We start from the raw sequence: 107,680 nt of genomic DNA on the forward strand, positions 1-107,680 counted from the left end.
ATGAAAGTGTTTTAGCGGACAGAAGTATTGTAGCGACCGGCTGTCAATCACAATCAGGGAGTGCCCGCGCTATGCATGACCCCGGGGATGCTCATGGTTGGCAGCCTGGCGAGAGGGGGGCTGGACCCCCGGAGAATATAGGCTACTGTTCGAGAAAGTTCTGCCTCTTTCGGTTCTGGGCCTGACACGGCCCGCTGTGTTATATGCTGCATTGTGTGCTTTGTGACAATAAACCAGTTCATGATAGTGAAACGCTACAGTATGTTGCAGTCTCCCAAATAAAAAGGCATGACTCATAGAAACGTGTTTCATGATATACAGTAGCCTATATAAAAAAACGATTGGAAGTGGGAGCGAGCAGAGTAACTAGGCTAAATAAATAAATAAATGTTGAAATTAAGTGTTTGCAATTTATTCATAATCAAAAACAGATACAGGTGGGTTAAAGATATCTAGTGATACTAGAGTGATAAGAAGTCCTAGTGAATGCTTGATAAGTAGACTATAATACAGTAAATAAACAAACAAATAAATAATAAATAATTAGGCTAAGTGACATTTTCGGCGCGCGCTTTGCGCGTGCATTATAACTCTATATCATAGTACCACCAAGAAATAAAAACTACTTTCACCCCTGATGTTGATAGACAGAAAGTTGAATGGATGTTGATAGGCAGATTGTTTAATGGATGTTGATGTATAATTTAATGGGTGGATGAGTGAATGGTTTGAAGAGGATGAATGGATAGAAAGTTGGATGGAATGTGCCTTATATCCTTGTAGAATGGAGAGACACAGAGAGAGTTGGCCTAGTTAAGCAGAAAGCAGTTGATACAGGTGCAATCAGTTTAACTGGCCCTTTGATGGGTCCTAGTAGTGAGCAGCTGGAAGTTGATACAGGTGCAAATCAAGTTAATTAGTCCATTGTGATGTCATAGTGCTAATACAAAGGCTATGGGGGAAAATAACCTTGTTGCATTGCATGTAAATGCAATGGACTATTATCACTGTTCTTTTTAGTATAGTGCATGAAAATGCACTATACTGTTCTTCCAAAGCTTCTTCTTATTACAGTGCATGAAAATGCACTGTACTGTTATTCCAAGGCTTTTTCTTCTTCTTCTGATTGTTCTTCTTCTTCTAACGCATTTAATGCAGCTTCAACCGTTTAACGTAGAAACTTCATTCAAACTATGGACATGGGGGCTTTGTATTTTTCATCTTTGTAACTTTTATGCTTTTTAAACTATTAATTAAAAACTACTCAAAATTTCCCCATTGACTTAACATTGGGCCTTTATGACATCACAGCAATTAGAATCCTATGGCAGGTGTTCAGGCCACCTGGATCAACTGCCAGTCTCCAAGGGGGCAGGCGAATTCCCGGAAGTAGAAGAATCGACGTAGGCTGGAGGGACCACCTCTCTGCTAACTCCCATAGAAGTCCATTCATTCTAGGATTTTTTTGAAATACCATAACTTCATATAACATATATCCTGTGCTGATATTGTAGCTTTTGTGTAATCAACATAAACACTACAAAGGCAAAACAGACTCCACTACCTCGTCCGTAACGTTGGTTACCCGTAAGAAGAATGGTTAGCTTGTTCGGTTGGAGGGAAGCTAGCTTTGACGTAATCTCTCTTTCGCGCCGTAGGGAGATCACCGTATTATTTGGATAAGAAGCTCAGTCCACCTTACTGTCTATGACGGTAACTCGTAAGCAAAACCTAGCATACATGACCGTATGTTAAGGTAAAGCATTACACAGAGGCAACCTAATAATAATTAAAAAGTAAACCTAATTTAAAAAAAAAAAAAAAAACGGCAGTAATCATTTCAGAGGTTTTCGATGGATTGACCGTAGGTCGGAAAAGTGGAAAGAAAATAGCTTCAAGGCTATAACTTTTTTGTTTTGTTTTAGCATGACTGTTTTTGAAGATGATCATGTATGGTAGCTTCAACATTAACACGACTTGGTGAGGATGATATTAATAATAATACATAAATAAATGTTTAACTTTGATAGCTTTGAAGGCGAAGGAAATGTGAGAAGAATTTCTGTGTATCTATCATATGAGTTACAAGATTCAGTTCTATGGCTAACGTCACAAAGTTAAGTGTGAGGCTGCGCAGTACTGGGGGGACCAACTGAAAAATCGTTCTATTTGACTCAGTGCCCTCCCATTGAAAACGACGGAGTCTGTTCGTCCATTTCTTTTACTGTCTATGCCAGTCTCAGGCTTTAAGCATACAAACTGGCCCTATTAAGATTACACATCCTGTTCAACTGCTTCCTCTGCCAAAAACTGTTTCAAAATAAAAGTCCTCACTACAATATTTCACTGTTAAACAATTTAACCATTTAAACTACTGAACTTTTTAACTGTTCAGCCATTGTAACTGTTACTTGTCATCAACTATGACTCCTACCCACTGTAGCTAGTTAGCATGTTAGCATTGCTAGCATTTTAAGCAAAGTTGCTAAAAATGATTAGCTAAGTTAGCTAAGTAACATGGTTAGCATAGTTAACATGCTAGCATGTTAGCATGTTAGTTAGCATAGTTCGCATAACTGCTAAAAATGATTAGCTAAGTCACACGGTTAGCATAGTTAGCATGCTAGCATGTAGTTATGCTAACTATGCTAGCATGCTAGTTAACATTTTTAGCAAAACTGCTAAAAATGATTAGCTAAGTTAACTAAGTAACATGGTTAACATAGTTAGCATGCTAGCATGTTAGCATGATAGTTAGCATAGTTAGCATAACTGCTAAAAATGATTAGCTAAGTTAGCTAAGTCACATGGTTAGCATAGTTAGCATGCTAGTTAGCATAGTTAGCATAACTACTAAAAATGATTAGCTAAGTCACATGGTTAGCATAGTTAGCATGCTATTTTTGCATTTTCATGCACTGTATTTCCTTCAGGAAATGCTTTTCTAGTTCTTATTCTTCTTCTAACGCGTTTAATGCAGCTTCAACCGATTAACGTAGAAACTTCATTCAAACATTGTCACGTAGGTCTTACTTAGGACAAGAGTGCTATGGATTTTTTTTCAGCTTTGTAACTTTTATACTTTTTAAACTATTAATTAAAAACTATCAAAATTTCCCCATTGACTTAACATTGCCCTTTATGACATCACAGCAATTAGAATCCTATGGCAGGTGGTCAGGCCACCTGGCCCAACTGCCAGTCTCAGGCTTTAAGCATACAAACTGGCCCTATTAAGACTACACATCCTGTTCAACTGCTTCCTCTGCCAAAAACTGTTTCAAAATAAAAGTCCTCACTACAATATTTCACTGTTAAACAATTTAACCCTTTAAACTACTGAACTTTTTAACTGTTCAGCCATTGTAACTGTTACTTGTCATCAACTATGACTCCTACCCACTGTAGCTAGTTAGCATGGTTTAACATAGTTAGCGATGTTAACATTGCTAACATTGTTAACATTTTTAAAGCAAAACTGCTAAAAAGGATTAGCTAAGTTAGCTAAGTAACATGGCTAGCATAGTTAGCATGCTAACATGCTAGTTAGCATTTTTAGCAAAACTGCTAAAAATGATTAGCTAAGTTAGCTAAGTCACATGGTTAGCATAGTTAGCATGCTAGCATGTTAGCATGCTAGTTAGCATAGTTGACATAACTGCTATAAATGATTAGCTAGGTTAGCTAAGTAACATGGTTAACATAGTTAGCATGTAAGCATTGCTAACATGCTAGTTAGCATAACTACTAAAAATGAAAACATTAGCTAAGTTAAGTAACTTGGTTAACATTATTATCTTTGATAACATAGTTAGCATAACTGCTAGCAAACATTAGAGCCATTCCAACTGTCAGTTATCGTCAATTATCTACCTAAATAATTTAATCATTTAAATTATACACCTATTTAACCGTTCAATCATTCCAACTATATTAAACCTTATCTACCAAGTAAATCATTTAACTATATAAACTATCCACCTATTTAACTGTTCAGTCATTCCAACTATATTAAACCTCATCTACCTAGCAACCAATTTAGTTTGTTTTTACTCTGTATGATATTTTACATCATATTTTTTTTATTTTCATGCACTGTATTTCCTTCAGGAAATGCTTTTCTAGTTATCGTCTTTTATTATTCTTCTTCCGACCAAGTTTGACGTTTAATGACACTAAAACCACTGAACCGTTTGACGTCATTCAAACACTCCTACAAAGGTCTTGTAATGGACAATTGTACAATGTATTTTTTACATTTGTGAACTTTATACTTTTTGAGATATTTACGATAAAAGAGCAACAAATTCCCATTGAGTTAACATTGACCGCTTTGGCAGCAACTTTTAGCATTATGACGTGACCTGCAGCTGAACGCAATCAACCTCTACCACTGGAGCTGTGAGTCTTCTGAACGTTCGTCTTATCGCCTGCCGTGATCCCACTTTAGGCTACTTGCTGACTGTCCTTCTCTAATTACAGACACGGTAAGTAGTCCGATTTTTGGCATTTGACTCATTTATGTTGTCAAACATTATGTTGTATGAAATGATAGGTGACAAATAGCCAAACTAACGTTATAACGTTAGGGAAATAGTTAACGTTAGCACCCACCTTATCAGCGTTAATAGGCCTAGCAGCTACTGTATGTCGTCAACTTTAAAGTGACCGGTTAGCTGTAGGTTTCGATAACGTTAGCTAACGACAATCAAACCTAACATTGCTCCCAGCTAATCACCGACGTTAACGTTACATTTGCTCACTAACCAACGTTAACGTTAACCAGATACAGTAGTCTAGCCTAATCATATTGTACAGATACTATCTGGCTCTTGATTAAATACACCTGTGGAAAGGGACCTGATAAAAGCCATACTGTTTGGAAACGGACCATATGACCAAAGTATTGTTAAAACACACGTACAGAAGTTGAGGTATAACATTTGTGTCGTCAACATAGGCTACAGAGTATGTTTACTTGGCCTAGGCTAACGTTACTAATTTCTGCATTATTCTGGCCTAAAAAAAGTGTAGCCTGGCACACGAATCAAGCTTCCAAGTTGTAGTACATCCTAGAGTAGGTCGGTTACACTTTACTTGACGGGTGAGTTCATAACACATTCATAGCAGCTGTCATAAACTGCACATAAAGCATTCATGACTTTAATGAGACATGACTCAACATTCATACCAAACCTTTCATGAATGTGGAAGACAGAATGACAACAACTTGTCAAAATAAAAGTTCAACAATCGCAAAGGTGCATTGTCATTGCCGACAACTATATGAAGCATGCATTCATTTGAATCATGTGCTGTGACATCTGTGAAACTTAGCTATGTTGTTAGACCTCTGTTTTTAGACCTGAGCTGTGCTGTGTGAAAATTAAGATTCTAACCTACAGTGCTGGCCAAAAGTATTGGCTCCCATGCTAAAGTTGACTGAAAAGAGGAATATAAAATCATCTTTTGGAAATTGATCTTAATGCCTTAAGTGAAAAATGAGGAAATATCTAACCTTTAAGGACACCAATTTTCTTAGTGAATGAATAATGTATCAATTACAAAAAAGAGACAGGCAAATTTTTATTTTTAAAGGCCAGTTATTTCATGGATCCAGAATACTGTGTATCCTGATAAAGTTACCTTGGCCTTTGGAATTAAAATAGCCCCACATCATCAAATACCCTTCACCATACCTAGAGATTGGCATGGGTGTTATTTCAGTTAGCCTATTAGCTGGTTTGATGCTCATTGAGCTCAATGCAAATCAAACCAGCTAATAGGCTAACTGAAATAACACCCATGCCAAGACCTACGTTACGTTACGTGTCCTTTTCAAGACCTACGTTAAGTTTGAACGTAGTTTCTACGTTAAACGGTTAAAGCTGAATTAGACGCAGAAATTTGGTGGGGAAGAAGAAGAAGACTTCGGATAACAGAACAGTGCATTTTCATGCACTGTAATAATAATAATAATAAGAAGACTTCGGATAACAGAACAGTGCATTTTCATGCACTGTAACAAGTTACAGTAATAACGTCTTTTCCCATAGACTATTGGCTATGCAGTAGTAGTAGACCAGCCACACGCAAGCACGCATATTTTTATTGTTTGTTTGAGGGTTACTGATAAAGGCAACACCAAACAACGATGAAAATGCGTAATTGCATTGCATTTGACTATTGCGTCATAAAGGAATATGTGAGCACACAGATGATCAGATCAGCAATCCTGATGAACGCGCCTCCACGCACAGAGAGAGAGAGAGAGAGAGATTAGTTGAAATTCAGTCTTTTCATAGAGCGGATTAGTGTAATTCGTTTGCAGAGGACCATATTAGTCTGGTTTGTGACGAACTTTGGAGTCAATCTGACCCTCTTGCTGCGGAATAACAGGTTTTGGTTTATCTCATTGATCAACGGCCAACATAGGTGCACCTGCAAAAGGATACGTAGCCTACATTTCCGTACATTTCAGTCCAGGAGCTCCCCCGATTGATTCACATATTGACTGAAGGGCGCATTTCGACACATCTGAAGATGAGTGAGGTGAGTTTCTATTTCATTTCCACAAAGGTTTTTTTTATTTTATTTTAAACTTTCCAAATGTTTAAGGAGGAGCAATCCCGATATCCACCCCTGGTCATTCGTCTTAAAAGGAGGCGAGTGAATTTTAACATCCCGCAGGCATGATTGCTGGTACGATAAATATCTTCGGGGACTAGGCTATAGCTACGATACTTCCGCTATGCAATCACTGAGAGCATCATAAAAAGTTGTTAAGCTACAATAGGCTAGTAGCCTATACGTGCTATAATGTTCTGTAACTGCTTAAGATGTCAAACTTGTCAAACTTTTTTTTGCAACCACAGACATTCGCAACCATTGAAATGCGTTCTGCACAGCCTCACCGCCAGCGGACAGCTTTGGAGTCGCTGGGGTTTATCGTAGTTACGTGAACTCAGTGAACTCAGGGCAATGTGAATCGATGTGAAAGACTGACTTACACTCAGGTCTCTGAATCAGTTTCTCAGTGGATTCTTCTTGTCTAAACATAAATATGGAAGCAGTCGTTTTTGTAAGAATCTAGCCTAATCCATAGTAGCAGGAGAAGTCTTAAAAGAATGAACACAATGTATGTGACATGTTTTGAGAGGTGGAGGAAATGGGTAGGCTTTTGAGAGGAAAGGGACTGCAACAATCTTGCATGCAAAATAACTCATTGCTGCAAAATTGAGTGTTATAGTGTCCATCAAGGAGAGGCTGAGGCAGCAACAGAAAATGATCTATAGGCCTATTGTGCTAACCCATATCCTCCATCGTCCCTGTACAAACTGAATGAAGTAGCCTATAGCCTACTTAAACACACACAGATGAAGGAACAAGGCTAATATTGTGCTAACCCATCCTCCATCTCTCCCGTAGGCTACAAACTGAATGAAGTAGCCTATAGGCTACTTAAACACACACACATGAAGGAACAAGTGCTGATCCATTTTATTGTTTGGCCATTGCGAACGCAATCAGGATAAGGCATAGGTCTGTTGTACTCTGACTTGAGACATGGCTATGTTCCTTCACACTTGAATTCAGAAAATGAACTAAAAATACCTCACAACCGCAAAATGAAGTGGAGAAGCAAAAGGGGAAAGATATTCACACTTATGTATGTGGGCAGGCTTTCCACACAGACCAATCTAGGCCACTGTCTTAAGGCTAATATTTCACGTTTTTCATTTCATAATTAGATTAGCAGGGTGCCAGTTATTCTATTTTTACATATGAAACTGATGGAAGGAATGGAATAAGGACAGAGAAAAGGTATGCTCTCACAGGAAGGTTCAGTTTGAACTCTTTCCATTTCCCATCTCTCCACTCATTTTATCAAAGAAAAGTGTGCAGCAGTGACAGCTATATTATTTATCTGGCACCAGATGTGCTTCCACTTTCACATTTTATTTTCATTTATCCTTTATTTTACCAGGAGAGTCCCATTGAGATCTGAATGCAACTGCAGCGATTACAGGATATCAGAGGATGCATTGAGACACAGATGCATAGACACAATAAAGGCAGTCTTTCTGTCTCTCTCTTTCCCTCAGATTTCCTCTTACAACCATAATCTAAGAGGTGAAATTCAGAGTGACATAGAGGGGATTCTCTGTAGGGAATCATGCCATCAGGCCAGATTGAAAAAAAAAAAAGAACGTCAGATCAGGATTAAACAGGAGATTATGGATCATATAGTATCACAACACAGGTTTGATGCTGATGTTATTCTCCTCAAAATTACATGTGTGTGTCTGATGGGGCCATTGTGAGGTCTTTCTGTGAAAGATACAGACGTATGAATTGTCTACTCCACCACCTTTTCTTTTACTCAGCCTGCTCTGTTGACTTTGTTGTAGGCAACAACAGTTGGAGAGCCCTCTGATGGACAGGCTCCTTCGACTGACAACAAAGGTATGTTTTGTGCTTGCTTTACTACTTTCAGATGTTTGTCCTACATCCAATTTCTGCCTTTGTCTCTCTGTCCGTCTATCTGTCATATTTTTAGCCCTTGCTTGTCTCATTACCCTCTCTCTCCTTCTTCCGTCCTCCTCCAGAGCTTTCTTTAGTCTTTCTTCCATGTCTGAGTCATCCCGTGTGTCATTTGCCTTCCTCTAGGCCCTCTCCATCCCATCTCTTTGAGTAAACAAACATTACACTGTTGGATAGTTCAGTGTCACAAAAAGAACTGCTGATCCTTTTCCTACATTTTTCGGGGATTGGATTTAGAATGATGTTGAAAGAAGAATAACCTGACTCCTACAGTAACGCTACTCAGACTCTTATTTATTCTGCTGTTGCGGCACAGTGCAGTGTGAGTCATGTAGAGACACATTTAGGCTGCGTCGCTATGTCATGACTCATATAATTCCAAATGGACTTCCAAAATTAAAGCAGACTTGAATTTACCTGAGGATAGAATTTTCCAGATGGCACTGAAAAACAGCATTCATGGTTCATGGTCCTGAAATTTAAGGATGCATGTCTTGACAGGGACCTGTCATTTTTAGGTAGCCCAGCTACTTGATACTTTCAATTACAGTATCTGTTCCTTTCCGTCATGTATATATTAGGGGCAGCCGTGGTAGCGCTTCGGACTTGTAACCGGAGGGTTGCCCGTTTGAACCCTGACCAGTAGGAACGACTGAAGTGCCCTTGAGCAAGGCACCTAACCCCTCACTGCTCCCCGAGCGCCGCTGTTGTAGCAGGCAGCTCACTGCGCTGGAATTAGTGCATGCTTCACCTCACTGTGTGTTCACTGTGTGCTGAGTGTGTTTCACTAATTCACGGATTGGGATAAATGCAGAGACCGAACTTCCCTCACAGGATCAAAAGAGTATATGAAGGGTTCAGATGCAAAAGCCTCTAAATGCCACCTATGTCAAAAATGAGATAAAGATGGTGAGGGGATGCTCTTCACACATAGTATACGCTAATCAAATAATTTAACTTCTAAACCCACTAAATACCACTATCTTCCTGGTCTGAAATATCGATTTATAGGCAAAAACCTATAGGAGCCTGAATTTAAATGCTCATTTAAAAGAAAAGTGGTCAGACGGATTTAGAGGGTTTTGCATCTGAACTCTTCATATATACTTATACTTACTTATATTGTATTGTCTATTTGCTTACCTTGACTGTAAAACACTTTTAGTCAACTCCTGTAGTTTTTAAATGTGCTATAAAAAATTAAGTGACTGACTTGATTTGACTCTGTCAGGTAGATAACTATAGCTAACTATATTTTGTCAAAAGCACTCTGTGTTGTCCAGATATCCACTGAAGTTTATCTTTCATGCAAACCAGCTAGCGTTGGCACAACTCTCTTGCAATGCCACATTGTGTACCATGTGTCAGTGTATTAAATACTATGCATGAATTCGGGTCCCTAAACCTCTCCTCTTAATTTCCCTTTCGGCGTGTGTTTCCTAAATATTTCAACCGGAGCCATTGGGTTAGACAGCACTCAGTTCTGTTGTGTGTGTGTCTCCTATTGTCCACAGTGCCCAGTGAGACTGCATCCAACTCAGCAGGGAAGCCTGCGGAACAGGAGGAAGAGATCGACATCGACCTGGAGGCTCCGGAAACAGAGAAGGCTGCTTTGGCCATACAGAATCAGTTCAGACGCTTTCAGAAGAAAAAAAAGTGAAGTGAAAGAGGCAAATAAAGAAAGCCGGACAGAGAAAGAAGGCAAAGACCAATTCTGAAGCTAATCTATGGGTGGGTAGCTAAAGGGATTATAGGAAGTGACAGTCTGTAAATTAATCTTTATTCCTGGGAGTGAAAAAGGGCATTTCTTACATTGGATATACTACTATACAATTAATCACACTGTTTCTCTACTCAGTTAAACTTTATATCTTCTCAAAATTCATATCTTCTCAATTTATCATGCAACCATTGTAAAAATCATGTTTGAAATAAAAAAAGCACAAGGATGTTATATAAGCACATCAGCTGTAACCCTGATTAAACTTTGAGAACTTAATTTCATGCATGCTCAATTTTTACAATCACATGTAATCTCAATCTGACTGAGGTTGAAATAGGCTGTTTTCTGTTCTAGAAATGACAGCACTGTGGTAGAGTGATGACAGAAAGTTATTTAGATAGGGGTGTAACGGTAAATCACGGTTCGGGGTGTACCTTGAAAAGCTGTAAAATGTGAAATGTTGAAACATGGTCCACAGGCAAAAAAGCCTACTGTGGATTACTGTTATAGACTGCATTCGGTACATTTGGTACACATCTGACCTAACGTCCCCAATCTAAACGGTTCAGTACGAATCTAAACGGTTCAGTACGAATACGTGTACCTTTACACCCCTATTAGATGTGAAAATATAAGCCACCTGGAATTCCAGAAGAATGGACAATTTTGAATGGCAGTTTGGTAGAGAAAAAAAGTCCGGTTTTATCTGTGTATTTCAACACTGCCATGTCTCAATGAGCACATTAACTTTGCAGATAAACTACTATATCTTGTTTGAAATATTTGCTTACAAACTTTGCTTGTTCTGGTCCACTGTAAGGTGTAAACTATGACTTTTTTGTTGTTTATGATTTTGGCAGACACTCAGTAGGGCAAAGTGTCAAAGTGGTCTGTCCACAAAGTCTAATAATTAAAAACTGGGGGTGAATGGACAAATGGACTGTATGGGCTCTTGGTTTTTATCCATTATTTTATTAAAGACTAGCCTATATGTAGACAGGCTACCAATGATATTATTGGTTACGGTTTGTTAAGTTTGAATTACTTCTTTATTCTGGTTATGTTAAGGGTCAAGAGAATTCATGAATACGTCTCCTGGGTTTAGCGACTGTCTGTCAATTGGACACTCTAACCCACAAATGAAGGATTCATCAAAGTCATTGCAATACATTTAACCTAGATACCCTTCATCACCAGAAATATAACAGTCTATTTGAAGTCTCTAAAAATACCCCTATACCAGAGGGAGCTAATTGTGGCAGAAATCATGCCAAGAAAAAGCATCATAAAAATAATCGCTTCCATGCAAGCATAAATGACTAATTCTACATTGCATGAAGCAGTACTGTTGTGTCGGTTAATATTGCTTGTGTTTCTTTGTGGGATTTGTGTTTGTGTGTAGATGGCCCACATCCATGTTTCCTGCCACTTGAGTGAAAAATAGAGATTTATGTGTTTGAGTATGTGACTCACTAGTTTTTAAGGCGTACCTATACTAAAATATAGCCAGAGGCATGTAAAGGAGTTATGTAAAGGAGTAAGGATTACCTAATAGCTCCTCTGTTTGACACTGGAATGCAAGCTTAAGTTATGTGTGAACAACACTAAATTGCACATTATTTCTGTGAACTTTACAAATGCTCAGAGTAGCCTGCAGCTTAGAATGTGTGCGATTGAGTATTTGCATCCTTGCGTGTTGTTGACATGCATCTATGAATGTGTGTGTGTGTGTGTGTGTGTGTGCGTGTGTATGCGAGTGAGAGCACACAAACAAGTGAGAATGGTAGGCTGTAGTGCATCAAGTGCTTTGTTCACAGGTGAAGAGAGGGGGTGTGATGAGACAAGGGGCCATCTCTCTCTCGCTCTCTCTGCCAGTTATTTATATCCCCTGAAAAGAGAGGTGGAATGGAGTGTGGAGGAAAGGAGACAGTGGAAAGGGGGAGAAATACGAAACAGGGTGAGGGAAAAAAGTGAAGTGGGTTGGAGAGTAGGAGTAGAAGAGAAAAAACAAGAAGAGAGAGAGAGGGAGAGTCAGAGAAAGAGAGATTATGATGACGATGACCATACCAGTTTGTGGGGAGAAAATCACTGTGGGTGGGAAAGGCATCTGAGAACCGACTGGATGATTATGACCAAAGTAAACTTTCATGTGAGAGAACAGAGCTGTTAGTCCGCCCACATCCTGTGCAGTGAGCAGCTACATGATGGTGAGGCCATTTGCAGGCTGTGTAACTCCCTTCCCTTGACTGTATTAACCAGGATGGAAGTGCTGGCAAATTTGCTGGTGCACATCGCATCTTGGCACCATGCTGTGGGTAGCACAGCTGCAACTGAAGACAGACCTCTGGGTGTTGACTCAAGTGACAAGGTCAAAGCAGCTGAATAATTAAGCATTTGGTACTTTGTGTTTGATCATAACTGTAACTCTCCTGGTTCTCATGGCTAAACGGGTAGACATTACAACACAAACATGGGGTTAACACTCAAGAAGTTCATGTTATAAATTGGTCCTGTAAGATATGTCTTTAAGAGTTATAAGCCTGTCACTAGTTGTTATGTTGTGGTATCATCATAACTGTAAAAGCAAAGTAGGCCAGTATTGAAGCAAAAAGGGTCTTTTTAAACATAGTTTCTCTGAACAAAAAACATTGGTGTCATCTTAAAATTAATTTTGATGGAATATATCCCACTGGCCATTCAGGTTATGCTCTGGTTTGGGTCAGAACACCCTGTGGAAATGTACTGTAAAAAAAACCTTTGCAGCATAACATCACCAACAACATACAATTAGCATTTCGGCAAGCTGTTATCAGTGCCAGTTGGGCAGTTGGTGTTTGCAAGGCTTTTTAAGACGAGATGTTTCCTAGCTTTAGACCAAAACTCTATAATGTTTGAGAGACCATAAGTGTGACAGTGCACTGTTGGGATCCCTTGTGGCAGAGGTTTATGATTTTCTGTGCAGATTTGCGCAAGGAAGCATGGGCAGAGTAATGCCACCATACTGACAGCTTGGCTTTGCTGTTGATGTGAGGGTCAGTCAGGGACTGTAAGCTACCAATGGCCCTCCATGACCTTCCCTCCCCCCTCCAGGCAGTGACAGCTGTGCGATGGAGCTCAGTAATTTTGCCAGATTTCAGCAGAATCTGTTTGGCATGACTTTGAACTCCTCCCTTCACAGACTCATGGCCTGCACTTCCTGTATTCAGAAGGAAGAGAAAGTGCCCCAAATGAAGTTTCATTTGCAGAATACAGAACATTTCAACACTCTTTGGCCAATCAAGAGCTACTTACACAGCAGGCACCAATTCAGTGTAACCTACTTGTAGCAGGGGTGATTTAAAAAATATTAATATATAGTTTTGACTTGTTGATGCCCTCTGGTGTTCATGTGGATGATAATATGTTTGTGTTTGAATCACACAAACTCATGATCGTGGAAAGTGGAAAAGGCTCCAAATATTATGGCCACTCAATTGAGGAGGTCTTAAAATATTACTGGAATTAAGTGTGAAGATTCAAAATAATTCTAAATAATAATGCGGTCAAATCATTTATTTTAATAACAATGATGATGTAACTGGTGCGATTGCCGTGGATGATGAGAGGGAAACGCGGGCTGGTGTACTGTACATTGTACTGTATGTCAGGAACTGTGGGAGGCCTCAGTCTCGAACTCTAAAAATGGCTCCACATGAATGTCAGATAGGTACAGTCATGCTTTATGTAACCCTCCGCAGTCAAATTGACCCCTTTATACCACTTTAAAGTCCATTTGTCATTCTTGCTCTCTCTCTCTCTCTCTCTTTCTCTCTTAGATGTCAGTAAGTGCATTGTCACAGAAACATTGTTCAATCAATACCGTCAACACACAATCACAAAGTATTTTGTGAAATCATGCATGGTTGGATATTTATATCAGCAATCACCGCACAAATGCATTTTGCCTATTTGTTATGTTTAGGCAGACCAATATCAGGGGTGTAGCCTAAAGGCTGGATTACGCACGGTTCACTTTCAAGGAGACTTTGTGCACATCCCAGGTGCTGAACAAAAAAGTCATGTTTTTTAAGAAAAAAGTTTGCACACTCCTTGGTACTCTTCTTTTTTTTTTTTTTTTTGCGGATGGCAAGTGAATCTGAGGAAGACCGCATGGTCGAAACGTCATCTGCCAAATAATGAGAAAATAAACTAAAAAAAAAAGAGTACCAAGGAGTGTGCGGACTTTTTTTCCTAAAAAACGTGGATTACGCACGGTGCCATGCAAACGAGGCACGATGTGGGTGTCCACTATTCCACCGCAGGCATACATGAACGTAAAACGCCTGCTCTTCCCCGTTTGCCATAGCTAATAGTTAGGGTGAAGTGCAGGGATCAATATAATTTTTGATCCTCGTTGTAATGTTCTATTCGTGACAATTGACTGATTTAATTTCATTAACACAATGGATGAGGTGATGGAAGAATTTCCACAAGACTATTTCACGAAATATTGCAAGATTATTTGCGTTTTATCACTTTTAAAATCGACTTTACATTTGCATTTTGGTGGTAATTATGAAGGTCTGAGACCGTTGTGTTCTGTAGTGTTCTAATGAATAATTGCATGCGAAATGGACAGTGCGAGATCTCTTTTAAACTACTGGTAATTATAACATAAAACAAACTTTTATGCTGTTTGTTGCATTTCTCCAAATGTAAAAAAACCCATCCAGTATATGCCAACTAGTTGTTTACAGACTGTGATGTGGAGTAGAACCACTTATTTTTTACATTCGGTTTGGTAGGAGATTAAATATTTAATAATTTCAGTGAACATTATGATCCGGTTGTTGTTGCCTCTGTTCAGATTTCTACTATTTGGGTAGCAAGATGACTGGATGGCTATATCCAATTTTTAATGCAGTATGTGTCATTTACCTTTTAGTGTTTCAATTTTAAAAACTGTTAGAACACAATTCAAGGTTTTACAAGATTGAAAGACCTTTTTTTATTCCAGAATAAACATTAGTAGATAAACAAAAGCATTACGGTCATAATTCGAAGGGAATGCATTCATGGTAATCCACAGTGTGTCAGGCACAACCGAATTGCCTCACATAGCACAGTTTGGCATCCTCCTGAAAATAGGAGTTGTTCATCAGCAAGAAATGCCCCCTCAAGAGCTGACTATCTTCCTATGTCACAAACTGGAGGGTTGAAACAGCAGGGTTTTTAGACGCTTTTTAGATGCTTTTATGAAGCATCACAGGTCCAATATTGACTCTGGTCATCACAGTTGTCTTATAGCTTTATGTAATAAGAGACAATAAGAAGGTAAATTGACAAAGTTTTTAACTGGGCTTTTTAGCCTTTATTGACTGGATAGTGAAGATCTTAGAGGAGATGAGGAGTGGGCTCTGGAAATGACCACAGTGAGTACTAGACCCGAATGTGCTATGGCATGCTAATGCTACTATGGCTTCCCCCGGACAAATGGGAAATCTGATCCGAGTAGAGTGGCAATGTCAGTGAAACTGATGTTTCTTGAATCCTTCATCAGGTTCCCCTTCAAAACAAGCGAAGAGCTAGGACACTCACAAGGATGGCCATTGCTAAGCAAGGGAGCAATAAAAAGACAAATTAATCCACAACAACAGACACAAATGTAGAAAGCTTAAATTTACATTGAGACAAGACAAATGACAAGTAGACACATTGTGATAAATAAGCAACACACATCCCCCACCTCCGATGTGATAATGACAGAGGGCATACCACATGACTGCATCTTGTACAGTCTTGACAACAAACTCTTTTATACTTTCCTCAAATTCTTCCAGAAGGGAAGAAAATGCAAGGCTACATATATCTACTGTACCTTGAGTCAGTGGATGCATGAGGGAAGAACAGCCTGCTGTAGTAGCAGGGATGGTAGTAGTAAGAGTAGCAGTAGTAGTAGTAGCATTTATGGTTGCGTTGCGAGGATTAGCCAGGTCCACGATGTCAGGGGTTCTGAAGAGTGTATCACCGGGGGCATCAAACCCATTAGCTGCAAATATAGATGAGACAAAACCACTGAAAGCAAGACAGCTCTGGTACACCTTAATCAGAGATCACAATCTAAAGATGATACATTTCCTGAGGCCATGGGTTCTCAAAGACGTGATTTTTTAAAGTTCACCGTACCGCTGACATCACCCCTGATAAGGGAAACTTGGACATTGATTTCAGAGGCGCGATTATTGATGGCCTGGCTCAGTCCCCGGGCAGTGAATGTACACTGGTGGAAACTTCCGTTGATGCTTCTGTTGAAGTTGTATGTGATGTCCTCCACTATTGGCTAGAGAACACCCACATGCAGATAAATCACCAGACACATATGGGTTTGTTAGTGGTAGCACACTTCCAGACTGGCTTGGGCACAGTCATACAAGGATACGTGACAAGAATGCCAACAAACAAGACAAATCAGACGGAACACTCACCGAGTTGGTTAGGGTGATGTTACCATTTTTGCCAATCTGTGTAGCTGTGCGGAATAAGAAGTTCCTGGTTGTATTGAATGGATCCCTGGAACAAACAAACACCAAACCGCCCCCCTGTAGAGCAAGACAGATAATCTCACAATTCAGTCCATTATGTTATGTAGTAAGTCACACAATGAATAGGGAAATCAGCCCAGAAACATGTAATGTTACACAGTATACAGTGTGCCATCATGTCAGTGTGTTGTGTTGGTTGGTGTTGGACAACATATATACAAGATGTACTAATGATACGGCACTTTACTATTTTATAATGTAGAGATACTAGGTGTTGTGTGTTGTTTTTGTGTGGGGTTATGGAAAGGTTTAGTGATCATGTTGTCGTCTGTTGTCTGTCTATCTGATGAGCTGTATGATGCAAGATCAATTTCTGAAAGGATTAATAAATATATATCTATCTATACAAGACAAGATGGACATGTACAAGTATAATTACCTGGTCTACATTAGTGGTGAGCACCAGAGCAATGTATCCAGTGGAGTTCCCAAAGAGCTCAAATTTCACGTCTGAAGTACTAGGATTTACGACCTCAGAAGAGATAAAGGAGCACAGAACATTGCCGGCAGGGTCACAGCCAACTTCTCCCAAACACAGTTTGGTGGAACCGCAACCGTCACGAGTGATGCTCACCTGGAAATGACCACAGACAACATGAATTAGCCACCTGGATAACATGATACGACAACACATCCAAGGCTCTCAAATACGATCTGTAGACTTAATAAAGTTATGCTTGGAGGATATGGCTGCCATTAACGGTTCTATTCAATAAAGCTGAATTAAGTTGAAATTAACTGAACCATGTCACTTAGGTGGCTTTTTCACAATAGGAAACTCACGTCTCTGCTCTAACCTCAATAAACATACTGAAAGTGTAGAAAAAATATGAAAACATCAGATGATGCATCATGAGAGCTCCATTGAAAGCCATGTTATAGTGTAATGGCCAACGCATCGCAATGCTACAATGGAAAGCTGTCTTACCATAGTGGCTGTAGGAGTTTCCAAATTAGCAGCTGGGTCAAAAGCAGGAGAATTTCCTGTATTGAAATTCGTCAAGTCCACCAAACCATTGGTTATGAAGAGCAGGTCTGTAGCACTAGGGGCAACAAATGACGGACCAGCTGCAAATATAGACGAGACAAACACACGGAAGGTAAGAGAGGTCTGGTACATATCCAATGGTTATGGGCAGCAACCTCTGATTGGTACACTGTCTATACTCAGACGCCATAATCTGAAGATGATAATTCCTAAAACCATGGGTTTTCTTAAAGGTGTGATTTTTTAAAGTTCACCGTACCGCTGACATCACCCCTGATAAGGGAAACTTGGACATTGATTTCAGAGGTGCGATTATTGATGGCCTGGCTCAGTCCCCGGGCAGTGAATGTACACTGGTGGAAACTTCCGTTGATGCTTCTGTTGAAGTTGTATGTGATGTCCTCCACTATTGGCTAGAGAACACCCACATGCAGATAAATCACCAGACACATATGGGTTTGTTAGTGGTAGCACACTTCCAGACTGGCTTGGGCACAGTCATACAAGGATACGTGACAAGAATGCCAACAAACAAGACAAATCAGACGGAACACTCACCGAGTTGGTTAGGGTGATGTTACCATTTTTGCCAATCTGTGTAGCTGTGCGGAATAAGAAGTTCCTGGTTGTATTGAATGGATCCCTGGAACAAACAAACACCAAACCGCCCCCCTGTAGAGCAAGACAGATAATCTCACAATTCAGTCCATTATGTTATGTAGTAAGTCACACAATGAATAGGGAAATCAGCCCAGAAACATGTAATGTTACACAGTATACAGTGTGCCATCATGTCAGTGTGTTGTGTTGGTTGGTGTTGGACAACATATATACAAGATGTACTAATGATACGGCACTTTACTATTTTATAATGTAGAGATACTAGGTGTTGTGTGTTGTTTTTGTGTGGGGTTATGGAAAGGTTTAGTGATCATGTTGTCGTCTGTTGTCTGTCTATCTGATGAGCTGTATGATGCAAGATCAATTTCTGAAAGGATTAATAAATATATATCTATCTATACAAGACAAGATGGACATGTACAAGTATAATTACCTGGTCTACATTAGTGGTGAGCACCAGAGCAATGTATCCAGTGGAGTTCCCAAAGAGCTCAAATTTCACGTCTGAAGTACTAGGATTTACGACCTCAGAAGAGATAAAGGAGCACAGAACATTGCCGGCAGGGTCACAGCCAACTTCTCCCAAACACAGTTTGGTGGAACCGCAACCGTCACGAGTGATGCTCACCTGGAAATGACAGACAGCTCATGAATATCCTCTTGAATGACATGAGGGTTGTAGCTGACAAGGTTAAAACTCCTTAACAGGACATTTGCCCAGTATTAACTTAACTTACCTTAAATTAAATTTCCTTCGTGAATTATTATTATGTTGTCTTCAACAGCAGAATGAACTTTTGTAACTTTCATCACAAGGGCATTTTGAAACTCGTTACAGTGGTTGGTCTTGTAATGTTACAGTCAGTGCTTCATTTGTAAAGTGGGAGGTGCCGGAGCGCAAAGGGGGGGTGGATCCGGCGACTCAAAACGGGGATTTGAGGTTACGGACCAACAACAAAAAAACCTGCGTACAGTACATAGCTCTGACTAAAAAAAACTAAACAACGCGGTGTGTACACCAGGGCAATGTTTATTAACTTCAGAACTTGCAACACACTGCACTGCATGGGTGTAAAATGTAAAAAAATAAATAAAAAAAAAGCAATTATCCATTATCAAATTATCGGGAAAAAACTAGACAAACACTCTACGCATAGGCCGAAAAAAAAACCATATAGGCTATAGTATGCTATATATTGCAATGATGACCACCCAGTAATCAATAATCAACTAGATACAGCGTGGAATGATATCAGTCATTTCTGATTGACACATCTGAATACCTATCTGAACCCCTATCCCCCCGGACACCTCCCCCCAATCAAAACACATCGGAACTGACACATAATATGACACAGAGAGGGAACGGGAGACACAAACACTCACGCGCGCACACACACACACACAAGTGCGCACCGGGAAAACAGGAGATAGGGGAACCAACAAAACAGTTCAACAAGGGGCTAATAGCCTCGGCGCAATGATGCAATGATGGCCACCCACACCCAGTAATCAATGATCAACTAGCGTGGAAGCGCGATTTCTTCCTACCGTAGCCAAGGCCTACTTGTCCAAAATGGCCCATACAGTATCCAGACCCCCGGCCTCCATTACCCTGCTTCTTTTTCTACACCTAGGCTATGTCCATGACCTCACGTAAGGAAAGGGGTTGAACCGGGCAAGCGGCGGGCCGACAAGGCAAATGGGGAGGAGATGGTAAGCCCTGATGACATTCCGCGGGCTATCGATGCAAAACTGCTGGCAGAGCGTCTCAACTTCTCTCCCCGAACAGCGCGTCACCCTCCTGTGACCAATATTGTGGATAAATAACTTTCAAATCCTCGATTAGCTTGTTGTATCCTGTTTGGTCTTTCCCCTATTTCTAAAGACGAATAGGCTAAGAAATATATCAACATTGAACACTACACAAACAGTAATTTATTTATTTTTCGTTTAGGCGATTTATTTTTTATATTGACTTAGGCTAATTGACGGATCCAATAAAAAAGGTTCCGGATCCAACGTCGGAGGTGCCGGAACATGTCCGGCTCAAATTAAGCCCTGGTTACAGTGTAGGCTAATGTACAATGTAGTCTACATCCATGTTTAAATGTAAAGCTTTACAGTAGTGGCTGTTGGAGTGGTCAGATTGTCAAATGTGGCATTTGTAGTAGGAAGCAATGTTAAACTTCAATGAAACTTACGTTGGTGGCTGTTATTTGGAAAGGCCCATCTCCTCTGATTCCAGTTGTCAGATAACCAATCAGGAAAGTCACCAGAAAGATTAGTTTGCCGCCCATTCCTACAGCCAAAACCGTAAGTGGCAGAACAATGACTTGAAGATGAGTCTTAAGTAAATTAAATGATACCGTGTTCATAAAAAAAACTGTTAAAAATGATAACAACTGACTTACACAATTAACCTAGATATGTGACTGATATTTTGTCAGCAAATTACTGCAAATTCTATTGGTGGGAATATAACAGTAATATTGCACAAGATTTATTATAAGATAATAAAATGCTACATTACAGTAGATTTACATAGCATAGCATTGAAAGATTTCCCCCTTTGTTATTATTATTATTACTATTATTATTATTATTATACTCTTGAATCTGTCAGTAAATCAATAAGCACCTTAAACGAGAGTCTCACCTGCAGAGCCTTGTTTCATCCGTCTCCGGTACTTTGAAAGGTGTGAGGATGCGTCTGAGAGAGGCTATTTGAACGTCCTCACACACCAAAGAGGGCAGGGTCACGGCCTGCACATCATCACTGTTCCACAGCAGAGGTATGAGGACATTTCTTCTCGGTGATGGACATGAATTTTTGTAAGACACTTCCTTGAAGACAATGTTTTTCCAGGCAAAGGAAGACTTCACTTGATGATGTCAGTAGCCGAGAATTAAGCAGCCTGACATGTCCCTGAAATTTGTTTTTGTTTTTGCACCAAAGCTTTTCAAAGATAAAGTCTATCCTCAGCACTCCATCTTCCTTGTATTATGTATGAACATTTGGGCAAGGTCAAATTGATAAAGGCCTACATCTAGATTTCGAGTTTCATTTCAGTATCTCCAAATCATATTCAAAATGCATTCAGTCAGTAATGGAAGGAGGACTGCGGCTATGTCAGCTCTATAAAGAAGGATTTGTTGACTCATTAATGATGTGTAGTGTACTGTCGGTCAGACTCTTTTGTTTTGTAGATGTGATCATTTTGTACTCCAAGGTGGATGAACGGTAATGCCAAAATATGAAATCGTTAAATTAAGTTGCATTATCTTCAAGACACTGTAGATTTTGTTCATTGGTACAATAAAATGTAGAGTTCACCTTTCTTTTTAAAAACAAAAACAAAAACGGCCATTATTATCATACCATATATCAGGACACTATACTGGTGCATGTGTCACTGTGACAGACTAACAATTTTCTATAATATTGTATCATACATGTTGTTTGTACTGTAGGTTGTATACCTTTGTCAAGTATTCAATAATCCAAAAACATACAGTATGATAGGAGACAATAGACCCTTTCAGCAATAAAAACAAAAACAATGCTTGAACGTTCTATTTGGGCCCCAACCTACTTCCTCTGCATTAAGATAACATATGGAATGTTAAAAAGGAAGTCTTGTGGGGCCAACTATGATGCTGATAATGGAACTCTCTTGAAAGGGTTGGTGCATTTTATTGACATGGAACTGGTATTTCCAGTGACAGAGGCATTTCCTGTAATGATCATTACTAACTAGATGTACTGCAGAGCGGTACAAAATATGACCGCCGCCCAGTCCAGCACATGTTTTCCACAAAAATAAGTCACGCTGAAAGGCTTCTAATGATTCTAACTGTCTCACTGAATTGCATTATGCACACTCAATTCTCACTGGTATCTGCTAGACAACAAGTACCAAAACATGATTAGTTCATAGATTTCACATGTAATATACATTTTATACAACCCCACCCCCATCTTGCCTCTTCATAATTCTGAGAAATTCTTGAATTGTGTGCATGTACATGTTTATGTTTATGTGTGTGTGTGCGTGCATGTGTATGTGCTTGTGTGTTTGCCTGTTTATGTGCCTGTGTGTGTGCATGTGCATGCATGCGTATATATGTCTACTGTGTGAGTATGTGTCATACTTAGGATTACTGTGAATGTTTGTGTGTGCGTGTGCATCTGTTTATGCACATGTGTGCATATGGAATGGGTTTACATGACCCCTGGAGGCAAACATACGCAAAAAATTGGTCATCCTAGGCCCTACGGTTCTCAAGATATTCACAGAAAACTGTCTGCCCTACCCTCCTTTCGGGGGGTCCAGTCCAGCAGGGGGGCTACAGATCAAAACGAAAAGTGATGGTTCCATGCTATCCATGTGGGGTTACATGCCCACCAAGTTTCGTGTACCCCGGTCTTACAGTGTCCCGGAAATCCTTGACGGAAAATACGAAAAAATGCGAAGAAAAAAAAAAGATAAAAAAATCTGACTAAACCTATATGACCGCCGCTTCGCTGCGCGGCGGTCATAATAATATCACCAGTATTCAATTACATATTTCATTAGTGACACACTCACTCACATGCTGGATGCAAACAGTTGATGTCACTGAATTCCACTCAAGCTATTGTTTATTGTTTGACATTACATGGAGATCACTGGAGGTGCCAGACATGCAGACAGGCAGTCTGTTTCAGTCTAGGTGTTGATCTTTATGAGGTGCTGGGTTCCCAGTCCCTACTTGACCTAGTGTAGCAATGTAATAACAGATGGAACATAAAGGCATGATATAAAAGACATGGTGTATAAAATGACAGAGCATGAACTTGTTGGAGTACAGCAAAACATGTTCTGATCAGTGCTGCGCGCTCATTTGTTTTTCATTCTCACATGGACAGTTGAACACATGTTGCAAAACTTCAAATACATTACAATCTAAACAAACTTTTTTGCCTTTGGTCTTGGGAGATGACAATTGCAGACCTAAATGTTCTTTCTTTTGCCTATAATGATACTTAATGAAATTCCAATATGTATGTATATGTGTGTGTCTGTGTGACTGACAGCTGGAAGCAATCACAGTCACTATACCACCAACCACTTTCACCACCATCAGCCTCCAGTCACTTGCAACAGCATCATTGATGTCATCAGAAGCATCGGCAATCTTTACACTACAGATAAAGAGTTAGGATCCCCTGTCTCTACCTTTTGGAAAAGTCTGTTAATCCTACTTGATATCACATATATATTATATTATATTATATATTAGAAGTTGGTGTCTGGTGGCTCATCACTGAGTTCAACGTTGACAGCAGTCATCTCTCAGACTGGAAAGCCCAGAAAATGGAGGGATCACTTCGTCATATTTGATATTATTAGCTAGTTGGAATATTCCACCTCAGATCATAAACATGTTGGTAAACCTGCGGCTATTACTATGATAAGAGCACAGCTTGATTCTGATCTGAAGAACGATAATCTTTAGATTATTTACACATTTAGATTATTAGATTAGAACTTCTTCAAAAAACACAGGCTTACATCCTAGTGTTAGTCTCAAATGGTCTCTTGTTATTGGGTCCTTGTTCATGTTGTATAGAGTACACACTCTATGAGGAGGGATGACTCATAGTACAAACAAATATCGATATAGTTTTGAAATGTTGGAGGTTGTATATACACAATTTATGAAACAAAAAATGACATTGCTGTTAAACATACTGAATGATGAATTGTTTTAAACCATTCTTTAATTGTGATTTTTGCCTGGTTTCCTGACCAAAGAGGACAGCAAAGCTTCCCTATTTCCTCATATGCATCATAACTCTGATGTCACATGCGGGAAGACAAACTAGATGGGCAAGCAAAGTTGTCTGCCAAGCAGAGACAGTTTTACACTGCGGTCTGTGAGAGAGATGAGAGAGCAAATATCGGCATCTGATGACACCAGCAACATCCAATTTATGGGAAGTCAAGATCACATCTACTGTATGCAAGCCCATACTGGTTATACTGGTTATACAGAGAGAGAATTGAATGCAACAATTGTATTCTCAACAGCTTCAACACACAAAACAGCTACACACATAAACCAACACACTCATGAGCCAATAAAAGTGACGCAAGCACAAACCGCACACCACTCAGGTTACACTACGACACACCCCTTGTTCAGCTCACCCACAGTGCTTCCTGTCCAGCCTTAGGTAGCAGCAGAATCCGGACAGACAGACAAACAGATAACAGAGAAGAAATGTCCACTGGTCGGCTTCCCCTGCAGACCAGAAAAAAAGAAAGAAAAAACAAATACTAACTAGAAAATGTAATTTCAAGGAAATTACCAGTGCATGAAAATAAACATACTGTATATTAACATAAAATGCCAAACAAACGTTTATTTGGAAACAGTTGGCAGGAGTCATAGTTGATAACAACTGACAGTTTAAATGGCTAAACAGGTAAATAGTTGAGTAGTTTAAATAGTTAAATTATTTAATAGTGAATTATTGTAGTGAGGACATTTATTTTGAAACAGTTGTGGGCAGAGGAAATAGCAGTCTTAAGAGAGCCAGATTGTATGCTTAAAGCCTGAGACAGAGTATATAGTTTAAAAGTTGAATGTAGATAGTGTAATGGATGTTGATAGACAGAAAGTTGAATGGATGTTGATAGGCAGATTGTTTAATGGATGTTGATGTATAGGTTAATGGGTGGATGAGTGAATGGTTTGAAGAGGATGAATGGATAGAAAGTTGGATGGAATGTGCCTTATATCCTTGTAGAATGGAGACACAGAGAGTTGGCCTAGTTAAGCAGAAAGCAGTTGATACAGGTGCAATCAGTTTAACTGGCCCTTTGATGGGTCCTAGTAGTGAGCAGCTGGAAGTTGATACAGGTGCAAATCAAGTTAATTAGTCCATTGTGATGTCATAGTGCTAATGGAAAGTCTATGGGGAAAAATAAGCTTGTTAGTGGGTTTGATCCAGCAAGCCCACTATTGTTCTTCTTAAGTTTTCTTATTAGTGGGTTTGATCCAGCAAGCCCACAATTGTTCTTCTTAAGTTTACTTATTAGTGGGTTTGATCCAGCAAGCCCACTATTGTTCTTCTTAAGTTTACTTATTATTATTATGACCGCCGCACAGCGAAGCGGCGGTCATATAGGTTTAGTCAGATTTTTTTCTTTTCTTTTTTTTTTTTTTTTTTTTTTTCGCGATGCCCAAATTTCCGTCCAATGATTCCCGGGACACTGAAAGACCGGGGTACACGAAACTTGGTGGACATGTAACCCCACATGGATAGCATGGAACCATCGTTTTCGTTTTGATCTGTAGCCCCTCCGGCTGAATTGGACCCCGAAAGGAGGGTAGGGCAGACACAGTTTTCTGTGAATATCTCGAAAACCGTAGGGTTTAGGAGGACCATTTTTTTTGTATGTTGATCTCAAGGGGCCATGTCAACCCATTCCATAACCACTCATTTCATGTATAGCGCCACCTAGTTAAACACAAAAAAGTAAAAATGAGGTGGTGTAATTGAAGGTATCTGTGACCTAACATAGTCAAAACTGCACAAAATTGGAAGTGTAGGATCATTATGACACCCTATGTATGCACGCCAAGTTTTGTGGAATTCCGTTCATGGGGGCCACACAATAAATTAATTTATGTTACTATACACCAACTGGCCTGTAGGTGGCCGGAGACAGTTTTCTGTGAATATCTCGAGAACCGTAGGGCCTAGGAGGTCCACCTTTTTTTTGTATGTTGGTCTTAAGGGGGCATGTCAACCCATCCCATTACCACTTATTTCATGTATAGCGCCACCTAGTTAAAAATTAAAAGAAAAAAAATTAGGTGTTTTCATCTCAATATCTCTGGCTGACAAGGTCAAAACTGCACGAAATTAAAAGAGTAGGATCATTATGACACCCTCTGAATGCATGCCAAGTTTTGTGTACTTTTCGTTCATGGGGGGCCTTACAATAAAATAATTTATGTGTACATTTAGTGGCGATACACCAACAAAGGATTCGGGACACTGAAAGACCGGGGTACACAAAACTTGGTGAGCATGTACCCCCACATGGATAGCATGGAACCATCGTTTTTCGTTTTGATCTGTAGCCCCTCCGCTGAATTGGACCCCCCGAAAGGAGGGTAGGGCAGACACAGTTCTCTGTGAATCTTTTATGGTATGCGTTGGTCTCAAGGGCCCACATCAACCTGGCTCATAATCACTCATTTGTGATTTGCCCCCGTAAAAAATGAAAATCAGTAGGATTAAAAGAAAGCCAAAATAAATATTCATCATCATCATCATGGCTGCATTTTCAGTATTGGCTTAGAAGTAGTCGTTTGTCCACTAGATGGCGCATCGTTGCAGTGAGGCGTAATTTTGTTGGAAGTTAAAAGTGGGTTGGAAAAACAATGGGCGCTTCATACAAGGACTGTAATTTACCGCAGCGAACATCTAATAAGGATAGGGCGATGTTCACATGAAGTGTAATTCCCATTTCTTCTTGAAGCCCGAAATAAATCTAAGGATGTTTTCGGACATGCTTGGTTTTACTGCAGAATACGTTAATCTTGTAATATCAATAAGGACCTAGGTAATGTTACCGTTAAGCGTTGGTTGAGTGATGGAGGCATTTGATTGATTGCATTTGTAGAAAACTATAAATGCGGTTATACCAAACAAATTGATAGCAGCACTGTTTGTATCTTTCGACTGTCATTTATTGCACGTGCTACAAAATCATTCTGTGCAATGGAAGATTTACCAACGTTACACCGGTCTGATACAGTTTTGCCTATACATGCGTGAGACTGAGGCGCCTGTTTTATTTTGTTTTAAGTGCGTGCAGGGTGTGAGAGGGGAATCGATGTGCTTTGATTACAGCTTGGTAGTTGTAGTCTGTGAAATTAAAAGCTGCGTGTGTGTGAAGTATCAAACAATGACACCTTCATTTCATTATGGCTGCTTTAGCAAAACACCTTAAGCTACTGTGTAGTGGGTCCCATTTAGAAGTGGCTACTTCATTAGCGCTTTCCTTGACTCATGGAGCTGCGTGAATGTTATTACAACTTTTCGCCCGCGATATGACAGTTTAAGTCCCGCTTGATACTGTAAAGGCGTAAGCCATTGGTTTCAAAGGAGATTTTATTTGTGTAAGCCAGCATAGCCTATTGACAATTTATGTTGTCAATAGGCCTACCTTATAATCCTACCTGTAGCTTAGGGAAGCTAACAACTTTCTATTAGGATCTAGTTTGTTAGTTACCGTTTTGTCATAACTCCCTGATGCATTTTTGCATTTAGAATAGCCAGAGCGTGTATATCTCAATCGGAAAAATTAAACAATATCGGTGCCTATGGACTAGGCTGGGTGAACCCAGCCTGATCTGCCCGCTATTTATTTTTTGATTTCTTAAAAGATTGAGCTTGGTCTGATGAAAGCCAGACTAGCCATGGACCTCAGTTAAACAATGCAAGGGAACATGAATCAGCCTATATTTGCACTAACAATAACGGACAAAAGCTTTTCAACTTTGGCCCGTTAAAATGTGTATGAACAGTCTAGCGGCGCATTTCATCAAGGCCCATTTGGACATGTCAGTTATTTGCACCACTGGTTAGATGTAAAACAGCATTTCGTTTCAGACTAGGCTACTGTTACTTAATTTGTGCATTAACAATAACGTTTCAGACTACTGTTACTTAATTTGTGCATTGACAATAAAGTATTACATGAACTAAAGATGACTAAAATCTTATGTAGAAGAAGAAACATTCACAAAAAATCCATCCATCCAAAATGACCTTTGTTTTTGATAGCTGTTGAAAACGGCATGGAACTGACAGAGATGTTTTTGTTTATAAATACATAAAAATAAATAAATAAATAACATTATGCTGATACCTTTTGCTTTTCCCAAATACAATGTAGCCTACAGGTGTAAGTGACCTTTCATCAATCCAGTTGCAATGGATGAACTGTGATGAACTGCCCTACTTGTGATTGTTTAGAGATTTTAAAGGTTTTATAACAATTCTACATCTTCTTTGGCTATTCTACAATCTATTCACCTTTTCAGCACCAGTAGGGTACTTTCTGTGCAGCCCCACACACACTCAGGCATGCCAAACAAGCATACACAAAAGTTTCAAGAGTGGGGATGGAGTAAAATATGGAGACAAATTGAAGTGTGATTTATTTTCGCGGAACGGATGTACAGGACTGAGCGGCGGTCATATTTTGTACCGCTATGCGGTACATCTAGTTATTAGTGGGTTTGATCCAGCAAGCCCACAGCATGGGCTTTATTGTTCTTCTTAAGTTTACTTATTATTATTATTATTATTAGTGGGTTTGATCCAGCAAGTCCACTATTGTTCTTCTTAAGTTTACTTATTATTATGACCGCCGCGCAGCATTCTTTTTTTTTTTTTTTTTTTTTCGCATGCCCAAATTTCCGTCAATGATTCCCGGGACACTGAAAGACTGGGGTACACGAAACTTGGTGGGCATGTAACCCCACATGGATAGCATGGAACCATCGTTTTCGTTTTGATCTGTAGCCCCCGCTGGACTGGACCCCCGAAAGGAGGGTAGGGCAGACACAGTTTTCTGTGAATATCTCGAAAACCGTAGGGTTTAGGGGAGGACTTTTTTTTTGTATGTTGATCTCAAGGGGCCATGTCAACCCATTCCATAACCACTCATTTCATGTATAGCGCCACCTAGTTAAACACAAAAAAGTAAAAATGAGGTGTTGTAATTGAAGGTATCTGTGACCTAACATAGTCAAAACTGTACGAAATTGGAATTGTAGGATCATTATGACACCATCTGTATGCACGCCAAGTTTTGTGGAATTCCGTTCATGGGGGGCCACACAATAAATTAATTTATGTTACTATACACCAACTGGCCTGTAGGTGGCCAGAGACAGTTTTCTGTGAATATCTCGATAACCGTAGGGCCTAGGAGGTCCACCTTTTTTTATGTATGTTGGTCTTAAGGGGGCATGTCAACCCATCCCATTACCACTTATTTCATGTATAGCGCCACCTAGTTAAAAATTAAAAAGCAAAAATTTGGTGTTTTCATCACAATATCTCTGGCTGACAAGGTCAAAACTGCACGAAATTAAAAGTGTAGGATCATTATGACACCCTCCAAATGCATGCCAAGTTTTGTGTACTTTCGTTCATGGGGGCCTTACAATAAAATAATTTATGTGTACATTTAGTGGCGATACACCAACAAGGATTTCGGGACACTGAAAGACCGGGTACACATAACTTGGTGGGCATGTACCCCCACATGGATAGCATGGAACCGTCATTCTTTGTTTTGATCTGTAGCCCCCGCTGGACTGGACCCCGAAGGAGGTGGGGGCGACACAGTTCTCTGTGAATATCTTGAGAACTGTAGGGCCTAGGATGACCAATTTTTCCATTATGTTTGCCTCCAGGGGTCATGTTAACCCATTCCATGTGCACACATGTGCATAAACAGATACACACGCACACACATACATTTACAGTAATCATACGTTATGACTCATACTCACACAGTAGACATATATGCGCATGCATGCACATGCACAAACACACATACAGGCAAACACACAGAACAAACACACACACACACCCACACACATAAACATAAATTTGTACACGCACACATGCACATAATTCAAGAATTTTTCCGTCATCTACTCCCTGAATTTTTGGTCATTGATACCGGGACACCGAACCACCGGGTACATGAAATTTGGTGGGTATGTAGCCCCACTAGACTTTTACGGAAAAATTTCATTTAGGCCCCGGGGACCACAACCAGCCCAATACCCCGGGCTGGGCCCCGAACAAAAAAAAAAACAGTTTTTCCTAAATAACTACCTGAACCGTGGCACTGAGGATGAAGAATCTTTTATGGTATGTTGGTCTCAAGGGCCCACATCAACCTGGCTCATAATCACTCATTTGTGATTTGCACCCCACCCCGGTAAAAAATTAAAATGCAATATTATTCTGCTTTAATCGCCCTATCTTCAGTTAAGATGTTCAGAACTGCACCAAATTTTATGTGTATGATTGACCTGGCATTCTCGAGGGGGGGTATGCCAAGTTTCGTAGAATTTCATCCATGGGGTCTAAAAAATTAGGTTATGTGTACATTTAGTGACTGTACACTCATTGGCCTGTAAATGGCGGTGCACACATATACACATGCACACACACAGGCACCCACATACTATCGGTATTAGAGCGGCCGATACATAATTACAAATTCAGTAGGATTAAAGAAAGCCAAAATAAATATTCATCATCATGGCTGCATTTTCAGTATTGGCGAGAAGTAGTCGTTTGTCCACTAGATGGCGATCGTTGCAGTGAGGCGTAATTTTGTTGGAAGTTAAAAGTGGGTTGGAAATAACAATGGGCGCTTCATACAAGGACTGTAATTTACGCAGCGAACATCTAATAAGGATAGGACGATGTTCACATGAAGTGTAATTCCCATTTCTTCTTGAAGCCGAAATAAATCTGAGGATGTTTATCGGACATGCTTGGTTTTACTGCAGATACGTTAATCTAGTAATATCAATAAGGACCTAGGTAATGTTACCGTTAGCGTTGGTTGAGTGATGGAGGCATTTGATTTATTGCATTTGTAGAAAACTATAAATGCGGTTATACCAAGCAAATGTATAGCAGCACTGTTTGTATCTTCGACTGTCATTTATTGCACGTGCTACAAAATCATTCTGTGCAATGGAAGATTTACCAACGTTACACCGGTCTGATACAGTTTTGCCTATACATCATTGAGACTGAGTAAGCCTGTTTATTTTGTTTTAAGTGCGTGCAGGGTGTGAGAGGGGACTCGATGTGCTTTGATTACAGCTTGGTAGTTGTAGTCTGTGAAATTAAAAAGCACGTGTGTGTGAAGTATCCAAACAATGACACCTTCATTTCATTATGGCTGCTTTAGCAAAACACCTTAAGCTACTGTGTAGTGGGTCCCATTTAGAAGTGGCTACTTCATTCGCTTTCCTTGACTCATGGAGCTGCGTGAATGTTATTACAACTTTTCGCCGCGATATGACAGTTTAAGTCCGCTTGATACTGTAAAGGCGTAAGCCATTGGTTTCCAAAGGAGATTTTATTTGTGTCGCCAGCATAGCCTATTGACAATTTATGTTGTAAATAGGCCTACCTTATAATCCTACCTGTAGCTTAGGGAAGCTAACAGCTTTCTATTAGGATCTAGTTCGTTAGTTACCGTTTTGTCATAACTCCCTGATGCATGCATTTAGAATAGCCAGAGCGTGTATATCTCAATCGGAAAATTAAACAATATCGGGTGCTATGGACTAGGCTGGGTGAACCCAGCCTGATCTGCCCGCTATTTATTTTTTGATTTCTTAAAAGATTGAGCTTGGTCTGATGAAAGCCAGACTAGCCATGGACCTCAGTTAAACAATGCAAGGGAACATGAATCAGCCTATATTTGCACTAACAATAACGGACAAAAGCTCTTCAACTTTGGCCCGATAAAATGTGTATGAACAGTCTAGCGACGCATTTCATCAAGGCCCATTTGGACACGTCAGTTATTTGCACCACTGGTTAGATGTAAAACAGCATTTCGTTTCAGACTAGGCTACTGTTACTTAATTTGTGCATTAACAATAACGTTTCAGACTACTGTTACTTAATTTGTGCATTGACAATAAAGTATTACATGAACTAAAGATGACTAAAATCTTATGTAGAAGAAGAAACATTCACAAAAATCCATCCATCCAAAATGACCTTTGTTTTTTGATAGCTGTTGAAAACGGCATGGAACTGACAGAGATGTTTTTGTTTAAAAATACATAAAAATAAATAAATAAATAAATAAATAACATTATGCTGATACCTTTTGCTTTTCCCAAATACAATGTAGCCTACAGGTGTAAGTGACCTTTCATCAATCCAGTTGCAATGGATGAACTGTGATGAACTGCCCTACTTGTGATTGTTTAGAGATTTTAAAGGTTTTATAACAATGCTACATCTTCTTTGGCTATTCTACAATCTATTCACCTTTTCAGCACCAGTAGGCTACTTTCTGTGCAGCCGCACACACACACTCAGGCATGCCAAACAAGCATACACAAAAGTTTCAAGAGTGGGGGATGGAGTAAAATATGGAGACAAATTGAAGTGTGATTTATTTTCGCGGAACAGATGTACAGGACTGAGCGGCGGTCATATTTTGTACCGCTATGCGGTACATCTAGTTATTATTATTACAGTGCATGAAAATGCACTGTATTGTTCTTCCTAGGCAACAACTTCTTATTATTATTATTCCGCTTACCACTTTTTCCGTACGCTATTTCTCTTGAACAGCTATTTCTCTTGAACAACGGACGAAGCTGCTATGTCTTTTCAACTTTGAAACTTTTATACTTTTTAAACTATTAAAGAAAAACTTTTTAAAAATCCCCATAGACTTAACATTGCCGATTGTGACATCATAATACGGCCGTTAAGCAATTAGAATCCTATGGCAGGTGTTCAGGCCACCTGGATCAACTGCCAGTCTAAGGCTTTAAGCATACAAACTGGCCCTATTAAGACTACACCAAAGATCCTTGATTACTAGCAAGATAGAGCAACGTAATTCGTTACTATGGGAGCAAAACGGGACAGTTCCGGTCTGCATAATTGGGAGTGTCACCTTACGTCACTAAATAAACTTTCTCTCTTAATAAGCAATAAGAACAGATAAACATAATTGTGTTCACAGTATTATTGTCTATAATTATGTATGATACCAATGAATCATTCTTTAGGACATGATATGGATAATTTAATTAGTCAGGTGAACTGAGCTAGCTAGCTAGCTAACGCTAGCTTAAAATGCTATACAAGTGGATGGGAGTAGCTATGGCAATACAGCTATCCGCTAACAAGTGACTAGTAGTTGAAGGACTTCGCTTAAACTTAATATACTGTTGCAAATTCACTTGAGTATAAACTATCCACTTTAACTAATGTCAGTAATGTTATTCAGCTAGTTGTCATTTCAAAGAAATTACACTTCTCCGTTTAAAATGTTACCTTAGCTAAGAGGCTAGCTAGCATGCTAACAACCGGACAGTAAACTGGCAGCAGCATGGTCTGATATTAAGTTATTTTATTACAAATCCGAACGCTAAAAAATTACACTTTTAGGCTTTAAATAATCCCAAACATTTACAGATTATGACAAAATTTCCCAAAAAACCCTCAACTAATCCAGAAAGACATAATGACCAATTTATTGGTAAAATTCCATAAGTCTCCATTGACATTAGTGCAGCGAGGGTTTACTCTGGTCTGCATAAAGGGGGATTTCCCCCCCTCCCCCTTGCAATAATCGAACGCGGAAATTGTCGAACGTTTGCGCCTCTCGCTCCGCTTTAACCCTCTCTGACTACACATCCTGTTCAACTGCTTTCTCTGCCAAAAACTGTTTCAAAATAAAAGTCCTCATACAACATTTCACTGTTAAACAATTTAACCCTTTAAACTACTGAACTTTTTAACTGTTCAGCCATTGTAACTGTTACTTGTCATCAACTATGACTCCTACCCACTGTAGCTAGTTAGCATTGTTAGCATGATAGTTAGCATTTTTAGCAAAACTGCTAAAAATGATTAGCTAAGTTAGCTAAGTAACATTGCCCACATATATGACATGTAAACATAGCATTGTTAGCATGCTAGTTAGCATAGTTATCATAACTACTAAAAATGATTAGCTAGGTTAGCTAAATCACATGGTTAACATAGTTAGCATGTTAACATTGTTAGCATGCTAGTTAGCATAACTACTAAAATGATTAGCTAGGTTAGCTAAGTCACATGGTTAATATAGTTAGCATGTTAATATTGTTAGCATGCTAGTTAGCATAACTACTAAAAATGATTAGCTAGGTTAACTAAATCACATGGTTACCATAGTTAGCATTGTTAACATACTAGTTAGCATAGTTAGCATAACTACTAAAATGATTAGCTAGGTTAGCTAAGTCACATGGTTAGTATAGTTAGCATGTTAGCATGCTAGTTAGCATAGTTAGCATAACTGCTAAAAATGATTAGCTAAGTTAGCTAAGTAACATTGCCCACATATATGACATGTAAACATAGCATTGTTAGCATGCTAGTTAGCATAGTTATCATAACTACTAAAAATGATTAGCTAGGTTAGCTAAATCACATGGTTAACATACAAGCATGTTAACATTGTTAGCATGCTAGTTAGCATAACTACTAAAATGATTAGCTAGGTTAGCTAAGTCACATGGTTAATATAGTTAGCATGTTAATATTGTTAGCATGCTAGTTAGCATAACTACTAAAAATGATTAGCTAGGTTAGCTAAATCACATGGTTACCATAGTTAGCATTGTTAACATACTAGTTAGCATAGTTAGCATAACTACTAAAATGATTAGCTAGGTTAGCTAAGTCACATGGTTAGTATAGTTAGCATGTTAAGATGCTGGATTAAAGATAGTTAAGATAACTACTAAAAATGATAAGCTAGGTTAGCTAAGTCACATGGTTAACATAGTTAGCATGTTAGCATTGCTAACATAGTTAGCATGTTTAAGAAAAACTGCTAGAAAATTTTAGCTCAGTTAGCTAAGTAAAGATGGTTAAGATAGTTAAGCATTGCTAGCACTGCTATAAAACATTAGCTAAGCAAAGATGGTTAGCATAGTTAAAAATCTTAGCATAACTGCTAGCAAACATTAGAGCCATTCCAACTTTCAGTTATCGTCAAATATCTACTTATACACAGCCATTCAACTATTTGAATATCAACATTCATTAAACTGCTAGAAAACATTAGCTAAGTTAGCTAAGTAAAGATGATTAGCATGTTAGCATTGCAAGACTGCTATAAAACATTAGCTAAGTAAAGCATGGTTAGCATAGTTAAAAATCTTAGCATAACTGCTAGCAAACTATAGAGCCATTCCAACTTTCACAAATTATCGTCAAATATCTACCTATACACATTCATTAAACTTCCAGTCTGTCAACAACTTTTAAACTATTTACCTTCAACTTTTTAAACGGTCTACTTTTAAACTATCTATTAAACTAGCTGTCTATCAACAACTTTTAAACTATCTACTGGCTATCAACAACTTTTAAACTATCTACATTCAGCTTTTAAACAGTCTACTTTTAAACTATCAACTTTTATTAAGCTATGCAGCCACCATGTCTATCCTAGCATCACCGTAGTAACCATCTCTGTATTATCTATTTTAACTATGATACATGATATTTTACATCACAACTTTAGCATTTTCATGCACTGGTAATTCCTTGGAATTGCATTTCTAGTTAGTGGGTTTGATCCAGCAAGCCCACTATTGTTCTTCTTAAGTTTTCTTATTTATTATTCCTTTTCACCCACTTTTTGGACGAACTACTGCTCCTAGACCGTTTGAGCTATCGAGGCAGTTCGAACTCCAAAAATTCAGGCCCGAACCGGTGTAATCCTGTACCTAGACAAGGAGAAGTACAGACTGCTTATGGACGTCAAATGGGGCATATATTAAACTCTCAAACTCAAAGTGGTAACAACCAAAATGACATGGTGGGTATTATGCAAAAACAAAACGCACTGTTGGTTCAGCAAAATATGTCCTCTGTTCTTCCACCAAGAAATCTGCCTATTTTTGATGGAGACCCTCTTCAATACAAATCTTTCATTAGAGCCTTTGAAAATGTAGTGGAGAAGAAAACAAATAATCCCAGCGACTGTTTGCACTTCCTTGAACAGTACACTAGGGGACAGCCAAAGAATCTTGTGCATAGTTGTCTACCTCCAGATCAAGGCTATCACAGAGCCAAGAGTCTTCTTGCTCAGCACTTTGGAGATGAACATAAAATTGCATCTGCTTACATGGAAAAAATATTTAACTGGACACCCATTAAAGGTGAAGATGTAAAAGGATTACAATCATTTTCTCTGTTTCTCCGAGGATGTTCAAACCTAACAGAACAACTAATGTATATGAGGGAACTGGACTTGCCATCTAACATGCGGAGCATTATTTTAAAACTTCCTTACAAATTAAGAGAAAAATGGAGGAATATTGCATGTGATCTGCAAGAAAGAAGAGGACAGAGAGCCACATTCATTGATCTTGTAAATTTTATTGAGAGACAAGTGAAAATTGCTTTAGATCCAGTTTTTGGAAATATTCAAGATCCTCAACTTCCTAACGTCAAGGCACCATGTAGCAGCCAGCTACGACAAAGAAGGAAGGGAAGCAGTTATGCTACAAATGTCACTCCTGTGAGGGAAGAAGCTATGGCACGGCCTGCAGGACATAGTACCTCCTCCACTTATTGTTGACTGTTCTGCCTGCAGAGAAACCACACATTAGGTCAGTGCTCACAGTTTAAAGCTAAGGCCCACCGGGACAAGATTAATTTCATTAAAGACAAGGGTATTTGTTTTGGTTGCCTGAAGGTAGGCCACATGAGTAAGGACTGTAGGAGTCGATTGGATTGCCATGTATGTCACCAAAAACACCCTGGAGTCCTTCATATAGAAAGACAGGATAAAAGCACATCTGCAGAACAAGTCCTGTGAACCTTCCAAGTGATTCAACCGTAACCTCTCAGACGTGTGGCCATATTGGGGCCGGTGTGGAAGATGATTCTACCTTCTCTATTGTTACAGTAAAGGTCAGAAGCAAACTGACTAATACACTACAAAATTTACAGTGTTGTAAATTCTGTAAGAGTCAATTTTAACACTAGATCAGTGTTTATTTTGTCCCAATCTGGTCAGAGTTAATGTAACACTCTATCGAGTGTAAATAATCCAACTCGGATACAGTGTTGGAACACCTCTGTATAGAGTTAAAATTAACACTTAAGAGGTGTTAACTTGCTGTTACACTAGAGTTTAGAGTTGAATTTCAAATCTGTTTTAGTGTTTATTTTACACTAATTTGTGTTGGAACCCCTCTATATATAGTTAACAATTAACCCCAGGAGGTGTTAACTTCCTATTACACTAGAGTTAAATTTCAAATCGGCTTAGGAGTTAATTTTACACTAATTAGTGTCATTGTTTGCTACTGAATAGTTTTGTACAATACTGATTAATACAACACAATTCAATGAAAATAATTGTTTAGTTATAAAAGTTATTTAGCTAAAAACACCATGCACTGAACTCTTGCAGAGATTTTATTGCAGAATCTAATACCAGTACAAAATATTACAGCACAGGTGGCAATGGGGGACCAAGTAAATGTTTTCATCAGAATTGTAAAATTGTAAAACAATTGCTTGTCAAAAATGCACCAAAATGGTCATAAAACCTCAAAGTCACAACTTCACAAAGAACAAGATAAGCACAGTTATCTTTACTTTTTATCTTTAGTTATATGTGCATTTTTGCAAACAAAACAAGTAAACATAACTTATGTACTATTACTTCTTCAAATTTAGAAACCTGGCCCTAAGTTCCCTCACTCTTGGCTTTTCTCTGACCATACCAACATCGATGTTGTACACAGCTGTTTGTATGAAAGTGTAAAAACCATCAAGTGCCTCACTATATGACGTTCCAAAAACAAAGTGTGTTTTGAACAGCTCGTCAAATGCTGCTACTGACGTCTGTGCTCTGCATGGAATTGCCTTGCTATCTACGATGATGTAGAACTTCTGGATCTTGTTCTTCTGTTCGGCAATGCAGAGCAGAAAGGGCTGAGACGGTTCGAGACTGGTCAAGAAGATTTGAATGCTTGCACCAACCTGTAAAACCAACAAAAAAAAGGAACACACTATGCATTTAGATATTCTAACTCCATATTTGCACTCAATTATCTGTAGTTTTGCTCAATCGTGTTTTTTTTTTCTCAATCCGTTTTCTCCACACTATTTTTACATATTACAGACAAATGTCTCCCTATGCTAGGGTTTGTGTTCAAATTGGCAAATAGATAGGTTAGGCCCATGTGTATTACAGGATATTACACATAATGAGTTAATGTGGAAAAGACATGTAGCCAACCAGTACATTGCAATACAAGTCAAATACAAGTTTTGTTATTGACAGATTGTGACATAATGCCAATAAATTACCTAGTTTTACAAGTTCTGCAAGCCTTAGTTGTTCAGGCAGCCTATTTGCTTAGGAAGAACTGTTAACATTAAGAACTTACCTGCAGATACCTCACCAAGTAGTCCTCTGCTTGGAGGGCACTGATTTTCACAGACTTCCTGTGACCCTTAGATGTTGGAGGAATGAGATGCAGCAGCAAGCACAGTGAAGCAATGTCACAGTCCCATCCTAAGCAGTTTAGTGTTGACAAAGTAAGTAGTGTTACAAGTATGAAACAGGAAGTAAAGACTGATAACATTTTCAAATGAGCTCAACCTACCACCATCATTTCCTTGTGCAGACCTAAGGAGCTCCTCAACATGTAGAGTTGGTTCTAGCCCCTTAGCATCTTCAGTGATGTGTGGTCTGAAAAACGTTGGCCATCTGGCTAAGAACTTCCCTGATGCCTCTTCTCCAAAAAGCATCAGAAAGTCCTGCTCGATCTAATATTAAAACAATATAATGTTAATACATGGTGCTCGGCCCTTACCCATAGAGTTAAAAACCCACACTTTTACGGAACTAAGCATTAATGTGATGTACTTGATAACATTCTCCCATTTCTTAAGTAATGTACAATATTACCATGAAAGCACAAACATTTATAACCTTAGAGTGCAATTTGGGCATGGCTGAGCACATCTTAACATGAACCTTAATTTTTAAATTAGCATGATCATATTTCACAATTAAATGTAAACTCACAAGGCCAGGTATGTCAAGAAATCTTGGGAAGGTGTCCAGAACATCTACTGACTTGTCAGGATCACGGACAAGTTTCTGTCTGTGTTCAAAAGTGGCCTTCATTTTTTCCATAACCAGTGCTTCATCGGAAGAATGATTCATCACAGATATTGCCTCTTCGCACTCTTGGTCAGTCAACTGTTGTACGGTAGAAGCTGAGTCTCTTGCAGCCTTTGGATCACCATTGCATTGTTCCACTGCTACCCGAGACCTTGAGCCATCAGATAGGCTTCGTTGTACAGTCTTAAGACGCCATGCAATGTACCCAGAGCCTGATGCTGCATCATAAAAGTGTTCCTTTTGGGAATAAAAATATATAAATGATTCACTTTCAGATTGCAAAATTGACAGTAAACAACTGCAATTTAGTTCACAATACCAAACTTACATATCCATGCTTCGACAATGGGTCCTCAAGATATGGGAACAAGGCCACAATGCCTTGGGCATACATCACTCGAACAGCTTGGGAAGGGATCCATCTGAAATAAGAGTATAAAGTGTTAAAAGTAGGTATTGGGACATCATAAAGGCATTTTGACCATCAAAAACTCTTGAAACATACCCATGCACCTCCACCATGTCAGCAACCAAGATATTCACAAGCTGTCTCCTGGTTCCATCTGACAGTGACTTAGTTTTAGTGTACTCTTGAAAAATCTTCCCCCCCTGGCTTTCTGCACATATAACACATAACCACATACCACAATTTTACAACCAATTACACTCAAACATCAACAATGAACACTTAAGGAAAACAGTCATTTTTACATTTATCAAAACTGCTTACATTTTTGACTGCTTCTCTGTGACTCTGGTCATCCCTTCTAATTTTCTTGTTTGGAGTCTCACACAGTGGAGGCATCTGAGGGGTATGATGCTTCAGAAGACACTGAAATATCCTCTAAATCTAAATCTTGTATCTTAAATCTTGAGTTTTCTTTAACTTGAATCACCACAATAAGCAAAAAATGTGAAGAACAATGCATATTTAAAACTTCCAAACTTCCACAATAGAAAAATATGACATTCCTGCATTACATTACAATTACTTACTATCATTCACAAACACCTTGAACAAATCCTCCCCCTTCTTCAACAGTTCAGAAAAGATGTCGGGTCCACTTCTGTCCCAGAAGAATCTTTGTAAATGATCTCAGCGTCAGGAGGCAGTCCAGAATGGCATATTATTAGTGCTTGTCAGAGGGTTGCAAAATCAACATTTATTGGTCAGTTAAGTGTGTTTAACCTGCTTGGTGGAACTGCTGGTAGTCACAGGTCCCATCACTGTTAGTAACCTTGACATATTTCTGCTTTTCTCTGTACTTTACTTTCACAAGCATTCTCTAGAAAAGAAGGTGATTTTAAAAACAAAGGTATAGTCAAGTTTAGGCTAGTACGATTTGAATTATTATTAATAATAATAATAATAATAATAAAAATATTTTTAAAAACTTTGTCAATCTTACCCAAGCTAGGAATGACACAAGAAAATCCACAACACTGACAGAGTTGTTATTAGGGTAATTATGACAATGATAACTGTCAAGATAATTATCCAGTACTGCAAACAGAAAAAGTATAGCAGAAATTGACCAGAGCATTCCAAGGAACAATTTAGATCTCAAATCTAGATCACTGCACATTTTATTTAAAAAACAGAGCTGATGCTGTCTTGCAAAATAGAACATAACTTATGGTTTGCATGATGCATTGTCAATAGCTGTATAACATTATAAATTCTATCTATATGGCATCTTACTTAACATTGCAAACTTGACGATGACGATAAAATCAGAAGGCTCGCTTTGCACCCTTTCACTCGCGCGGCGCACATACATAATCTCTCTCCCTTTCGCTCCCCTTTCCACTGCCACTGCAGTTGACTTGCTAAGTTGGCTATTCTTCTATCGTAACTGAATGCCAATCTGTTGGCATTTTAGTGCAGGCATGAACTACAAAAAAAACTAATTCGAAAATGTTGTCTTCTATTGGATCATTCATTTGTCTAGGAATGACTGCCCATGTCTACAAGAATTTCGTTAGTCAATCAAATTTAATGTTAGCAACTTCAGACTCCTGAATCTGCCACAGACACTAGCTGCTACAGAATAAAAAACAAACATAAGAAAGGCACATATGACTACAAATACACGAGAGGGCTAGATTATTAGTGATCCAATACCTTTTTTATCCGACAAAGACCATTGACTACTCACAAATTCGCTAAAATGCTGGCTTATATTACTACGTTTAACCAGAACCAGCCTGTTGTTAGCTAGCTAGCGACAGCTAACATTTTATCAGTTAGTTCAGTTAGCTGCATCATCGCTAACATACACCTAGTCAACTAACAATATTGAGTCTTCAGTCGTAGGTTAAAAGAAAGAGAAAACAATTATTTGGACATATTTGTACAACTATAAAGCAGAGCATGACTTACCATATATTCACATTCCATGGAAAAGAAAGATGACGTCTCTGCACCTTGCTGAAATCCATGAGGTCACGTTAGGAGAAGCGTGGTTTCATAACACTGTAGGAGTTGAGTCCCAAACACTGGCCAATGACACCAACTCCCTTTCAAAATTGACTCCTTAACATTTAATTTAACTGTTTTCAGTGTAGTTTCAACTCTGTATTTTAACACTTTTGCTTTACACTGGGAAAATAACTCTGAGAATTTTACTGTGTAAGACCATGCAGACATATGCCTTCCTGGATCCTGGCAGTTCCGGCACATTCTGTACAGAAACCATGGCGAAAAGGCTGAATTTGAGAGGTAAAAAGACAAGCATTCTGTTGAGAACAATGGGCCAACGAAAGGTTGTGAATGCTCATGTTTTGTCAGGTCTTGAAGTGTCTGGTGTGGGTGTTGAAGATTTCATAGAGCTTCCTGATGTTTTGACTCAAAGAACTACCTGTGTCTACACTTAATATTCCACGACAAGCAGATATTGATCCATGGCCATATTTGAAAGATGTAATACTTCATGACATTCATGCAGATGTTGATCTGCTTATTGGAACTGACGCCCCTAAGGTTTTGGAGCCGTGGGAAGTGATAAATAGCATAAATGAAGGCCCATACGCTGTCAGAACCAGGGTTGGCTGGGTCGTTAATGGTCCTCTTCATGGTGGAAGCTGTAGAGGTAAGAGTGGCTACGCTGCTGTAACAGCAAACCACATCACACCTGCAAGAAATGCTTGTAAAACAGTATCAGCATGACTTTAATGAGAAATCATCAGAAGAGCAGATTGAAATGTCCAGAGAAGATATTAAGTTCATGGATATTGTCAGTAGCACAGCAAAACTAATTGGAGGTCATTACTGCATTGACCTGCCATTCAGAAAGGAAAATGTAACCCTGCCAGATAATCGTTATATAGCAGAGCAGCGCTTATGTAGCCTGAAAAGAAAGTTTGACAAGAACAGTGTTTTTAAGGAGGAATACACCACGTTCCTAAATGAAATAATAACACAGAGACATGCTGAGCCAGTTCCTCTTGACCAGCTGACACAGAGCAATGGGAAAGTGTGGTATATCCCTCACCACGGGGTGTATCATCCTCAGAAGGGCAAGTTAAGAGTGGTTTTTGACTGTGCAGCCTCATACAAAGGAACATCACTCAATAGTCAGCTTTTGCAAGGGCCTGATCTCACCAACAGCCTCATTGGAGTTTTTGTCCGATTTAGGCAGGAACCTATTGCAATAATGGCTGATATCCAATCTATGTTTCACCAGGTTCATGTCTCAAATAAGCACGTCAACTTTCTCCGTTTCCTCTGGTGGCCAGGTGGTGACACTGCACAGGCTCCGCAGGAATACCGCATGAAGGTACATCTATTTGGAGCTGCATCATCACCAAGCTGTGCCAATTATGCCTTGAGGAGAACTGCAGATGACAACGCAGAACACTTCCCTCCAGAGGTTGTGAGTACAGTGAAAAACAACTTTTATGTTGATGATTGCCTCCGTTCAATGGCCTCAGAAGGGGAAGCTAGGAAAATGATCCAGGATTTAACGGCACTTTGTCAGAAAGGAGGATTCACTCTGTCCAAGTGGGTCAGCAATAGTCGTGCAGTGTTGCGCTCTGTCAGCGAAGGCCACAGAGCAAAAGACATGATGGAGCTGGATTTGGATACAGATCAACTTCCTGTTGAACGCACATTAGGACTACAGTGGAACGTTGAGACTGACCAATTTGGATTTAAGGCCTCCGCACGAGAGCAACCACAGACGAGAAGAGGAATTCTTTCAGTGGTTAGCTCCCTCTACGACCCATTGGGCTTCCTTGCTCTATTCAGCATGAGGGCTAAGTTGTTACTGCAGGAACTCTGTAAAAGAAACCTTCACTGTAAAAAGTTTAACGTAAAATTTACAGCAACTTGCTGGCAGCAAATAACCAGCAAGTTGCTGTATTTTACTCTACAGTACACCTACTGTATATGAAATCACAGTACCTATGCCTGATACTGTAAATGCAAACTACAGTAGTACTACCAGTGCTGTAATGTATACAGTATTGAATTGTCTACCGTATTTTTAATCACAGTACTTATGGATCATACTGTAACTTAGTACAGTAGTAATACCAGTGCTGTAATATTATATACAGTAATTTTGGGAAATTCATATCCTGCTTTATCTACAGCCAGGATAAATTTGACTAGGTCTAGGTATGGTTTAGGCTACACAAACTTGCATAAATAACCATTGACAACTTGTTATCAGTTTGAAAAGCAAGTACATTTATTCACTTTTTTCCGTTTAGAAATTCTAGTGTGCTGCATCCTAACGTTAGACCAACGGTTGCAGTCAGCCTGATCCACCACCAGTAGCAGAGTGAAGCAGCACCTAGCAGAAATAGAAGAAAAAAAGATAAACAGTGTTAGATAACAATTTTCAACTGAAACTGAAGGCTACTTACAAGTGAAACTTTAGAATAATCATTTATATATATACTGTATGTTTTTTGAGTTTACTGTCAAAATGCCAGGCTGAAGATGGTGTTAGCATAACTCAGTTTTAGCAAGGTATATTTAGCTGCTAACGTTAGCCAGCTGGGTGAGCTCATTGATGATGTTTGCTTGCAGCAACACATAGATATATGTACTGATTACGATGAGTTAACGTTACATAAGTTAGCTGGTAGCAGCTAAACCTCCACGTTAACGTTAACCAGCAGCACATCATCTTCAGCCTAACATTGTGACAGTAACATACTAGGCCTAGCACTACTAGCGAATGTTTTATATAAATTATATGAATATAATAAACTGTAACTTACTGAGAACTAAGGTAGCAGCTAGGCCTAATATAAATGAGACTGCCAAAACGTTAACGTAACATAAAACATTAACGTTAATGCCACCTTCACAGCAACAGCAACTATGATAGCTAGCCTAACCTTACTTAGTTGATGACTTAGCATGGATGAGTTTGTAAGTTAGACAGTACAACGTACATAGACTGTACACATGCCCGAATTTAATGTAGTACAATTTCACAATGAAACATTAACGTTACATAAATAAATGCTTGCTTACCATTAAGGTGGAGCTGCGAACTTGACAGAGTGCTGAACACCTTTGGTCTGACTGACTGAACTGTTGCTCAAAATGATCTCCCCGCCCGGACAGTTCAAACGTCGTCGCTACGGGCGGTGCACGTTTCAATCACCACGTCAAAATTTCCCAGTAAACCATAAATCCATGACTTTTCAATATCTTTTCAAAATGATGATTTGGATGGAAAATCCACATAATATCAATGTCACCTTGCTATCTGGGAGCTTAACTTTGTATTTATGTGCAAAAAAGAAAACAGAAAACCCCAACTGATTTTTCCGCCATGTTTTTTCAAAATTTTCAAAAAGCTGACAAGTGAGGGAGGAGTCAGATTTATTACTGTGTTATGATTCGCAGCAAATTTTTATTACTGTAGTTTGACCATTTTTGACCATAATTCATAGCGAAACTACAGCAACATACTGTATTCACAAATACAGTACACATTTTCCTCAAAAACAGCAGTGATGCTGTGAAAATCACAGAATCTTGTTACAGTGTTGGATGGGACGAAGATATTCCCCATGTTCTCGCTAAGCAATGGGCTGGCTGGTTGGAAGATCTCCACAAGGTGGCAGAGTTCAAGATTGATCGTTGCATTAAGCCTAAGGACTTTGGCAACCCTGTCACTATGCAGCTTCACCCCTTCTCTGATGCCAGTGAGGTCGGGTATGGAGCTGTCTCTTACTTAAGACTGGAAAGGGACAATAAAGTGCATGTTGCATTTATGATGGGGAAGGCCAGAGTTGCTCCGCTGAAGCAGACAACTATTCCTCGCCTGGAGCTAACAGCTTCAGTTCTCGCTGTTAGAGTAGACCGCATGCTACAGAAGGAGTTGCAACTTAGGCTGGAGAAGTCAGTTTTCTGGACCGACAGCACAACAGTCCTTAAATATATATCAAATGAAAGCCGGCGATTCCATACCTTTGTGGCCAACAGAATTGCAGTCATCAGAGAGGCAACTGATGTTGATCAGTGGAGATATGTGGGGACAAAGGAAAACCCAGCAGATGAAGCGTCAAGAGGAATGAGGGCAGAAGACCTCCTGAACAGAAGGAGATGGATGATGGGACCTGATTTCCTCTACAAGTCCAAGGATGGGTGGCCTAAATTAGACGTGGACCTTCAGGTGATTCCTGGCGCTGACCCTGAGATCAAAAGAGACTTGACCGTGAATGCTGTTGTTAAAGACACAGACAATGCTACGAGCCACCTGATCCATTACTTTTCATCTTGGAGGAGATTGCAGGTAGCTGTAGCTTGGATTCTTAAGATCAAGGATACTCTTGTGTTATTGGGACATAGGAGAAAGGAGCTTTATGCCTCTGCTGACCTCAGTATGGACACTCCAGACTGTCATCAACAAGTGGAAAGCCAAATGCAGAGCTTAAAGGCTACGCTCAAAGGACAGAGTCTGACACCTCAAGATGTGACCAGGGCAGAGTTGTCAATCATCCGTTATGTGCAACATCAGCAGTTTAACGATGAAATTACCTCGCTGCAGAGTGGTGTGAAACCCATTTCCAAGGACAGTCCACTGTACAGATTGGACCCAGTGATGGACGGTGAGATCCTCAGAGTGGGTGGTCGGTTAAGCAAAGCCTCACTGCCAGTGGAATCCAAGCGTCCTGCTATTCTGTCAAAAGACCTGCATGTATCAACACTAATTCTGCGCCACATTCATCAGCAGATAGGTAATGCTGGAAGAAATTATATGTTGTCCAGTTTAATGCGGAAATATTGGATTATAAATGCAAACTCTGCTGCCAGAAAGGTCATATCAGACTGTGTTGTTTGCAGACGCAACAGAGGAAGACTCCTTGAACAAAAGATGGCGGACTTACCTGCCGAAAGAGAGCCCCTTTCACTCATGTAGGCGTTGATTATTTTGGGCCCGTTGAAGTTAACCCTTAGAACCCTAAGCTGTTTTTAGGGCATTTTCACTACCTTTATTCATAAGGATTTATTCTGGTCATTGTAAGTGCCACACACACATATTATATATTGTTTTTTTCAGCAGAGTCTAGGCTATCCAGATCTGCAATCATTTCAAAATATAAAAAGTGTATTAGGGACCGTTCGTTATTTATAAATGGGGCCACCGGAGGAAAATAGGGGAGGGTCATGTCTTTTTATTCTTTGTTGAGGGGAGGGTCACCTAACTTTTTTTTGTCTAGGAGGGGGGGTCACCCATCTTTTGTATTAATGCAGCAAAAAATCAAAGTGGCTTGTTTGATTGTTGATTTCTGTCGCCATATAACGTTCTCTTTCGTCCCATAGCTCTGTCAACATTGAACAATGAAAATAAAGGAGATTTCCCGGGTTTCTCACGCAAAATACGGAAAATGTCAACATCCGTCCCCACGTCCCCACAAAAATGTGTTACGTTCCAAGTAGTGCGTAATTCTGCTTCATACAGTTGAACAAATACATTGGTCATATAAATAGCCAGTTTATGGTCTACAGTGTAGAGTTGGTAAGTTATGGTAGGGCAACTTGGAGTGAATATACAGGGGGATTTCTTTGGCTCTTAGCCTGGCAGGTGCGCACATAGACATAGCCTACGGCCGAACACTGCAAGCGCCAATGAATTGTACTCTCACGACAACCACGTCGTTAACTTAAATAGGCCTACTGTAGGTTAACATCACTCTGAGTTCGCATTTAAGCAAGCAAAACAATGATTTGAATACATCTGTTTCTCTGGAAGGGCAAGGGGTAACAACAGGACAACACACAGGCCAGAATGCAGGACTAATGTTAGGAGAGTATTACAGTAATATGGGATATTCTACGGGAAAATATTAAAACGGCAAGACAGCGGGGAAAAGTTAAAATGATAGGCCTAAACCCGGAAAAAAATTTGGCATGTTAGGTATTTTTTCGGTCCCTGTGATTATTTGTGAAATTGTGCAAACGGCATTTTCAAGTCATTTGAGAAAGAAGGAGTGTAGTCAAGCTCCCAAATTGACGCTCGTCTGAGAAATTGAGTTTCGGACAATGTTCAGCTTCGGCAGCTTTACAATGACTGAGGAAGCCTATAGAGACGAGTCCATAGCAACAAGTTCATGTGTTGAATTTGTTATTACCCAGTGTGCTTTGTTGAATGGTCTCAATGTTTTATTGTTTTATTTCATGTGAATACTTACTAGAGGAGTAACTTATTTCAAGTAGGTATGCAGTTGCAGGAAGTGTGCATTTAGTTACCATGCTTATTGTGTTTCCACAACAATGTTAGTGAGTAAATCTACTATCTTGGTGAAGTGTGATGTGTAAGATCAGAAAGCAGAGGGTGAGTTTAGAAAGATTGCTTAAGTCAATGTCTTTTCATAGCGTTTTACAGCGTGGGCGGAAGATATCGACAATTGGCCGGGGAGGGTCATGTCTTTTTTAAAAAGACTGCTGGAGGGTTGTAGAAAATTGTCTTGCAGGATGGGGAGGGTCATGCAACTTTTGATTGAAGCACTCAAAATCCCTCCGGTGACCCCGTTTATAAATAACGAACGGTCCCTTATAAAAATTCTTATATTTTGACATGTATCTCACCACAGCAAGCTCATAGCTCTACATGCATTTCATGTGTGTGTAGGGCAGACTGTCCTGAATCGGGCAATATAATTGCCATGTTGGTGGGATACTCTGGGGCTGAGCAATTTACAGAAATATGTGGTGTGTGATTTACGGAAATAAATGCCATTTTTTATTTAGGGTGATGAAAAATTTCCTTTTTTGCGCTCCATATCTGTGACACGAACTGATCTGACCTGACTTGACCCAAGTTTGCGTGTTAGCATGTGTGCCTATGGTGCATGCAGTCATAATGATTCTCAACTTTTTACTGCATTGCCATGAACAAAGTAAAGGCAAAAAAGGTGTTGAACAAATTGGAATGCAGTGTGAGCCTTGAATTGGATGCCAAGCAGGAATTTGCTAGGATCTAAAAACCGGATTATGAACATGCTTTGCCATACTTACAACCGGACCCGCGTCACACAGAGCAGGTTGTTTGCGCCATGCCCCTTTTGAGGGGAAAACATTCCCTCAGAACAAGCCAGAGTGAACCGGTAGACATGTACCAACCACACAGCTAAGAACCCTCCCTGAGTTTCTTTTTGCCTACCATGTCCTCAAAAAATCCTGACAGAAGAAAATTATGGCTACAAGCCATAAGAAGAGAAGACCGTATGACACTTCTGGTCACTGAGTGGGGTTGTTGCACCACTTCGTACTCGGGAGACTGAAGGGACATGTTTTTATATTAATTGAATTAAGCTTTTGTAGGTATCTTTCACGGTCAACGACCGGCAAAGTGGGTATGTATTGAGTGGTCATATTGATTTGTGGTATTTTTTGTTATTATTTACTCCTGCGATTTCTGTACGAATTACGTTTATTGACCCTAATTTGCGTTGGAGTTAATGAGAGGGGTTGTTTGTTTTCCCCCCGAAAGGGGCGGGAACGTTTGTCACGAGTCAAGTTCCCGGATGTGCCGGTCTAACATATAGAGAAACACACGATAGCGTTGGATTATAAACATGCTTTGCAACAAAAACAGACAAAAACGTGGGGTAAGTCCAGCTATATGAAGTTATTATTTTGCTGTCACTTCGTCTGTTTTATAACCCAGAAGGATGTACTTGGTATCAAATGATAGCTCTGTGTCTCCTCTTTCATCTGACATGCGTGTCATATCTATCCGATCACGGGTCCGCGAGTAATTCAAACGAGAGTAATGGGTGTACAGCGTTGGTTTGTGTACATGACGTTAATATTTTGCAGTCACTTCGTCTGTTTTTATAAGCCAGAAGGATCGATATCCATGGCACCAATGGATAGCCCTGTGTCTCCTCTTTCATCTGATATGCTTGCCATATCTATGCGATCACGGGTTCGCGAGAAATTCCAACGAGAGTAATGGGTGCGCAGGTGAACGCAGAGAAGTATAGACTGTAAATATGATTTTTTTTGTATTTTCATACTTGATCGTACAGACAAGTGCGTAGTCTCTTTGGAAAGCCCCACTTCTTCTCTGTCATGCAATAAAGGTTTCATCTCGCTGCGATGAACAGTCGCGGAGCAATGTAATAGAGAAGAAAGGGTGTGTTTTTTGACGCACTTTGCGTCAATCGGGTTCTAAGGGTTAAAAGGGGCAGAGGTCTTCTCAAAACATACGGACTGCTCTTCACCTGTATGACCAGCTGTACCCTTAGAAGTAGCATACACATTAGACACAGATTCCTGTATAAATTCAGTGAGAAGGTTCATCTGCAGACGAGGCCCAGTCTCAACTCTCAGGTCCGACAATGGAACCAACTTTGTTGGAGCCAGCCGTGAGCTCAAGGAATGTCTGACTACTCTGAATCATGGTAAAATTCAAAGAGCCTTTCTTCAGGATGGCATAGAATGGAGATTCAACACCCCATCAGCTTTCCATCAAGGTGGTGTTTGGGAGCGCCTGATTCGCTCAGTGAAGAGTGTTCTTACCTCAGTCCTTAAACAGCAGACCCTGGACGATGAAGGACTTTTGCGAGGTTGAAGCAATATTGAATGATAGACCTATTACAAAGGCCTCAGATGATTCAAATGACCTGGAAACCTTGACGCCAAATCACATTCTGTTGTTGAAGAGCAAACCAATTATGCCACCAGGACTGTTTAACAGAAATGATCTGTATGTCAGAAAAAGATGGAAGCAGATACAGTATATGGCGGAACTCTTCTGGAAGAGGTGGATTTCTGAGTACCTGCCATTGATGCAACAAAGACAAAAATGGACAGTACGAAGAAGAAACCTCATACCTGGAGATGTTGTTCTTGTGGCAGATGCTACAGCTCCAAGAGGATCTTGGATGATGGGGAAAGTTTTAGATGTCAGATCGGATGTGAATGGATGTGTGCGCTCTGTCCGCCTCCAAACGAAGACCAGCATCCTGGAGAGGCCTGTGACGAAGCTGTGCCTGCTTCTGGAGGCAACACGGCAAAAATGACGCACGTCTTGGACACGCGCAAATGTGACGCAGGACCATACCAGAGCCTTAAGTGATTTCCATGCCTAATATCTGATTTCTTTTTTCAAAAACTTTTTTTTGGCCTAAAACGTCAACCACCCATGTACACAGTTGGATTTTGACACATATTGAATGTGCTACATATTATGATTGTGATCTAAACTGTCAAATATTTTATCATTGTGTACATTTTTGTCCAGAGAACAAGTAAACTTTCAGAACGCAAATGCCATAGAGGAGAGCTGGCCATGAATTAACTGGTCACAGTAAATCAAGAAGGGGGAAAGTCTAAATAAAACAGCTATTATGAAACACATAGATTTATTGCAAATACCAGAATATAGCAAACAAAAACAACAAAAACAAGCATAATTCCACTGTTATACAAGAAGGACAAACCTAATCATTTACTTAAAAATGCAGAATATAAAATGATTTTCGATGCTGTGCTGACTTCATCACTTCTTCAGACAGACATTCGGCTTTAATGAATAAAATGCGTCCACCCACCACTCTTTGTTGAGAGAATGAGCTTATTTCTTTCATTAATAATTAATGTAATGAGGTCCTGAGTTATGTTGCAGGGGAGTCCCTTATAAAGTGCATTCTGGATTGTTACCTATTAAGTATAATGTAAATTCTGACACATGAAGGATAGTTGGTTGACACACATTTCATAATTTAAAAAGGCACTTATCAAAATACTTTCCCAATACACCACCAGGGAATTATAAGGTTTTTGGATATCACCTATCAAAGCAGCATCTACAAATGTAATATCTATTAATACACCACTGACAAAACTATGACAAACTTTACCTGAAAGTATAAAATAGTGTAGTCTTCAAGAGGTTATTATATATCGAGGCCATCCTGACGAATGGATCGTGTATGAGTGCTAAGTTCAGGCTTTTTCCCGTTTCCCTCTCTTTTCCTCTCCCTGTTCTCTCGTTCACTGAGACTCCCTAAACTCTCTTTCACTCTCTTTATTTTGCTGCTGTCCCATTCTGCCACTTCCTTCTGTTTCTCAGCAGAGTTGTCCTGCCTACTTCCCCTCCTCTCCTCACCTCCTCTACTCTCCCTGTCATGCTCCAGTCTGCTTCCTCTGTTCTGCTCATTCCGCTCCTTTGCACTCCTTCCTCTTAAGCTGGTGTGGCTCCTCCCCTCTACCCCTCCTCTCTCACTCCCATATTCCTGTCTGCTACCTCTCCTCTCCCCTTCCCTCTCTCTCCTCCTCCCGTAGTCCTCCTCCCCTCTCCCCACAAGGCTCTCCCTGCTCGTACCTCCTTCCTGCGTCCTCAGTCTTTCACCCCTGACCTCCCTCTCTCTGTCTCGTCTTTTTGCACTCTCCCTCTGTACTCCTCCTCTCTCCTCCTGTCCAGCTCCTTCCTGTTTGGGCTTGGTGACCGCTTGCCCACCTTCTTTGAGTTCTACATCAGTTCTACTTCCCCTTCGGCTCCCTCTCTCCTCATCTTCCTCCACTCTCCTACTCCTGGTAGTCTGTCTCTCTGTCTCCCTTTTGCTATCCCTCGTTCCCTTTTCAGACCTGGCCTTGCCCTTCTTAGTCTCGTCTTCTTGTTTCATCACTGCTGCCTTGTCCTGGGTTGCTCTCTTAGTCACGCTCATCTCGCTTGCACTGCTCTGTACAGACCTTTTACACTCTCTCTCCTCTCGTTCACTTCTGTTGTGTTTGTCAAACGGATACATTTTTCTTTCTGGCCTCTCTTTTGCTTTTTCCATCACACTGTCCTTGTCTTTCTCAGACTCCCCCTTTTCACTCTTTCCATCCCTCTCTTTTTTGTTGCTCTTGGTCGCGACACCCTTCTCTGTATCTTTCTTTGGAGCCTCGCCAATCAGCTTAATCTTTGATTTCTCCATTTTTTTTCCTTCTTGCATTTCTTCTTTCTGTTCTTTAACTCGTTTCTCCAAGTCCCCACCTTCACTCTTCACACTCTTTCTGTCCTCCTCAATCTCACTCTTCTTCTCAATCATCCCTTCCTTCTTCTTCTCATTTTCATTCTTCTTCTCTTTCTCGCTCTTTGTCTCCTTTTCTTTTCCCTTGTCATTCATTTCCTCCTTCTCCATCTCTCCCCTCTTGCTCGGCTCCTCCAGGACCTTCTTGTCCAACTTCTCCTCCAGCTGGTCCAGCTCCTGCTCCAGTTGGGCCAGTTTCACTGGGTCTGACTCCAGGTCATCCTCATCCTCCTCTTCCTCCTCCTCCACGTACTCCTCCAACTCGATACCATACATGGTCTTCTGCAGCTGACATTTGACCTTATTGAGCTCCAGCAAGCCATCCTGCAGCTCCTTGCACACCTCACGGATCTGAGTGGCGAACTTGGTCTTGGCGCCCTTGTGCAGCTCGTGCGAGTCCTTGGCGAGGAAGAAGACGTCGAGGGCAAGGAAGAGCGCCGACATGACCCCCGTGGTGATGCTGACGGCCTGAGCGGCCTTGGCAGCTCCTCCGGCAACACCGAGCACCTGCACGGTGCTGATGAGCTGGTCGGTGTTGATCATGAGAGCCTTTCCAGCACGGCCGCCTTCTTTCATCACGTGTTTGATGTTGTGATGCATGTGCTTCTGGGCCACGCTCTCCGAGTACTTCTGGAAGTTCCAATCCTCCAGTGTGTTCATTCCTTCCTGCAGGCACGGGGAAGTGGAATAAAGAGAAATTCACTTTGGATTCACTCTCTGGATGATATTTGCCTCCAGTTAATTCAGTCACATGAAATTAAGTTCCCTCACATGAAATTAAGAAGTTTGCTCCAGAACGATTAAAAGATCGGGGTTGTGCCTAAGACTTTAAACCTAATTTTAGTGGACACTACTCACTTCCACTCCATTACAGAGTGAACCCTGTCTCGTAGTGGCACTCGCGGCTGCAGAGAAGGAGGTAGGTATGATGCTGCAACAAACTTTGGGATATCCTTGACAGAAAAGGAAACTGACTAGAGGGACATTTTCATTCAAGTAACGAACACAATAAATATGAAAAGAATAAAAACAATAAATCAAATGTTTTAGACAAAGTCCTTTTAGGCAAGTCCCTCCACTCGGCGACCATACTGCAATGCTTTTCGGGCACTTATCGGGCATCAATTTTGGGTACTACTACGCGTGCGCAATGCTTCACGAATCACGACACACCAAATTCGCTCCAGCTGGGAGATCACGATTGGCACGATGTATTCACATGTCAACTTTTGGTGGCGGAAGGGGGGGAATATGTGTAGACGACTGCCATGTTTGCGTTACGAACTAACCCCATACATTTCTATGGGAGATTCTTTGAGTCTCTGTTTTAGATATCCTAGAAAATACAGGATGACCTCCCTCTGTACTTTTTCTCTTTATGTGTGCGTTGGTGCTCATGTCATGTTTTATTTCCATTAACTTTTAAATTCACGTTAATATGTATACCTACACATGGTTTGTAAAGTCACCTTATAATTAGTCACCCAAATTCACTGCTAATATGTAAATCATACATTATCTAATTAACACAAATATTGCCATGTGGCCTAAAAAACTACTGACAGGTTGAGTTAAGGTGCTGTACGGACACATATAAACTGTTGCACAAGCTTTCCTACTGAGCATCCTATACTGAGCAGACTCGCTTTTTAGGGCATTATAGCCCCTGTCCCTACCCACTTCTGGTCCCAGTGAATTGGTTTTCAATGGCACCTAATGTGATGGATCCCCACATGTACGCACGGAAGTGGTTAGAGATTGCATGTAGTGGAAATTACAGTTATGAATACCGAATTTGGAACATATTGTAATGTTTTACCATTGTAAAGTAGAAATATTTTTTATTATTGCTTTATTGTTGTGTAAACATTTGTCCAGCTCACTTTGCTGGACATTCAGTAGTATTAAATTAAATTAAATTTAGCAATAAAAGGGAAAGCCGAAATAACACTATTTCACAATAAAACTATGGAAAGAATAGCAATTTATTAGAAATACCAAAAGGAACCCATATATTGTAACAGTTTGTATGGCAGTGGCATGAAACACCAGAGATGTTTGGCACTTTACATCGAAAAGATCAACAACACATAACAAAGAAATAATTAATTAAAAACAAAATAAACATGAGCGAACAACTATGAGCGCAAAAACAATTTCACACTTACATACAACAAAAATAAAAATAAAAATAATCAGTAGTCATTTTCTTAGAAAAATGGAGAATTTAACAACGGACACTCTGTGCTGTGCTGTGCTGACTTCACCACTTCTTTCGACAAACATTTGATGGCTATAATGGATTGAATGCATCCACCCACCACTCTGCACAGTGCTGAGGGGATGAGCTCCTCTCCTCTCCATAGAGATATGGAGACATACAGAGGTCCTGAGTTATGCTGCAGGGGAGATGCTAATAAAGTGCATTCTGGATCTTATCTTACGAGATACCAAGTACATTAAAATGTATTTCACACCTGAAGGATAGTTGGTTAAAATACATTTCACATTTAAGGCACAAAAACCTTTCCTAACACCACCAGAGAATTATAGCGTTACTGAATATTATTATCAACTGAAAAAACTATGATAAACATTTCTACACTAGTTGTATAGCCATGTGTGGGCATCAGTGGGTGGGTAACTGTCTGCCACCCACTTGGACAGTCACCATATCAGTCACCATATATCATATTCTTTTTGTATATCTCAAATATATCAATAGTTTATGTTCCCACAACTACCCAAATGCATGTGCCACTGTCTGCATAGCAAGATCCTAAAGTGCTGATAAACTGCTGTCTGTGTAATTTTGTGCAAGCTAGTTGGTAAAGTTTACTAGCTACAGTAGAATAACAACGCTCTCCATTCAATATTTTTAAGAGAACACATTAATACTCTCAGGCCGCTGGAACAATTTGTGTTACTCGTTCAAAAGACAGCTAACCAAATCATTGTATTATGACAAGATTATTTCACAGTAGAGGGTAACATGCATTTGGATTTTTAGTAACAGAGTGGTTAGCCCACAGATGTCACCCATCCTAGCAGAAGTTAGGCCAGTGACCAAGAAGTAGTGCTGGGCGATCTATCGAATTAATTAAATTAATCTGAATTACGGTAATGTTTTTGATCGATGTGAAAAATGGCAAAATCAGAAAATCAACATTTTCCCCAGCTGTCTTTTAAACACCAAGCTACTTTAACTTGTTCTGTGGCTTTGGCAATAGTAGGCGATACTGTTTTATTGTTCGCGTTGGCTACTTGTGTCAGATAACAAATCTGTGTGCAAGTATAGTAAAGCTTTTGTAACTATCTGCAAGCTGTGTTGTGTAGACACACAGTCCTGCACCAAACTCTAATTCACAATCTTGGGAAAAGGAGGTGGGTGTGCTAGCAAGGAGGCTTATTGCTAGCATGTTTATTAATGGGCCAGAAGATTTAAAGGTTTAAACTCACTGTAAAGTATCGTTACATACATTACATGTATAATTCATATGGTAAACATCGGCCTATGTAATTAAAACCGGCATGATCACAAAACACAAGTGGAAACAATGCAATTATGTGATTGCAAAAATACTACATAGTGGTTATGTATACAGGTCAATTAGAGGAAATTTAATTTGCCCACCTAGTTTCATATATGTCCACCCGCCAGCAAATTTCTGGCCATCTCAACTGTTCTACACTTTAAGGGTCAGTTTAGCACACATGGATTAAGCAAGCTTTTTTTAGTAGCCTCGTTGACACCAAACAGCACATCTCAATTTAGAATGAGAGTGGGTCTGGAAAGACTTCCTGGACTTATGACTTCCAAGGGCTTAACCAGCAGTGACATTAAACTTAAATTGGTGCATTAAGCTCTTAAATCGTTTCAAAAGTGCAACAATCACATCTTTCTTGTCAACAAAGGTTTTAAATGCAGTTGTTTTAGTCCATATTGGTTTAACCCTGTCGCCATTCGTTCCATTCGTGTCGTGTCTGCTGCAACAATGTTAAAAAAAAATAGACCAGCCTTCTAAAATGCTTTTTACATGAACAGAATGCTTCAGTTATGCTCCTGGTGTAGCTTCCCTGTTATACAGGTTATATATTGAGGCCATCTTGACGAATGGAGCGTGTACGAGAGATTTTTTCTCCAGGTCCCTCTCTTGTCTGCTCCCTGGCCTCTCCTTCAATTTTGCTGCCGTCCCATGATGCCCTTCCCCCGTGTTTCTCAGCAGAGTTGTCCTGCCTACTTCCCCTCCTCTCCTCACCTCCTCTACTCTCCCTGTCATGCTCCAGTCTGCTTCCTCTGTTCTGCTCATTCTGCTCCTTTGCACTCCTTCCTCTTAAGCTGGTGTGGCTCCTCCCCTCTACCCCTCCTCTCTCACTCCCATATTCCTGTCTGCTACCTCTCCTCTCCCCTTCCCTCTCTCTCCTCCTCCCGTAGTCCTCCTCCCCTCTCCCCACAAGGCTCTCCCTGCTCGTACCTCCTTCCTGCGTGCTCAGTCTTTCACCCCTGACCTCCCTCTCTCTGTCTCGTCTTTTTGCACTCTCCCTCTGTACTCCTCCTCTCTCCTCCCGTCCAGCTCCTTCCTGTTTGGGCTTGGTGACCGCTTGCCCACCTTCTTTGAGTTCTACATCAGTTCTACTTCCCCTTCGGCTCCCTCTCTCCTCATCTTCCTCCACTCTCCTACTCCTGGTAGTCTGTCTCTCTGTCTCCCTTTTGCTATCCCTCGTTCCCTTTTCAGACCTGGCCTTGCCCTTCTTAGTCTCGTCTTCTTGTTTCATCACTGCTGCCTTGTCCTGGGTTGCTCTCTTAGTCACGCTCATCTCGCTTGCACTGCTCTGTACAGACCTTACACTCTCTCTCTCCTCTCGTTCACTTCTGTTGTGTTTGTCAAACGGATACATTTTTCTTTCTGGCCTCTCTTTTGCTTTTTCCATCACACTGTCCTTGTCTTTCTCAGACTCCCCCTTTTCACTCTTTCCATCCCTCTCTCCTGTGTCACTCTTGGTCGAGGCACCCTTCTCCATATCTCTCTTTGGAGTCTCATCAGTCAGCTCCGCCTCTGTTTTCTCCACTTTCTTTTCTCCATGCACTTCTTCCTTCTTTTCTTTCACTTGTTTCTCCAAGTCCCCATATTCACTCTTAACACTCCTTTTGTCCTCCTCCATGAGCTCACTTTCAGTCATCCCTTCCTTCATCTCACTTTCATTCTTCTCTTTCTCGCTCTTTGTCTCCTTCCCTCTTCTCTTCTTGCTTTTTCCCTCCTTCTCCGTCTCTGTGCTTATGCTCGGCTCCTCCAGGACCCTCTTGTCCAGCTCCTCCTCCAGCTGGTCCAGCTCCTCTTCCAGTTGGGCCAGTTTCACTGGGTCTGACTCCAGGTCGTCATCATCCTCCTCTTCCTCGTCCTCCTCCTCATATGCCTCCACCTCGATCCCGTCCATGGTTTTCTGCAGCTGGCACTTGACTTTGTTCAGCTCCAGCAGGCCACTCTGCAGCTCCTTGCATACATCGCGGATCTTGCTAGCGAACTTGGTCTTGGCGCCCTTGCGCAGCTCGTGCGAGTACTTGGCAAGGAAGAAGATGTCGACGGCAAGGAAGAGCGCCGACATGACCCCTGTGGTGACGCTGATGGCCCGAGCGGCCTTGGCAGCTCCTCCGGCAACACTAAGCACCTGCACGGTGCTGATGAGCCTGTCTGTGTTGATCATGAGAGCCTTTCCAGCACGGCCGCCCTCTTTCATCACGTGTTTGATGTTGCGGGTCATGTGCTTCTTGGCCACGCTGTCTGCGTACTTCTGGAAGTCCCATTCATCCAGTGTGTTCATTCCTTCCTGCAGGCACGGGCAAGTGGTGAGTGAGGGACATGAATAGGTAAGTGTGTGTAGTTAAGGCCCAAAATCTGAACTTCAAGCTGAGCGGATCTCTTCAAGCACAAGGGCGGACGAACGAGAAGCGGCAAGAGTGAAAAGAACAGGAGAGGGTAACATAGATTTGGACTTTTAGTAACAGCGTGGCCAGCCCACAGATTGCCCATCCCATCCCTGTTCACACCATGAACGGTAATGGTCAAAAAAGTATCGCTACGATCGTAAAGTATCGACAACATCCACACATAAACTGTAACGATAATGACATGAAGAACAATATTTTTCGGGATCACTTTCAGAGCGATTTTAAGAATGATAAAAAGCTGACAGCCAATAAGAATCCATCAAATTTTAGATATCTAATTCATCAACAGGAGGACACTTATCCAACTTATCCTTGGTCAGTGTGGATGCTTTTGTCATTATAGTCACAGTTATCTTTATAGTTATCGTTCCTGATGTGAACGGCCCCTAAGTTGGAAAATCAAGATTTTCCTCAGCTGTCACTTAAACACCAGCGGCAACAATTGTATCGACTTTCCATCAGTTTAAAAGTCGCTGTTTTTCCAACTGGCAGCTTCCTTGCCAAGTACTGTTTAGTGGCGACTTACAAAGCTGCGCACATTATGCAGAAACACCATGCATACATAATATAAATTTCTGCTTGCAATGCTGTAGCCTAGGCCATGTCATTAGCAATGCAATGTCATTGAGTTTAAATCGAAGAACACACTTAATCAAGGGGTTTTAACTAGCCTATTGATTAACAGCTGAAGGGAGCAGCATAAGCCAAGATCCCATCCAACTTTGAAGTAAACTTTAAATTTTGTAATATTACAACACGGGCCATTCACTTAAGGCAGGTCTATGTTCTCCCAGACAGTGCTGTGTTGCTGATTCTCCCTGTGCAGTTACAAATAAGTCTTATTAATCAGGTATATTGGTGAGTGAAATCTATCATTAGGCTGTATATATTTGTATGTGTCCCATTAACATTAAACTATGACATGTCATTTATAAACATTACATCAGTTAATTAATACACGGGTTGGCGTCATATTGTGGTCAGTGGACCTTTCTTAGCCTATCTGTGGTACTGACCTTTCTTGGCCTGCTGGTTGTAAATACTTAAATTGGTAGCCTGTGTTCCCCTAAGGCTGATATGACCCATAGTTTGAATTATGGGTGGTTTTGGGAAGGGTCTGACCCCCTGATTAGGACCTGGACCCCCGTAAAAGAGATAAAAACAACAGTCCGGGGGGATTGCATTAATCAATATTCTTAACTGCCTTTGAATTACACTACGGCAATCAGGGGGATTGACTGTGCATATTAAAACTGATATGACCTATTTGACACATACAGCCCTAGTTACTGGGGGACAGTGTAGCCTACAATTTTAAAAAGAATCATCTACCACGCTGGAAAAAATATATCGATATTTAATTTGCCCAGTCCTACATAGAAGGAACGCTAGTCCAAAATAATCATTAGGCTATGCTATAATTTTCCAAACAAATTGTATGCATTATTGTAAGCTTGCTTGGCTACAAGTTGGGTACCAATTGGATTGTTATCATTATCATAGTTAACCCTTTCTAGCATGTGTGCGTGTGTGTGTGCGTGGATGATAGTCAATAGCATGAAACTCATTCCTACCGTGTGTGCATTCCTTCCTGCAAGCACGGGGAAGAGGTGAGTGAAGGACATGAATAGGTAAGTGTGAAGGACATGAATAGGCGCATAATCTGAACTTCAAGCTGAGCGAGTCGCTCTTCAAGCACAAGAGAAGATGTAAGAGGCAGCAAGAGTGAAACGAACAGGAGGAGGGGTAAATACATTTGGATTTTTAGTAACAGAGTGGCCAGCCCACAGATGACACCCATCCTAGCAGCAATTAGGATAGTGACCAAGAAGGTAGGGTAGTCCTAAGTAATAATTAGGCTACATTATACATTATTGTATAAGCTTACAATATCATAGCTAACCCTTTTGTAGGGCCAAATGTGTGTGTGTGCGCAAAAACTACAGTAGTCAATAGCATGTGTTTCTGGAAGTCTCAACCCTCTGCAGTTGTAAACGCTGCAAAGGCTCACAGACATATTGAAGAGCTCTTTCATAGTCTACACATTGTATGCAGACGTTGTGCTCCAGTCAGAAACGCACATCACATGGCACTTGTACTTGTATTGCGTTACAATGATTTGGACAAAACATTGTGCTATGTTAGTATGCGTGAAACCCTTCCAGAGAAGCTTGATGTGTTCATGTTCACATAGCTTGTGTAGACCATGAAACAGACAGAAGTGTTAGCAGAAGCAGTTTAGGCAAAAAAAAATCTTCAAGAATCTTCAAGATGCTATTCAAGCACAAGAGTTAAAAGAGCCGAAGGAGGGGGCAGATGCCTTTGGATTTTAAGAGTGGCCAGCCCACAGACAATCCCCACCCTAGCATCAAAGCAATGGTGTGGCAAAACCATACAGCAAATAATATTAGGATAGTGAGCTAGAAAGTTAGTCCTTAACAATCATAATGGTATGTTAGCTACACTACCAGTGAAAAGTTTGAATACACCTTCTCATTAATGGGTCTTTTTTCTTTTAAATTGTAGAATGAACAAAACTGAAAGCTTAAAACTATGACATACTGTAACACACATAGGTATATGCAGTAAGCAAATAGTAGGCTCTTCGAAGCAGGCAACTTTTGCTGTGATGACCGCATTTCACACTCCTGGCATTCTCTCAACCACCTCAAGTTGACATTGGGAATGGTTTTCCAACAGTCCTGAAGGAATTAAGCACCTGTTAGCTGCTTTTTGTTCACTTCTGTTAATGGAGAGGTATTCTAGATTACCATCTCATGAAGCTGGTTATGATGATGTCAATAGTGTGCAAAGCAGTCATGAAGGCAAAAGGGGGCTACTTTGAGGAATCTAATTTATGAAACACGTTTTTTTTTTCTGTTAGAAAACGAATGTTTCATATTAGTTTCTCCAAAATAGCCTCTGGATTATGGTATCTTTGTTTCTCTTAATTTCCTGCCTTGATTTGAAATCTCCGATCACAGAAAATTATGGGCGTACTTACACTAGGTACAGTTCAGTTGTACTGTACCAGAGCATGATTTGACACCGTGCCTGGGTATGGTACGGAGCGATCACACTAGTCAAACAAACTGGACTTTAGGGGTCAAGAGTACTTGGGCCCAGTACGCATGGCATAGTATGAGTATGAGTATGCCCTAAGGAGAGGTTCAATATTCTCCAGTTCTCTAGAAATGCTACAGCTGACCCTCACTGCCAGGGTGTGACTGTAGCCTTCATTCTCTCAGCTCCCTCCTCCACAACCAACCAGCTCACCTGCACAAACTCCAAGCACTCCCTGATGTCCTTGATCTCGTCCTGGTAGTTCTGGATCATCTGCTCCACCTTCTTGCGGTCCATCTTGGCGTGCACGGTGTCTGTGATGTTGGCCGTCGCCGAGGTGATGCTGCCAGCAGTGGCCACACTGATGCCCACGGCGGTGACGATGATGGAGGCGCCGAAGGTGAATGGCGCCAGGATAAGGCCCGTGATGGTGGCCACGCTGCCCGCAACGCTGGCCACGCCGCCTCCCACGGCCGCCGACACCGTCTTCTTATGGAACTGGTCCACGGCGTCGGCCTGCGCCAGCAACTCCAGGATGTACTGCTGCAGCTTCGCCCCCCGCTGGTTGAAGAGGAGCACAAAGAGACGGGCTGCCATGAACACACGGTCAGCCACGGCCTCCACCGCCCTGATGAAGAGATTTTATATATATATATATATATATATATATATATAGAGAGAGAGAGAGAGATGTGAGCATAGCAGCAATGGAGCACAGTAAGGGAGGCAAGGCAAGACTCAGGTCTACTCACTCTTGTTCTTCATCTTCTTGAAAATTTGTTGTTTCATTCCACTGGGCCCAACCTGGTGTGATGATAACCAAACACAGCACTGTTACTTTCACAAACTCACCAATGGTAATCTTACCAACACCACATCCAGTAGTACATTGGTCTGTGTAGATCTGGGCTAGGGTCATTTGTTAATCTACTCTTTTGGGGCTAAGGGACACAAATGGTCAAAGCAAAATGCCAAGGCACACCAACTTGGTTACTAGTTATGATCGTCACAAACATTGTTATAGGCTATTACAACAAAGGGCTTCCTTCTCATATACCGACATTTCTTCCATACATTTGAGTGTTCATGAGCAAGGCAAGGCCAGTTATGAAATCATAACTCAATATGCTCATATGCTTAATGGTATAAGGTGCATTGGTGCATTTAAAAAAAGACCCCTCTTATTTCATGAGCCTTTACAAAAACTCTAGCCTGGGTGCCAGCCGAACTTAGCCCTGCCCACAACATTTGAGGTCGGGAAGTTCGGTCTGCCATTGCTCCTTTGTGGAGCAAATATGCTCGAACCAGAGCTGTTCGGACCAATCAAATCGGGCAAAAGACCAGAAAACAATGTTAAGGCATTTGTGGAGAAGAAGGATGGTTGGATCTCACGGTAAGCTATTTCATTGCTCTAATTGGTTAGGTCTATCCAATTGAGTGCAGAGTCATGGGGGCAGGGGGGGCTGTATCGGTTGAAACACGCCCCATAATTATGTCCCAATGGAGCAGTATCAGACTCATATTCTGACTAGAATTTGAGTATGACAACATCAGGCTACAAAAACACATTGGGCTCCTCCAAATTTCAATGCATCTCACTTTGCCTCATGTCACACCAGTTGAGAACCACTGATCTAGTAGTGTGGCAGGTTAAGTCCATATTCCAGAAAAATCGTTCACTTTGTGATACAAGCACCAAAATTGGCATAAATAGTCACTAGAACCTACTTTTTGAGAAAAGCCCATTAGCCACCTGAAAATCCAACATGGCGGCCATTTTTCAAGATGGCCGCCACATCAAATGTAAGAAAAAAGTTTTTGCTGTAGAACTTTAATGGCTGGGCGTTTTTACATGATCTAAGAATCAATTTGTATGTATTTTAACATAGCAAAATAAATGGTGCAAAGAAAGAAATCTATTTCATGGCTAGTTTCCAAGATGGCGGCCAGAAATAGTTGGATTACACCCAAAAAATTGTTTATCGAAGCTCACTCTCGAATATCGTTGATCCTCTTTCTCTCACAAATATCATTTATTCTCTCTCGAATATCGATCAAGGCCATACTTCTTTAAGTTGGGAAGACTGGTGTGAGAAGAGGCAGATGAAGATTCCACAGTTTCAATTCTGGGAGCTTGTGATGTCAATGCAATTGTTGATGTTCTCTTTGATCCGATCTTTCAGGGAAGTAAACTTCACTTTGTTTTGTCAATCATTGTCTGCACTCATCCACTTCTTCTTTGCAAACAATAATGTAAACCTATACTAAATGGCTTTCCATACACCTTAGAGACATGGTATCTTTACAACAAACACATCCTCAGTTGGCCAAATGAATTTCAGCAAGGAACTTTGTGGTCTACAACACCCACAGTTTTCCTCGAGTTGGTTTTGACCAAGCCCATGAACAGGCCAATGCAATTGTCAAAGGTGATGGTGGTGCCATTGAATAACTGAAACCCATCAGCCCTAATGCGATGGATGGTATCTGGACCAGAGTTTAGTTATTTGGTTTCTCAGTATGAGTCTCATCTCAGGCCAAAGTAGCTTAGTAAAGATATCCGACACCATGAACAGACTAGCCAGTATCAGAAATCCTTCAAAGACAAGGTCCAGAAGTTTTGAGTATGACAACATCAGGCTACAAAAACACATTGGGCTCCTCCAAATTTCAATGCATCTCACTTTGCCTCATGTCACACCAGTTGAGAACCACTGATCTAGTAGTGTGGCAGGTTAAGTCCATATTCCAGAAAAATCGTTCACTTTGTGATACAAGCACCAAAATTGGCATAAATAGTCACTAGAACCTACTTTTTGAGAAAAGCCCATTAGCCACCTGAAAATCCAACATGGCGGCCATTTTTCAAGATGGCCGCCACATCAAATGTAAGAAAAAAGTTTTTGCTGTAGAACTTTAATGGCTGGGCGTTTTTACATGATCTAAGAATCAATTTGTATGTATTTTAACATAGCAAAATAAATGGTGCAAAGAAAGAAATCTATTTCATGGCTAGTTTCCAAGATGGCGGCCAGAAATAGTTGGATTGCACTCAAAAATTGTTTATCGAAGCTCACTCTCGAATATCGTTGATCCTCTTTCTCTCACAAATATCATTTATTCTCTCTCGAATATCGATCAAGGCCATACTTCTTTAAGTTGGGAAGACTGGTGTGAGAAGAGGCAGATGAAGATTCCACAGTTTCAATTCTGGGAGCTTGTGATGTCAATGCAATTGTTGATGTTCTCTTTGATCCGATCTTTCAGGGAAGTAAACTTCACTTTGTTTTGTCAATCATTGTCTGCACTCATCCACTTCTTCTTTGCAAACAATAATGTAAACTATACTAAATGGCTTTCCATACACCTTAGAGACATGGTATCTTTACAACAAACACATCCTCAGTTGGCCAATGAATTTCAGCAAGGGAACTTTGTGGTCTACAACACCCACAGTTTTCCGGATTGGTTTTTGACCAAGCCCATGAACAGGCCAATGCAATTGTCAAAGGTGATGGTGGTGCCATTGGAATAACTGAAACCCATCAGCCCTAATGCGATGGATGGTATCTGGACCAGAGTTTAGTTATTTGGTTTCTCAGTATGAGTCTGCATCTCAGGCCAAAGTAGCTAGTAAAGATATCCGACACCATGAACAGACTAGCCAGTATCAGAAATCCTTCAAAGACAAGGTCCAGAAGTTGTTTGGTGTGATGAAGGACCTGGGCAACCCTTTTTAGGAGTCCAGAGATCTTCTCACGCTAGAGTCAAAAGCCATGGCACACCCTAGTGCCGCTGAGCTTGTTGGCCCTCATATTGAAAAAGGTACAGTTTCTTTCAAAGACTTTTTCAATGGTTTGGGTATGACAACATCAGGCTACAATGGAGCTTCCTTCTACAAACCAATTAAAAATAACAACACTGACTTCTTTCGCCAAGAGTCAGGCTCAGGTACAGGTGACCGTGAGAAGAAAATTCTTTAAGCATGAAAACCAGTCTTTCCCTGCATCATTGAGCGACTCTGGAAAACTCCACATGGGTCAGATGTCGAAGCTTGTCAACATTCTGGAAACTCTTATTTCTCCTCCAGACAAAGAATGAGTCTTCTCTTGTTTATTCATGGTCTCCAAAGGCATCAGTGACATTTGAAAAATATGCTGTTTAAGAGGTTATTCCAAAGATACATGCCTATGCTAGGACAGACATCGTATTTGACGTCTACTGCAATTCCAGTCTGAAGGCTGAAACACGATCAAAATGAGGCAAGGGCGGCAGACGTAGAGTGTCTGCCAAAACCAAAGTCAACAAGACTGAACTTTTTGGGTTTCTAGCTTACCTAATTGTGACTTGGTGTCCAGACAATGTGGTGATAGTGACCAAAGAAGAAAATGTTCTTTGCATAAACCTGACAGCCTGGTAGTGTTGTCACAATACCAAAATTATGACTTCGATACGATACCTGCCATAAATATCACGATGCTCGATACTGAAATGATACTACGGCGAAATCTTAAAGGCCGTGTTGCAGGGTTCATTTCCCAACGAATTTGCACAATTTGCTTGTTGGTAATAAACATTTAAACTGTTATCCATTGTATTTGATGTTGTTGGGTATCACAAAACGGAATATAATACGAAAAAGCAGGTACTATTTCACAGCATTTGAAGTGATTCTCCTTTCCCCACAATGCATTGCATTACGTCACCTTGGGGAGGCTACAGACCAAAGCCCACCTTGAGACCCTTGAGAGTAACGAGAGAGGAGTAAAGAGAGACGAGTAAGGGATTGTTCAGCAGTAGATATCGCAGATTATAGATAAATAGATAGGCTATAGATAGCCTAGATATGTATATAGACAGGTAGATAGATAGCTAGATAGATCATGTCATATGCTGATCACGGGGGAGCTCCTCGACCAGCGGCCAAAATGCACTTTCGCTTCCCTAGTTACTGCAGCTCTCCACCAGTTTCCATCGGGACGGCACAGCCCACACAAGCACCTGCAAAACTGCGACTTGCCTATATTATCTCCCTCTTTGGTAAGCCGTACCCTGACGATGTCAATGGCAATCAATCACGAGCAGTAGTTATCGAAAATATTCCTGCTGAAGACACGACCAGCCTAATCGGCGGCGGCTAGAAGCTAAGTTTGCAACAACTGGGGTGGTTCAAAGGTGGGACTAAAAAGTTAGCCCATAGCTAGCTATCATGATGCTTTATATTCTGATCTTCTGACTAAGTTTGCCTGGTAGCCTACTTATCTGAACTAACGACATGATCACTATCACTAGATATAAAGAAAATGTTGACTTTCACTCGGTGCTGTTCACTGACAGTAACAAAAAAAGTGTCGTAACGTTATAAGCATAATGCATTGAACTGAATAGGTGCATTATGTAGCCTCATAACGAGGCCTCTCAAATTCAGAAATTTGCATTAAACTAAAATCGGAAGACATTGTTATCTTTGTTAGACCATAGGGTCGTTGTCATATAAATGCTGTTACAAAATTCGAAGTGTAAATATACAAACTTTATGCTGAAAGTGTAACCGCAAACGTTTCCCATAGGAATGAATGTAAAACATACCCTCCAAAACGAGACCTCCTGAAATTCAGAAATAATAAATTGATATCAAGCACCGTTATTACCATTGGTAGACCATAGGGTAGCTGTGATATAAATGCTGTGACGAAATTCGAAGTGTAAATATACAAACTTTATGTTGAAAGTGTAACCGCGATGTGCATTGAAATGAATGAAGCGCAGATCATTTAGTCCCCAAAGTGACGTCATCACCGAATTGCGTAAAAAAAAAAACCCTAATGCTAAAAACAACAAAAACTGTCATTTAACACCATTTGGAGACATTTTTAAAAATGATATACATATAAAGTACTTTATGTACCCATTAATCAACAGTGGTGGTTAACCTGCAACACAGGCTTTAAGATATCTGGACAAGAAAGGACTCATACCTCCTCTAAATATATTGAGTCATTTGTGTTGAATTCTGTGCACTTTTGTAGTGTGCAGGTCAATTCTGGGTTCTAAACTTCTAAACTTCCTACATAATTATTATTTTTAATACTCAGTAAAATAGTAGGCCTACTTTGTGTGATTAAGTCCTTTATTGTTTGTTATAGTTCATTTACATTGTGTTGTGTTTTGGCAATAAAGTAGCTTTAAATAGCCAAACTAGGCTAGATCAGGTGTTGAAATTACTGCATGCAAATCACTGAATGCAGGGGCGCAGCTACCCATTTTTGAGGGGTATGCAACAACAATATTGGCCAAAAAAAAAAAACACAAACAACTAAAGCAAAACAAAAGGCCAATAATTTACACTATTACTGTGCATTAGTGTCTATTGAATATGTTTTTAAAGAAATGCTTCCAATTTGATGTTTAACTTGATGTTTTGATAGTAGTATTGATAAATGAAGTATTGAAGTATTGATAAATGGTGCATTGCCACTTCAAGAGAGTCTAAACGGTTCTCATAACGTCCTTTTGCCAGCTATTGCTCACAATAGATAAGGCTGATAGGCACTCTAGCCTTGTTTGTTTGCACCACATTGACAACACAATATTAAGTTATTACAAGGAGCCTTCATTGTTAGGATATGGAAACATGTAATGAGTTGCTGCTAGCATGACATTTCTGTTTGCAGTTGGCCATTAAAAGTGCCGTATGAGCATGGTAGCCACCTAGCTATCTGAATGGAATAGGCTGTGTTTCAATCGGCATTAAGCTTAACAAAGCTTAGCTAGTCTGTTAACATTCATATTTGCAAGCCTCCAAGTACAGACGTCATCACTTTAAATATACCTGTTGCCTTTCACCGTCCACTTATTTAACTGCTGTTGCATCCCTTGACATGCCATTTCCTTCTCCCTTTCTTTTTCTATTTTTAGTCGTCAACAGGTTTTTTTTGCTGTATCAATCTTTTTCCATAGACGGCAACTCACTACTCGTAGGCCTATCTGCTCGCCCAGCGCTCACGGCGCCCCCACTCCCTCTTCTATGTCAAAATTCTATGATGGAATCTTATGAGATAGGGCGCCTACTCTAGCCTGTTAGTCCTCTAAAATGTTATAGAACATTGAGAAAATGTTGAAATAATTTAGAAACGGACGGCAGTAGCTAAATATAGAAAATACCAAATATATTATTTATTTATTTTACCATCGCTTTGGCGCCCCCATGGAGCTGCGCCCCTATGCGCCGCATATAGCGCGTACCCACTTTTTGCGCCACTGACTGAATGGTATGCAGATGGGCCTAATCTTTAGGCCATCTGATGTACAGTATAGGCTACCCTAGGCCTTCCCTTGTTCATGGGATTTCTTTGACAGTTGCAAAGGGAAAAATGTGAGGATAGTCTTCTTTGCGCCCAGTGTACAAGTACGACGTTCCAACCACTCAGGTCTTCGTCAGATAGGCCTACACCATTACCTGTTGTAATATATCTGTGTGCATTTCTACATTACGTCTATTTCTTTGATAACATGATTTGCTACCACGTAACAATAAGCTACCACGTAACAATAAGCTGCTATTATTATTAGGCCTCAACACGCTTTGGCTGTGTGGTATATGCTGTGGGCTTTAATTAGCGCATTTCGGGTAGCCTATCACATCTGGGCAATAATTATTGAACAAATTGCAGTCTACATGCCATGACAAATATTACCAGTAGTACTGACCGAACATTAATAGATTGTTTAAAAGTTATGGTAATGTTATTCTGGCGTGAACATTGCGCTTTCATCACGTTAGCACCCTATGATTACAGCTCGTTATGTCTCGTCAAAATGATTAGGCTACAGCTCGTTATGTCTCGTCAAAACTCATTGATGAAGGAAGGTTCACTTTATCCCAGAGAACCATAGCCTACTCGTTTCACTTAGGCTAGACTAAAACAGAAGAGAAGAACTTGGCACTAACCGTGTGTTTTCTATAGCATATTCGTTAACCTGTCTTTCGTTCTTTGAACTCTTTAAAAATGTTGGGATATGTCTGCGAGGTGTTTAGCCAAGTTCCATGCGTAGCCTACTGCTTTTAAATGACTGAAACATATTTTTCAAACGGGCCTCTGTGTACCTGATGGTTGATGACTATTCGCGATGTATCCGAAATAGAGTGCGGATCGGGCCACAAATTTCTGTCCGAACCCGGCCCGCGTCCGACAGAGTTGGGTCCGAACCCGACCCGAACCCGACAGGCATTTTTATGTCCGAACCCGACCTGAGCCCGACGCAGATGATGCCTCATTTATTCCCATGCTAGTGATTAAACGTTCACGTTAGCCCATTAAACGGAACACACAACAAATTGTCTATAGAATCAGATGAACATGCACGCACGCAAGTCACACAGCGCACATTAACACAAGAGGCCCAAGCAAGCATAGCATATTGAAATAGAATTCTTGTCTTACCATTGACGAAAAGTCTTGAAATGAACTGCAACAGTCTTTGAAACTACAGTGCCTCTGTCACTGATCCATATGCAGCATCGACGTTAATTGGGGCAACTCGAGCAAATCCTCATCCAGTTGAACGAGACGACCTTAGTCTACCGGTAGCCTATGTCTTTACCACAGTATGCAACGCAAATAATCTTAAAATCTCCTGAACTTTTTTAACGTCACCCAAGACTGTGCTTATGTGCGAAATGAGCATAAACATTTGTTTATGTAGTCGTGACGACGCGTGTGCATTTCAGGCGGCATGCCTGAAATGCGTAGTCACGATAAACAAATCTTGCACGCTATTAGGTCTTTTTTACATTTTACTTTATTCTCAACAAACAAACGTTTGCATCATGTAAAGCAGACCTGTTGGATACCCAACATAATAAGGAATTTTAAATGTAAAGCTTCCAATGCATATCGCCCCCATGTGTCCGAACCCGAACTGAACCCGACTATAATTTATAAATATTCGTCGGGCTCGGGTCGGGTAGCCACACTAATCCGAAATAGTTCCAGATTTCACCTTTTGTTTTATCCACAAGGCCGAGGACTGTCGGCAAAGAACTATGTTGACGTTGCCTGCGCACTCACTCACTCAGAGCTGCCTGCTTGACACGCCCACTTGCCTAGATGCGTGCAAGGAGCTGAAGGTTTAAAAAAAAAAACTTAAGAGAACCTTTAGGGAACGTCGTGTTGTGTTAAACCTGCGCGATTCACATGCCCGGACTCGAACCCGCAAACAGCAGCACCTCGGATTGGGAGTCAAGCGTGCTGACAATTGAGCTAAAAGCCCAGGCTAATAGCTCGCATGCCAGCAGCACTCTTGAGGCGTCAGGGAGTGAGGTTCACCAACGTTCCACACACACAGCTAAGCTAGCTGGCGTCCGTTACATACGGAAGAAATCTGTGTTGATTAAGGCCTGTGACACGGATATTCTTGCCATTGCGCTCAGTGTTTTGGGGACTCTATGGAATACAGGCTTAGAGGAGCTGTGGATTGAATTTGGTCAAGGTAAGTTTGTCAGATGGCATGCCTTTTGTCCATGCCCTCATTGGTTGTGATGTTGTCTTAGCCTTTCGTGATAGAGGCAAATGGACTGCCTGGCAATCCTGAGAAGTGTGCCCTGAAGTGTCTAATGTCTTTGAGAAGCTCAGTCAATACATGCCACATGCACTTACATAGCTCCTCTGCCCCTGCTGAAGTTCGATTTAGGCCTATACCAGTGACAATTTCCCTATCCAGCCCTGTCGTTCTTTCCCGTCCATTTCCTGTCAATCTTCACTGTTCTATTGAAATAAAATATATATATATATATATATATATATATATATATATAAAAAAACATGCACTTACTTAGCCCCCCTGCTGAAGTTCAATTTAAACTGATCATTTCCCGATCCAGCTCTGTCTGTCTTCTTCTGTTTTCTACTAATGTCCTGTCAATCTGCACTATTGTATTGAAATTATATATATAATCATTTCATCATTTCAACTTACTGCACTTACTTAGCCCCCCTGCCCCTGTTGAAGTAACCTAACCAACATATGTTTTATTAACAAAAAACGATTTAATTATGCTAAAATTAGTACTGAAATGTGCTATTTTCCCCATTAACCCATTTCACCTCATCGGTCACAATTGTGACCGAAAAAAAATATGTACTTATAAGCCTCTAAAACTGTAACTGGGGAATATCCCAATACTCTTTCAGTAAATATTGAAACAATAGAGTGTTTCAATGAAATGTGTGCAGTGTGAAATGTTTTGAGTAAATTGTCACATGACCAGAGCTGTTTACTTCCTGGTTGCACCTTGAGAAGAAGATGACAGCCTCACAGCTCCCAAATAAAAGGTTTTTAAAGTATGTTAAAATAAACATAGAACAAATATTTTTTGTACACATGGTCTTTAAGGTGTCTAGTTATGATATATACATTTATAGTTACTCAAATGTCTTTGGTGTGTTTGCAGAATGAGTAAACATGTTAACGGTCACAATAGTGACCGGTGGGATAGAATGTTGTATCTAGATGCACACATACTTCTACACCTACAAACACACAGACATACACATACTCATACATACACACATACAGAGACATATACACACACATACACACACAGATACATACACACATACAGAGACATATCCACACACATACACACACAGATACCCACACACATACATACTCACACACACATACACACAGATATACACACTCACACACACACACAGACATACACTCACACATATACACATATTCACATATTCACACACACAGACACACACACTCACAGACATACACACACACATATTCACACACACACACACACACACATATTCTCACACAAACACACACAAATACACACACAAATACACACATACACACACACACACACAGATATACACTCACATACACAGATATACACACTCAGACATACACACTCACACACACACACACAGACATAGACACTCACACACACAGATATACACACTCACACACAGATACACACTCACACACACACAAATACACACACACACACAGATATACACTCACACACAGATATACACACTCAGACACACACACAGACATACACACTCACACACACACACAGACATAAACACTCAAGGGGACTTCACATTGGACGCGGCATGCACTTTGCCTGCTGCTCTCACACACCCACCTACAGATACACACACACACACACACACACACATACATAAATGTGTGTGTATGTGTGAGTGTGTATGTCTGTGTGTGTGTCTGAGTGTGTATATCTGTGTCTGTGAGTGTATATCTGTGTGTGTGTGTATTTGTGTGTGTGTGTGAGTGTGTATCTGTGTGTGAGTGTGTATATCTGTGTGTGTGTGAGTCTGTATGTCTGTGTGTGTGTGTATATCTGTGTGTGTGTGTGTGTATTTGTGTGTGTGTGAGTCTGTATGTCTGTGTGTGTGTGTATATCTGTGTGTGTGTGTGTATTTGTGTGTGTGTGTGAGTGTGTATCTGTGTGTGTGAGTGTGTATGTCTGTGTGTGTGTGTGTGTATTTGTGTGTGTGTGAGTGTGTATGTCTGTGTGTGTGTTTGTGACATACACATTCAGGGTTCTATTTTAACGAGCCGAAGCTCCTGGTAAATAAACAATGTTTACATATTTTTCATATTTATTATTGCCATTGGTCTCAGTGTTCATATCAGTTTGAAAAGTCCTGTCAGAATACCTTTATTTTAACAAAAAAGCAATTTCAGCAACCTTTAATTGAGTATACGCATATTATCCCACTTTTTCATCTACTTTTCTACATTAAAAAAATAATAATAATTATTGATTACTTCAAAGGGTTGCTAATAACACATGATTTGCATATTTGCATGTCTGGGAAAAATTTGGGCTTAAATGGGTTAATTGTTTCTACCTTCACAATTTAACACATTCTTCACATTTTATTGTAGAATTGGAAAGTCCAGACCCTTTTACCTATATTTAGATATCAAGATCATCAAAATGTGATTATCCAATCCCAATCCAAGTCAAAAACCAAGTATAATGGCTTTCAATGGTGGCCATCTTGGAAAATGGCAGCCATATTGGATTTTTTACGTGGCTAATGTGGTTTTTGGATAAAGTGCCAAGTTTGATGCTTGTATCACAAATTGAACAAATGTTTCACTAATCTGCCGCACTATAGGGGTTCAGCTGTTAATCTCAGATGCACTCACCCTCCACCGTTCTCCACCAATCCAGTAGACCTTCCCCATCCTGGGGCACAGAGGAAAGCAGAAAAAAATAAACATATTAATGGAATGTGTGTGTGTGTGTTTTAAATAAGTGAACACTTTTCAAACGATTGGAGGAGGTAGTTCTCCACGAACATATAGTGAGGCTGGATGAAGAGTTACCGTTGAAATTTAACAATTTGGAATGTTACAATAGTTTGGAATGAAATTTAACAGTTTAAATACAATGTGTCTGCTTCTGCCCTCTTTTCAAAGAATCTGAATGCACCACACAAGTTCTGTGAAAAGAATATTTCTGGCAGAATAGAATGAGTTTGACACACAGAGAGCCCCTCACCCCTTCAACCTCCAGGGGGTTCCCTTCTGTGGGGAAGGCTGCCATCTCCACCTCCTGAATCTCCACCTGCTCTTCTGTGGTCTCCTGGGAATTAATACAGACAACACGACAGTCAGCTGCCTCAGTACATTATTATGACGCCAGCTTGGCGGTCCATATAATGATTGTAAAAAAGTTTTTTTTTTTTTTTACCCCCCCCCCCCCCCCCCCCCCGTCATCTACTTCCTGAATTTTTGGTCAACGATACCCGGGACACCGATACCCGAACACCGGTGCACATGAAATATGGTGGGTATGTAGCCACACTAGACTATTATGGAAAAATTTTGTTTTGTCCCGGGGGCCTCCCCGTGCTGGGCCCCCCGAACCCAAAAAAAAAGCAGTTTTTCCTAAATAACTACCTGAACCGTGGCACTGAGGATGAAGAATCTTTTATGGTATGTTGGTCTCAAGGGCCCACATCAACCTGGCCCATAATCACTCATTTGTGATTTGCACCCCCCCGGTAAAAAATGAAAATGCAATATTATTCTGCTTTAATCGCCCCTATCTTCAGTTAAGATGTTCAGAACTGCACCAAATTTTATGTGTATGATTGACCTGGCATTCTCTGGGGGTAGGCCAAGTTTCGTAGAATTTCATCCATGGGGGGTCTAAAAAAAATTAGGTTATGTGTACATTTAGTGACTGTACACTCATTGGCCTGTAGATGGCGGTGCACACATATACACATGCACACACACACACAGGCACCCACATACTATCTGTATTAGAACGGCCGATACATAATTACAAATTCAGTAGGATTAAAAGAAAGCCAAATATTCATCATAATCATCATGGCTGCATTTCCAGTATTGGCGATAAGTAGTCGTTTGTCCACTAGATGGCGCATCGTTGCAGTGAGACGTAATTTTGTTGGAAGTTAAAAGTGGGTTGGAAAAACAATGGACGCTTCCTACAAGGACTGTAGTTTACCGCAGAGAACGTCTAATAAGTATAGGACGATGTTCACATGAAATGTAATTCCCATTTCTTCTTGAAGCCGAAATAAATCTGAGGATGTTTATCGGACATGCTTGGTTTTTACTGCAGGTACGTTAATCTTATAATTTCAATAAGGACCTAGGTACAATAATGTTACCGTTAGCGTTGGTTGAGTGATGGAGGCCAATTTGATTAATTGCATTAGAAAACTATAAATGCGGTTATACCAAGCAAATTGATAGCAGCACTGTAATTGTATCGTGCTACAAAATCATTCTGTGCAATGGAAGATTTACCAACGTTACACCGGTCTGTGTACAGTTTTGCCTATAAATGCGTGAGACTGAGATGCCTGTTTATTTGTTTTAAGTGCGTGCAGGGTGTGAGAGGGGAATCGATGTGCTTTGATTCCAGCTTGGTAGTTGTAGTCTGTGAAATTAAAAAGCCCGTGTGTGTGAAGTATCCAAACAATGACACCTTCATTTCATTATGGCTACTTTAGCAACACACCTACTGTGTAGTGGGTCCCATTTAGAAGTGGCTACTTCATTCATTCCTTGACTCATGGAGCTGCGTGAATTTTATTACAACTTTTCGCCACGATATGGCAGTTTAAGTCCGCTTGATACTGTAAGGCGTAAGCCATTGGTTTCCAAAGGAGATTTTATTTGTGTCGCCAGCATAGCCTATTGACAATTTATGTTGTAAATAGGCCTACCTTATAAGCCTACCTGTAGCTTAGGGAAGCTAACAGCTTTCTATTAGGATCTAATTTGTTAGTGACAGTTTTGTCATAACTCCCTGATGCATTTTTACATTTAGAATAGCCAGAGCGTGGATATCTCAATCGGAAAATTAAACAATATCGGGTGCCTATGGTGCCTACACACTGCAAGAGAACATGAATCAGCCTATATTTGCACGAACAATAACGGACAACAGCTCTTCAACTTTGGCCCGTTAAAATGTGTATGAACAGTCTAGCGACGCATTTCATCAAGGCCCATTTGGACATGTCAGTTATTTGCACCACTGGTTAGATGTAAAACAGCATTTCGTTTCAGACTACTGTTACTTAATTTGTGCATTAACAATAACGTTTCAGACTACTGTTACTTAATTTGTGCATTGACAATAAAGTATCACATGAACTAAAGATGACTAAAATCTTATGTAGAAGAAGAAACATTCACAAAAAATCCATCCATCCAAAAATGACCTTTGTCAAAACGGCATGGAACTGACAGAGATATTTTTGTTTATAAATAAATAAATATATATATATATATATATATATATATAACATTATGTTGATACCTTTTGCTTTTCCCAAATACAATGTAGCCTACAGGTGTAAGTGACCTTTCATCAATCCAGTTCCAATGGATGAACTGTGATGAACTGCCCTACTTGTGATTGTTTAGAGATTTTAAAGGTTTTATAACAATGCTACATCTTCTTTGGCTGTTCTACAATCTATTCACCTTTTCAGCACCAGTAGGCTACTTTCTGTGCAGCCGCACACACACACACTCAGGCATGCCAAACAAGCATAGGCCTACACAAAAGTTTCAAGAGTGGGGGATGGAGTAAAAGATGGAGACAAATTGAAGTGTGATTTATTTTCGCGGAACGGATGTACAGGACTGAGCGGCGGTCATATTTTGTACCGCTATGCGGTACATCTAGTTTAGGTAGGGAGACACAGAGGGTGCCAGTACACAGAGACATGTAGGAGAAAGATGTGTTTAACAGGAGGTCTAGAGGGAGAGAGAAGCTAGAGGCCAGAGAGGAGTGTCTAGGTTAGAGGTATTCAATAGGAAGAGATCTAGGAGAGAGATGTTAGATTTCTTTATGAAACTCTCTCCAAATGTTCTATGTGAGTGGCGTCTTCAACTATAGTGCACCTTCACTTGATTTTTGAATAATATTTCAAGAAGTAGAAAGAGTCTGACCTGCACTGCCAGTATCTCCTGCAGTTCCACAGGCTCCTCCAGAAGGGGCTCTTTACTGGCGCTCTGTGGTGTGAACATGGAAGTGAAAATGATTTATCTTCAGTGATAATGTTAAAAACAATCCTATAATAACCTTTCTGTCAGGAGATGGAACTGAGAGAAAGAAAAAAAAAACATGCTCGGTTCCTCTTTAGATTCTTTCATTAGTAAGTTGGCCTACTCAAAAAAGAGTGATAAACAAATCAGGAAACAAATAACTTCTGTTGATAATGGTATGTGCGTGCCAGTACCAGGAAATCTGACATCTATACAAGAGAATAATATCAGAAAGCTGGTCAATTGCTCATGCTTTTGAAATAATTATAGGCGTAGAGTCAACAGACTTAATTAGCCAACCCCAATGTACTAGGCAACCCCAATGTAACATAAATCTCTTAATAAATTCATAAATACAGATATTCACCTGTCATACTGTACAAGAACACAAAATGACAATAGCACAAAAAACAAAGTATTATCATGTCCATGTACATGTAGATGGGAAGAATATGCGCTATCTGAATAAAATGTAAGGGTTTGTTTTTGTAGCCAGGAATGAAGACTCTTTGTAAGAAGGCCTCGGTAAAGCCTAACTCATGAAGTATCAAGTGGCACTGCAGAAACAGAGTTGTGTGAGCAACATTGAAATGAGGAAGTGAGAACGGAGAAGGCTGGCATCACCTGAGCCGAGGGATTAAGGGAGAACTTGGGCATTCTGGGTAGAGTCCTCTTCACTCGGAAGGACACAACCTAAAGGCAGCCAACAGCCCAGAATCAATAGCAGTAACGGCCATTACAACAATAATATTTCACACTGTAACAGCTGAGGTTGTACCAATGTCTAGTTGTACCATCTAATACCTAAATTGTACTATCTAATTCCTAAGATAACTGTGGCATTGCCCAAAGTCAAAGTGGCTTCAAGCTTGATCTCTCAAACAAAGAACAGGTTGGTCTGATATGATTGGAAAGTCAGATTATTTCCTTGTGGTTCAAGAACACACCCGTTTTTTTTTCAGACTTCTTCCTTTTCTCACCAGACCTTGGCTTTCATCCGCGTCTGTGCCAGCCTGATAGGGAAAGATAGAGGGTGGCTTACATTAATCTAGATCAGACACACACAGCAGTCTGTCTCACAGCAGATAGGTATTCTAAGTGACCGACCTGAACAAGTTAACTCACAAGTTAAGTGGTACATAAAACCGAAGAGCCTTATGGTTTAAACAAAACAAAGCCATAGTGCTCTTGATTTAGGATGCTTACCATCTACACAGGTTTGTCACTTAAATATATTCTTGGAAGTCTCAGTGTGACACAAACTGTTCTTGACAACAAACAGCAATGTAACTACTCAACAAGAGTGGAAACGGTTGTTCATAGTTCATTAATTTGACTCCACATCATGTGCTTCCTGGATTTGTGTGTGAGACTGATTTTGTTGGCTATTACCTGTTCTGCAGGTCTTGGTGACCTCCGGAAAATCCCCAGCATTCCTTTCTTCTCCTATTACAAAAACAAAATATTTTTGTTTTGATTGAAAAACAATGATAGAAAGATGTTTGTGTGTGTATGTTTGTGTGAGAACTGGGGCCTGTACTACGAAGCGAGGTTACTGGCTTATCTGGGTAACTTTGAGAGTAACTTGATCACGTGTGGCGTAACTTCCCGATTAACCCGTACTACGAAAGGTGGATATGTTTCAACCGAGGTATGCTGCCATGGCAATGTACGCTGCATATCAAACCTGCTCCAAGCAGGTTATGTTCTTGGTTAACCCGAGGTTTCCATTATACACCCTTTATAAGTACCACCCCTCCACTAACAATTCGAGACAATAGGCTTGTTCGACTTGGACTGAGTCTGACTTGGTCTGGCTTTCTACGTGATCTTCAGAGGCTAGCCGGGAGGAACTACAACAGAGGGCAGCTCATCCCGGACAGACAGGCTACAGTCTGCCTGGCGTGACTTCAAGGGAGACATCGGGGAGATATCATGAGGAATGTTGTTTGCAATAAACACAGCAGAACTTTCATTCTTACTCATTAAAATGAGCATGATGACTGACGAAATAAATTCTTATGATGTAGTTTAAATAAACCACTGTTGTCATACAGTTAACAGGCCTGCATTGTAGCACATAAATTCAATATCAAGTGTTTCCCCTATATGTGTGTCTATCTATTTAGCCAACAGCAGAAAATAACAGAATATCCAAACGTTTTCAGTAGGCTAGCCTACCATTGTTGCAGAAATCGCATTATAAGAAGGAATCCCTTCGATTTCTGTTTATTTTCGCATATTCCAACATAAGGAAGCAGCATGAGACTCCCGTCATAATCGTCATGAGGACATTCCTCCCAAATGGCCCTATCACGTCTTTGAACTGACGTCATGAGGGCGTGTTTTAGCTTGTGCAGCTCGTGGAAGGCAACTGCAAGATCTGTCTGCAGGCTAAGACTCCCACGATATTTTAAGGTCATGTGACATGGTGTCACGGTGGTAAGTCCCTCCCCGGCTGACAGAAGTCGGACAGAATTTCTAACCAGCAAGCATTGCGTCCATCCCAGTATGCATTGTGTTCAACCCAGCATGCATCACATCAAGTCAGATCTGCACAGATCTGCCTCAAGTCGAACACGCCTATTGTCGGCGTACCTGGATGATCCATACGACATTGGAGCGCAAATCGTGAGGGGCTCTCTTCGCAGGGCGAGGGGTTTTAGAGACCGCCATATATAGACTATATATATATATATATATTGTTACGTCCCTGTATGTTTTATCAGTGTTTGTTTGCTTTGGTCTGTCCTGTGTATGTTTTGTTGTGTTTCAGACAGTCCAGCAGGGGGCTTAATTGCTGGGCCGGCCTATAAAAGGTGCCGGCTCGCGTCATCCTGGGGCTGGCTGGCTTGCGTTCGCTTCGCTCACTTTCGATCTTGGTTGGGTTTGTCGCTGCCATGCCACGCTACGCCGCTCCGCTGCTTCGCGCAAGCCACGCGTTCCAGCAGTTTTGTCTCCGTCGCTCCTGCCTGCTCTCGGAGTGAGAGTCTGGGAATAGGCTGGGGATTGCCTGGGCCTGTGCTCGAGGCCTTTCGTTTTGGACTTTTGTTGCAGCCTTAGTTTGGGTTCTATAATACTTTTTCTTATATTTTTGTAAATAAATATTTTGCATTGATCCTCCGCAGTAGTTTTTTGGCCATCTCCTATCTTTTGTTCATGTCCCACAAAACCCCTAGACAGTGGGACGTGACAATATATATATATATATATATATATGAGGCGATTGCTCTAAGACTACAGGGGAAGCTCAGCCTCCTAAAATATCACAGAAAATCGCATCAAATAACACTATTACATTAGTTTCTAGCCTACTATTCCAACTAGAACATGCTGAAAACATGTTCATCTTCATGGCTAGTTTGTTCAGCAAATAAGGTTTTGTCGGTCATTTATCGTGATTTCGCACCCGTAATACATTGCTGTGACGACACGATCCATCAAAAAACCATGCAAAAAACCCATAGACGCTCGGCTTCACTGGACTTTCAATGGCACTTACAGAGTGGGCTGATCTCAGTGCAGAAAAGCTTATTGGACAAGCGCCACAAAATCGTAATTTCCAGGGAAGCCCGGCGTCTCTGGGAGTGAATGGGACAGTGGGATGGCCTGGACGCCGAGCTTCTGTATGATGATTGGAGGAACCGTCATGGAGGCTGTACTCTTTTTGATTGACAGCATATGTTGCGATCTGACAGGAAGTGGTTCAAGTTCAAGGGATGCGTTAACGTTCCGGTCAAAGATAATGAATGCGTAGCAAGATGGGTCGTCCTAGTTCATGTCTATGAGGGCAAAGTGCAGTTCAGTCAGAGACGGGCTCTGGTTCAGTTCCCGCCTGCACAGGGGCGTGTCACTGACGTATGACTTACGTTTGAACGCCTCGGTTCCACGCCAGACAAGCCAGAGTACAAAATAAACTTGGTGTAGCCTACACCTTCATTAATGTAGATTTTCTCCCAACTGGAGGGTCATACTATCACGACATTCTACTGAAATAGGGAGGAGGGTTTGGAGATCATGATACTGTGTCCGAAATGTGCATCCATTGCTCAGAAAAATAAGGCTTTGACAAATTCTGGGAAATTCTTGGATTCTGCCATAGACCTCAATTTTAAAAAGAGAGCCCGATCACTGCATAAATGTGCGGGGGCGTGTACTGCTACCCTATTTGCATACATTTCCAGGGACAGGAAATGGCCTCTCATGAAGTATCTTCGTAATCAACCATCTTTGTTACGGTACCGATCCACTTGCACGACACTTCATTTTGTCGTGTCGCATTCCACTCTAGTCCTATGGGTGACGTCAAGCGACTTTAACGCACCCGCAAAGCATTCCGGGAAGGCAGCGCTGCATTTGAAAATATGTCGCGCGTCAAAAAGCTGGGCGAAGCCCATCTTTATGCAAATGAATCCGTTGAACGCGAGGCGACTCTCCAATGAAAGGACAAGGTTGTAGGTCCTTTGTCTACCACAACGGTGCCTGTGAAACTTTGGTTCCGCTTACAAGACAAATAATGTTTTAACGATCTCTTCCACGACCACCTAGTAGGGTAGTCCATAAAACAAACGAAACTAGGATTTGGATGAATATATTGACTGTTGGTGTTTCTGGTGAGGATATGAGATTGCATTGAGTAGTTTAAATAAAACAAGATTTCCAAATGGCTTGCATAGTTTGTTTAGGCTATTAATGTGTTGTATACTGTTAAGTACATGTCTAAAATTGTTGTCCATTTGTAGAAAAACACTTAAGATACGTTAAAACGAACTAAGTATGAGCTTTTTAAACAAAACGCCCACACACGACTGAACGTGGGGAGGCAGCGCAACATCTATGCGACACGACGAAATGAAGTGTCGTGCAAGTGGATCGGTACCGTTAGTGTTGACAGGTGAAGTCGAGAGGCAAGGCAAGTTGCAGCTCAAATTCTCATAATTTGGGAGTAATACAGTCGGTTTCTATTTGTCTTTGTTAATAGCATACTGTAAATAAAACCGTAATGTGGAGTTACAGAGTTTGTGACTTGACATGTAGGCTACATGATGCCATGCCAACTCTGGGTTTTGGGATAATTTTTTGCCCTCAAAGAACAACATAGCACCTTAATAATATTAATTTAATAATTGACCAGTTTTATCAGAGCTTCCCCTGTTCCAAAGAGCAGCAATCGCCACTATATATATACGATATTCTCTATGAAGATATAGATTGTCAGCCGAAGGAATTCGTTATCTTTGTCAGATGATCTAGGCAGAAGTCTCTAATGTCACTCGTCATAGCAATGCCCTTACGTGGACATTCATGTATTCCATCTAATCGGTGATGCTGAACATCTGAGCAAGAATAATATGTCCGAAAATAAATCGGACATAGGCCTAGCCTACAGTATGCTGAACATCTGAGCAAGAATAGCCTAAAATAAATCAGACATAGCCTACAGTAGGCCTAATAAAAAACAAACGTGTTGAATTGAATGGCATATTACTGTACCCTGCACATAAAGGCTACACATTTCCACAGCACCAGAATCCGACCGAATGCCTCCCTCAACCCCTTCCATAATCGGCCTTCCACTATTATTTGCGATGGCCAACTCCTCTGGTACTGTAAAACACTCTGGTGCCTTACAGTAGTGTTCAAAGACACCTTTTTCTTGTTAGCTGTAAAACAGAGGCCAAGTGAAGGCTATAAGCATACTAGGCCTACATGTTTTCATAATTAAGAAATATTAATGCAAGCTATGACTATATAAACCACTATTCTGAATAATGTCTTTGTTTTCACCTGCTGCCATGTGCGTTTGGCAATGGTGTTGCATCTGAAATGTTCACAGGATTAGGCATACACTAAATCAGTCAATTGGGCCTATTTAAACATTCAATTATCCTATTACTGTAATCTATATGCCCACTTCTAAATTGTGTTGCATCTGTAGGCATTTCTATGAACTCAAAATAGGTAATTTAATTATTTCAACTCATTTCAGACATTCCACAAGCTATTAATCCTCCGTAACACATATTTGAAGAACATGTGGAAATAAAACTTTACTTTTAGGCATTTAGGCTACCCGATCTGCAATACGTTGCCAACAGCCTTGTCTTGCTTTGTTCACTGCCGACGTATTTGATTTTTGTCGTAGTGTGGGTTTTAATTCCTCATAACTTGGCATAATAATTGTGCATTCCTCATCCGTAAAATAAGGTGATCATTGAAATCATTGAAAAGTGGTGACTTGCGCTGCAACCCGCCCCTTTTATGTGAACGCGCACAAACTCCAATTAGGTTAACCCCGGCTCAACAAATCAACTTCATAATCAGCGTCGTAGTACCGATTAACACCACTTAAGATAACCAGGTTTTGTCAACCCCGGGTTTAACAAAGTAACCCTGGGTTACATCTGGGTAGGTTAAGCTCCCTTCGTAGTACAGGCCCATGATGTGCAAAGCCGAGCTTACCTTGGCATTATTATTCTCAAGGAGATTGTCCTTACTACCAGAAAGCTGAGGGTCAACAGACAGAAGGTCCTGGTAAAATTGAATTGACAACATTTTTTTGTTGTTGTTACCACAAAGAGAGGTAAAAACTACTGTGTTAAAACATTGACTGGTTTAATACATGTTTAACCCGCTATAATCATAAATGTTCATTTGTCATTTCTGTGCTGTTAATACCTGTGAACTGTCGAAGTCTGCAAGGCTGTCATTGCTTTCTGACAGTTCGCTAAACTGATTAAGCGGGTCCTGATAGAAGAAGGAAATGAGGCCTTTATATTAACACTACAGACACACATCAACAGACATGCCACTGATCACTGATTAGACTGCTAGACTGGTCAGACTGGACTGGTAGGGGGAGTGACTAATTGAATACCGTAGATGCCTGAGACCGGAGCGCAGGCTTGGGAGACCTCCTGAACATGCCACTCAAGCCTGTGGTCTTCTCCTGAAACACAAGTAAACACACAGTTCATTAAGGAGGCTACAAAGGGTCAAGCAGCAGTACCATTGAGTAGCACGATCATCAACAAATTATGCAATGAACTGTTATTTAGCATGACATTAAATACACGGAGAAGATTAAATACACAGATAAAATGTTTCCAATTTATTTTTCTGCTCTGCAACATTTGATGCATATTTTGCTTTGAGAACAGACACCCAACACCATCTGGATTGCTACCTTTGAGGTTGTAGTGTTGTCAGACAGACTATCATTACTGGCTGAGAGGTTTTTGTCCAACAGTGCATTATCCTGCAACAAAACAGAAACCAACAATTACATACAGCTTTGCAGTCGCTGGAACAGTCGATCTATGTCGGACTCATTGGCATTATAATCAGTCATCAGAGTCATGAGATGCACTGCATACACACACACACACACACACCTTGGAGGATTAAATATGTAAGAGTACATTAGTGACCAAATGCAGTTACCTCATCTGGAGGACAGCCCTCACGAGCTTTAGGTTTCTTGAACATGCCACCAAACATACCACCTTTCTCCTGGAACAGCAAAGAATGGACAAGAGAAGGACTTACAACACAATATGATTGTCACATTTGAACTCAACACTCTTTTATTAATTTAGAAAGAGACAATAACAATTAACATCACTTCAAAGCTCTTAACATAACCCCAAACCTTCTACCCAACACCCAGAGGTAATCACAAAGGTGAGAGAGTCAAGGGTAAGGCAATAACAAAAACCTATACAATACATCTTAAAATCGGAGGAAACCTTTATATAAGAATATTGTGGAATGAACAGCAGTTCATTAAACAAAGATTAAACCAAAAGACCATCATGCCAGCACACACTTACTTTGGGTTTAGTGTTTTCAGACAAATCATCAGTACTGGCTGATAATTCAGTGGATAATGAGTCCTGAAACAAAAACAACCAATATATGTGAAAAAGAAAAGGACTTCATATGCATACATCATCTGGGATTAAAGAATGAAGTCTTCAGCATGCAAATGTTACCTCATCTGAGCTCTCCCTGGCTTTTGGCTTTTTGAACATACCAAACACACCCTGTTTCTCCTGAAACAGCAAACAATGGACATGGGATCATAACAGAGTTATGGAGAACAGGGCAAACAAACTTCTTAGCTCATAACTGATAAACAGAAGGAAGTCCAAATCAGAAAAGTCACAGGCCACAGAAAAGCCACAGTTCACACTCACCTTAGTTTTATTGTTGTCAGACAGGTCATCAGTACTGGCTGACAATTCGGTGGATAGCGAGTCCTTATCCTAAAACATGAATACAGGAGAAAATTAAATAATTGGGCATGCAAAACATAGTTGGAAGACTACATAAGATAGTCTACAGTGGACAGTTACTTCATCTGAGCCTTCACGAGGTTTCGATTTTTTGAACATGCCACCAAACACACCACCTTTCTCCTGAAACATCAAGGATATGGGTATCAGAAGTAGGGAAGTAGAGAACTATATAATAATGGCAAGATATAACATTTATGGAGATGCTGACAATGAACACTGTTATAATCCACTTTGCACCATCCAAAACCTAAACACTGTTAACAAGAAGGTGACACAAGCAAGGGCAAACCCACTAAAGTCTATGAACAAAAGCATATCACCTCATATATTTTAACTCATAAACCTTGAAATGAGAAGAAAACTGCAGAATACCATGGACCAACACCTGCATTTCACTCTGTGTAAAATCAAATAATATTCACATTCCACTTACTTTAGGTTTAGAGTTCTCACAGAGGTCATCAGTACTGGCTGACAATTCAGCAGATAACGAGTCCTTATCCTGAAACATAAATAGGTGTGAAAATAAAATAATCGGTCATGCAAGACATAGTTGGAAGACTACATAAGATGGTCTACAGTGGACAGTTACCTCATCTGAGCCTTCACAAGGTTTCGACTTTTTAAACATGCCACCAAACACACCACCTTTCTCCTGAGACATCAAAGATATGGGTATCAGATCATAGAAGTACAAAGAACTACATAACAATGGCTAGATATAACATTTAAACTCATTTCATATCTCTTTCTTTATCTAAACAGGAAGGTGACACCAGCAAGGGCAAACCAATTGAAGTCAATTACGACCTCATATATGTTAACTCAGAAAACTTCACAGAATACCATGGAACACTACCAGTTCTCCATTCCACTCTATGTCAAATCAAATGACCGTCATATTCCACTTATTTTAGGTTTAGAGTTCTCAGAGAGGTCATCAGTACTGGCTGACAATTCAGAGGATAACGACTCCTTATCCTGAAATCCCCAAAATGAATTACTTGTGAAAGAGAGATCCATACATCCATTCATATATACAACCATTCAGAGACACAATACATTCTTTTACATGGTATACATTTTCATACATGCATCCACACATGGATCCTTATACATGCCTGAAACACACACTCACAGACACATCACTCACCTGAGTGTCCTTGTCTTCCTCAGAGGGTTTGGGGGCTTTTTTAAACATGCCACCAAAAATTCCGCTTTTCTCCTGGTCGGACACCGTGATGCAATGCATGGAAGAAATGGTCAGCTCTAACACAATAGAAAGATCAAAATTGTTGCTCTTATTGCTATGGTTAATGGTTCAGCATAACTCACTTTGGGCTTGTCTGAAAGACTTTCCTCACTGGCTGAAAGCTCCCCACGCAGAGACCGCTTATCCTTAGAGAGACACAAACAAAAGCATTATACACTTACTCTCAATGCATGTCTCTTTTCAGATGTTGTTCATCACATACACTCTGTCAACACTGCCCATGCCTGAGATGTTGACAGTGACAAAAAAATGCATCTTCCACTACATTTTAAAAATAGTCAAATGATTTGATTGATCTATGGACATTTCTTATCAGAGGTTCCACCACTAACATAATCAAAATAAAAACACAGTGGTTCTCCAGTAATGCAGCTGCAATATTACCTCTTCAGATGGAGCATCCTCTGGGTGCTTCTGGGATTTCCTGAACAACCCACTGAACGCATTACCTCTCTCCTAAAACATACAAATTTCACCACAAGATCAACTACCTATACCCATGACTACTCTTATGTTGTAATATAATGTTACATACAATTCCAGTATAGCATTCCCACCTTAGCACTGTTCTCACAGAGGTCATCAGTGCTTCTCGAGAGCTCGTCTTTCAATGACTGCCTGTCCTGAAACTAAGTCGTCAAACAGTTGAATTTTTTAATGTTTTAAAATAAACTTCACATTGCACCTTTAATGTGATGGCTGTTAGCCAAAATGTATGCACTTAATAGTCACCTCATCAGCAGGAGTATTCTCTGTTGACTTGGGAGACTTCTTCTTGAACACTCCCTTCTGAAGGACACAACAACAAATATTAATGTATTGCAATTGGCAGACACTTTTATCCAAAGCGACTATCTAAGAGTCTGAACAAATAAATAGACAAAAAAGACCACCTACTTTAGTGGGCTCAACTTTTAGTGAAAGTTCATCATGTAATGACCGTTTATCCTGTGAAAACAAGCACACACCTGTTGGACTATGACCAGTGTGTTACAACAGCAACTGCACTTGTACTCTGTAGTCAGGACTCTACTCTTACCTCATCAGTGGCTTTGAAGGCCTTTTTGAAAATGCCACTGAACAGACCTTTCTCCTATCACTCCGACAAGGAGTTATTCACAGGTTAAAACTTTGATAATGGTGACAGCAACAACAATAACAACAAACTACAGGTATAATGGTAAAAATTGACGGCCATGGTTATAGTCATTATATTTATTTGTATATTTTTATACATTTCTACACACATGCACACAATTTTTTGGTATCATGTAAGTGTCAAAATGCAAGATGTGTGACTGTGACTGCTGAACAGAAAACACAGAAGTCCATGTACTCCTTTACCTCTGAGAGATTGTCGTTGCTGGCTGAGAGCTCACTATGTGCAGAGAGATCCTGAGACAGAGGGAGAGAAACACTGTGAGCTCCTTCAGATGATAAGAAAACACCACCTGGTTGATGCAGCTAAGCCAAATCTTACCTCTATAGACCCATCATCCTCCGAGGGTTTGGGGGGCTGTTTAGACTTGGGCGTCTTCTTAAACATTCCGGTCAACATACCTCCTTTCCCCTGAAAAGAAGATAGAAAACCATCAACAAGAATAGACATGTGAACATTGGTAAGATCTTCCTGGCATAAATAGCACACTAATGCACCTTAGCCTTGTTGCTGTTTTCAGATAGATTATCATCATCACTGCCTGAGAGATTACTATGCACAGACAGGTTGTCCTGAGATGAAGAGAGCACAATGAAGGTTAGGATGAGCACTCTGCTGTCTGAAAGTCTGCCTCAACTACATAGTGAAATTGACAAATGACTCACCTGCTCAGGTGTCCCATCTTGCGATGGTTTGGGTTTCTTGAATATTCCACTGAAAATGCCGCCTTTCTCCTTTCAAACATGGAGCGTTTAAGCGTTCAAGTAAGAAATGACAAGTATTCCATGTTATAGTGAATGAAGTCATTGTAATCTAACTCATAATGACAGCATATTACGGTGAACTCACTTTGATGCTGGTGTCAGACAGACTGTCATTACTGGCAGAGAGATGATGGGAAAGACCCTCCTGAGACAAAGACAGACATCATTGTGTTCAGCTGTTTTGCTCAAATGTAAAGGAATAAAGATATAAAGATGGACATGAAAGGTTCACACAAACATGTGAATGGCAGTGTACCTCTGCAACATCTGATTTTTGAGGCTTTTTGAAGATCCCATGGAAAAGACCTTTCTCCTAGTAATAATAAACACAATAACAGATGCTAATCAAAACATAAGCTAAACATCTTTTAAGATGCAATGATGTTTTAACAGATTCCTGACATGAAGCTATGGAAAATAAGTGTTGGAGATCTTTAATTGGGGTTTTAAGTGTTCATCTCGTTACCTTTGTTTCTTCAGGCCCTCCCTCTTCCGTGTTCTCAGCATCACTGGCTGCTGGGCTCACCTGTAGAACCCAAATAATTTTAAGGACAGATATGTATGGTGTGAAACTCAACCTCAGCAGCAGTTTGTGGCCCATCCATATGTTTGCATATATACTACATACCCTCAGGACAGAAGCAGATGTCTTCTCTTTTTGGAGGCCCCAGAACATTCCAGCCATGAAACCTTTCCCCTGAAATAACAGAGAATGGATTTACTTCCTGATCAGTGCTTTAACTCCACCTAGTGGTTGCTGCTTCTTTTCTGTCCTTCCTACACGGGCACACACACACACACACACACACACACACACACACACACACACACACTTACATGTTTGCCCTCACTCAGCCTCTTCTCCTCAACCTCATCACCAGACTGCTCTTTCTCTGGATCAGGCTCCTCAGCAGAGAGATCATTGTCCACACTGGCCTAGGGTGAGTGGGGAAAGGCACATGGTGATCACTGCTGTTTGACATAGTGAAGGCGCATGGTGATCACTGCTGTTTGACATAGTGAAGGCGCTGTTTGACATAGTGAAGGCGCATGGTGATCACTGCTGTTTGACATAGTGAAGGTGCAGTTACAAACTCAGACTGGACACTTCATCTTAAAGCCCCCCTATGCAGTTTTGGCAATTTCTTTGCTGTTTTCTCGCTTTTTGATTGCAGGTTTCTCTGCAGAGCTCCCCCTACAGCTTCAGAGTACCGGTATATATTTTACAACACTCTTCAATCGGTCAGTCTGTCGTCTCCTCTTTCCCTGTTCCTCTGACAACGGTTTACTTGCTTTCTGCTTCTTTTCGCTGGCTCTGCTATGACGAATGTCTGAGAAACTCCATTGCTACCTTGTTATAGCCAGGGGCTGGCGTGTATGTGTGTACTGCAGTAAAGCAATTCGTAACATCACGAGACCACGAGACTTTCTGTCTCCGTGTCCGGCGGGCCGCCCAAAGTTCCAAGACTGCTTTTTCCACTCACTGATGCTAGGGGGAAGCGAGACGGCCACCATTCATCCCAGAAAAAGTCATATAACCATTCCAATGACTCTGAAGCTGTTAAAGGTTGTATCAGCGATAGCGGGGATACATCACTTCAGTTGATGTTCTAACAAAACAGTGAGCTAGCTCGCTACTCCCTCCCCCTCCCTCCCGTGAAATTGAAACTCTCCTAAATGCGCATCTCGTCGGTTATTGGTTGAAACACTTTATTTTGTCTTTGAGTGGGTTGCCAACCCTTGTTGGTAGCAATTGTTTTTGTGTACAGATCTCGGAGCCTAAGCTGGCTACAGAAACGTGTTTTTTTGACGGCCTGCTTATGGGGCAGACAGTTAGCGGATCGTAAAGATCGTAAAGATCGTAAAGATTAGATGAATGTAATTTATGTTTGGGCCTTTTTTGGGCCTGAAATCGCTGATACAACCTTTAAGTTGAGGTAAATTAAGCTTAAAAAAACCTGCATAGTTCCCCTTTAAGATAGATAGATAGATAGATAGATAGATAGATACTTTATTGATCCCCAAGGGGAAATTTAAGAACAGTAAGGGTAGATAAGTAATAAGTCAAAATATTTTCAATCCGTTGGTAACAAACGTAAGTATTTAGATAGTTTCACACTTAAGCAGACAGTGACCATACCTGAGATTTGAATAGATTGGTCTTGTTCAGCATTCCTTTGAATCCACCCTAGCACACAAAATAAACTGTTACACAGAACCCACCCACACACTACAAACACCTTTAAAGAAACTGTAAACTCCTCAAGGTAACAGTAATAAAAGTTTAGTCAATAATCAAGCTTCACAATTACAGACTACGCCTTTGCTTTGGAAAAAGTACCTTTAATTAAAAAACATACATTCTCGAGTTAAAAAAACATACCTTCTTATTTTCAGTGGCGATGGGCTTCTCAGGTTCAGGTTTCTCTTCTGATTTGGGGGGATCAGAGTCTGATATATAGCTCTAGTGGGGGGTTTACAACCAATGCAAAAACAGGATATGAGGAAGAGATTTAGAAAATACACACACCTAAAAAATAAAATGTTTAGTTTTACTTTAAGTTCCATCAGTAACTCAACTTTAAACTCAACTCATTCAACTCAACTCACTTTAAAAGTAGGTGCTTGTTCTTTCGGACCTTTCTGAAACATCTCTGTGAGCATGGCTACATTACCCTGAAAGAGATCAAAATGGTTGAGTGGCTAAAATGGTACACAATACAGCAGACAATTATGACTGACTTCAAGTTTGAGGTCGCTAGTTCATTAATAGAAAGCACCAAGCTACCTGTCTGATGTCTGTTTCATCTTTCGCTGCTTCAGAAACCTCTGGGTCCTTCTCTTTAGGAATCTAATAATGATATATTGATAATGATATAAAGCTTAATAAGAATCTTAGAATAGTTAGAAACACGTTCTTTCATTGTTCATTTATGTATACAAATACACACAGGACTTGTAGATATGAATACCAGTGGATGAAAAAGAGAATGGGAAGGCTATGAGTAGAGTAGTCACGCAGCTTCTGACAACCTGACTTTTCATGACAGGGCATAATTAGGAAAAATAAGACCACCATAGAAATAAACACACCTTTACCATCCATATTGTGCTTTACTGCCATGATACACTCACTGATCTTGTCCCCACACATATAACAACAAACTCCTGGCCTTTATGTACCTTTGTAGTGGAGGGGTTCCTAATCCACCACAAATATATTAAAGTAACAGTACAAAACACATTTTTATACACTTTGCTTATGGACAGCACTGGCAAGACTGACATAATCTAGAGGCAATAAAAGTCCATCTTACCTGCTTGGAGAGCCTTGGCGGGATGACCGGTTGTGGCGTGGCTGTGTTCTCATTCTAGGTAATAAGTCCCAAAACCACAAACAGTGTGAGGACTTCACAGATTCCAAAACACAGGAGGACGGTCATAAATGGGATTAGCTGGAAAGAGCTGTGTTGACATACCTGATTATCCTGGGGTTTTGATGTCTGATATCGCCTGTGTGCAACTGTGCTGCGGAGTTCCTGAGGTACACAAAACACTGACGTTATACACCAGGAACGTTAACAGCACAAAGCCACCTACAATCTTTAACAAATGCAAATGTACTAGATGTCAAAGGTGGGTCATTCTGAAAGTCGGTCATACAGGCTCATGACAAATATAATACAGTATTTCACTAAACATGCAAAGTATTTGACCCACCTTCTCTGTTGGCTTGGGAGGGATAACTGGGGTTTGAGCCATTCTCTCCCTCTGGATTCTGTTCATGTTTACCTTATGAAAGGAACGTCATTACCAGTAGTGAATAAGAGTAGCACTCAAAGTACAACACATTGTAAATATGAAGAAACAAACTCCAATAATATCAATCATACATGACTAAGCAGGGCTTGACATTTACCTCTGGTAGCCTCCAGTGGCAGCCTCATTATAGTATTGTATTTTTAATTTATCTGAATATCTTGTCATTTTTCACATATCCATGAATAAACACATTTTTCAATGATATTTGAATATCTTCACATGTCCACTTTACTGCATTTCGAACATAATTGCTTGTCAGGTAAAATGCGTAGTTAAATTGAGAAGACTGCTGATAAGTTAGGTAACTAGCTATCATTTTAACCTTTGTTGTATTCAGATTGGTTTAGCTTAATCACTACTGTCGTACACACACACAGCATTCACTCAAATACATTGAAGGCTGATAATGATGACAACCATTTAGTTGGATTTTGCAACCAAAAAATCATGTTTGTTAAAGATACTGTTGAACTCTGCTTTAAGAGATGGCTGCTGGATGCTTGTGGCTAGGAACAGCACTCATTTTCGTACTGACCTCAATCATTACTGCGCTAAACAGCAAAAAATGATAATAAAATGACAAAATTCTGCATAGGACATACCGCATCACTGGGCTTGAGAGGAGCTGCTGGTGTCTCAACTGTGTTCTCCTTCCCCTGTGTCTCTGCCCGGTTTCCGCTCAGCTGAAATAGGGAAGCGTGGTTCACCATTACTGTGGTGAATAAGTACTCTTGCATGCAATTACACAGATGGACAAACAGAGTTACTGATGGAGAGACATGACCCTCAGAAAGGCCTATACATGCAGCAGTGTACAATACCTCAGAGGAGAGCTTTGGTGGCCTCGGGGGAGCAGATGGGGGTCTGGGCTGTGTGATATAAGCATACGGAATAAGAAGAAATCATAACTCCAACCAATTCACTTGTTGTTTATCACATCTTGGTTCCTGGTCTATTTGTGCCATTCTACATATCACCAGTGCACCACTGGTACATTGCAATAATAATAATAATTTAAAAAGCGTGTTTGGACAAATGTAATCATCTAAGAGTTCAGGATCAACCTCAGAGAAATGTCAATGTCAAACAACCTGAGTTGTTGCAGAAAAAATCCTCAAAGCTCTCTCACAAAGTCTAAAAATATACAGATGACTGCTGTGAAATGTGACAAACAAAACAAGATTAGTTATCCCACAAATATAAATATGTGTGAACAAGTCCCTGTATGTTATCCAAGTGGCCATAAATGACTTAAACTAACATCATCTTGGATATTTGTCCATTAACCTCACTGGTACTGCTGTTGATCAAATACAAGTTGCCATTAAGGACTTGGCAGTGATTCTGTGCGGAAGCAGTATTGTGTGTGTACAATAGGTGTGTGACTTGACATTTTATCAAATACCCAATGTCCTTTGTCTGGCCTGGCCTGGGAATTTCCACTCACCTGCGCTGGTTTTCTCTTTTTGGCTTCTGGCCTCGCCATACACTTCTCCATCTCAGCTGTACAAAGCACACACCAACAAGTCTCAGCATGACTATTGACTATCACTGAAACTCAAGCAGGGAGGAAGGCTGAGACAAAAGTGACATCAAACCCACGTGACTGGTATTCTGATCTGAATTTAGCGAGTGAGAGCTTAAAAACTCTGAAACACAATAAACTGAAATAGGGCAATTAGTGTAAACATAAAATATGAATGAATGGGTCATGGGCCTGCATTAAATTCAGTGTTGCAATTCATCACGGAAATATTGGGGGGAAAGAATGTTTGGATAAACAAGCTGTAAGCGATAGATCTTCCTGCATATAAAAGGAATCACATATTTTACTAAAACGTGCTAAAACCTCAACGCATGTTTCCTTAATCTTGTCCTATGTTGTTTTGTCATGTCTGTCTTTTCCGTATAGGCTATTTTTCTACCCAAACGTTTAGGGTAGCCTAGATTTTATTGAGGAAAACAAAAGTGCGGTAAAATTAGAATGATTCTGGATATTCGGCAGACATTCTGCTGAGTTGATTTACTGTTACAACGTTGCTTGTTAATCGTGTGTCGCACACATCTAAGATTCTAGGCTTATAAATCACACAATTAAATCCCGTTTACAGAGGTCTCCAGCCCACATTTGGTGAAAAGAAGACCTCATTTGGTATTTTGAAGCCACAATATTTCACTTGTAATAACATGCTAACGCAAAACAGTAGAAGCACGCCGCAAACGTTATACACAACCTATTGCTCTGGACTACCTTTCACAACAGTTGGTTTTTCAAAATAATAGTCCCCCTTCTGTATTCAAGGATGCACACAATATTCCCATGCCAATATTTCAGGCTGTGGTGCACTTGTGGCCAAATAATGCACACCATTCGAACCCTCTTCTGCAGCTCTTCATATCACAGCCCATATTTTTTGGAAATAAGACTTAATTTTGTGTTTGGGGTAACATTTCACTTGTAATAACTTGCTAACGCAAAACAGTAGAAGCACACCGCAAACATTATAAAGAATCTATTGGTATGGACTACCTTTCACAGCAGTTATTTTTTCAAAATAAAAGTCCTACATCTCTATACAATAATTGACGTAATTTTCCCATGCCAATATTTCAGGGTGTGGCGCAATTGTGGCCAAATAAATGACACCATATTAGCCCTCTTCTGGAGGTCTTCGTATCACAGCCCATATTTTTGGAAATAATTACTTAATTTGGTGTTTGGGGGCCACTTGTAACATTTCACTTGTAATAACACGCTAACACAAAACAGTACAAGCTCGCCGCAAGCATTATAAACAATCTATTGCCGTAGACTATCTTTCACAACAGTTGATTTTTCAAAATAATAGTCCTACTGCTGTATTCAACAATGCACACAATATTCCCATGCCAATATTTCAGGCTGTGGTGCACTTGTGGCCAAATAATTCACACCATTCGAACCCTCTTCTGTAGCTCTTCGTATCACAGCCCATATTTTTTTAAATAAGACTTAATTTGCTGCTTGGGGGCCACTTGTAACATTTCACTTGTAATAACACGCTAACGCAAAACAGTACAAGCTTGCGGCAAGCGTTATTAACAATCTATTGTCGTAGACTACCTTTCACAGCAGTTGGTTTTTCAAAATAATAGTCCTTCTTCTCTATTCAACAAGCATACAATATTCCCATGCCAATATTTCAGGCTGTGGTGCACTTGTGGACAAATAATTCACACTATTTGAACCCTGTTCTGCAGCTCTTCGTATCACAGCCCATATTTTCTGGAAATAAGACTTCATTTTGTGTTTGGGGGCCACTTGAAATATTTTACTTGTAATAACACGCTAACGCAAAGCAGTAGAAGTACACCGCAAACATTATAAAGAATCTAATGCTATGGACTACCTTTCACAGCAGTTGTTTTTTCAAAATAAAAGTCCTACATCTCTATTCAACAATTTACATAATTTTCCAATGCCAATAATTTCACGCTATGGTCACTTGTGGCCAAATAAATCACATCATTCTAACCCTTTTCTGGAGCTCTTTGTATAACAGCCCATATTTTTTGGAAATACAACTTCATTTAGTGTTTGGGACCATATGTAATATTTTACTTGTAATAACACGCTAACACAAAAATGTAGAAACACACCACATATGTTATTAGGAACCTATTGTTATGGAATATCTTTCACAGCAATTGGTTTTTCATAGTAAAAGTCCTACTTCTCTATTCAACAACAGTTTTCACATGCCAATATTTCAGCGTGTCAAACGTAAATAGGTCACATCATTTTATCGCTCTCATAGAGATCTTCATGTCACATCACATATCTTCTAAAAAATGTAATTGTGTGGTTCTGTATGGCAATTTGCAATATTTCACTTGTAAAAACATGCCCAGGCTTGAGGCATGGCACAAATATGACAAAGAACCTATACCTGCACAGTACCTTTCACACAGGTTTTTTAAAACAAAAAAGTTCTACTTTTCTAACAATCAACCTAAGTTGCCTCGGAAGGTAAAAATATTACAAAGGGCCCCCAAACACCAAATGAAGTCTTATTTCCAAAAAATATGGGCTGTGATACGAAGACCTCCAGAAGAGGGTTAAAATGGTATGATGTATTTGGCCATAATTGCGCCACAGCTGGAAATATTGGCATGGGGAAATTACTGTATGTCAATTGTTGTATAGAGATGTAGGACTTTTATTTTGAATAATCAACTGCTGTGAAAGGTAGTTCATACCAATAGATTCTTTATAATGTTTGCGGTGTGCTTCTACTCTTTCGTGTTAGCGTGTTATTACAAGGGAAATATTACAAATGGCCCCCAAACACCAAATGAAGTCTTATTTCCAAAAAATACGGGCTGTGATAGGAAGAACTCCCGAAGAAGGTTTGAATGGTGTGATTTATTTGGCCACTAGTGCACCACAGTCTGAAATGTTGGCATGGGAAAAGTATGTCAATGATAGGACTTTTAGCAAAGCTAGCGAAGCGGTCATATAGGAATTGTCAAAGTTTTTTTCCCCCGTCATCTACTTCCTGAATTCCCCGTGCTGGGCCCCCCGAACCGCAAAAAAAAACAGTTTTTCCTAAATAACTACCTGAACCGTGGCACTGAGGATGAAGAATATTTTATGGTATGTTGGTCTCAAGGGCCCACATCAACCTGGCCCATAATCACTCATTTGTGATTTGCACCCCCTTGGTAAAAAATGAAAATGCAATATTATTCTGCTTTAATCGCCCCTATCTTCAGTTAAAATGTTCAGAACTGCACCAAATTTTATGTATATGATTGACCTGGCATTCTCTATGCCAAGTTTCGTAGAATTTCATCCATGGGGGGGTCTAAAAAAAATTAGGTTATGTGTACATTTAGTGACTGTACACTCATTGGCCTGTAGATGGCGGTGCATATACACATGCACACACACACACAGGCACCCACATACTATTGGTATTAGAACGACCGATACATAATTACAAATTTAGTAGGATTAAAAGAAAGCCAAATTAAATATTCATTATCATCATCATGGCTGCATTTCCAGTATTGGCGATAAGTAGTCGTTTGTCCACTAGATGGCGCATCGTAGTGAGACGTAATTTTGTTGGAAGTTAAAAGTAGGTTGGATAAACAATGGACGCTTCCTACAAGAACTGTAGTTTACCGCAGAGAAGGTCTAATAAGGATAGGATGATGTTCACATGAAATGTAATTCCCATTTCTTCTTGAAGCCGAAATAAATCTGAGGATGTTTAACGGACATGCTTGGTTTTTACTGCAGGTACGTTAATCTTATAATATCAGTAAGGACCTAGGTAATGTTACCGTTAGCGTTGGTTGAGTGATGGAGGACAATTTGATTGATTGCATTTGTAGAAAACTATAAATGTGGTTATACCAAGCAAATTGATAGCAGCACTGTAATTGCATCTTTCGACTGTCATTTGTTGCACGTGCTACAAAAATCATTCTGTGCAATGGAAGATTTACCAACGTTACACCGGTCTGATACAGTTTTGTACATGTGTGAGACTGAGACGCCTGTTTATTTTGTTGTAAGTGTGTGCAGGGTGTGAGAGGGGAATCTTGATTCCAGCTTTGTAGTTGTAGTCTGTGGAATTAAAAAGCACGTGTGTGTGAAGTATCCAAACAATGACACCTTCATTTCATTATGGCTGCTTTAGCAACACACCTTAAGCTACTGTGTAGTGGGTCCCATTTAGAAGTGGCTACTTCATTCGCGCTTTCCTTGACTCATGGAGCTGCGTGAATTGTATTACAACTTTTCGCCACGATAGGAAGGAGATTTTATTTAGTCGCCAGCATGGCCTATTGACAATTTATGTTGTAAATAGGCCTACCTAAGCCTAGCCTACCTGTAGCTTAGGGAAGCTAACAGCTTTCTATTAGGATCTAGTTTGTTAGTTACAGTTTTGTCATAACTCCCTGATGCATTTTTGCATTTAGAATAGCCAGAGCGTGGATATCTCAATCGGAAAATTAAACAATATCGGGTGCCTGGACTAGGCTGGGTAAACCCAGCCTGATCTGCCCGCTATTTATTTTTTGATTTCTTAAAAGATTGAGCTTGGTCTGGTGAAAGCCAGACTAGCCATGGACCTCAGTTACACAATGCAAGGGAACATGAATCAGCCTATATTTGCACTTTTAACAATAACGGACAACAGCTCTTCAACTTTGGCCCGTTAAAATGTGTAGGCTATGAACAGTCTAGCTTAACGCATTTCATCAAGGCCCATTTGGACATGTCAGTTATTTGCACCACTGGTTAGATGTAAAACAGCATTTCGTTTCAGACTACTGTTACTTAATTTGTGCATTAACAATAACGTTTCAGACTACTGTTACTTAATTTGTGCATTGACAATAAAGTATCACAATGAACTAAAGATGACTAAAATCTTATGTAGAAGAAGAAACATTCACAAAAAATCCATCCATCCAAAAATGACCTTTGTCAAAACGGCATGGAACTGACAGAGATGTTTTTTGTTTATAAATAAATAAATATATATATATATATATATATATATATATATATATATATATATATATATATATATATATAATAACATTATGCTGATACCTTTTGCTTTTCCCAAATACAATGTAGCCTACAGCCTACCTTTCATCAATCCAGTTGCAATGGATGAACTGTGATGAACTGCCCTACTTGTGATTGTTTAGAGATTTTAAAGGTTTTATAACAATGCTACATCTTCTTTGGCTGTTCTACACAGGGGCGCCTGCAGGAATTAAGGCTATGGTACGCAACCCCCGGGCAAAAACAAATTCACGCGTGGACAATATTTGTCCGTTTCCCGTTTTACATAGCATAGCAACATTCACATGCAATAATACAACAACAACGTCTTCAATGACCTATTCATTTGGACAAACTTGATACAGCCCTATACAGGCTAAAGTTACCTTTATTTTTGTTCTAGCTTACCGTGACGTCTGGCTTTAAACAGCTGTCTAATGCAGTCTAACATTCTGACAAGCAATTGCCTACCTTGTTCTTGCCCATCTGGAATAACCCCTAGCTTTGCTGCATCCATTCTTTCTGTTTTCGTTGTTTACACTTGTGATATCCATGATGAGTATTGAGTTAGTGAATTATCTCAACATTGTGTGCTGATAATATAGATAGCCGAGTAACAGAAAACAAGTAGCCTAGTTCGCGTGCCTGCGTCGTATTCTCTCTCTCCTGCTCAAACAAAATAATAGGCGGCGTTAATTTTGATAACGTATTCACTAACTTCAATAGAAAAATGTAAATTGTAGCCTGATGGCATGCAGCTAATGGGATACTGTCCATAGTTGGGAAGGTATGGTGGGCCAAAACACACAGGACATTTTCTCTTTTTGAGTAGCCTGATGGTACGCACAGTGCGTACTGACGTACACCTGCAGGCGCGCCTGGTTCTACAATCTATTCACCTTTTCAGCACCAGTAGGCTACTTTCTGTGCAGCCGCACACACACACACTCAGGCATGCCAAACAAGCATAGGCCTACACAAAAGTTTCAAGAGTGGGGGATGGAGTAAAAGATGGAGATAAATTGAAGTGTGATTTCTTTTCGCGGAACGGATGTACAGGACTGAGCGGCGGTCATATTTTGTACCGCTATGCGGTACATCTAGTTTTTAAAAAAAGGTAGTCTATTCTTTCAGGTAGTGAAAGGTAGTCCACAACAATAGATTCTTTATAACGTTTGCGGTGTGCTTCTACTGTTTTGTGTTAGTGTGTTATTACAAGTGAAATATTTCAAGTGGCCCCCAAACACCAAATGAAGTCTTATTTCCAAAAATATGGGCTGTGATACGAAGAGCTCCAGAAAAGGGTTAGAATGATTTATGATTTATGATTTATAATTTATTTGGCCACAAGTGCGCCACAGCCTGCTACGACCGATACGACGGAGTATAAGGGCCACACAAAATATTTTTGGGCCACACAAAATATTTTTGCCATGGCGAGATTAAACTCGACATGTTGACTTTAAAGTCGCCATGTCGAGAATAAAGTTGAGATGTCATGTCGACTTTAATCTCGACGTTTCGACTTTAAAGTCGCCATGTCGACATTAAACTCGACATTTCTAGAATAAAGTTGAAATATCATATCTACTTTAATCTCGGCGTGTCGACTTTAAAGTCGACATGCTGACATTAAACTCGCAGTTTAAACATAGCATACACAGTTTAAGATAGCCTACAGTAACGCACAATATGTTACATGAATAATGGGCTTCAAATCAAATAGGTGTTATTTCAGATAGATTGCAGATATTCAGATAGATTGCGTCTTGTCTGTTAACTACTCATTGCCGTCATCGTGAAGTGCTGTATCTCGCGGTTGGAAATACCATGCACTATGCCGTTTAGGCTATATAGCTAGAATAATACATGTATCCAATGATATAATGTTTCTATACAAAATGCTATTTCACTCTGTTTTACGTGGGTAAGGCCACCGCACATTCAAATAACTGCCCTTCATGAACCACAGGCCGTCACTCTCCATAGGTTAACTAATTTCTCTAAAACTGCTTTTCCATGTCTCACCTGCAATAAACATAGGAGGCTATAAACACAGGTATAGCCTAAGCATATATACTATTTTGATCCCGTGAGGGAATATGTGTGCATGTATACTTTATTTATGCACTATGTGTGCATATGTGCGCATGTAGGCTACTAGTAGGCCTACATGGGGTGTTCGGGAGGACAGCTTCATTCGTCCCTAGACATTCAGCAATAGGCTGTTTTGCATCCATTACAAACAAGCAATGTGAATTTCTAGGATTGGGGAGAGCGCCTAGTATGCCTAGAACCTTTAGATGAACACTCTTTAATAATAGGCCTACAATAAATAAATAAACCGAGAGGTAAGGCCACTGCACATCCAAATAACTGCCCTTCATGACCCACATGCCGTCACTCTCCATAGTTAACATGCAAAACTCATTTTTCTAAAACTGCTTTTCCATGTCTCACCTGCAATACATATAGGAGGCTATAAACACAGATATGTATATAGGCCTATACTCTTTTGATCCCGTGAGGGAATATGTGTGCATTTACTTATAGGCCTACATGGAGTTGCCTGGTCGGGGACAGCTTCATTCGTCCCTCCATAGACATTCAGTCATGGCGACTTTAAAGTCAACATGTCGAGTTTAATCTCGCCATGGCAAAAATATTTTTTTTCTTCACATGTGGCCCTAATACTCCGTTGTATTCATGTCACATATTGTGTGTTAGTGTAGGCTAGCTTAAACTGTAGGCTATGTTTAAACTGTATTTCGAGTTTAATGTCGGCATGACACGTCGAGATTAAAGTAGATAGGCCTATGCTATTTCAACTTTATTCTCGAAATGTCGAGTTTAATGTCGACATGGTGACTTTAAAGTCAACATGTCGAGTTTAATCTCGCCATGGCAAAAATATATTTTTTCTTCATGTGTGGCCCTAATACTCTGTCGTAGCCTACTCCGTCGTAAATACAGCCTATGTCTAAACATTGTTGCACTCGAAGAAAACTGCAATATTTCATTCGTCCTCCTTTCAATCGTCCCGAGCGTTCTCTCCAATCTAACTTTATTCTCAAAATGTTGAGTTTAATGTCGACACGTCGAGATTAAAGTCGACATGATATTTCAACTTTATTCTCGAAATGTCGACATGGCGACTTTAATCTCGTCATGGCAAAAAATATTTTTTTCTTCATGTATGGCTCTAATACTCCGTCGTACCATAGCAATAGATTCTTTATAACGTGTGTTTCTAGGCTACTGTTTTGCGTTAGCGTGTTATTACAAGTGAGATAGGCCTATTGCTGCTTCCAAACACCAAATGAAGTCTTCTTTTAACAAAATGTAGGCTGTGACATGAATAGCTCTGCAAACGGGATTAGCGCCTAGAATCTCATGCGCCACACACGACTAACAACGTATGTTTGTAACAGTAAAATCAACTCAGCCGAATGTCTGCTGAATATGCAATCTGAATCTAATTTTACCGCACTGAAAACAAAGAGATCATCCGTCGAAACGTCAAATTTTCGAATACAGATAAACAAGAGTCGAAAGAAAAATAAAGAAGTCCTTTTGCACATTGACAAAATCTGACCAGCTCTCCAGATATATATTCTTCGGACTTCCAACCAGCATGATGAAAACAGAGCACTTACAAAAACTGTCGATGGAAACTGTAATGGAATGGAATGGAAACGCAATAAAATAATCACGCTACCACAGGCCACTCTGCATAGGCTACGAACAAATAATAGCCATTTCTTAGTCTAGATACCAGGTCGTCTAAATGTACAGCAACGGTAGTATCCTACCTTCGCTCACTGCCACCGTATTCTTTAAAAAAAACAGTTGGAACAACTTCCTATTGTAGCCTATGTGTTCCTTTGACAATACGGTTTGTGTGAACTGTGGCTCACGCGTCAAGACTTTACAAAAATATGGAACTCGAAACTCGGAAGACGCTTTTAAAGATATTTTTTTTAGCTGGTGTTGAAATTATGGAATCAAACGGACTCCCCGGAGTCACACCTCACCATCCCTCCTCTTTTGCACCCTCGTCAATTCACCTGGGAGTGGGGCGTGGTTACTTTTGTGCGAGTGGAACACAGGTTACATGGCTCCTGACTCATCACACCAGTTTCTTCCTCCCATGAAAACCACAGGTAAGGTAGAACTGTAGGCCTACCACCGGCAGGCTACCTATTTCAGTTGAGCTTTTTACCTTCCTGCATTATGGTTTTAAAATTCGACTTGATAATGTATGGTATTGTGGATGAAAAACAAAATTAAATAAGTATAAGAAGGGGAGACCGGGGCTGGTTGGAACAGGGGCAGGTTGAAACACTGTTAATATCCAGGCTACTAGAGGGAGCTGCAACAAAATTCCAACACTAAACTGACGGCCTTATTGAGTAAGCTCACGTATGTAACTGGTCTCCAGGTCATTAACCCTTTAGGTGAGAACAACATTTTAATTTTGTAGTGTCAAAACTTAGAATATGCACCTCCCACTAAATACATCCTAGAAGGGTAATAGTTAGGGATATAAAAAAATATTCATTATAATTGATTGCTAGGGGACTCATCTATATCTTAAAATGAAGTTTGAAAACCTGAGGTGACTGATATTAGCAGGCTAACAGCATTTGTGCAAAAAAGTTTGACCTAATGTGGGCGGGGCAGGTTGGCACTGATTTTGGGGTTGTTTGGTACATACATTCCATATGGCTATTTTGTGACAAATCTATAAACTTTGTATTTTACACATAAAAACATCATCAATCTTTAGTTTAGCATTGTTATTGTAATTACTGAACATAGTTTTACATTTGGAAGCATTTCAGACATTTTTAAACATTTGAAGTAAAAAAACAAATCGGTAGGGACCAAATTGGTCTTGATGGTGGGGAGCAGTGAGGGGTTAGGTGCCTTGCTCAAGGGCACCTCAGCCGTGCCTACTGGTCGGGTTTCCAACCGGCAACCCTCCGGTTACAGGTCCGAAGTGCTAACAGGCCACGGCTGCCCCCAAATAGATGAATACTTTCACCTTCCTCACACATCTGATAAACATTGACTAATGTGATATTCATAGATTATTTTATTCAATATTTGCAAACATCAATTAAAAAGAATGAAATCACAGATACTTAAAGAAATAAAATTATGTTAAGACATTAACAGAGTTCTAAAACAAAAGAGTTCTAACAGAGTTGTAAAACCCAATAGGGTCCGTGTATCATTCCTTCATTGGATAGGCTATTCAATTGAGAATCCAAAATGAAAAAAACGAAAAAAGGCCTCAGGCCCAAAACTGATTTTGATATTTATTTTTTCCGATTGCTCTGACCAGGAAATTATTTATTGACTTTCATTGCCAGCTGCTGCTTCTGTTTTGCAGTGTTAAATCGGACTAGACCTACCAGTCCGATTCTAACTTTACCACACACAATTTAACCTAAAGATCTATATTTAAATGACCACTGGACAGAGCAACAGAATCTCTTTTTTCTACTCCTATGCTCGATTCAGTAGCGTAGCCAGAAATGTTCAAATGGGTGGGCACAGAAAAAAAAGGTGGGCAAAGCCAATTTGATTGAACATAGCCTAAGAGAAGCCTAGCTGAAATACACCACACAAACATTAGCCTAATCGGCATGACAAAGTGGAATTTATTGAACGCATTTGATCACAGCTGACAAATTAGGGACTGTAAGATAGGCTATTTACCGGGGGAGGAGGGCCGGTCGTCAGGGGGGGGTAGGGCCTAAGAGAATTTTTTAAGCCTTAGGGGAAGGCCCAGGAGACATTTTTTGGCATGGGGGGAGGGCCGAGGAAAATTACTTTTTCCTGATCCATGATATTTTTTCCCCCTGATCAATGATCCGTTTTCGATATTTTAAAAGGTTTGTAGGCCAAAACATGATTCACGTCTCTTTGACAGAGTGGGCGAGTCCAAAAAGTCGCAACCCTACCTGAATCTCCCACAACCCCCCTCGTAAGCTTGCAGGTCACCTGCGGTTATGAGTCATAAACAAAATATTTTAATGATATTCGGGTAATTTGCGGGCGGGTCAGTTAAAATTAATTAAATATATATTTTCTACAAATAGGCCTACTTAAAATATCACGAGAAGGCTAGCATCAATACAGTAAAGTCAACAGTAAAGAAGCTGAAGACGCGAGTTAAAATAATAAAGACACCCCTTCAGTAGGGCCTATGACAGCCGAAACGGGCGGCCTGCAGGAATAAATGTTATGGTACCGGTATGTATAGGTTCGTGCATGCATAAAAGTTGTGTTTGTGACTTTAAACAGTGGATGTGCTTTAGTAAAGCTTTGTGCTTCATTCAGCATTTTAAACCAGTTCTTACGCTAACGTTTTGACCAGCAATGTATCTCTCTTTCCTACCATGCCTCACCATTTTTGTTTTCGAAAGAAAGATGTATGTCCATGGCCAAATCTTATCCTAATGTTCTAATCCTTGGTGGTTGCCTGCGTGCTTGCGCTCTTATTCTCATTCTCTCTCCTGCGCAAACATTATGTCCTGCATGCCGAGGTGAAGTTAGTTTGATATTTGATATTCAGATATTGGACAGATATTCATTTTTTTTTTTTAATGCGGCCGGTTTCACCCTTTGTTTGCAGACAATGTACAAACAGATGACCTGTCTACTTGCTCCCAGCCTACTTAGGGACCGTCTATAACAGGGGTGGGCAAACTTTTTGGCTCAAGGGCCACATTGGGTTTTGAAAATTAGCCGGCGGGCCGCACAACAACCCCCCCCCCCACCACCACCACCACCACCACCATCACCACGACACACACATAAAAAAATACATTTCTTATAGCCTATAATTTAGTATAAAAAGTATTTGTTTTAAAATATGAATTGCTTAAAAAACTGCTCATTTTATTCTGTTTAACAAATGTATAAATTGTGCACTGTCGCTTTAAGACAGTCGCTTTAATTCACGTTTATTTCTCAATGATCTTGAGCCTGATCCGCTATAGCTAGTGCTGTACCTACGGCTGGGCCTTCTCACAGTTTTTAAATGGTCAGTAGTGGGAACTACTGTTGCCTTCATGATTTCCTTTTAAAAGTTTCTTATAAGAAGGAGATATCAATTATCAACAATGACAAGCCAGCTGGAACCTGCGGCTCTCTCTCCCTCTCGTGAGTGCAGACGCGTTCCCAATTAAATGGATCGCATGACGTTCACGTTAGATCTGCTGCAAAGGAGATAACTAAGAGTTAACTTAGTTTAACATGATGTTATCTCTATTTAACATGATGTTTTGACATTGACATTGTACGTTCTCTAAGGAGAGTGAAAAGCAGTTTGCAGTAAAGCTAACCAACGTCGTCTCTATCGCAGGAGAAAAATAGCGAGCAGCCTGATAACCAAATAAAATGCTCGGCGGGCCGGATGAAAGTGCTTGGCGGGCCGGATCCGGCCCGCGGGCCGCAGTTTGCCCACCCCTGGTCTATAAAGTACCTTTAAAGAAAATACATTATTTCATATAAGAAACAGACTCCTTTTTTTCAATACCTCCCAAGCCATATGACCTAGTGACTCCAAACCAATGCAGAATAGTTACCCTATATGGGACTCATCAGACACACCTCTTTTTATAGCGACTGTGTGTGTGCACGCTGTATTTTATATGAATATCAAAGATTCTAGAACAGAGCAAGATGGATTACTGGCAGGAGAATAAGTTGGATATGTTGAAGTACGTTCTATAACTCTATGGGCGCCATTTTGGTAAGCTCAGGTGTCGTCACAGACGCTGGCTACCGTAGGAATCCTATGGCGCTGATCCTAAAATGAATTATTTATTCCAATATTTATTCTGTAAAGCTGTATGTTGAAATTACGAGAAACCCAATAGACCACACCATGTCTAGACCAGTTAAATATATTGTATAAAGACAATGTAGAATTATTTCCGAGGGTAAATTAGGCTAGGGCACTGACATCTGTCCATCATCCAAAAGTTCAATAGGCCAGTGTTAATTTCGTTACTTTATTGGGAAACAAAGTAGTCTAAAGGTAACACATTACAATTTAAATTTCAGTAATTCGTTATAGTTACTGAATAACTGTAACGTCCATTCCTGCATTAGGCCTACTCACAATATCTGTCAATAACCTATTGACTTATTGTTTCCATGATTGCTTATATAAAATGTTTAAAATATGGATTAGCCTA

The 107,680-nt window shown here is 40.3% G+C and overlaps 3 protein-coding genes across 10 annotated transcripts; all 3 read right to left on the reverse strand.

Annotated features, from left to right (window-relative positions):
- Window positions 1-15,591: 15,591 nt before the first annotated feature.
- On the reverse strand, window positions 15,592-21,190 carry LOC125302916 (putative ferric-chelate reductase 1). 2 transcript variants are annotated; one of them, XM_048256274.1, is made up of 11 exons: window positions 21,117-21,190; window positions 20,662-20,759; window positions 18,891-19,085; window positions 18,395-18,508; window positions 18,096-18,249; window positions 17,777-17,916; window positions 17,228-17,422; window positions 16,732-16,845; window positions 16,433-16,586; window positions 16,125-16,295; window positions 15,592-15,858 (listed from the first exon to the last, which is right to left on the reverse strand). In XM_048256274.1, exons 1-11 carry the CDS (start codon window positions 21,133-21,135, stop codon window positions 15,815-15,817), a joined length of 1,398 nt encoding a protein of 465 aa, XP_048112231.1. In that variant the 5' UTR covers window positions 21,136-21,190; the 3' UTR covers window positions 15,592-15,814. The 2 variants fall into 2 exon arrangements, with proteins under 2 accessions (XP_048112231.1, XP_048112239.1); XM_048256282.1 differs by having other exon boundaries at window positions 21,099-21,128.
- A 15,546-nt stretch (window positions 21,191-36,736) lies between these two features.
- Window positions 36,737-43,791, reverse strand: LOC125307086. 4 transcript variants are annotated; one of them, XM_048263138.1, is made up of 9 exons: window positions 40,887-43,791; window positions 40,208-40,763; window positions 39,983-40,094; window positions 39,806-39,899; window positions 39,379-39,714; window positions 38,954-39,116; window positions 38,735-38,862; window positions 38,126-38,324; window positions 36,737-36,918 (listed from the first exon to the last, which is right to left on the reverse strand). In XM_048263138.1, the coding sequence occupies exons 3-9, from the start codon at window positions 39,997-39,999 to the stop codon at window positions 36,863-36,865; spliced, it is 993 nt and encodes a 330-aa protein (XP_048119095.1). In that variant the 5' UTR covers window positions 40,000-40,094; window positions 40,208-40,763; window positions 40,887-43,791; the 3' UTR covers window positions 36,737-36,862. The 4 variants fall into 4 exon arrangements, with proteins under 4 accessions (XP_048119095.1, XP_048118938.1, XP_048118856.1 ...); XM_048262981.1 differs by lacking the exon at window positions 36,737-36,918 and having other exon boundaries at window positions 37,737-38,324; window positions 40,887-40,981; window positions 41,861-43,790; XM_048262899.1 differs by lacking the exon at window positions 36,737-36,918 and having other exon boundaries at window positions 37,737-38,324; window positions 40,208-40,559; window positions 40,667-40,763; window positions 40,887-43,790.
- A 6,282-nt stretch (window positions 43,792-50,073) lies between these two features.
- Window positions 50,074-103,468, reverse strand: LOC125304380. 4 transcript variants are annotated; one of them, XR_007195232.1, is made up of 48 exons: window positions 103,277-103,468; window positions 94,341-94,396; window positions 93,715-93,762; window positions 93,496-93,576; window positions 92,792-92,863; window positions 92,551-92,610; window positions 92,389-92,442; window positions 91,860-91,922; window positions 91,682-91,747; window positions 91,455-91,535; window positions 91,212-91,259; window positions 89,909-90,007; window positions 89,700-89,768; window positions 89,538-89,597; window positions 89,328-89,384; window positions 89,157-89,216; window positions 88,973-89,041; window positions 88,805-88,879; window positions 88,629-88,718; window positions 88,493-88,543; window positions 88,188-88,241; window positions 88,046-88,096; window positions 87,881-87,937; window positions 87,706-87,777; window positions 87,533-87,604; window positions 87,211-87,273; window positions 87,029-87,100; window positions 86,468-86,530; window positions 86,309-86,377; window positions 85,933-85,995; window positions 85,774-85,842; window positions 85,570-85,629; window positions 85,408-85,470; window positions 85,019-85,087; window positions 84,762-84,833; window positions 84,453-84,524; window positions 84,254-84,322; window positions 84,038-84,106; window positions 78,968-79,021; window positions 78,523-78,588; window positions 78,200-78,268; window positions 77,480-77,542; window positions 74,538-74,621; window positions 74,183-74,222; window positions 62,734-62,785; window positions 62,195-62,609; window positions 50,789-53,637; window positions 50,074-50,658 (listed from the first exon to the last, which is right to left on the reverse strand). XR_007195232.1 is itself a non-coding variant. In XM_048258604.1 (47 exons), the coding sequence occupies exons 2-47, from the start codon at window positions 94,389-94,391 to the stop codon at window positions 51,853-51,855; spliced, it is 5,061 nt and encodes a 1,686-aa protein (XP_048114561.1). In that variant the 5' UTR covers window positions 94,392-94,396; window positions 103,277-103,468; the 3' UTR covers window positions 50,074-51,852. The 4 variants fall into 4 exon arrangements, 3 of the variants coding, with proteins under 3 accessions (XP_048114561.1, XP_048114573.1, XP_048114580.1); XM_048258604.1 differs by having other exon boundaries at window positions 50,074-53,637; XM_048258616.1 differs by lacking the exon at window positions 103,277-103,468 and adding an exon at window positions 103,044-103,067 and having other exon boundaries at window positions 50,074-53,637.
- Window positions 103,469-107,680: the final 4,212 nt, after the last annotated feature.

This window comes from Alosa alosa, chromosome 1, assembly GCF_017589495.1.
Source record: "Alosa alosa isolate M-15738 ecotype Scorff River chromosome 1, AALO_Geno_1.1, whole genome shotgun sequence".
Lineage (NCBI taxonomy): Eukaryota > Metazoa > Chordata > Actinopteri > Clupeiformes > Clupeidae > Alosa > Alosa alosa.

Excerpts from the sequence above, each read along its gene's own strand:
- LOC125302916 (XM_048256274.1), bottom strand. Across the intron at positions 18,250-18,394 it reads ACATCACCCTAACCAACTCG|CCAATAGTGGAGGACATCAC; the intron begins GTGAGTGTTCCG and ends GGTGTTCTCTAG. Across the intron at positions 17,917-18,095 it reads TATCAGGGGTGATGTCAGCG|CTGGTCCGTCATTTGTTGCC; the intron begins GTACGGTGAACT and ends CTATATTTGCAG.
- LOC125307086 (XM_048262981.1), bottom strand. Across the intron at positions 39,715-39,805 it reads CATTGTCGAAGCATGGATAT|GAACACTTTTATGATGCAGC; the intron begins GTAAGTTTGGTA and ends TATTCCCAAAAG. Across the intron at positions 38,325-38,734 it reads ACTTGGTGAGGTATCTGCAG|GTTGGTGCAAGCATTCAAAT; the intron begins GTAAGTTCTTAA and ends TTGGTTTTACAG.
- LOC125304380 (XM_048258604.1), bottom strand. The coding sequence starts at position 94,391 with ATGGAGAAGTGTATGGCGAGGCCAGAAGCCAAAAAGAGAAAACCAGCG. Across the intron at positions 86,531-87,028 it reads AGGAAGACAAGGACACTCAG|GAGAAAGGTGGTGTGTTTGG; the intron begins GTGAGTGATGTG and ends TTGATGTCTCAG. Across the intron at positions 62,610-62,733 it reads CAAGAAGATGAAGAACAAGA|GGCGGTGGAGGCCGTGGCTG; the intron begins GTGAGTAGACCT and ends TCTCTTCATCAG.